This window comes from Notolepis coatsorum (assembly GCF_963971535.1).
Source record: "Notolepis coatsorum genome assembly, chromosome: 5".
NCBI classification, from domain to species: domain Eukaryota; kingdom Metazoa; phylum Chordata; class Actinopteri; order Aulopiformes; family Paralepididae; genus Notolepis; species Notolepis coatsorum.
Window position 1 is genome coordinate 16,176,451 of NC_140169.1, and position 144,179 is coordinate 16,320,629.

Genomic DNA, 144,179 nt, shown 5'->3' on the forward strand with positions numbered 1-144,179 from the left:
ATTCTGGGGTTATGGCCATACATTTAAGGGGGGGGGGTGTTATGTGTGTCATGTGCCCTGATCAGGCGTTCCTAGTGTGATGTGTCATGTCTAGATGTAGTCCTCTGTCCTAGTGTGTAGTCCCCATTGTTTTTCCCCAGGTGTATCCAATTACCATTAACGTTAGGTTATGACTATAACCAAGTTCTGTTAGTTAGGGGCGATGCTTGGCTTCGCCTTCTGCACTATCTCGCGTACGTGCACGCGTACTGAATAAACCACAAATGTACCTCTAATACCAGTATTAGTCTGACCACACCCCTCATCAGCTTACCTTCATAAGCAGGTGTGTGGTCACCTGCTCTCCTCCTTCCCAAGCTTTCACCACAAGGTGAGGTCAAGGGCTGCAGCGGCCGTCCGAAGCCAAGCATCGCCCCTAACTAACAGAACTTGGTTATAGTCATAACCTAACGTTCTGTATCGTTAGTGGCTTAGCTTGGCTTCGCCTTCTGCACAAGGGAGGCCAAGCGGAGCCACTTGGCTGACAAATACACCCCGCTGACAGCCCCCCAAAACCATCAGAACAGGGAGGGCCGAGCCCCCCCGACCCCCCCTAATGGAGGGTAGCCCCCCTATTAGGGACGTCACGGGAGGGCGACGGACCCGACCGTGCGAAGAGGCACTCAAGCAACTCAACGCACAGGGTGAGCAGACCGTGGCTTGACCCACGACTACACACACGCACAACCCGCATGCCACCCGGGAACGAACGGAGGAACAACCTCGTTACTGCCCCCAGAATCACGGGGTCAAGGGCAAACCCAACCCCGTGGCAAGGCCGTAGCAGCGGAGCACGAAGGAAGACCCAGACCCACCAAAAGGACTGGACTCCCTGGAATGGGGGCCCGGAGAAGTCCATGATGCCAGCATCAAGACCCCACCAGGTGGGCACGTAGTGCCCCGCCCCCCACATCGCCAGCGTATTCGGACAAAGGCCCCTCAGTTACTGCACCTGGTATTCCCAGGCGGAACCAACCAGGCCAGTAAGCCGAGCGGGCCCCGTCCCCCCAATAGTACACCGCCTGGCACACTGACCCTGCAGAATAGGCAGTCAGCATGGCCGTAAGCACACAAAAAAGGTTAACCAACGGAAGCAGGCAGCGCACCGGGGAAAAACCAGGCAACAGGCTGTTAACCCTAGCCTGGAGACTGCGGACGAGACAGGCGCCAGAGGGGACAGCTGAACACAGCCGCCCCGGCGGAAGGAGCGTAAGCTGGCGGTGTTGCATGACCAAGCCTCCATTTAACAACCCCCACCCAGAGGGGTCGAGGCAGAGAAGGCTGACACGATTGGCAGACGTCATGAACGTGCAGGGGCACCCTCAACCGGTGAACCCGGGAGTTGACACTGCTCCAACACACCAGGGAACCAACCACCTCGGTGTTACCCAATGCGGTGGTCGTTCCTATAACCCCTCAAGAAAAAACTCCAAAACACACCTGCGGGTATACACCGGCTATACCGCAGTACAAGTGTTTCAGTTTCCAAAAAGGGTTAACCCAGGCCTACGGGTCGCAAACATCACTTCGGACCGGGCCTGGCGGTACGGGAAGCACAGGGTCACCAGAGGAGGTCAAAAAACCACCCCCACAGGCCCCTCTTCGCCATGCGTGAGAGAGGAGCGAAAAACAATGGAGAACCAGCCCCTAAGCACACCGTACCTGGTATTCCCCGGCGGTCTCCCAACCAAGTACTAACCAGGACCAACCTGTGTAGCGGCCGAGATCCGACGAGATCGAGCGCGTACAGAATGGCATGGCTGTAAGCCATGACGACAGTGCTGAGTAAAAACATACCCAACCAGGGTCTCCATAGCGCTTAACCCTGTGACACCCAGACCGACCTGGCATTTTTCCCCCTGAAAAAAGCCCAAGTCCCTCAGGGTACCAGAACAGCAGATCTGCATCCCCGGCGGACAACGGGTTCAACTGATCTGGACCAGCGTGACCAGAACCAGTCCCGTGCCCTAACCACGCCGACATGCCCCAGGAAAAGGGCAGATATGCGTGTTGATCTTAACATGAAAAGAAGGCGCCACCCAGACGTCGGGACGAACCGCGCCTGGTGGCCCACCCCAAGGGCGTGAGACCCCACTACATATGTTCAGATCCATCCCGTCATCATCCCCTAGACATGAACGAGGATCCGTCGACAACCCACCCAGGTCATGGGATGTGGTCGCCGGAAGAGGAAAAACCCCCATCTCAGTTGCTTTATAAAAACGCTGTTTCAACCACAAGCAACTAAGGCGTGCCAGTCAATCGCCTGTTTACAGCGAGCTAGCACTATACGTGCGTCGGGACACACCCCCATCAATGAACAGGCTATTTAGACCTGCCATTGAATCCCCAAGGCGCCCAGGGGAACGACAAGAGGGGTGTGACACTCCCTAACTCCAACACTTCTGGAATAGAAAGAAGGAAGCATCAACAGTATGTATCCCAGTCTACACAGCCGGGGTAAAAAATGTTCACATTTTTACATCCCACCACCCTCCCATAGGAAAGAGACGGGGATCCCCAGAGAGACTTCCCACGCGAGCTGTACAGATTGAAAAGAATATATTGCACCTTGAGCCATGTAAAAAACTGGTTTTAGGGCCTCCGGGGAAGAGGCACCGAACCCAACATACACACTCAATAAACGAATTGAATCGAATATACATACAATAGAAAAGGACCCTTCTAGAGGGTCCACTCACTTTGACAATCTGAGGAGGAAGGCTCTGTACTCTGATGGAGGCTTCCTCACATGGATCACATGGAAGAAGGAGTCCGAACTCACAGAAGGCCTGAGTAGGCGCTTGGTGAGGAGGAGCCCTGACCACCCCCCCTGAAAACAGATCCATCACATGGACCTGAACAGCACACGGAAGTCCTACCAACAGAGACGCGCACGGTGACGTACTCTATGGCGGGGGAATTCCTGCGGTGCACACGCCCAATATACCAGGCCGTGGGACCAGGAACTCCCTCCCCCCCCCCCCCCCCCCCCCCCCGTAACGTGCCGAACCGCCACGTGACGGGAACCTTGAAGGACAGGGGGTGTACCCCTGACCGACAGAACAATGGGGAGAGGAAAGGTTACCAGTTCACCCCTTTACGACCCCACACCCATGATACGACGTAACGACAAAAAGAGAATATGACACAGTCATAGTCAGCTCTATGAAGCGTTTCACAGCTCCACACAGCGCACGAGCTAACCTGCTATCTGATTTTTACTAAGGAAAAACACAGAATAGAGAGGGCTCTAAGAACCCCGGTCCAACATACACATGTGCTTCTGTGGCCAGTACAACCCAGTTGTAGGTCACATGACACACACAACCCATCATCATCACAATGAGAGAATACATCATTCTTGATTAGTATCGACCACAGGCCTTGCTAAGCACACGACAGCAACCAAACCAATTTCCCTTTAGGAAATAAGTTTCTCCAGCAGATTTAGCACAACCTCAGCAATCAAGCTGAGAGTTACATCGTATCCCTACCACACAAAAGACACAATTAATGCACAACATGTCTGATAGGAGGTGATAAAGTCCCCAGGGAACCGGGGGGGGAAAAACACAATCCTCCTATTTTACCCTCAACACGGCCAGTTAAAACAGGAAAACCTGTTAATGTGTGAACTCACTGTCCATTGTCATTACAGTCTGAGAAAGAACATTCTTTTACTCACTCGTCACCAAGCATAGCTTCATAGGTTAGTTGCCTTAGTAGTGAGTACACGGTACACATAAACACCATGATGTTTCTCACACAACAACCAGATCAATACATCACGACCTGCACGGAGAAGCTACTGCCAGTGACAAAAACAGCTCACACACAACCCGCAACGTATCTCAAATGCATTGCAACAACACACGTTTTGGGAAAAAACACCGTCATTCACAATACATTTAGCAAGGTAAAACCAGAAGACGTGTTATGAGGGTCTGGCCAACCCCGTACCTGCCCGGAACGCAGATCAGCGAAGTGCAGTCATAAGCCACCGTAGAACACAGCCCTCTTTGTTGACGCAATCCCCGTCTAGGCTCAGGCAGGGTTGACAAACATCCCCTGTCAAAGATGACGTCGTGGTCAAGAGTGTAAAACATGTTAAAAATCAAAGCACGTTCAACAGAATAGCATCAAGCTAACGGCTGCTCCAACCGTTCTGGTGCTATCGCTTCCGCTCGCGAGACGCCGATCTACGACGCACGCGATCAGGAGCGAGCTCCCGGCGGCGCGCGAGAAGCCTAAGCTACCCCGCGCCAGGCCACCGACCGGCTAACCGTAAGCTATGAACATGTAAACAATGACATAACACTCACCCAGACAGGCCGCCGTTCTGAACCCTCCTCACTTTTTAAGAGAAAAGAGAAAAAACAAGACGTCAACACCGCTTCACAACGGTGACATTAACACGTCCGGCGGAATCAGCACAGTACCAACTGGCCTGTATAGCTGACTTTGAACATGAATCTGCCGCTATCGCACATTACATGCACATATCCCCTCGTGAAGGAATACTCTCATTTGGATATGAAAGATGGGGTCTTAACACGGTGACAGAGAGAATCCACTCGTCCAGAACACACAGGGATCACCAGTGTCAATGGTCGCGGCCCACTAGTTAAAACTATAATGGTCGCCAGACCAAGGCCTTCTGTCGCCTAGACGGCTAAACAAAGGACCCTAGCCTGGGGCCGGTTTCCATAAACTTTGTCTAGTAGCCCCCATAGCACTAACAGACAAGTGGAGCCCGCCAGCAAACACTACTCACCCAACCTGGAACGCACCGCTCCTCACAACAGCGGCATGTCCGACAGTTCAGCTGTGGCCTGACAGGTTTCACCCCAACAAACACAGCAAGGAACTGCAGTTGAGAAGCATGCAGCGGCGTGCTCCCAATACGAAAACCGGTGGAGGGTTTGTAGAATGATCATCATCTTCTAGACACTCCAGTACGAAGACAATATCGCCGTATTTTCTCGAAAATAGTGAGAGAGAAAATAAAGATATGATGTCAACGTATCCTTGTTTCCCAAGCTGTTCCTAATCCAATTTCTTCCATCATGGTGTCAAGTGTGGGGATCTACCGAGGCACCTCTTCCTTGTGGTGAAAGCGAGAAGGAGGAGAGCAGGTGACCACACACCTGCTTATGAAGGTAAGCTGATGAGGGGTGTGGTCAGACTAATACTGGTATTAGAGGTACATTTGTGGTTTATTCAGTACGCGTGCACGTACGCGAGATAGTGCAGAAGGCGAAGCCAAGCTAAGCCACTAACGATACAGAACCCAGGTGTGTGTCGTCTCGTCATCCCCTTGTGTATAAGTAGTCTGTCATCCCTTCCGTCTGGTGCTGATCCTGTCTGTATAGTCCTGTGTTTGTCTGTCTATTATTTGATGTTCATTTCAGTTACGAAAAACCATGGTAACTATTAATTAAAATATTCTTTATTTAGATACTTTGGCTGCCGTCTCCTTATTGTGTAACATTGACAAGTTAACGAGCCTTCCTGTAGTCAATGGTTACGTAATACAGGCGCTCAGGGCGGAGCTCAGGCCTAGCTCGATCAGCTTGTCCACCAGTCTGGTGGGGACTATGGTGTTGAACGCTGAGCTGTAGTCAATGAACAACAGTCTCACATAGCCCCCCTTCTGACGGTCAAGGTGAGAGAGGGTGCTGTGCAGTACCTGGGAGACCGCGTCGTCAGTGGACCTGTTTGTCCTGTATGCAAATTGCATAGGGTCCATATCACTGGGGAGGGAGGCACAAATGTGGTCCTTGACCAGCCTCTCGAAACATTTCATGACCACAGAGGTGAGTGCCACCGGTCTGTAGTCATTTGGACATGTTGGGGAGGGTTTCTTCGGTACAGGGATGATGGTAGACATCTTGAAGCAGGCAGGTACCACTGACTCCGCCAGGGATTGATTAAATATGGCGGTGAACACCGGGGCCAGCTGGTTGGCACAGGACTTAAGTATGCGTCCTGTTATACCCTCTGGGCCAGCAGCCTTCCTGGTGTTCACCTGCATAAATGCTCTTCTCACACTGTGTTCCGACAACGAGAGAGCGTCCCCGCCCCCCCGCGGTTGCCCCCCCCCCCTCCACAACAGCCGGCGTGCCAGTGACGTCACTAGCCGGAGAGCCAGCAGCGCCACTGTCTACACCAAACCGAGCGTAGAAGGTGTTGAGCTTGTCCGCGAGGGAGGCGTCGTCGCTCCCAATTGAGGGGGCGCTGACTTTATAGTCAGTTATTGTCTTCAGTCCCTGCCATAATCCTCTTGTGTCGTTTTGTGCCATTTGTGTCTCCAGTTTGTCAGCATATGTCCTCTTAGCAAGTTTAACAGCCTTGCGTAGAGTAGAGACTGAAACCTTATACTCCTCCATGTTTCCTGACTCTCTACCCAGGTTGTAGGCGGTGGTGCGAGAGTTCAGAGCTGCTCTAATAGTACTGTCCACCCACGGTTTCTGGTTTGGGAAAACCTGCACCTTTTTTGTGAGGACGATACTATCAGCTATTGTTGTTATGTAGCTCACCACTGTGTCTGCGAGCTCGCTGACGTCACTGGCGCTGCCTTGGAACATATCCCAATCCGTGTCTGCTAACACGTCCTGGAGCGTGGCCTCTGATTCGTCGGTCCACTTCTTTGTCTCACGTGACACGACGGCGTCACGTGATCTTTGTTGGTATGCGGGGAATAACAAGATGGAGTCGTGGTCACTCAAGCTTGAGGACCCCGTTAATGGCGGAGCGGCTACTGCCTTGTAGCCGGCTCTGAACGGGGAATAACAGTGGTCGAGTGTGTTCCTCCCTCTGGTGGAGCAGGCGATGTGCTGAAAAAAGGACGGCATCACTTTCTTCAGGTTCGCCTAGTTGAAGTCGCCAGCCACTATCATCGCTGCGTCCGGATGTTTTACCTGGTGTCTGTTGAGGTGATCATGTAGTTCTCCCAGCGCTTTGCCAGTATTCGCCTGTGGGGGAATATATATGGCGGTCATGATGACCGCGGTGAACTCCCGGGGGAGGTGGAACGGACGGCACAGGATAGAAAGGTGTTCCATGTCCGGGGAACACGAGCTCGAGAGAACATGCACCCCTTCGGGATTAACCCAGGAATTGTTCGTGAGGATGCAGACCCCGCCGCCGATGCTCTTTCCTGAGGCAGCCGTTCGATCTGCACGTAATACGGTGAAGGCGTCCGAGGGAAAGCCGATTTTGTCCGGAGTCGCCGATGTGAGCCATGTTTCCGTGAGACACATGGATGTTGATGTCTCTCATCTCCCGTTGGAACCGGACCCTCGCCCTTAGGTCATCCATCCTACCCTCCAACGAACGGGCATTCGCCAGAAAGATGGATGGAATTGCTGGGCGGTAAGCAGCTCTTTTTAGTCTCAGCCTAATACCTCCACGTCTCCCTCTGTGTCTCTTCCTGCCGTACCCTTTGTTATTTTCCTTGCCGCCGTTCTCCCGTCTGATTTCTGCTGGCCATTCTAGGCCTAAAGTGTCTCCAAACTCCTCTTTGAGCCTGGGGTTTAGGTCCATAAGTGTCTGGCGGTCGTATGACGTACCCGCCAGTGTTGCTTTAAATAAAAAAGTAGAAAAAACAAACATAATAGCTAAAAGTGTGTACATCGTTGCGGAGCTAAACCAGAGGCGTCTGACCGGGGTCGCGTCCTCATAGTGTGAGTTTTGTCCCAACACTTGAAACCATTTCAAGCCGATGGTCAAGCAACGTTATACATTAACAGTAAGTTAAGGGGGGATGCTTGGACTCCCTGGCTCGATACACAGCTAACGGTACATGTCATGTCATTCCAACCGATAGAGGTTTAATGCAAGCTAACGTTAAAGCGTTGGCATGCCGACAGATGTCCCGACACCTTACGAGCCAGTCGGCAAACCGGTCCCTTTGCACACCTGGCAGGATACTGCTGCTGTTGTTGTTGTTGTGGTGGTGGTGTTGGTTGTGGTTATAGTAGGGGGCTCTGGCTCTGTACACCTCATCATAGTTATACCAGTTACCCTTGTACTGTAAACAGAGTAGGGCATATCGGTATATGTACATAAGTTATTTACAGAGCATGGTAGGACATGCTAGGTCCTGTGGTAGTGCAATACACTGTTAGCTACGGATGAGGCACTGGGTCTTTCTGTACATGCTATTTTATACAATCTCAGGTTATACTATACTATTCTTAAAGTGACCTTTCCTTAGTGGCCATAAGTGTGGGCGTGTGTAGCATGAGTGTGTGCTTGCTCATGTTAACACATTGGCGACCACGGTTTGCAGTGTAATATGGTTCTGGACGACCAGGGTTTGTCAACAATCCGATGTACTTTCTAACAGCTATATATATACTTTATAGTATTGCTATCTGTCCATTCTCATTGTCACTTGAGTGCATAAACCGTGCCTTCATAATGGCTTAAAGAAAATAAAAATCCATCGGTTGGTTGTCATTTTATAGCGTTGTGAATATAAGCTTTATCGCAGTTTTCGTCTCGTCTTTTTTCTGGGAAGCTAGATATGAGGCTAAAGGCTAGTCACGTTATATCAAACGCCATTTCTGTTGTATATATACGAATGAAATAAAACAAACTGCTTAGCATCCGGACTATTACAGAGCATCTATGGATGAAATGGGGGCGGCGGGGGACGCCGATTAATATTATTGATTAGCAATACAGTGTGCGTTCAAGTAGCCACATTCAACTGATCGATCGCTTGCGTGTTACAACAATGTCCAATCCGGCTGTAATTTGGGTGAATAGTATCCTACTGTCAGCCCATGTGATCGCCGGCAGCATTTCGTCATGATTCATCGGAATCTGGTAGATCGATATGTCCATTGGCTGATCATAAATCCCATTATTCCAGGCTGAAATCTGCGTTTGGTAACGTGATCAAAGATGGAGGATGTTCGGCTGGGATCCTGGCTCATATGAAACGCCCCTAGACAATAAAAAAAAAAATCCCATTCGGCCTCAATGATACTGCAGTGAAGCGATGGCGCCCCTAAGAGGATCTGGCCGGTATTGCATGTTTCGGAAATCAAATATGCGGGTAGATTCTGCAAGTCGATCGGGGACGTTAATACCGTTATTAATATGGAATAAAACAAAAACAACTTGGTCCTCAACGGGTGGAATCGAAACACGAGTTAACTCGTGGTTGGGCGGCAAAGTGTTAAAGTGGCTGCTAGTGTGTGAGCGTGTACAGTGTGTGTGCTCATGTGTGCTTGTGTGTGGAGAGTTCAGTGTTCAAGGCTCTGATGGCCTGGGGGAAGAAGCTGAGCCGAAGTCTCTCTGTCCTAGTAGCTGGTGTTCGCAGGCGTCTGCCTGACCTCAGCAGCATGAACAGGCTGTTGTTGGGGTGGTGAGGGTCTTTCATTATTCTGCAGGCTCTGGATTTGCACCTCTTGTTGTATAGAACCTGCAGGGGTGGTAGTGCAATACCCGAGGGCTGATGATATATTCCTTTACTGCATAGTGAATTCGGCGACGCAAACGGTATTCCAAGCTACAGGCTACACATATAGGATCCAGCTAACTGGAAACTCAATTGAAAGTAAAAAAAAATAAAAAATAGTGCACCGTTCTGCCACAGGGCACACTGCATTATCGAGACAGCGCCCCTAAGAGGATCTGGCCGGTAATGCACTTTTCAGAATTCAAAGAGTAGGGTACTTCTGCAGTACCGCTCGGTGACCTTGAGTAGGTTATTAACACAATGGTGGCCAAGCACGGAGATTTCCGTGTTTCGATTCCACCCGTTGTGGACAGAGGGACTGATATATCCGTGGCAAGTTGTTTTTGCTTTTATTCCATTTTAATTAATAACCTATTCAAGGTCGCCGAGCGGCACTGCAGATTTACCCTACTCTTTGAATTTGCCAACGTGCAATACCGGCCAGATCCTCTTAGGGGCGCTGTCGCGATAATGCAGTGTGCACTGTGGCTGAATGGAGCATTATTTTTTTTTATTTTTTTTTTTACTTTCCAGTAGCTGGATTCTGGATGTGCAGCCAGTACCTTGGATTACGTTTTAGATCGCAGATTTCACCATGCAATAAGGGGATTTATCATCAGCCAATGGACATATCGATCTACCAGATGGCGATCGATAACGGGGAAATGCTTTGGGGGATCCCACCGGACCACGGTAAGATCTTTTTCACGTAAAGTACAGCCCAATCGGGAATTGTTATGATACTCAACCAGGCGTTCGGCCTATGTGGCTACTTAGACGAACACGGTTATTGGTAATCAATAATAAGAAACGACGTCCCTCGCCCCCCCCCCCCCCTTTTCATGCATACATGCATGAGGATCGTGCCGATCATATGCAGTTTGAGTTTTAACTGTAGTGTATCTATAACCGAAATGCCATTGGATATAGCGTTAGTAGCTATTAGCCCTTTATCTCGGCTTCCAGGAAATATACTAGACCAAATTCCGTATAACGCTTATATTCACGGCGCTATAAAATGAGAACGTATTGATGATTTTTTTTTCTTTAAGCCATTTTGAAGGGACGGTTTATGGTCTCAATTGACAATGAGACAGATAGCAATACTATAAAGTATAGATTTAGCTCTACAAACAGCCCCACGTCTGTTTACATTTCCTGGTCCTCTTGAGATTAATTAGACTCATCCCAGTGGCCGCGATTGTGTTAAAATGGAATAAAAGCCAAAACAACCTTGTTGGCCCTTTAACACTTTCAGTGCCACCAGGGGGCGCACGATTTAGTGCTTGAATGCCACCATCGGCGCCAATGTTAACGTTAATATCGCCTAATCTATGTTTTAAATTATGGCTATGTGTCTAATCTGCCCGTCGCTTATCAAAGAATCATTTTCCAGTCAGTGCTGGCAGATTGGTTTTTTATCGCTTCATTTCCGTTTGAGAGCATTTTGAAAAGCATCCGTTTTGAGGTAAAAAACAGCCCATTCTGTGATAATCGCCTTTTACTGGAATATTCCAGAACGTTGATATTTGTCGGCCTATTTATGAATCGTTTTCAAATAAACGCTAGATGATCAATAGTATACGTGCGCGCACGCACATTCGAGGCGCGCGCTGATAATAGCCGTTTTCATTTCCTCATGGATTTTACAGTGAAACCGCTGGAGCACATATCAGAAAAAAGCGTATATCTTCATCAAAACGAGTCTGATTATCCTAACACTGATAACATAGATTCCTTACCTGACATCAGATGGTATCCAACTGGGATATTCCAATTCCTGATCACCATTCGAAAAAATCGATAAGTGTATAGATCTAACGTGTATACAGTAGAACTCATGCTTGCCGCGGCTCAGAGTCTCCAGAATGAACTCTGGTAACCCCGGCTGCATCAGTGGACTGGAAAATGTGGACTGGAATATATTTTTTCCCCATCCATTTTCATTGAGTCCATTCCAAAATCCCTGATTATCCTAACACTGATAACATAGATTCCTTACCTGACATCAGATGGTATCCAACTGGGATATTCCAATTCCTGATCACCATTCGAAAAAATCGATAAGTGTATAGATCTAATGTGTATACAGTAGAACTCATGCTTGCCGCGGCTCAGAGTCTCCAGAATGAACTCTGGTAACCCCGGCTGCATCAGTGGACTGGAAAATGTGGACTGGAATATATTTTTTTCCCCATCCATTTTCATTGAGTCCATTCCAAAATCCCTGATGTCATCTGGGAGACGATAGGGGGCGCTTTTTTCACATCTGATCGCCGGCGGCCCTTGGGTAGGCTAGGGTAGGCTCGCGTGATGCAATATGATTTCAGATTGCTAAAAAAAGAAGAAGAAAAAAAGATTCAGAGAAATCTCGTCAGTGGCTTTCAACGTAACTATCGTAAACACGAGAGTAGCCGTGAGTGGCACTCAAAGTGTTAAGCATGGCGCGTGGTCGGGCGGGAATGTGTTAATACTTTGACAAATGTATCCTATATTTCTCAGTCAGTTCGGTCTTTGTGTGTGATAAGGCATATTCTTTTATTGACCTTGAAAGATGAGGAGAGGGTGTTAGCAATCAAATATTTATTACAGAGTGAATATTCAATATTACAGAGTATTTACACAAACAGCTGAGAGTGGAGAGTTCCAACTTAGCTTTGGTGAAGGCCGAGCAGAAGTCTCCCGATCCGAATCACATTGTCATTTTTATAGTCAGCTGGTTGGTGTTCTGAGCGAATGAGGTGGCTTTCTTCCAAATTAGCATGAAGAAAGGTTCTGGACTTTAAACAATGTCTATATAAGGTAAACAGTTGAAATGACAAGGGTCTAGAATTACATCTGTCTCCTGGTAGTTTCAGACAGCTGGGGTCATGGTGACACATAGGCCTGTTTTAATACCATATCATAATAACACATTTTAATGGTACACACATTTGTAGATATCTTATGGTTCTTACAATAGATAAATGGATTGATTCATAGGTATTATACATTATTCTAGATCCTGACAATGCTCCCTGTCAGTGGTCAGCCAAAACCGTCACCTCATCAGTTCTTGGGGCTGTGTGGCTTTTTACCAACAGCTGCACTGACCCTTCCGGTAACAAATAGATTGTGACACCTCAGTTTGGCCACAGAATAGGAAGACATAAAATACATGTATCTAGGGACATAAATAAATTGATTTTATCCCACAATCCCCCCTTTCACATCATTAATGATGTGAACAACCTAAAGATATAAAACAAAATGACCAAAACTCTCAGAACACCAACCATAATGATATGGAAAAAACCTCCAACCCTTTGTATGAGCGCGAAAACCCCTGCGACCAGTCGTTACTTTTGCAGGGGAAACTCTTACTCACCATCCCACTGGCCTTAGCGATCGTATTCCTCAGAATACACAAAGGGTGAGACTGCATAAGCAGTAGAACATAAGGCATAAAACTGAACAATAAGAGCATCAATAGTACACAATAAGAGCATCAATAGTACAGTTGTATAACACATCCATAATACAAGGAAATAAACACTGGCTCTATAAATCATCAAGGAAAAGGGAATGGAAAAAGGGGACCCTCATAGTTATGTATTGAAATAAAATACCACCCCCCTTTTGCGTGGTGAATCAAAATATAGCAATGACAATCAATATGAGGAGAACTTTCATTCACTCAAAAATTCCTTTCATTTTACCAGTAGGGCAAGCCTGGGGTGGAAAAATGTTCCGGAGTCTTTATTGACTTCCCATCTGGTTCACTTTCATACTTTTCATACTCACTTTCAATCGATGTAAACCTTTGTATGCAACAGTGATATCTGTTTCCAAATTTAAATGAAAAGGCATAAATAGACTACATCTGCTTACCTATGTACTGATAATATAACGTATATAACTCATATCATAACTGGTTGCGTCAGTTTAATTCATATAACATATCAAACCTTATATCGGATTCCAGGGGCAGAGACATTTTTATAAATGAAATAAATCCTATGATCTCCTTGTTATAGTATAGTCTTCTGCTGTTGATAACATATATACTGTATGTAACTCCTGCAATGTAGTTGAGGGTCCAAGGGTTACTGGTGATGAAGGGTCCAAGGGTCACTGGTGATGAATTGTCTATATCAAAAAGTGGTCAACATTGTTCTTTTCACAGTCTAGCATGTGTTGTGGCCGCTCTTACTCACACCATACTCCTTTCCCAAGTCTGCAATCTGCGGGAGACAACATATTTTCCCCCTTCATGTATTCTCCGCTGCTTCATGCTGAATGTATAGCAAGGAGGTCGCTCCATGTGACACCGGGCTGTGTCCAGGCTGGAGACGTCCACGAGTGAAGAGTAGTCCGCGGTTTGTGTGATCCACGGTGGTGAAGCCTCCCTCGGATGGGGAGTGGCAGGGGCACAGGCCTCATATCCAGCCTCGGTGATGATCTGATGAGCCTCAGGTGTGTAGGTTGACCAGGTAGATGGCGTGGAGAAGGAGGGACAGGAAGCTGCCCATATAAGGGCGTGGAGACTGCTGCCAGACAGGGGAGAGAGAGAGGGAGAGAGCCTGGCTGTGGCTGTAACATGTATCGGATTATTCTCCCTCCGGTGAGCCAAATGTTCTAGATGTGTGATGACACTAGCAATGGAGCAACCAAACGTTTCTTGGTCCTTTTCCTCTGGGCAGGTAGTGGCTCCTCAGCTAATTTGATTATATTCTAGAACCATTCAGGATTGACCTCTGAACTTGTTCATTATTTTGTTGAGTACTAAACCAACCTATAAGTCTAGTAAATATAGTGAAGTATAGCCACCATTAATTAGGAACTATTTCCCATAAAGTCTCCTATTGTGGCATTCTCTGTCTATATATTCTTAATTTTCTAAATTAATCTAATTTAGTATCTGTCCCTGGAATCCCCCAAGTGAACCAGATGGGAAGTCAATAAAGACTCCGGAACATTTTTCCACCCCAGGCTTGCCCTACTGGTAAAATGAAAGGAATTTTTGAGTGAATGAAAGTTCTCCTCATATTGATTGTCATTGCTATATTTTGATTCACCACGCAAAAGGGGGGTGGTATTTTATTTCAATACATAACTATGAGGGTCCCCTTTTTCCATTCCCTTTTCCTTGATGATTTATAGAGCCAGTGTTTATTTCCTTGTATTATGGATGTGTTATACAACTGTACTATTGATGCTCTTATTGTGTACTATTGATGCTCTTATTGTTCAGTTTTATGCCTTATGTTCTACTGCTTATGCAGTCTCACCCTTTGTGTATTCTGAGGAATACGATCGCTAAGGCCAGTGGGATGGTGAGTAAGAGTTTCCCCTGTAAAAGTAACGACTGGTCGCAGGGGTTTTCGCGCTCATACAAAGGGTTGGAGGTTTTTTCCATATCATTATGGATGGTGTTCTGAGCGAATGAGGTGGCTTTCTTCCAAATTAGCATGAAGAAAGGTTCTGGACTTTAAACAATGTCTATATAAGGTAAACAGTTGAAATGACAAGGGTCTAGAATTACATCTGTCTCCTGGTAGTTTCAGACAGCTGGGGTCATGGTGACACATAGGCCTGTTTTAATACCATATCATAATAACACATTTTAATGGTACACACATTTGTAGATATCTTATGGTTCTTACAATAGATAAATGGATTGATTCATAGGTATTATACATTATTCTAGATCCTGACAATGCTCCCTGTCAGTGGTCAGCCAAAACCGTCACCTCATCAGTTCTTGGGGCTGTGTGGCTTTTTACCAACAGCTGCACTGACCCTTCCGGTAACAAATAGATTGTGACACCTCAGTTTGGCCACAGAATAGGAAGACATAAAATACATGTATCTAGGGACATAAATAAATTGATTTTATCCCACATGTGCCAAACATTATTTAAGGCAAGCCGCTTTTTTTTCTTTTTTTTTTAATAAATTAGAAGTATGTTTACAGTTTTGGAGTGTTCAATTTTTTTTATATATAAAAAATTACGTATATCGAACCGAACCGAAAACCGTGACCCCAAAACCGTGATACGAACCGAACCGTAGATTTTGTGAACCGTTCCACCCCTAGTAACTTATGGACAATTTAAGAACACAATTACACACCTCCCTGCATCAGTATGCAACTGTTTGAACTGATCTGTGTTGTCCTATTTATTCAATGTGGAAGGATGTTTTCCTTGTATTTATGTATTGTGTTTCAACTATTTATTTGAACTTGATTCTAATCTCGACATCATTGTAAATGAGGATAATCCTCAATGATCTTTGAGTTTAAATATAGGTTGAATGAATGAATGAAAATCTGATTAAATCCTAAAATGACAGATACAGTACATAGTAAATATGGTTTGCAAACTAATCACACTGTGCATCGGAAATATGAAAAAATCAACCCCTGAGACAAAAGAACCATGTCCATTTAGAACTTTCTTTGGACAGCCCATGTATTTGCACTTGTAAAGTAAATTCAAATGACTTGGAGTACAAATGTGATGTATCACCTTTACTCAACCTCTACTGCCTTTAACATGTTGACCGCCAGCACCAGGGGGCGCTGATACCCCATTCATCGCCAGGTCTTTATTCAATGGATATAGTTTTAGACTGTGACATTTGCGAGTGCTTAAAATATATCTTATATTATATCTATTGGTCTAATAACGCTGTCGGGTCTCAGTGAGTTGCTTCTAGTCAACATGCCTGAGACAGATTGTTTTTTCATCGCACATTTACGTTTTATACTGTTTTGAATAGAGTATGGTTTGGGTGTTTTTCAGTAATTCCAGGGAAAAGGTGAGAAAAAGGCATTTTACTGTAATCCAGTCATCACGTTGTAATTTTTCGGCTGATTATCTAATCATCCTGAAATCAACGCTAGATTATCATTAGTATGTCTCCTCATCCATACATGAAATGACCGTCATGACCCCCCCCCCCCCCCCCCCACTGCAGCCAATGGTAAACAGCCATACACGGTCCACACATATAGCTGTGATCGCGGTAGAAATAAATGTCAGATCAACGATAAAATGTATATATAATCTTCTTACCTTGTATCTGATGTAATGCAAAAGAGATAATCCAAATATCTGATCGCAATTCCAAATAATGCTCGTGGAGGTCCGCACCACACTACCGACCGGTTCACAATGACGGGCGGGTGGAGTTACTGCTCGATGCCACCGTTGTATAGAACTGGTTCGCCCGAGTATTTAAACCCCGCCCGCCCGGCTCAGATCGCCTCCTAAAACACACCAACCCATTTTCAGTGAGATGCAATAGCTCCGCCTGGCAGTAGAGGGCGGTGTTGACCGTCTGCCAGCTCAGACAGGCTCTGAAGAGGATACCAGAGGCTGCAGCTATGAATTATGAATATATATAGCGAATAAATGAAATAACGATCCCAAAAAAGTGTTAACTCGTTTCTGGTGCTCAACGCATGGCGGCCAATAACGAGTTAACTCGTTTATGGCTCAGAATGTGTTAATGTGGCTATATTGTATGTATGACAGGAAAGTAGCCCAGTCTCACATTCCAATAATCCATGTTTGTAAAAAAAAATCACTATTAACACAATGGGCGCCAATAACGTTGTATGACGTGTTTCAAGGTCATGCGAATTCTGCCAATCCACGGTGTACGGCGTTATTGAGATCATATTTAATTTTTTCGCCAGGGTATTCATAATTCCCTCACGGAGCCTGGTCTGATACAGTGGGAGCCTGCACAACAGTGCAACGCTTCAATACCGCCGCCTGGTGGATGATCAGGCGAGTTACCAAACCGGAAATGGATCCCAGAAGATCTCTGTGATCTGGGAAATCCGTCCGGCAGTCACATATTGTCGCGGGACTCTAGACACACATCCGTGTATATGGATCGCTGCCATAACTCAATAATCTATATGATTTGGGCGTTTATTCCGCCATACAAACCGGAAATGGATCGAGTAGATCGCCGTCAAATAAGTGGGATCTTTTTCCTCCAGTCTCATCGGTGAACGGTAAGAGGACGCTGACGTCATTTTCAAAGTGATTATACATTTCTTTGTTTACAAACCAACTGATCAATAAATCAACCCATACTACATAAAGCATTTACTGACGATCATGGAATTATAAATGACCCCCCCCCCCCCCCACCCCGTTCAGCCACGCATGATCAGTCATAACGTTTAGGATCGTATACAGTTGGATTTTTTAATATAGCGTGTCTAGGGAATAGACTGCAATCGATCATCTATATTATGCATTTAGGCCTATAACTAGCGTTCTAGGAATTACTGCAGAAAACGATAAAAACATATTTTGTATTTAGCAATACAATTAAAAAAGTTATAGCCCTGCAAAGAAGGTGAACATCTCCATAGGCTTAGAGTGGTGGCAGAGATCATACATTGATGGATATAAGCGTGGCAGTTAATGTGTTAACTCATTCAGCGCCAGTCACGATGATAGTCGGGTTAACTCGCCATCGCTTAAGCCTTAAGGCGAGACACTACAGGTGAATAGGGTAAAAAATTTAACTAATAGATATCACAATGAAACTTCCCCAGTTGATTACTTATATTAAGACAAGACTTTTTTGTATTACAAGTTTTCTGAAATTGTATGTTTAAATATGCAAATGAGGCATGATCTACTTAAATATGCACTAATTTGCATATAATTCCAGGACAGAAATCTGAACATTGGATAAAGCTATTTTCTAAATTATAGTTTCATTTTGTTGACATATTAGAGCCAAAGGTTATTACAGAGGGGATTTTGGATATCTCTTTTTATCACTCCATAAATCAGAAAATACTCTTTTATGGTAAAATTCCATATTTCGCCATGTTTTTAAGAATAAAATGTGATATAAATCAGGGTATGAATGCGATATCAACAAACCCTTCTTTAAATACCTTCAGAACATAGATATGAATAGAAGTGGAAGGTTTGGTGTATGTGAGTGCTACTGAAGTGGAGATTTCTGGCTCAGAGTATGATTAAATTAAAACGAATTTTTGGGAAAACGCCTTCAAAGGTCTGTATTGTTTTTTTTTATATTTAGAGTTTTTATTTTTCACAAACAAGACAATACATACATGACAAGACAAGACAAGAAATTATAATAATAATAATAATAATAATAATAATAATAATAACAAGGGGCGAGGGGGGGGGGGTTGCAGAGCGTTACAAAGGTTCAGTACACAGTGATCTAATAAAGTTCAGGGGACCTTGAAGGCCATCGGGCCTATCACTCTCTTGAAGAGACAGAGCAGCCTGTTCCATCGATAGCAAGTCCATGAAGTCCTTGCGCCAGTTCTCCAAACTGAAGCAGTTCGGTTTGCGTTCTTTCCAGTTCATTAAAATAATCCGTTTGCATGCTAGAAAAGCCAGTGCTACAATATTATTTACAATCCTTGCTTGAGCAGTGTCCATTTTTACACCCAATATACACATTATAGGGCAAGGATTAATGTCAATTTGGAGAGTAACTGACAGGTCCTCAGCAATGTCCAACCAAAATGTCCTAACAAGCGGGCAGTGCCACAGCAAGTGCATGAGCGTACCCTCTACTCCACACCCATGCCAGCACAATTTGGGTAGGGTGTGATTCATTTTATTCAATGTACAGGGTGTTATATAGGCCCTGTGTAGTATCTTTAATTGTATAATTTTATATCTAACACATTTTGATATTTTAGTACTATTCCTAAGTGCTGCTTCCCATTGTGTTTCAGATATGGGTATACCCATGTCTCGCTCCCATTGGACTTTAGTTTGGGTATTGGTATCAGGGGTGGTTGAACATGATAGTTTATACATTGCAGAAACAATGCCTTTCCTGCCTGTAATTCCCCTTAATGTCTCTTCCAAGACTCTGTTTGTTCCTATAGCTATGCCTTTAGACAACAATGATTTAATAACTGATTGTATTTGTAAATAAGATAAAAATTCTGTGTCTTTCAGCCCAAACTGTGTTTTAAGTTCATTAAAAGGTATCATATTTCCCCTTTCGATCACTTGGCCCACCTGTGTTATATTATGTTGTTGCCATACATTATTTTTAAGGATTTTACCTCCTGCAGAGAGCAACAGGTTTTTCCATAATGGACATGATGGTAAGGAATATCCACTAAAGGTCAGGCGTTTATGTAAGATTTTCACTATTTCACATGAAAATTCTAAAAGCGGATTGTCCAGTCTGGGAGTGATTTTTGGGTTATACCACAACATTGAAAGAGATAGATCTTTGTTATGTTCTTCTATAATTTGTTCTTCAAGCCATTCCCAGCTGCCAATCTGTCTCACACTATTGTAAGCCCACTGCAAGGGGTATCTTGAGTTATATGCTATGTAATACTGGTGGATATCTGGTAGTCCTATTCCTCCTCTACTTCTTGGTTTTATAAGTTTTTTATGGCTGATTCTAGTTGTTGTTCCATAGGAAGCCAGAAAATAATTTGTTACCCACAGTTTATCTATACATTTTCACTTCAGTCAAACAAAAAAAACATCTCAAGACCTTTTCCACCATATCTCTTCTGGGATATCTTTTACACAATTAGCGGGCTGTTCGAAGTCCATACCTATAAAATGGTTTGACCTGCCTGGTCTTTCTATTGTGGTCTGGAGCGATGATCAAATCCTCCACTTCTGTATTTTAAACATAGATTGTAGTGACTACAGTATTGGTTTGTGTTCTCCTCTGACTATGTTGTGTAGTGGGAGGGAACTAATGATCTGGCACCGCGGCCAGAGGGGACATCTATTGCGGTTGCACTCGCTGTTATTCATTCATCTGTGCTGGCGATTCATGTGCTCTTGTGTTCTTGTTTACTGATGTGGTTTTGTGCATTAAACGAACATTACGTTACCTCTGTTTATTCCTCTTTCCTCCGGGCACTACACTGGTGACCCCGACGTGGATTTTTGTTACGGCGAATTGTGTACAATAATCAGCGAACGAACATTCTTTCAAAATGTCCGGATGAGGAAGACGTTCTGGCCATCGGCAGCCATCACCATCCCCCGTCAGGGAAGCGCGTGGTGTGCGCACGCCCACGCTCAAACTACCTGAGTTCTGGGAGGCGACTCCGGCTGCATGGTTTGCTATTGTGGAGGCAAATTTCAACAAGAGCAACGTGGATGACGACGACGACCGGTACAACCACACGGTGGCAGTGTTGGGCAGCTCCACCGCAGCTCGAGTGGTAGGTTTTTTGTCTGATCCCCCGGCGACGAACAAATATGAGCGCCTCAAGACCCTACTGCTAGATACATTTGAACTGTCCGCTGCAGAGAGGGTGCGCCGCCTATTTGCTATGTCGGAATTGGGAGACGAGAGACCTTCTGCCCGCATGGAGAGGATGCTGAATCTGCTGAGGACAGAAGACCCCATGATCCTCTCTACGGAGCTGTTCATGCGCACGCTGCCGGCACAAGTGAGGATGGCACTGGCCAACACCGACATCGTGGGCCCCCGCGCCCTGGCCAGGGAGGTGGACCGTTTCGTTTTGGCCATGCCTCAGCGGTCCACCGACCTGCTCGCTCCCGCGACCGCCCGCCACCGGACCGTCGCAGGAGAGCGAGGGATGACGCCAGGCCTTCTGGTCAGCACGGTAACGCAGCGGGCCATTGCTTCTTCCATGCCACGTTTGGCGCCAAGGCCAGACGGTGCCGCTCACCCTGCACCTTCGGACCTACGGGAAACGGCGGGGCCGGCGTTCAGTAGTGGCCCTGAGTGCTGGCGTAACCAACAGGCTGCTCTTCATCCGAGACACCGCCTCTGGTCGCAGTTTCCTTTGCGACACGGGTGCCCAGTGGAGCATCATTCCGGCAGAGAGGTCGGATGTGGCAAAAGAAGAGCGCGGTCCGCAGTTGGCGGGTGCGGACGGCACGCCCATCCGCTCTTACGGCACAAGGGCGGTGGACGTATGCTTTTTCGTGGGATTTTGTCGTTGCGGCTGTCACATTCCCCCTCCTTGGCGCGGATTTTCTGTGCGCTTACAACCTGCTAGTGGACGTGGGGAACAAGCGCCTGGTCAACTCGCAGACTTTCGCTTCCTTTGCATGTACGCAGGGGGAGGCCGTCTACGGCGGGTGGTCCAATACACTCGCCGAAAGTGACCAGTACCTTCGGCTGCTCGCTGAGTTCCCCGACCTGGGCAAGCCCACTTTTTCCGCGCCCACGGTGAAACACGGGGTGGAGCACCACATTGAGACCAGTGGGCCTCCCCTCTACGCCAGGGCCAGACGCCTCAACCCGGAGAAGCTGGCCGTCACCAGGGGGCGGAGTTTGCGCACATGGAGCAGGTGGCCATCGTTCGGCGCTAGAACAGCCCCTGGGCGTCTCCCCTGCACATCGTCCCTAAGTCAGACGGTGGGTGGCGCCCATGTGGGGACTACCGCCGCCTCAACGACATGTCCAAGCCTGACCGCTACCCGATCCCGCATGTCCAGGACTTTGCGGCGAACCTGGCAGGCAATCGCTTTTTCTCAAAAGTGGACCTGATACGGGGGTACCATCAAGTGCCGGTGCACCCAGAGGACGTCCCCAAGACGCCCGTCATCACGCCCTTTGGGCTTTTCGAGTTCCTGCGAATGCCGTTCGGCCTGAAGAACGCGGCGCAGACCTTCCAATGCCTCATGCACTCGGTGCTCCGGGACCTGCCATTCCTCTTCGTCTACTTGGACGACATCCTCGTAGCGAGCGCCACTGAGGAGGAGCACCTGTCCCACCTCCGGACCCTGTTCTCACGGCTCAGCCAACATGGGCTGATCGTCAACCCGGCGAAGTGTGAGTTCGGGCGGGGCGCCATCGATTTCCTCGGGCACCGGGTCTCCGCAGAGGGGGTGACGCCCCTCCGCTCGAAGGTGGAAGCTGTCGCCGCATTTCCGCGCCCCCGCACAGTCAGCGAGCTCAAGGGGTTCATCGGGATGGTGACCTTTTATTATCGTTTCCTCCGCCACATCACTCACATCCTGCGGCCTCTGTACGACGCCCAGAAGGGCAAGACGATGAAGCAGCTGGTGGACTGGACGGCGGAGCGGGTCAAGGCTTTTCAAGACACCAAGGAGGCCCTGGCCCGCGCGGCCATGTTGGCCCACCCCTCGCCCTCGGCGCCCACCGCTCTCACCACGGACGCCTCTGATTTTGCTGTGGGAGCGGTGTACGAGCAGTGGGTTGGGGACGCGTGGCAGCCACTTGCCTTCTTCAGCCGCCAGCTGTCGCCCAGGGAACAGAGGTACAGCACGTTCGACAGGGAGCTCCTCGGGCTGTGGCTTGCTGTCAGGCACTTCCGTTTCTTGCTGGAGGGACGCGAGTTTACGGCCTACGTGGACCATAAGCCGCTCACGCACGCCATGTCCAAGGCGGTGGAGCCGTGGTCCGACCGCCAGCAGCGCCAGCTCGCCTACGTGTCCGAGTTCACCACGGACATCCAACACGTTGCTGGGAAGTCCAACCAGGTGGCGGATTGTCTCTCCAGGGCGGTGGTCGGTGCGGTGCAGCTGGGTTTGGACTACGTCAGCATGGCTGCGGACCAGGCCGCCGATCCTGCCGTCCAAGCTCTCAAGTCGTCGGACACTGGACTGCGCCTGGAGGAGGTAGTGTTCGGTGACGCGGGGGCTACGCTCTTCTGCAACGTCTCCATGGGTCAGCCACGGCCGGTGGTCCCCGCCAACTGGAGGCGCCCTGCCTTCGAGGCCATACACGGTTTGTCTCACCCTGGCAGGAAGCTGTCCTCGCGACTGGTGTCAGAGAAATTTGTGTGGCAGGGGCTCAAGAGGGATGTGAGAGCCTGGGTCGACACGTGCACCGCCTGCCAGCGCGCCAAGGTGCATCGGCACATCAAGGCCCTCCTGGAACAGTTCTCCGTGCCCGAGCGGAGGTTCGACCATGTCAACGTGGACCTGGTAGGACCGCTGCCCCCCTCGCACGGGTACAACTACCTTTTCACCATGGTGGACAGGACGACTCTCTGGCCGGAGGCGGTCCCGCTCTCCTCAACGACGGCCCCCGACCTGGCCCGGGCGTTCATCGCGGTGTGGGTCTCCCGCTACGGCACCCCGGCTGATCTCTCCTCTGACCGTGGCTCACAGTTCACTTCGGAACTGTGGGCGGCGGTGGCGGGGAGTCTGGGGGTCAAGCTCCACCGTACGACCGCCTACCATCCGCAGGCAAATGGGCTCTGCAAGCGTTTTCATCGCTCCATGAAGGCCGCCCTTCGAGCCAGCCTCACGGACAGCGACTGGCTGGACAAGCTCCCGTGGGTCATGCTGGGGCTCAGGACGGCGCCAAAGGAGGACCTCCAGTCGTCGTCGGCCGAGCTGGTTTTTGGACAGCCGCTACGGGTCCCCGGTGACTTTATTCCCAGGTCGACAGAGCCCTGGTCTGCCGCTGCTCAGCGCGCCTCGCTGCTGGACAGCGCCAGGACTTTCGTCCCGGTCCCAACTACGCAGCATGGGGTCCCAACGTCGAGGATTCCCCAGGAGCTGCACTCGGCGAGGTTCGTGTTCATCCGTCACGATGGCCACAGGACTCCGCTACGCCCTCCTTACGACGGACCCTTCCGCGTCATCGAGGCCAGGGCCAAGAACTTTGTGGTCGATGTGGGGGGTAGGCCTGAGTGTGTGTCCGTGGATCGCCTCAAGCTGGCACACTTGGACCTTGAGCTGCCCCTGGACTTGGCCCTGCCGCCGCACAGGGGCCGGCCCCCGGTCCTACCTCCCCTGCCACGCCGGGGCCATTTCCCCCTGCGACCCCTCAGACGCCCCGCCGCTCGTGAGCGTCTGGTCACTGACCCCCATCCTGCTCGGCAGGAGGATGTGACGGACGCTGTCACACCCCCTCCCGCACCTCCTGACTTTACCTACAGTCGTAGGGGCCGGGCCATACGCCCTCCTCACCATGAGGATTTCGTATATTGAGGTGAACACTGGGGGGGGGCTGGTGTAGTGACTACAGTATTAGTTCGTGTTCTCCTCTGACTATGTTGTGTAGTGGGAGGGAACTAATGATCTGGCACCGCGGCCAGAGGGGACATCTATTGCGGTTGCACTCGCTGTTATTCATTCATCTGTGCTGGCGATTCATGTGCTCTTGTGTTCTTGTTTACTGACGTGGTTTTGTGCATTAAACAAACATTACGTTACCTCCGTTTATTCCTCTTTCCTCCGGGCACTACAAGATCCTCTTTTGTATTTAAACATTGAATCACCTCTGTATTTAAACATTGGAACCAAACATAGGACTCATTTCAGTATTCAAACATGGTCTCTAGTCAGACATTCAAACCTGGGTTCTACTCCTCCTGTATTTAAGCAATTTGTCTATGAACCATACTTATTTACCATGGTTTTCAATACCTTCCTGGGTTGAGTACATGTATTTACCGTGGTCTTCAATACCTTCCTGGGTTGAATACATCCATTTTTCCCTCCCACTGTATGTATGCCCTCTACCTCACAGGTTGCCTTTGTGGCAAACTTGACTAGCATGTGTTTCTGCACTGTTCATTTACCGGGATGATAAACTAGGAGAGCAGGGCTTCCTCTGTTCTACTGTAACTCTCTGGATAGTTACTCAACCTTGGACTTGGGTTTTTCCCTGTCCTGCAGGCACACATAACACTTCCCCTGTCCTGCAGGCAGACCAGGCTGCAGAAACAAATTAGTGGGGGGGCATAAAATGTTCTCGGGGGGGCACAATGGTTTTTCAACATAGGTTCCCTTTTATACGTTTCAGCTGGGACAACGGCACTGTGGCTTGCTTGGCGCTGCCCACGGTGCTGAACTAAACAGCAGAGAGGCAATTGAAAAATCTAATTTCTCTCTATCTTAAGAACATTCACTTATACAAAAACAGACTGAACGGATATATATAACAGACCTGCTGGGGCAGCGGACTGAGAGCAGGGGACACAAACAGGCTGGATAAGATGGTCAGGAAGGCCAGTAGCATGGTTGGGGTGGAGCTGGACTCTAGCGAGGGTGGTGGAGAGGAGGAGCCTTGCTAAGCTCCAGGCCATCAGGGAAAACCCCTCCCACCCACTATACACAGACTTGGCTGACAGGAGGAGCATGTTATAGGCTCACACTACCTAAATGCAGCACTGAACGGCACAGGAAGTCCTTCATTCAGACAGCCATCAGACTATACAATGCATCACTATGCCTCACTGCATCACTGAGCACAGAGTGACAGTTACCATCTTCCTGGACTCTTACTTTTTAAACAGCACTGTGCAATATTACACCTACTGTAGACTTCAGTATATTTTTACTGTATTTATTTACTGTATCTTTTATTCTATTTTTATTATATTTAATTTTATTCTATTCTTAGGCCATTTGTTTTGTTATTCTTATTCGTGACTTGTTCTGTCTAAATGTTTAATGTTGAGTGATTTGCAGTAAAATTTCCCTCAGGATAATACATTTCTATTCTATTCTATTCTATATCTTTGAAAAGTCTCCATTTATTCAACACTCAAACTGACAAACTGAACAGAACTGACAAAAATAAGGTGCATAAAAAAGCAAACAAAATTCCTCCACAGGCTACTCACCATCATTAGTAGAGCGGCAAGCGGCGTTTGGGGACAGAGTGAAATCTTCTTAAAACACTGCCCCTCTCCACTCATTCCTGAACTTTTTTGTTAAGTCCTTCTCAAATGCCAATTAAATTGGCCTTGCGTCGATGAAGCATACTAAGGCGTTCTGTAAAGACGTTCTTGAGGGTAGAAAACGAATTCTCACAGAGTGCCGTGCTAGCTTCAGTAGTGTTGTTGTTGACATCAGTGCCCACTAGGGCTGTCCCGGACCCGACTAAGGATTTGGATAGTTGACTTTGATAAAAAAAATAAAATAAATAAATTTCTTTTTTTTTACCGGGGTGGGCACTGCTGACTCAGTGGGCGGGCCCGACCACCTAATGCCCGCCCATGGCGCCGGGTCTGCCTGCAGGTACACATTGTTACAGGCTCTTAGGTAGGTTACTATCTGCTAGCTTACACCTAGCCATTTCGAAAAGGGTGTGCCATTCCCTCTCTGTCGCCCCGCTCTGGTGTGGGGGACATGGACGTGACGTCTCGTATTTTATCTTATACCTTCACAATAGTGATTGGAACTTTCTATTTGCAAACTCAGTTTCGTGGTCGGATCTCAAACATCTTACTATACCATTAGGAGCTACGTCTGCCACGAATTTTCCGTGGCCTGGAGTATGTCACTCTTTTCTTTGATAAAGTAAACAAACGTTGCCCCTGTACACACATCTGTAAAAGACTGTACATATCCAAAACCTCCTATGGACTCGTTGCTTACTGGGCCGACTAGGTCCATGTCAACTGGTACAAGTGATACCCCTACTCTGTCTGTGGGATTTCTGTATCTTTGTTGGGTAAACTTTCCCGTTTTGCACATTGCACAATATTTGTTAGGTAAACTTCCCCTCAATGTGCATACCCTCTGACACTACTTGCAGTTTCAGTAAATCCTCGTAATTACAATGACCCATAATCTCGTGCCATGTCTGAATATCGTGACTGGCCGTCCCGTTATACGTATCATCATTATCGTTACACTGGTCATAGTCATTACACTCCGTTTTCAGATAAAATACTTTCTGGTACATCTTTATGTCAAACCGGGTACCGTCAGGTTCTACAAGAACATTTTTACCTTTATTGAAGAATACCTTGGCGCCGCTTGCAGTAGCAGCTATTACAGAGAATAGTCCTTGTGGGAACGATGGTACGTATAGAGCGTTCTTTAGCGTCACCGTACGCCGGCGCCCCCTGCTATCCGTGAGGCATACCTGTGCGTCTCCTCTCTCCTGCGCCAGTCCATAGTCAAGTCAAGTCAAGTCAAGTCAAGAGTTTTAATTGTCACGGCATACAGGTATACAATGAAATGCGGCTGGTCTTGCCCGCGACGATGTGCAATACAGTGATACAACATATAATAGAATCCAATAAAAAATACAGTGGTACAACATATTAATAGAATCCAATAAAAACAACAGTGCAATAAACAGGTACATGGTGTGCCATCTCGGTATCTGTACATAGTATTTACAGAGCATATAGGACATGCTAGGTAGCTTTAGTAGTGCAATACACTGTTCCTGATGTTATACTAATTTAAAGTGGCCTTTCCTCTGGCCATAAGTGTGCGTGTGTGCGGCATAGATGCGTCTCCCGCCCACTAGCTCCTTGCAGTGCCTCTCCGGGTGGAAGGGGTCATCAAAGTTCTTGACCCGACTCCTGTCGTTGGTGACATGCGACGACGCATCTGTGTCCAGTCCACGATCAGTCCCCCTCTCTGGGCCCGCTGTGGCTGGGCCGGTCCGGCGATGCACGCCGTCCGCGCTCCAAAAGCGCAGTCTCCTTGCCCCGCCATCCTCCGGGCGCCGGCTCGACCCGCCTCACGTCGACCGTCGCCGCCATCGATTCTCCGGGCGTCATGTCGATTCATCTCACGTCGATAGTCGCCGTCGTCGTGTCCGCTGTCGTCATCCTGTCCACAGCCATTATCTTGTCCGTAGTCGCCATTCCATTCGTGGCTTTCGACTCGTCTGCAACCGCCATTTTGTTCGTGGCTTTCGTCTCGCTGGTGACCGTCATCTTGTCCATGCGCGTATCGTGCGTTCTGGTTGTGTTTCTTCATGCACGCTCTGTCTGTGTGCCCCGCGGATTTGCAGGAGCTACACCAGACAGCCTTTGTGCATTCGCTTCTCCGATGGCCTTTATCTCCGCATCGCCAACACGCCAGGTCCGCCGGGGTCCTGGTTCTCTTTCTTGGCATTGCTCGGGCCCTCAGCACACACTCCCCCTCCTGCGTGGCGGCTGTGTGGGTGTCTTCTGAGGCTTCGAAGTCCCTTAGCTTAGCCTTGAACTGTCCCAGCGTAATGTCAGTTGAATCGTGTGTTATCAGGAGTGTGAACGGTTTGTACGGCTCCGGTAGTCCCCTCATCATCATCGCCATCATTAGCCCATCGCTCGGTGTTTCTCCGTTGAATATCGGCCACCCATTTACATTTTACATTTACATTTAGTCATTTAGCTGACGCTTTTATCCAAAGCGACTTACAAGTTCTGTGCGACAAGACAGCAAGAAGGGTATAACTCTATCAGCTGAGTAACAATGTTCATCAAAGTGTTGCGTGTTACAGTGTAGGTTAGTTTATTAGGACAAGTGCATGACATTAAGGTTAGTCGGGGTTAGATTTTTTATTTTTTTTTTTCTTCATTTCAGATAATGGTTGAAGAAGTGAGTCTTTAGTCGACGGCGAAAGATTGGACGGGATTCGGCTGTCCTAACTGGGATGGGTAGTTCATTCCACCATTGTGGGGCAAGGACTGAGAATAGGCGGCTTCTCTTTGATGACCCTCCGGGAGCTTGGATAGGAGTAGATCTGAGGCGGCCAGAAGACGCAGAGCGTAGGGGTCTTGAGGGTGTGTAGTTAGAGACCATTGACCGGAGGTAGGCGGGAGCGGTTCCCTTTGCCGCACGGTATGCTAGGTCGAGGGCCTTGAAGCGGATACGTGCAGCAATGGGGAGCCAGTGCAGGTCCCTAAGAAGTGGGGTGACATGGGCTGACTTCGGTAGGTTTGAGATCAGGCGGGCCGCTGCATTTTGAATGAGTTGAAGAGGCTTGGTGGCAGTGGCCGGGAGGCCAGCTAGCAGTGCGTTGCAGTAGTCGAGGCGGGAGATGACTGTTGATTGGACGAGGAGTTGGGTGGCTTCTTTTGTCAGGAAGGGGCGTATCCTTCTGACGTTGCTCAGGAGGAATCTGCAGGTTCTGGTTGTCGCTGCGATGTGAGCAGAGAAGTTCAACTGGTCGTCGAGGACAACACCAAGGTTCTTGGCGGTCGGCGACGCGGTCACAGCTGCATTCTCGACTGTGATGGAGAGGTCGGTCAGGGGGGAGGATTTGGCCGGCAGGTGGAGCAATTCTGTTTTGCTTAGGTTCAGTTTGAGGTGGTTGGTCGTCATCCAGGCGGAGATGTCGGACAGACAGGCCGAGATCCGCTCAGAGACGTGGATATCTGAGGGAGGGAAGGAGAGGAAGAGTTGAGTATCATCGGCATAACAATGATATGAGAAGCCATGAGATGTGATAATGTTACCCAGTGATTTAGTGTAGAGGGAGAAAAGAAGGGGTCCTAGGACCGAGCCCTGGGGGACACCCGTCCGGAGGGGGCGGGTGGCCGACAGAGTCCCTCTCCATGACACTTGGTAGGAGCGGTCATTGAGGTATGATGTCAGCCATGTCAGCGCAGATCCAGCCACTCCCATTCCTGCGAGGGCCGCGAGGAGGATCTGATGGTTGACTGTGTCGAAGGCTGCAGATAGATCTAGGAGAATCAGGACAGAGGAGAGGCCTTTCGCTTTTGCTAAGTGAAGTGCCTCTGTGACCGCAATGAGGGCCGTTTCTGTGGAGTGGCCAGTCCGGAAGCCAGACTGATTGGGGTCTAGGAGGTCATTCTGTAAGAGATAAGCAGTAAGTTGGTTGGATACAGCACGTTCAAGTGTTTTAGAAAGGAAGGAGAGAAGAGAGACAGGGCGATAGTTGGCTATGACGGTGGGGTTCAGGGTTGGTTTTTTTATGAGGGGCGTGACTCTGGCTTGTTTTAGGGAGGTGGGGACCACCCCCGAGTTGAGTGAGGAGTTGATGGTTGCAGTTAGGAATGGGAGGATGTCCGGTGCTATGGTCTGGAGGAGTGGGGAGGGTAGCTGGTCCAGCTGGCATGTAGTCGGACGGTTCGACGTTACCAGTGTCAGGGTCTCGGCTTCTGTAATGGGAGAGAAAGATGACAGAGTGAAGGATGAGGTTCTCGATTCAGCGTTTGGAATGGGTGGGGGTTGGGAGAAGGAGCTGTGGATGTTCTCCACTTTTTCCTCAAAGAAGATCGCAAAGTCTTCGGCAGAAAAAGATGAGGGAGGAGGAGGTGGGGGGGGAGTGAGGAGGGAGGACATGGTAGCATGCAGTTTGCGAAGATTCTTGGCAGAGGCCTCGATCCTATGGTGAAAGAAAGAAGCTTTGGCATTAGTAATGGTTTTGGAGAATGTTAACAAGAGGTTGTGATATGTGTCGATGTCAGCAGTGAGGCGTGACTTTCTATACTTCCTCTCAGCCGCTCTCAGGACCTGTCTTTGTTCTCTCACTGCATCCGTCAGCCATGGACTGGGTGGGGAACGGCGGGCAGGTTTCTCAACGAGGGGACAGAGCTTGTCGAAGGAGGTTGCAAGGGCTGAGAGGAGGGTGGAGGTTGCCATCTCTGTGGGGAGAGCAGAGAAGGTGTCACTCAAAGGTAGAGCGGATATTATGTCAGAGGAGAGGGTGGAGGGGGATAGGGAGGGCAGGTTGCGTCTGAGTGAGACGGTTTGAGTTGGGGTGAAGACTTTTCGGTTAAGCATGAGAGTTAGTGAGAAGGATATGAAGGAATGGTCAGATACATGTAGGGGAGTTACCGTGGTGTTAATGATGCCACCCGTCTTCTCTTTTGCCTTCCATCCTCTTCGTTAATGATATGCTTAGCTTTTTACTCTGGTCGGCCTAGCGACTAGCCACACGGTGCTCCCGGTGCTATCCTAGCCTTTAACTTTCAGCTAAGCTTACTACAGTACCTCCACTATTTTGCCCCGGCGTTATCTGGGCCCATAACCTGTTAACAGAACTCGCTTTAGGGCGTCAATAATGTGGTCAAGAGGCATGGATTCTCTATTGTGCCTGAACTGACTTGGCTTCTTTTATTCACATATGAGCAGTAGTTATACAACACTCTACTCTCTTTGAGAGCTGTTGGGGGAGAGAAAGAAAGGCGTGGGGACCTTCCCTTTTATAGTCGCCCCTAAGGTAGAATACCTTGGTAGCTACGCCCAGAGCGCCCTCCAGTGGAGACAGATATATATACACCAATGGCAATCTCTGGTGGAGACAATGATCTACACAGGTAAACAGCTACAAGTGTAAACAGTCATATGTACAGTTGGACAGTCACTAACAGCCCCATACAGTCTCTTATCTCAACAGGCTGCCTGGTGCGCCATCACAGCACATGCGCATCATGCACCCAACGCCGGAAATATAGCCGTTTTGAGCAGTGTTGACCAGTTTATAAAAGAAATTTAAAATGTGTATTAGCAACACAGAGCTTTCAAACCCCGCCGCGTGTGTGTGTGAAACCCTAATGGAATGCTGGATACCTGTGAAATTTATATCTGATATATTTTGGACCCACCGCTAGCTTTTAAGCAGTGCTTGGTGGTGCAAATTAACCTGGCTACTACGCAGTGGCGTCGCGTGGGTAAAATAACAGGGGAAGCCAAAAAGAATTATTAAAAAAGAATTATTAAATATTTTTATAAATTTTTTTTTTTTTTTTAAAGTCAAGCAGTCACCATGTACACTACAGTATGGCTCGGCGGCCAGTCAAACTTTCTTAACAGATTGCAGAATGGGTACAATACAGTACGGCTCAATACACACAATTGTATAAGGGGATGCAGACCAGAGAAAGACGTTTGTCTTGTTTACATCAGGGTCCCCCATTTTCAATTCATAGTGACATTTATGACATACAAGACATCATGACATCAAATATACAGTACTGTTACCCATAGATCCTGACAGAGTATATACATATGATGGGGAGGGGACTGTACATTAGGAGGGGGTGGGTGGGTGGGAGAGAAATATACATATGGCCGGGAGAGAATATGACTGTCTATTAGACAAACGTGACAAGACAAACGTATTTCTCTGGTCTGCATCCCCTTAACAATTGTGTGTATTGAGCCGTACTGTATTGTACCCATTCTGCAATCTGTTAAATAAAGTTTTCATTCATTCATTCATTCATTCATTCACGTGTCTGTTGCGCGGCGCGCCCAGCCATCAGAGCGCTCCTACTGTAAAATGCGGAAGCAGCCATTTCAGCCTCGGTTTTACTCGTTTATAAAAATGATTTAAAATGTTTATTAGCAACGCCGAGCTTTCAAACCCCGCCGCATCTGTGTGTGAAACCCTAATGGAACGCTGGGTACCTTTGACATTTATATCCGATATATTTTGGACCCACCGCTAGCTTTTAAGCAGTGCTTGATGGTGCACATTAACCTGGCTACTACGGAGGAATAAGTGACTGCGTATCCCAGCCCCTGGCTTGCATTGCAGTCATGAAAGGGTATACAAGCTTGCCTGATAACGTTAGTTAGTCAGTCAGGCTGCTCAGTGCTTACCTGGTCAATAATGTGGTCCTCCTCTTGCCAGATAGATTTGTTAAATCATAATACCCACAGTGGTGTGCTCTGCTGGTCCTCAGTAAATGTCCCGCCGGCGAAAATAAGTTGCTATTAAAGTGCTAAATGTTAGATACACTAATAGAGGATTCGAACGTGCCCGCTCTGTTAATAACATTTTCAATCAATTCCGCGAGGGGATGATGTTCAGACATGTTTGTAGTAGACTACTAGACTGAGTGACGCCAGACAGTTTTATACTACTAATGGGATGTCACGTTAGGTAGTCAGGTGGAAACGTGAACTTCTGAGTGCCCCGCCTCCAGGGGGGAAAATATGCTGAGTGTTTTCCTCCCAGCTCCGTTTTAAACTTTTAGGGTGTGGCAGTCAGCTCGAATCTGATTGGCTAGGATCGGATTTGGAATCTATAATGCTGGAAGCCTGGAGAAAGAGACCTACCCACTGCCTCTCTCCTATACTAGCTGCAGTGAGCACAGTCTGACAGTGTGTTAGAGGGAGTGAGAAGGAGAAGAGGGAGACATTTAAAAAAAAATATATATATATATAACACAGATGCACAGATGAAAAAGAATGTAAACTATAATAAATAAAAAAATTATATATATATATATATTTTTTTTTTATATTTCATATTTCATATTTGATATGAATTTATAGGGAGGCATGGCTTCCGTTGGCTTCCATAAGGATTCGCCACTGCTACTACGGAGGAATAAGTGACCGCGTATTCGAGCCCCTGGCTTGCATCGCAGTCACGAAAGGGGCTAACCTTGACAGTGATAGGTAGCAGTCATCTCTCTATTGGTTACCAGGAGAATGAAAGCGAGAATAATTGTGGGTCGCCTTGAATGAAAAGAGTGCCCCTCGATGACATCTGGCGGAGAACTCACCGACTGCAATTCGAGCATTGATGAGATGTACTGTAGTCAAAATCACACCCACCCGATGATCTCAGTGCGATCAATTGTTAATGTGAAAATAGGTGTGTAGAGTTACGTCCTGCTTCTAATATCAACTCCTCGACAAACCAAGCTCACAACATCAGACAAGCTGGATGTAGCCAATTACTTAACTCTTTCAGTGCCACTCACGAGATTTCTCGTGTTTTTTTATAGGTGGTTGCTAGCCACTCACGAGATTTCTCGGATTTTATTTATTTATATATTTTTTTGCGATCTGAAAAATTATTGCATCACCCGAGCCTACCCGAGTATAGCCGAGGGGCGCCGACGATCACTGTGGAAAAAAGCGCCCCCTGTCGTCTCCCAGATGACATAAGTGATTTTGGAATGGACTCAATGAAAATGAATGGGGAAAAAAATCCGGTACTCCACATTTTCCAGTTCACTGATCCAGCCGGGGTTACCAGAGTTCATTCTGGAGCCTCAGATCCCTGCGGATCATAGAGATCTACTGTGTTGCGTTGGATCCATACACGTATCGATTTTTTCGAATGGTGATCAGGAATTGGAATATACCAGTTGGATACCATCTGATGTCAGGTAAGGACTCTATGTTATCAGTGGTAGGATAATCGGAGTAAGTTTGATGAAGTTATAAGCTGTTTTGTGAAATGTCTTCTTTCGGTTTCACTGTAAAACTCCGTGAGGTAATCAACGGAGCGATTATCAGTGCGCGGCCATAATGTGCTTGCGTGCACGTATAATATTGATCATCTAGCGTTTATTTGAAAACGATTCATAAAAAGGCCGACGAATATCAACGTTGTGGAATATTCCACTAAAAGACGATTTTCATAGAATGCTCCAGAATGAGCTGTTTTTTATATCAAAACGGGGGCTTTTCTAACTGCTCTGAAATGGAAACGACGCGATAAAAAAACAATCTGTCTTCACAGCACTGACTGGAAAATAGTCTTTGATAATGCGATGGGCAGATTAGACACATAGCCATAATTTAAAACATAGATTAGGCGATATTAACGTTAACATTGGCGCCGATGGTGGCATTCAAGCGGTAAAACGGAAAACCAGGCGTGGCACTGAAAGAGTTAAACACTTTCTTCACAAACATAGCCACAACACTGGTAAACAAACTACCCTCCCACTCAGGGCATTATGGGGTAGAACACATAGTAGCATACTACAAGAACCTAGGCGTCCACAAAGACAACTTCAAACTGGAAATGGCAACTACAGATGAGGTACTCAAAAAACTGAGCGCCCTCCAACCGAACAAGGCCACTGGCCATGACAACCGCCTAGAGTATAAATATGTCGTTTTCTGCAATATTTACTAGAACGTGAGATATAGACATAAATGCATATATTAGATTATCAAATGCCGTTTGATACCGATCAACGTTATATTAAAAATTTCAACTGTACTTGGTCCTAAACGTTATGACTGATCATCCGTGGGTGAACGGAGGGGGGGGGGGGTTCTTTATAATTCCGTGACCGACGTTAAATGATTTATGTAGTATGGGTGATAGATCAGAGCAGTTTGTATCGAAAATGATAAAGAAAAACGCTGAAACTTACGTCAGCTTCCTCGTAGCGTTGGGCGATGAGAGTGGATCAAACAGATCCCAGTTATGTGATGTGGATCGATGCGATCCAGTTCCGGTTTGTATAATACTAATATACGCCCAAATCATGTGGATTATTGAGTTATGGCAAATAATATCCATATCCACGGTGTGTGTCTTGAGTCCAGGGACGATAAACGAGTGGCCGGACGGAATAGGGAGACGCACCGGTATCACAAGAGATCCACTTCCGGTTGTAACTCGCCGATCAGCCACCAGGTGGCGGTATTGAAGCGTTGCAGAGTTGTGATGGCTCCCGCAGCATATGACAAGGCTCCGTGGGTGAAATATGAATTCCATGACGAAAATATGAAATATGAACTTGAAACACGCTGTACAGCGATATTGGCAGACAACGCATGGCGGGCAATAACGCTGAACAGCGATTTTGGCGGGTAATGGGTTAATAAACTTTGCAATCAATCAATCAGTATAGACGGTTCCATTGGAATTCTGTTCCAAGGGAATAGTTGGACCCAAATGTATTTCTAACTATTGCATTCGCAAATAATAATAATAAATGTCCAAACCCCCCCACCCCCTCCTAATAGACAGTCTCCTCCCCAACGCATGTATATATTCTCTCCCCGCCGTATGTATATTTCTCTCCCACCCACCCCCTCCAAATGTACAGTCTCCTCCCCACCGTATGTATATATTCTCTCCCACCCACCCACCCCCTCCTAATGTAGTCTCCTGCCCACCGTATGTATATATTCTCTCCCCACCGTATGTATATTTCTCTCCCACCCACCCCCTCCTAATGTACAGTCCCCTCCCCATCATATGTATATACTCTGTCAGGATCTATGGGTAACAGTACTGTATATTTGAATATCGTATATGTCACAAATGTAACAGTACTAAATACCTGTATGTCATATATGTCCCTATGCCATAAATGTCATGTATGTTGTGTATGTCATAAATGTCACTATGAATTGAAAATGGGGAACCCTGATGTAAACAAGACAAACGTCTTTCTCTGGTCTGCATCCCCTTAACAATTGTGTATTGAGCCGTACTGTATTGTACCCATTCTGCAATCTGTTAAATAAAGTTTTCATTCATTCAAACTTGGGAATGTTATTGTTGTAATTTTTTAAACAGTTTATAGATTTATGAGAGGGCATATTCCACAGCACATCATGTCCACATCCACAATCAACAACTGTGCACACACCCAATAAAGTCACCTGACCCTTCTCATAAATAATAAGTAAAAATCTGAATTACTTAGACTTGAATATGAATTAATGGAGCAGTCCATACACTTTTGGGGGCCCTAGGAAAACAATAATTTGGGGGCCCTTCCGTTTTAACCTAAAGGGGCCTTTCACAAATGTTTTACCTGATTGTTCTGTCATAATGTGCATGCATGTGCACCAACAATTTATCTGTGGATTAGCAATCAACTGCTTAAAATATCAGGAATGTCCATTTCAATATTTTAAATAAAATGTTTTCTAATTTTGATGTCAAAACTAGCCAAATCACTAGCCTAGCACACCCTTGTCTGTACGTCAATATGCACCAAGAATATAACAAAAAAACTTTTTTTAAATGTGCTGAATGAAAATCAGAGTTTAAAATGCCAATATGTTTCAAAGACCTTAAACATGGCAAAGTTGCTCCTCAATCAAATATGTCACCTCTACTTTTACTGGAAAGGAAATGCTGCCTTGCTTCCTTGGTCAAAGTTCAGTTCAACTTTGACCTGTGGAATGGTCCATGCATGTCGTCCCTATGCCCGCCCAACCTGCGAGCAGAATACTTGGCCTGATGAGCAGTGACTGACGAACACAAAGCAGCATATCCAGTAGAGCCCACTTTTCACATTCCTATACAGAGCTGCCTCTTGTTTGAACGTCATCCAACTCTCTTCATAGGAGAGTGCCCACTTTTGCCCCAGCATGCAAATAAACTCAGTATGGCCCAACAAAGAAAAATAAGTCTGACGGCAGGAGTCGTTAGCACCCTTTGACTGTTTTATTCCCTTGAGCAAAGGTAGTAGGCTAAATGACCATGCCTGTCAGTTACAAGAGGTCAAGTGTCAACTTGCCGGTTTCATCCATGCCCCAAAATTTTACTTTATTAATCATCCTGTAAATCATACTAGCACAGATTACTAACCTAAAAAGGCAAAAGGTACATGTGTAACGGTTGTGACGACATCACCTCAAACTTCGATGGCCCGAGGGAGTTTCGAAGCCGGGTCTCCCACGCCGCGGACAACAACACAGACTGCTAACCAAGAGGTGAATTCACTTCTTTGTACCGTGTATGCGTCTTTTGAGGATGTGAGAGTGAGTTTAACCCATAGCACCGCTATTCACCCCAGCCCTTCGTGACTGTGCTTCATGATACCATCCTGGCACCGCTATTCACCCCAGCCCTTCGTGACTGTGCTTCATGATACCATCCTGGCACCGCTACTCACCCCAGCCCTTCGTGACTGTGCTTCATGATACCATCCTGGCACCGCTACTCACCCCAGCCCTTCTTGACTGTGCTTCACGATACCATCCGTTACACATGTGTGTGTGTGTGTGTGTGTGTGTATATATAATAAATAAACGGACAACAACTTTGTTACAAGAAATCTGGCTTTATATTAGTATTACAGGAGTTCTGAGACTGTACAACTAATTGAAAAAGAAAAACAGCTTAGACACAAGGTTGTTTGCTGGTGGAGGACGGGTTCCATCTATCATCTAAAATATCTGCAGAAATGTTGGTGCCGTGGTCCACTAGGCATTCGTGTGAAATGGCGCAGTAGTAGCAAAGGACGCACTTCTTGGGTTTAAGGCATTTTACAGGCAAAGTGAGGGCTGGTGGTGGGCACAGCTGGCCTTTCTAAACAGGTTGTGGCGTTTCTCAACAGATAGCAGTCAAGCCCAGGCAGTTCATTAGTCAACATTAGATTCCATACTTCTGTTTCAGTTCCTCCACCAACTGAATGTACTCGTTCATGGCGTCATCGTTGCTCTTTCCTGGAAAACAAAGAATTGAAACCGGTTTTGTTAAAAGATGTAAAAAATACCCCCTCCCTAAGCCCTAGAGGTAATAACAACATGGAAGACTGAACAGTGGAGCAGAGTGGGAAAAACACCTGCCATTTGCCAAATACTGGTAAATGTCGTCTGTGGCTGGTTAAGTCTGTATACTCTACACTTTGGCAGGTAAACAACCAACCAGACTTGGTTATATTCTATGGGGTGGGGGGTGTTTTACGTCATGTTTTCATCATGAGCATGCAAAGGCAAATTCCTAACAACCAAGTTGGTATGGTAATAAGGTATTGAATCTTTAAATCTTCTACAATTCCATGAATTTATTAATCCACCAGCCACTGTGGCTGAAAAAATTACCTGCTGCAGAGAATGAAAGGGTTAACGGATATTCACAATGCTGATTATAAACAACAACAGTGGCTAGTCTCACAACGCTGATTATAAACAACAGTGGCTAGTCTCACAACGCTGATTATAAACAACAACAGTGGCTAGTTGAATACCTTTCTCCTTCTCCCAGGCGTCCCACTTGGCTTTCCCAGCGAAATCGAGCATCCCAGGACGAGCTTCAGACACAGAGAGAGAGAGAGAGATACACAGAACAAATTCAAGTTAATGAAATCATAAATGTAATCAAACAGAAACAGAGTCTATTTGGCTCAGAACATCACTTGGATACATCTCAAGTATATCAAATGTAAAGAAGATGACTTGTGTGTGGGAGCAGGGGCCTTGAGGATGTCAATTCTTCCATTTCCCAGATGATTCAGAGAAAAATAGCAAATGCCTGCCATGAGCTCCTGCACCACATGTATATTCCTCTTTACTTACTTTTTTTTAGGGCTGACCTTTGAATTTTTTTTTGGCAATCGAAGCTTCGGGGCCGAGCTTCGATTTTAATTTGAAGCTTCGAATTAAAAAAAATAATTAATAATTTTTTTATATATATATATATATTTTTTTTTTATCTTATGTTGTGGGACTTGTACAGCACTTTGGTAAACTTTGTTGTTTTTAAATGTGCTCTATAAATAAAGTGGATTGGATTAATGAATTAAGTAGCCCCTTTCGTGACTGTGACGCAGCCAACACGGCTGTGTGATTTAATTCAAGGTGGATCGCTGTTGTCGTTTGAACAACTTCAGATTTCATGGGAACTACCAATCCCCCAAATCAAGAATGTTTAAGATGAATGAAGTAAGATTTTGATTATTTGAAATATGGCCTGTGTAGACTAAACTATGCACAGAATTATGTCAGTCTACAAGGTCTGGCAATGTAGACCTTGTAGACTCCACTACAGACAATTATCAGTGAATGTTCATGCATTTTTAAGAAGGGCTACTTCCACAAAAAAACAAAGAACTCACCAAAACATCTCAGTAGCACCTTATCTAAATGTTCTATTTCATATATGGAGATTCATATTTATTTCTACATTTTATTTCTTATTTTGTTTATTCATCCCAGTATCTTTCTTTCTTATGTGTGGAATTCTACAAGGCATTTACATTCACATTTACATTTAGTCATTTAGCTGACGCTTTTATCCAAAGCGACTTACAAGTTCTGTACGACAGGTCATCAGGAAGGATACAACTCTATCAGCTGAGTAACAATATTCATCAAAGTGTTGCGTGTTACAGTGTAGGTTAGTTTATTAGGACAAGTGCATGACAGTAAGGTTAGTTAGGGTTAGATTTTTTTTATTTTATTTCAGATAATGGTTGAAGAAGTCGACGGCGAAAGATTGGACGGGATTCGGCTGTCCTAACTGGGGTGGGTAGTTCATTCCACCATTGTGGGGCAAGGACTGAGAATAGGCATGTAGGTGGTGTATATGTGTTTGAGGATGATATCCTTCAAACAGGCAATAGTGATGATATAATTTGGGCAGTGCTGAGCTGCGTTACTTTCCTCCAGTGTATTTGTCCCCCGGCCCCACCCAATGGCCCCATGCACACACACCGAAGTAAAAAAATGTTGTTTTCCCTCCAGCTTTCATAACTTAACCTAGCCATTTTATTTGGATCATCCATTCCAATATATTCAGGTATTAAATTTCATTTTCAAAATGGCTAGGTTAAGTTATGAAAGCTGGAGGGAAAACAACATTGTATTTGAAGTTACTGCACTTTGCCTGTACATTACCTGTATAATTATTTAAGGAAATCGTGCAGCAGAGTGCAGTATCTGCTTTTTTGGGGTTAATTAAAATAATTATGTCATATTTTTGTATGCCTAAAGATTACTTCATTAATACATGTTAAATCTGGGTACTATCATCTATCTACCTATAACACATTTTGGATGGCAAGTCAAAACACTTTAAAGCCATTTTTCACTGTTTGGAAGTTACTGCGGTCTGCCTGGGTTTTGAGTGTGATTTTGTAGTTACTGCAGTTTTTAAAACCCCATATCTCCAAAACTGAGCGACATTAACATCTGAAACTTGGTCACAAGATAAAACATTTATTGACAAGGTCAATTTCACTCATAACAAAATTTTTACTTTTTTCAAGTTACTGCGGTTAGCCTTGACAGGGCAGTATACTGCTGGACCCCTGTGGGGGGAGCCAACAGGCTCCACTGTGCTGGCAAGCCGTCTGATGATGAGGGAAGTTATCGCGAGTTGGAAAGCAGCATGGAATATATATTTACAGCAGCCAATAATCAATCAATAAACGCGATCGATATTTGGAATGGCGATCAGGAATTGGAATAATCTTTTTGGAGAACATCTGATCTAAGGTAAGGAGTCTATGTTACCAGTTTTAGGATAATCAGAGCTGTATTCACTGAGATATCAGCATGTGCCGTGTGTGTGTCTGTGTGTGTGTGATGTTGAGGAAATGAGAGAATAGATTTTTCAGCCCACCTCTATAGCGTGCATAAGTACACATATACTATCGATAATCTAGCGTTTATTTAAAAACGATTCATAAATAGGCCGACAAATGACAACGTGTCTAGTGTATTCGAGAATATTCCAATAAATGCCGTTTATGGGGGAATCTTTAAATTTTCCGGAAATCTTCGAGAGAACGATAGCTTTTCGAAATGCTATAAAAAGGATATGAACCGATTAAAAAACAATCCGTTTCGACAATGTTGACTGCAAACAAGTCATTGATAAGCGATGGGCAGATTAGACACATAGCCACAATTTAAAACATAGATTATGCATTTTTAACGCCAACATTGAAGTGGATGATGGCATTCAAGGGGGTAAAAAGGTAAACACGGCCGGCACTGATAGTGTTAATAAATAGCCTCTATAATTAGAGCAACGTTATGCACCTGCTGAGACACATTTTCCTACCTGAGCAACGAAGTCACGGAGTTGTGGAGCCACGGAGCAATAGAGAGAAAATGTTCCGTTCTCAAATCATAATTTTCTTTTGGACAATAAACCCTGCAAACTGCCGCCTGGACATTCAAACTCTGTCAACATCCACAACTTTTGTTACCCGTAGGGCTGACCTTCGAAGCTTTTTTTGGCAATCGAAGCTTCGGGGCCGAGCTTCGATTTTAATTCGAAGCTTCGAAAAAAAAAAAAAAAAATAAAAAAAAAAATTGTTTTATTTATTTATTTTAATATTTTTTTTTTTTTTTTTTAATCTTATGTTGTGGGACTTGTACAGCACTTTCGTAAACGTTGTTGTTTTTAAATGTGCTCTATAAATAAAGTGGGTTGGATTAATTAATTAAGTAGCCCCTTTCGTGACTGACGCATCCAACAAGGTTTCACTCGGCTGTGTGATTTAATTCAAGGTGGATCGCTGTTGTCGTTTGAACAACTTCAGATTTCATGGGAACTACCAATCCCCCAAATCAAGAATGTTTAAGATGAATGAAGTAAGATTTTGATTATTTGAAATATGGCCTGTGTAGACTAAACTATGCACAGAATTATGTCAGTCTACAAGGTCCGGATTCTACATGGTCCGGCAATGTAGACCTTGTAGACTCCACTACAGACCAATTATCAGTGAATGTTCATGCATTTTTAAGAAGGGCAACTTCCACAAAAAAACAAAGAACTCACCAAAACATCTCAGTAGCACCTTATCTAAATGTTATATTTCATATATGGAGATTCATATTTATTTATGTATTGCATGCATTTCTACATTTTATTTCCCATTTTGTTTATTCATCCCAGTATCTTTCTTTCTTATGTGTGGAATTCTACAAGGTGCGCGCACACACACACACACACACCTACACACACACACACACTTACATTTAGTCATTTAGCTGACGCTTTTATCCAAAGCGACTTACAAGTTCTGTACGACAAGACAGCAAGAAGGGTACAACTCTATCAGCTGAGTAACAATGTTTATCAAAGTGTTGCGTGTTCCAGTGTAGGTTAGTTTATTAGGACAAGTGCATGACAGTAAGGTTAGTCGGGGTTAGATTTTTTTTTTTTTTTTTTTTTTATCATTTCAGATAATGGTTGAAGAAGTGAGTCTTTAGTCGACGGCGAAAGATTGGACGGGATTCGGCTGTCCTAACTGGGATGGGTAGTACACACACACACACACACACACACACCCAAATCGAAGTAAAAAAAAAAAAAAAAAAATTGAAATTTTTTTTTTGAAAAAAAAATAATATTTTTTATTTTTTTTTAAACTTCGATTTTTTTTAATGCTCGAAGTTTGTGCCATCGAATCGAACGTTCGAAGCTTCGAAGCATTTAAGACAGCCCTAGTTACCCGAGTAGAAAACATCTTAAGTAGGTGCATCGTGGCGCATTGTCAAAATATTTAGGGAATGACAAGCGGCCACTACAAGTGTACTTAGCTGTAGGGTGTTCCACAATTCAGCACAGAAGCCAAATGCAGATCTAGTTCAGTGCAAACTCTAGCCATTTTAAGTGTGAGCCAGTCATTTGTTTGTGTACTATAAGGTCCAGAGGTCCATTGTAACAATGAGATAATGTAGTTTGGACAACATCCGATACCAGTATCAGTGCATCATTATGGGATGGTGTGTGATGCACTGCAGTGGCGCAGCGAAGCAGCTGCAGTCAGCATCAAGCTGCTGCCTCACTCACCAGTGTTGATGTCGCCTACGTTGGCCTGCTTGAACAGGCCGTAGACCTTCAGCATCTCCGCGTCCACCGGCTTCGCCTTCAGATTCTTGACCGAGTCAGCGGCCGCATCAAACTTAGCCTAAAAGGGGAGAAGGAAATGTTCCATTTACAATATTCTGTGAACACTTATAGAATGTTGTGAATTGTGACATTTCACAAGGGAGCGTGAACGTTTTATAAAAGTACTGTAAACAAATCATAAGCCAAATTACTTTCAAAACCATTCCAGAGAGGTTTGTGAAAAAGTTGACCGGTTGTTAACCTAGTTGAACTGTTTTCCCAGCTGTGAGAAGTGAAATGGCCATGACATCCACTCCAAGTGCCAACAGTGACTGTTCTTCCTCAGGAAGATGAGGAAGCTTCAGGTGCAACCATCAATCCTGCAGGCTTTCTACAACTCCTTTGTGGAATCAATAATGTCCTTTAACATCACATCATGGTTTGGAGTGATGCGTGCCATCAACCGGAAACCTCTCGACAGGGTCGTTAAGATCAGCGGCAAGATAATTGGGAAGGACCAGGAGCCACTCAGCAGCATCCACAAGAAACGGACAGTTAAAAAGGCCTCCCAAATAGTTGTAGATAACACACACACCCTTCGCACCCATTACAAACTAATGCCCTCAGGCCGTCGATACAGAGCTTCATCACTGAACAAAAGGGGCTTACAGTAGGTAGCTTCGTGCCAACCTCCATCAGACTGCTGAACACCTAGGTCTGGTGGAGGCCGGACTTGCTTGCAGGTCTGCAGCCATTATTGCTGGATTATGAATAGCCCCAACTCTAGCCAAGGTAACGTTAAAGCTAAAACTCGCTTTTTCGGTTAGCTCTACAGCTAATGCTAATAACACAATATCAATCAATCAAACACCAGCAAGCGAACCCATCAGAGCTCCCCGTCAACACCCCTCTCTCGGGACGATGGCATTTAAAAAAGCTGTTAAAATGACAAACAGCATTGACACTTTAATTCACGGTTGATTAAAAACACGTTTGTTTTATAATGCTCACTCAGCAGACCGCAGTGTTGTTGATAAATTACATCATATGGTATCGGAGCGCAGAATTAGAGGGTAATCCTGTCTCTCGAGTCGCTGAGTGACAATGACTTCTTGGCGCGGCGATAGAAAATAAATGCCCTTTTCATGATATTTGGCGCCTCTGATTGGCTAAATTTTGTTTCAATCTGTATGCATCTACAAATCATATTATACCAGGTAGCCAATTCCGTCAGACTGCGAATCAAATTGACGGATCTCCCCAATCAAATTTAGAGATGTTCCGATACCATTTGTTCCTTCCAGATCAGATTCCTAATATATAAATAAATTCAACTTCTTTTTTCAGATACTGTTTTATATATACTGTTTTTTAGTAATAACTAGAAAGTAATGGTATTTATTCAACAACAGGTGATTGATTAATATTAGTGTCATTAATCAATGAGTATGGGGCTGCGACACTGCAGATATACCCTACTGCAATGATCCGCACGGACATTAGACGGTGTTGCACTCGCTACCCAGTCTGTTAGCTAGTACTACCGTTTATGTTGTGATTTTCGATGCAAAATAAATAATCAACATTCTCTTTTGAGACTCCGCCTCAGACTCTTATCCTTTGGCACTTGCTGTACTTTGCTTGCAGGTCTGCAGCCATTATTGCTGGATTATGAATAGCACCAACTTTAGCCACGGTAACGTTATCAAGCTAAGCTAGCTGACCTAGCTCGTCTTCCCCGCATTGACATTTGATAACGTTAGTCAGCTAACGCTAGTCAGTAGCTACTTGACTTAAATACGATTCACCGTGGGTGCATTATTGTTGATAGACGGACAGTGTCAGGTCCTGGAGAAAGGACAGGCGATCATCTGATTTGATGTAACGTTAAAGTGGATGTTGTTCCAACTAGCTAGCTTTTCAGGTAATGCTATAACACCAGCAAGCAAAACACATCCTGTCCGAGCTCCCCGTCACACCGCTCTGTCGGGACAATGGAATTTAAGAAAGTGTATCTGCTGTTAAAATGACAAACAGCATCACACTTTAAAACACGTTCATTTTATAATCCTCACTCTCGGCAGGAGATAAATGACGTCATGGGATCGGAGGCTAGAATTTACGTGTACTCGCCGATACCGATACCAGCATTTTAGGCAGTATAGGCGGCATTTCCGATACTGGTATCGGATTCGGAACAACTCTACTTGCAAGCATTAGATAGAACAGCCAATACTGGCTTTGTGCAACTAGGCCCATCATCTGGACATGGTGCAGAAGAAAGGAGGAGGCGGCTTTGCGTACCATAGGACTTGCATTGATGTAAAACCATAACCAATGAGGCTATTTGAATAATGGAGCCGATTCAAAGACAACAGGAAACCGTCTTTATGACGTCCTTGTCTAGAGAGGAACCGATTTCTCTTTTTTTATTCATGTTGGATTATTATTTCTATAAGCCATTTCCTATGCTGATGTAGTACATCAGATGTACTGTAGGTAGCCTAAATGTTTGGACTGGTCAGAAAACTAAAAAACGTAAGCATTCAAATAGTGATTTTGACATTAGTTACCATGGCAGCAATTGAAGATTAGAAGCATTTGGGAATTACATACTAAAACAAACAAGTAATAGAGAATGTGTTCTGATGATGTGTAATCAGATTTTCTTTGAAAAAAAATCCCAGAGCCAGAGGAATTTGTCAAGAATGTTGCAATGCGTGTTAAGAAACTGCAACAATTTCAAAGCGTTGCCTCAGAAGTCTAATCTGTTGAGGTCCATGACCAGGGGCGTAGTAAAGTCATTCTGGGCATAAAGTCCCCCCCCCCCCCCCTCTTCATCCACACCTACAGACAATCTCACGAATTAATATATATTATAATAGACACATTCATAGTGGAAATAAGGGCGGCACGAATTGTCTGTTATTACCACACCTTTGAAAAAAAACATTAGTGCAAATGTGACCACGGCCGGCATCAAGAGGGCAGGGTTGGACTACTAAACCATTTAGGAGGAAGGGCCTTTCTTTTTCTTCTTCAAATAATATACAATTTAAGGCCCTCTGAGTGTCCCCCGTCCCCAGCTTGGGGCCCTGGGTAGTCAGTTTCACTATTCCCCACACTTGCTACACCTCTGTATCATAATTGTATTATATGAATGGCTCCAACAGCACACAGCTGTGTTTCTGCCGTGTGACAGGAAATGATGCGTTCAAGTCAAGCGCACACGCTCTGCGGAGACCAACTACCTTTTTCTTTTAATAATAGTAATAGAACTTATTACATTTTATAGTTTAAATATAATGTTAAATATGGATCATTGTGGCTTGTGAACCTGCATCACTTCTATCATTCGATCTGGAATGCACCTGAACAACATATTGTAGCTGGTGCCTGGAGGATGGTAGCCTTTAACCCATATTGTCAGTGTCTGCAACTTGATCTCTGCTCCTTTTTTATCTGTAGCCAGCATTGATTAGAGATGATACAGAGGTGTAGCAAGTGTGGGGAATAGTGAAACTGACTACCCAGGGCCCCAGCTGAGTGTCCCCCGTCTCTAATCAATGCTGGCTACAGATAAAAAAGGAGCAGAGATCAAGTTGCAGACACTGACAATATGGGTTAAAGGCTACCATCCTCCAGGCACCAGCTACAATATGTTGTTCAGGTGCATTCCAGATCGAATGATAGAAGTGATGCAGGTTCACAAGCCACAATGATCCATATTTAACATTATATTTAAACTATAAAATGTAATAAGTTCTATTACTATTATTAAAAGAAAAAAGTAGTTGGTCTCCGCAGAGCGCACTTGACTTGAACGCATCATTTCCTGTCACACGGCAGAAACACAGCTGTGTGCTGTTGGAGCCATTCATATAATACAATTATAATATTTTGGCAGTAAGTGCACACATCGCTTCGAGGTGAAAGCCATCTTCACACAAGACGCAGCACCACACCCCAAGCTATACCAACGATTGGCCTCAGAGAAAATACCGTTAGAGGCTATTGATAGATCATGTTCACTGGATGTTCACATCCAAATGGAGCTGCACGACGCCACTGCCCACTGTCGCTGTTTGGCAACTAACGGCTAGAACAGAAGACAAACCACGGTTTGTTCATCTGCATTTATTGTGTGTGAATGAACAAGACAACTAGCGTGCAGCATAATATGGTTGAGGGTGCGATCACCGTGCATACATTTGAAACGCAATTACAATACTTGCTATACATATTTGAAACGTGCAGCCGAGGTCAGCAAATTGATGTTAAAATATTATAAAATTCGATACAAACCTTAAGATCAGCCATGATTACGATTCCTTTTCACAAGAGGCCCACTCGCTGTTGAAAAGAGAGACCACGGGAGAGACTCACAGCGTCCTGACCTGCAGCAGAGAACCTCCACGCCTCCTGGATTCTATTGGCAGATTTCTTGACTGACGTCATATCCAACATATCTATTGGTTGGGGTGATCACCGGCAACAGATTGACAGGCAGAGGAACGAATCAACGGCAGGTCGTCACAGCTGAAATTAGGGCAAGGGTGACAGCCAAGACGCCACCCGGCCTGGAATAATGTTGCTCTCTATGTATTCAATGATACTACTACTACTACTACTACTACTACTACTACTACTACTACTACTACAGTACTAATCATTATGATAATAAACTGTATTTGTATAGCACCTTTCATACAATAATTGCAGCCCAGAAGGGATTCACAGCAGTACATGACTCCAATGTACAGTCATTTACCTAGTATGGTTTTGTCAATAGTTCAATGTACAATTGTGTTTGTTTGTACAGTGTCTCCTCCCCCCCCCCCCCTCAATGTACAGTGTTACTTGTTTATACAGTGTGCCCCCCGGCCCCCCCCCCCAACCACCTCCAATGTAAATTACCCAGTATGGTTGTCAATATCCCAATGTACCCAACCCCCCCCACCCAACCTCCTCCAATGTACAGTTTCTACGTCAAATGTATATACTCCCCTTTCTTGACTCCTTCTGTATCACAAACAGTACTGTATTTGCAAATCTGGTATGTCATAAATGTATAGATGTAGCAGTACTGACTATCTGTATGTCATGTATGTCATATATGTCTATATGAATTGAAAATGGGGGACCCTGATGGAAACAAGACAAACGTCTTTCTCAGGTCTGCATCCCCTTAACAATTGTATGTATTGAGCCGTACTGTATTGTACCCATTCTGCAATCTGTTAAATAAAGTTTTCATTCATTCATTCATACAATAGACAGGCATAAAATACATAAATATAAAAAAAACATAGCATGAAATTCGCAGAATGAAAGCAATGCATAAAGATAGGCATACAATTATCATATCATTTACATAAAGCGAACATTAAACAGACAGACGAGCGATCGTAAATACAGCATAGAAATCACAGCATGTATTCAAGGAAACTATTAAATAATAGTTATAGTTAGATTGATTGATTGATTGAAAACTTTATTAACAGATTGCAGAATGGGTACAATACAGTACAGCTCAATACACACAATTGTTAAGGGGATGCAGACCAGAGAAAGACTTTCGTCTTGTTTACATCAGCGTCCCCCATTTTCAATTCATCAGGACATATATGACATACATGACATACAGATAGTCAGTACTGCTACATCTATACATTTATGACATACCAGATTTGCAAATACAGTACTGTTTGTGATACAAAAGGAGTCAAGAAAAGGGAGTATATACATTTGACGTAGAAACTGTACACTGGAGGAGGTTGGGTGGGGTTGTGTGGGGGGGGGGGGGGGGGGGGGTTGGGTACATTGGGATATTGACAACCATACTGGGTAATTTACATTGGAGGTGGTTGGGGGGGGGGGGGGACACACACTGTATAAACAAGCAAAACTGTACATTGGGGGGGGGGGGTAGTGATCCACATTCCTTTACATCTTTGGGTAGGGCGTTCCACATTGATGTGGCATAATTGCTAAACGTGTTTAGTCCCTTATTTGAGCCGAATCTGGGTTTAACATGATTTGTGGAGCTCCCTCTGGTGTTGTGATCGTGGTATTCACTGACCTTTGGGAAGTATTTTGACATGTACATGGGTACCTTGGTCGTGTAGTGTATCTTGTAGACCAGGCCCATTGCAAGTTGCTGTACTCTGTCGTCTACTCTAAGCCATCCTAGGTTGTCAAAGTGGGCAGGGGTGAGGTGGGTTCTAGGAGTAAGGTCAAGCAGTAGTCTGACCAGTTTGTTTTGAGATGTTTGTAATTTTGTTTTTAGCGCCTTTGAGGTGCTTTGGTACCATGAGGTGCAAGCATAGTCATAGTACCCTTGAATGAGTGCTCCTGCCAGAGTCTTCAGGGTATTCCTGTTTACCAGAGAGGAGATCCGGTACAAGAATCGAGTTCTTTGGTTGACTTTTTTTATTACATTGGATGCCATTTTGTCACAGGAGAGATTAGCCTCTAGGATGGAACCCAGGTAGGTAATTTCATCTTTCCTTGTGACAATATTGTCACCCACTGTAACTGAGAAGCCGTCGGTCTTGCTGAGTTTGTTATTTGAACCGAAGAGAATGGACTCCGTTTTGCCCATGTGTAATGATAGTTTGTTATCAGCGAGCCATATGCAGATTCTGCCTAGTTCCGAGCTGAGGGTTTTTTCAACCTGTAACTTGTTCTTGTCAGGAGACCAGTGACCAGTGGCCTTGTTAGGTTGGAGGGCACTCAGTTTTTTGAGTACCTCATCTGTTGTTACCATTTCCAGCTTGAAGTCGTCCTTGCGGACCCCTAGGTTTTTGTAGTAAGCTACTATGTGTTCTACCCCATAAAGCCCTGAGTGGGAGGGTAGTTTGTTTACCAGTGTTGTGGCTATGTTTGTGAAGAAAATGTTTAAGTACTTGGCTACATCCAGCTTGTCTGTGATGAGCGTGTTGTCCGTTTTTATGTTCATGTTTGAGAATCTGGTTTTAAGTTTTTTACTGCATCCTAGTTGATTATTGAGTAATTTCCAAAGTTCACGTGGTTTGTTTTTGTTTTCCTCAGTTTTGTCATTGATGAAATTCTTTTTTGCAGTTTTGATCATGGAGTTTACGTCGTTTCTTATGGTTTATAGTTTCCTTAGTTATGTATGTATTCAGAAAGTAAATTGTCTTTCACATTTCAAATGAAAATCTTCTGACATGAACATTTTGTAAACCTGTCCAGCTAGCCACGATTTGTCTATCATCATGACGTATGGTCATTTCTGTTAACTTTTTTAATTATTTTAATCTGAATCCATTTCGAAGTCTTTCGTCGGAGTCAGATGGTGAGAGTATGGAGGGGGGTGAGAGCGGGGGAGAAGGGTGGAGTAAGGTGGAGAAGAGGAGCAGGGACAGTGAGAAGGGGATAAAGAGGAAGAAGGGTAGGGGAGATAGCTCGAGTGGGTCAGAAGGCGAGGGTGGAGGAAATGTTGTTGCAGAAGTGATTCATATAGTGGTTAGGTTTGAGGGGGAGGGGGGAGTGCGGAAATTAGGGTTTTTCGAGTTGCCCAAACTCATAGGTAAGCAATTAGGGGAGGTAAAGTATGCAAGAGTTTTGGAGGATGGGAATCTGGCCGTAGGGTGTGTTAGTGTGGATCAGGTGGAGAGGGCTAGGAAGATGAGGAGCATTGGAGGGGTGGGTATAAGTAAGGTGGTGAGAGTAGGGGAGAAGAGGGAGGGGGGATGTAAGGGGGTGATAGCTGGGGTTTCGGTGGAGGTTAGCGTAGAGCAGCTGGTGGAAGAGTTAGGGAGAGATGTGCATAATGGGAAAGTTAATGGGGCAGAAAGGATGAAGAGGGGGGCAGATAGGGTAGTGACGGAGACGGTTGTGATTAAGTTTGAAGGTGAGGTTGTTCCAAGTAAGGTGTATGTAGGGAGTGGGGTGTATAGGGTTAGGGAATTTGTTCAGAGTCCTCTGAGATGTTACAGGTGCCAGGAGTTTGGTCATATAGCAGTTTCATGTAGGAAGCAGTGGTGCAGTCGTGGTCACACGCGGTTACACGCAGTGTTACCAGATCACATGTGCGTGCATGTGTGTGTGTGTATAAATCAGTTCTGTGCGCATGCACGTGGCGTGGCGTGTTACCAGTTCCCATATTACGACTGCACCACTGGTAGGAAGGGACAGAGGTAGGAGGGTAGGACAAGGAAGTCAAGTTAGGGTACGTGCAGGGGTTTGTAGAAGGGCAGTTGGCAGAAAGGGTAGGGCAGGAGGATAGAGAGAGGGTGTGGGAGGAGAAATTGAGTATTGTGGGCTTCGTGGCAGGGGTAGTTAATACTGCGGCAAAGATTGAGGGTAGAACAGATAGAACAAAAATGATTGTTAGGATAGCGGTTCAACATTTGGGTATGGAAGGTCTGACATTGGAGGAGGTGGTTAGGGAATTGAATAAGGGGGCAGCGGGTGACCAAGGAGTACAGAGTCAGGCAGCAGGGGGCAAGGAGTGTCTCGCAGAGGGGGGCTCAATTGGGAAGTAGCAGCATTAGTTGCACTCCATGAAGGTGAGGGGAATTGGATTTTGTAGGAGGTAAAGGATACCAGTAGATGGCGGCACATACCCTAACAAGTGGTCGGCAGCCGTTAAACCTCAAGAAGAAGAAGAAGAAGAAGAAGAAGAAGAAGAAGAAGAAGAAGAAGAAGAAGAAGAAGAAGAAGAAGAAGAAGAAGAAGAAGAAGAATCTTCGAGCTGCAGCCTCGGAGCCTCGGTCCAGATTGGAACTTCCGCCCTGCCACAGGATTATTACTCCTGTGACAGGGCAATGCGCTGATTGGCGGAAAGTACGGAAGTATCTCGAAGTACGTCTGACGTATCTCGAATTACGTCTCACGTTTCTCTACGTTAGCGAACGTTAAACGTTGTATTCATAAAATAATATAAATTCAGCAGCATGGGGAGGGCCGGGGGGAGGGGGTTGGGTTACAACACAGGAGCAGAGTATAAACAACAGTATGTTACGTCTGGTACTCTAGCGAGTGCCAGCACTTTAACTAGTGTTCTAACTATTGCGACAGTGTCGTGTTATTCTGTTGAGTTTCACGTTACGGCATATGGCCGAACGTGACGTTGACGTTGATGTTCTGGTGTACGTTACATGGCATGTGTCTTGAGTTCAGTAAACACCGACATGCTGAAACTACGTGTTGTCTGATTCTTCCAACATAACATTGGCGACGAGAGATGGCTGAATTTTCTATCCCACCCCCTCCACCCTTCCTACCGCTGCCCGGTGAGCCGCCCGTCCCGTGGGCGCGTTGGATTTCCTCGTTCGAGACGTATATCCTGGCTACCGGTTTGGACTTGTCCGCGGTGAGAAAACGTGCATTACTACAGCACTGTTTAGGCGTGGAGGGACAGCGTGTGTGTGAAACGCTCGGCACATTAGACAGTGACACATATACGTCGGTGGTGGCGCTCCTAAAGGGACATTTCGCCACTCCACAGACTGCACTCCTCCGTCGGGTTGTGTTCCGACGGAGACATCAACGTACTGGCGAGTCAATAACGCAGTACGTCGCGGACCTACGGGGCTTGGCTAGCTCATGCAAATTCGGGGCATTACAGGATGAAATGGTGAGAGACCAACTCATATTGAACACTGACAGTGATAAAATCAGGGAAAGACTACTGTTGGAAAATGACGAGCTGACATTAGCAGTAGCTATTAGACTAGCAGTGCAGGTGGAATCTGCTATGAACTGTGCAGCTAGTTTGTCTACCTCCCCCCGCCCCAACACACACATGCCAGTAGAGGGTGCAAGCACGCTCAGCTCAAGGGTGTCCCTCCTCAATGTGAGTGCAGACGACGGCGGGGACAATATACTGCTAGCCTCCCAGTCACGTGACCGCTCACGCCAGCCGTGCGGGAATTGTGGCTCCCTTTCACACAACTCCAGAGCCCAGACCTGCCCTGCCCGTGGCAAAGCCTGCTCCAACTGCGGGAGGCTAAACCACTTCCAAAAGGTCTGCAGGTCAGCCCCAGCTAGCGCTTCCAAGCCACCGACCACTATCATCCATAATGTCAGCTCAGGACGAGTGCCATTCAAAACATGCTCATTGGTCATTGGTGACATCACACTGCCCCTCCTCCTCGACACTGGAGCCACAGTGTCTCTATTGAATTGGGCGACATACTCTCAATTCTTCTCCCACAAACCACTGGGCCCGCCCACCACCACCCTGCGAGGCTACGCCGACTCCAAGATTGACATCGTTGGCTCCCTCCAGCTGCCGGTGAGGTACGGAGAAAGGACACTGCCTGCTTTCAATTTCAACATCGCACGCCGAGGGACCAACCTCCTCGGCCTCGACCTCTTCAGTGGCCTCGGTTTCTCTCTGCTGGACACCACAGGCTCAGAGATCCACACCGTCACCGCTGTCTCCTGGCAGCAACAGTGGCCGGCACTGTTCAACGGCGTGGGCTGCCTCCAGGGTTTCGCTCACCAGCCCCTGCTAGACCAAAAAGTGACTCCGGTCATCCAGCCCCTTCGCCGTTCCCCCCTGGCTCTCCGTGAGGGCATCGCCACCGAGTTACAGAAGATGCTGGACGACGACATCATCGAACAGGTGAACGCGTCACCCTGGATCTCCAACTTGGTGGTAGCAAAGAAGAAGACAGGGGACCTGCGACTCTGCGTGGACATGAGAGCGGTAAACAAGGCCATCGTCCCTGATAAATACCCCCTGCCAACCACAGAGGAGCTCACCGCCCAGTTCCACGGGTCCAAGGTGTTCTCTAAGCTGGACCTTCGTCAGGGGTACCTCCAGGTGCCACTACACCCAGAGAGCCGCAACCTCACCGCGTTCATCACCCACAGGGGGGTCTTCCGTTACAAACGCATGGCTTTTGGCTTAAGCTCCGCCCCCAGCTGCTTTCAAAAGATCATGGCCTCCGTCTTCGCCGGGATCCCCGGGGTGGCCATCTACCTCGATGACATCGTGGTGCATGGGGCCAACGCCGAGAGTCACGACGCGAGCCTCCACAGTGTCTTAAGTGCGATGGCGAAGCACCACCTCACACTCAACGGCGGGAAGTGTGTCTTTGCCACCACGACCATTGACTTTGTTGGGTTCCGCCTCTCGGCTGACGGCATGTACCCGCTCCAGTCAAACACAGAGGCCATACACAGTGTCCCAGAGCCCACCTCAGCGGCCCAGGTGGCCTCTTTCCTGGGCATGACGGCGTACTACCTCCGCTTCCTGCCACACTACTCCGACACAACTGCACCGCTGCGGAAGCTGCTGAAGCAGGACGAGCCCTGGCTCTGGACGCCTGCCTGCTCGAAGGCTGTGCGCCTCCTCAAGTCCCAGCTCACCTCATCACCAGTCCTGGCGTTTTTCGACCTAGACAGCACCACCCTCGTCACGTGTGACGCCTCCGCCGCAGCCGTGGGCGCGGTACTGTCACAGCTGCACGGGGGTGTGGAGAGGCCGGTCGCTTTCGCTTCACGGGCCCTTAGCCCCACAGAACAGAGGTACTCAGTGGGGGAGCGAGAGGCCCTGGCCTGCATCTGGGCATGTGAGCGCTGGCATATGTACCTCTACGGCCGCTCATTCACGCTTAGGACGGACCACCAGGCTCTCACTACCCTCCTCGCCACGTCAGGCACTGGCCACAAACCGCTCCGCCTCCACCGCTGGGCTGACCGCCTGCAGCAGTACAACTTCGGTTTGCAATTCACGCCGGGCCGGGACAACGTAGTAGCTGACCTACTGTCACGCGCCATCCCCAGTTCCCCCACGGCCCCGCCCTCGACTCCCGATCGGGATCAGGCTGAGCATGACCTGGTCCAGCTCCTCCACACTCCCCTCCAAGAGACAGTGTCGCTGCAGGAGCTCCAGGACGCCTCGTCTGCTGACCCTGTCCTCTCTGCGCTCTCAACCTACATCAGGCAGGGTTGGCCGGCGAGGACACCTGACGAGCTGCTTCCCTATAGCAGACTCCGGGACGAGTTGTCATGCTGGAACGACTCCTGCGTCGCTCGTGGGCTCTGTACTGTGGTCCCGAGTGTCCTTCGGGCGCGTGTCCTTGCTATGGCGCACGAGGGACACTTGGGCATAGTCAGGCTCAAACAGCGGTGTCGTGACTTGGTGTGGTGGCCAGGCATCGACAGGGAAATCGAGACCCTGGTCAAGGACTGTACTGCCTGTCTTCTGAGCGGGAAGACCAGGGCCCCAGCCCCGCCCCCACCCATGCAGCCATTGGACTGGCCGTCCCAACCCTGGGAGCACCTGCAGCTCGACGTCTGTGGTGAACTGCACGGGGTACCGCATCACCAGCGTTTCCTCGTTGTGATCTACGACCTCCACTCCAAGTGGCCTGAGGTGGCGCCTGTGGGCTCGGTCACAGCCGGGGTGCTGATTGAGATTCTCGAGTCCCTGTTCACACGCTGGGGCCTGCCCAAGAGGATCACGACAGACAATGGGCCCCAAATGATCTCCCACGAACTGGCCTCCTACCTGGGGGGTAAGGGGATACGTCATATCCGCACGTCGTTCTACAACCCGGCTGCGAACGGGGGGGTGGAACGGCTGAACCAATCCCTGAAGAATGGCATCAGGGCCCACCTGGCACAAGGGTGCACATTCATCAACGGTCTCCAACAGACGCTCCTGCACTACAGGGCCACTCAACATGCCACCACAGGCGTCTCCCCAGCCTCCCTCATGCTAGGGCGCGAGTTTCAGCTGCCCCTGGACAGGCTGCGCCCTACTCCGGCTCAGGCTCCAGCCCACCCGCTTCAAGCCACAGTCAACGCACGCCAGCGCCGGATGAAGGACCGTTTCGACAGGACCCGACATGCGAGACCACCTACCATCGCCGTCTCAGACTGGGTCAGGATTCGGCGACCCCACCGGGACAACAAGCTCCGGTCATTCTGGTCTGACCCGGTCCAGGTCAGACAGCAGCTTGGCCCGGCCTCATTCAGGCTGGCTGATGGGACGCGTTGGCATGCTGGCCGACTGCGCAGGGTGCAGGCTCCCGCTGCCCCGGGACAGGGTGTGCCCGCGGCTGTAGCTCTGCAGGACAGACGATTCAATGACGTTGCAGCCCCAGCACCCGCGGCTATAGCTCTGCAGGACAGACAATTTGATGATGTTGCAGCCCCAGCACCCGCGGCTCAGCCTGAGGCTGCGGGACCTCCGCCGTTGGCTGTTGCAGTGCCCGGGCCCCGCCCACTCCGAGCGCGCAACAGGCCTGCACACCTGAATGACTTTGAGACTGAGTATCACTCCTAGGTTGAGTGAAGGGGGGGGAAATGTTACGTCTGGTACTCTAGCGAGTGCCAGCACTTTAACTAGTGTTCTAACTATTGCGACAGTGTCGTGTTATTCTGTTGAGTTTCACGTTACGGCATATGGCCGAACGTGACGTTGACGTTGATGTTCTGGTGTACGTTACATGGCATGTGTCTTGAGTTCAGTAAACACCGACATGCTGAAACTACGTGTTGTCTGATTCTTCCAACATAACACAGTACAGTACTGTTTCTCATTCCTGTACTGTTGTTTATACTCTGCTCCTGTGTTGTAACCCAACCCCCTCCAATGTACAGTAAATGACCAAGTATGGTTTTGTCAATATTCCAATGTACAGTTTTGCTTGTACAGTTGTACAGTGTCCCCCCCCACCCACCCCTCCTACCCGACCCCCCCCCCCCCCCCCCCCCCCCAAGGCGAAAGTCTTTCTCTGGTCTGCATCCCCTTAACAATTGTGTGTATTGAGCTGTACTGTACTGTACCCATTCTGCAATCTGTTAATAAAATGTTCAATCAAGAATGGAGTGATTGACAGTGTCAAAGGCCTTTTGTAGGTCCAGCATGATCTGTTAATACAATTTTCAATCAATCAATCAATCAATCAATCAATCAATCAATCAATCAAGACCCTCGTCGCGGGCACTGCATTCCGTTCTCAGAATGGATTTGACTCGAGAGAGATCATCAGCAGGCTATATATGATATTCAGACTCTAGATCTATTTGCAGAGCCAGATGAGATGAGGCAACCTGTGCGATTGGCTCTTGACAACTAATTTTGCACGTACTGTATAGGCTACAGACAGTATGTGTGTATGCGCGCACTGCGGGAGGTGGCCAGAAGCGCGCAACTAGCCAACTACTATTATTACTACTATATTAACACTTTGGTTGCCTAAGGTTAAATTCATGATATACCATAGATTGCCAGCGCTATTTGTCTATGGAGAAAGTCCCCTTCTTTGCAGGGCTATAACTTTTTAAATTCTATTGCTACATTGCCATTATTAGGGCCCATTCAAAGTCCTATATGTATTGTTCATTGTGTAGCAACGTTAAACTTTTTCATTCACATATTCATAGTAAAGTATGGTCTAATGTATAAGTATGTTTTCATCTCTTTCTGCAGCTTTCTCCAGAACGTGATCTATAGCCCCAAATACATTATATTGATGATGCAATACAGTTTTATGGCAATCAGCGCGATATAAAAAATTACAACTAGACGTACTTCTAGAAGTTACTACACGTCATCTGATGTTGACCGGATGGGCTAGGGGCCGTTTATAATTCCGTGGGCAGCGTTATACCAATCATCTAATGTGGGTCAAATGTTGATAATAGCAGTTAGTATCGAAGACGGTAACGTTACACGCTGAAACTCACCCCAGTCTCCGCGCGCCGTTGGGCGATCATCGTAGAGTTGAAATCTTATCATTATGGGATGTAAATTTACCCGGTCCATCTCCAGCTTGTATAATGGTATATACGTCCAAATCATGTTGTTTATCGAGTTATTGGCAATCGATCACTGTGTAGCGTGACGAGCCAGAGTCGCGGGACCTATAGCGAGCGCCCGGAAGTACTACGGACGTAGCACAACCTCTATGCCACTTCCTGTTAAAGCGATTGCGCCGATCGGCCACCAGATGGCGCTCCTGAACCGCCAGAGAGCTCAGTGGGTCCTGCTGGTGGATCTCAGGCGGTTCAGGAGGGGACATATGAATCCGATCGCAGATTTTTGAAATATTGATATAAGGACGCTGTACAGCGTCCCCCGGCAACTTGAGCATGGCCAGCAATGACGTCAAAACACGTTTCATGGCAGTCAAAGTGTTAATACAGTTTGATCCATCGCAAAGCGCTCCAGCACTTGAATACGGCCGGGGGATCCGCTCTATACAATGCAGACCCACGGCTCTCGTATTATAATGATAATGACTCTGAGCCCGCGAGGCTGTTATTATTAGAGTTAATAATATTGTATATTGTTTACACTGCCTTTTTATTCTATTTTTACTTCTCCACTGTACTATAATTATGTGACCTGTACCTCTATGTCTTCTACTACCTGTACCTCCCCTCCCCCCGGCCCTCCCCATGCTGCTGAATTTATATTATTTTATGAATACAACGTTTAACGTTCGCTAACGTAGAGTAACGTCAGACGTAATTCGAGATACGTCAGACGTACTTCGAGATACTTCCGTACTTTCCGCCAATCAGCGCATTGCCCTGTCACAGGAGTAATAATCCTGTGGCAGGGCGGAAGTTCCAATCTGGACCGTCGCCTGATCACGGTGCTCGACAGTCGACACGTTGAGTCTGAAATATTGAACAGTGCGATTGGTCTGGCCTGATTGATTAGACACCGGACATGTTTCAAAACAGCCTCACTCATTTACAAATGTTCCTTATTTCTGTTCTATTGGATGTTCTGTCAGTAATCTTCTAGTGAGTGCTTTAAATATCTAGGGATTTGGTTTGACAAAAGGCTTACGTGGGCAACCCATATAGGAAAAGTTGTTGCTAAGTGTAAGAAAGTATTAAATATTGTAAGGTGCCTGAGGGGTAGGGAGTGGGGAGCAGGTAGGGGTTCTTTGAAAGCTGTGTATATAGGGTTAGTAAGGTCTGCTTTAGATTATGGCTGCATCGTGTATCAGTCTGCATCGAAAACGTTATTAAAGAAGTTAGATATAATACAGTATCAGGCGTTAAGGCTGTGCTGTGGTGCGATCAGAACAACCCCAGTATCTGCATTGCAAGTGGAAATGAATGAAGCTCCTTTGGAGTTCAGACGGAAGCAGATAGCGTTAACGTATTGGGCAAATTTAAAGGGCCATAAGGAGAGTCACCCCACTCAAAAGGTATTATTAGAGTGTCAGGAAAAAGAAAAGAAAGAGTTTAAGAGTTTTGGGTGGACAATAGGGAATGACAGTAGGGAGATAGGGATAGGGGAGATGGAGATAAGCCCGACGGTACCATTGTCTGATGTTCCACCATGGCTGTTTGAGGAGGTGCAGGTAGATTTTCATTTATTGGAAAGAAGGAGGGAAAGAGGTGAGGAAGTGTTGGATAGGTATGAAGTTAGTAGGTATATAGAAAGTAAGTATGGAGAGCAGATTAAAGTATACACGGATGCATCAAAAACAATCAGTGGCAAGGTGGGGGTTGCATTTATAAGCACAGAAGTAGATATCATGGAAAAGGAGAGGGTGAGTGATAAATTGTCGGTATACACGGGTGAGTTAATGGCTATTTTGTTAGCTATTAATTGGGTGGAAACAATTAAACCAAGCAAGGTATTAATAGCGTCAGATTCAAGTAGCGCATTAGTAAGTATAAAGAACATAGAGTCAGAATCAAGGCAGGACATTATTTTAGAAATAGCGCAGGCGATGTTTAGGGTAAGGAGGGTAGGCGCAGATGTGTGTTTCATATGGGTGCCAGTGTGACGGATCATACTGGTCTGCGTTGTGTTTGATGTTAAATGAGAATGTCCCGAGGGGGAGTCGAACAGGGGGCTCCCGCGTCCGCGGGCGACGACACAGGCCGCTGCACTAAGAGGTGAATTCACTCCTAACTACCGTACCTATGCATCTGTTAACCCTGTTATGGGGAAGTGAGTTTAATTTACCAGCCCGCACTGCCACAGTCACTCGTCAACACACCTGTTTCCGTGACTGTGGACATAGCCACGGGCTTCCCCGTTACACCAGCACATATAGGGGTGGAGGGGAATGAACTGGCGGATACATTTGCTAAGGAAGCAGCTAGTAGAGTAGAAGTAAGTAGGGAAGTGAGGTACAGCAAGGCAGAAGTTAAGAGTGTAGTTAAGTATGAAATGAAAAAGAAGTGGCAGGAGGAGTGGGATAGAGGAAGTAAAGGTAGGCCGTTTTATAATATCCAGAGGGCAGTAGGGAAGATGAGAAGTGGGGGTAGGAGTACAAGGGAAGAAGTGATTGTATCAAGAATGAGATTAGGGCACACAGGGCTAAATAGTACACTTAGGTTAATGGGCAAGCATGAGATGGGTAGGTGTGAGTATTGCGGTAGGCAGGAAACAGTGGAGCATGTGTTAGTGGAGTGTAGTAAGTATAGGGAAGAGAGACAGATCCTAAAAGAAAGGTTAGAGAGAGACCACATCAAGCTGGAGGTAAGAGAAGTGTTGCGACTGAGTTCAGGGAATGTGGGGTATAGGGCAATTTTTAATTTTCTAAATAGTACAGGTTTGAGTGGTAGGATATAGAGTAGTGTAGAATAGGGATTGGCATGTGCATAATCCATCTAGCTCTAAAATCAATTTCAGTAGGTGGCGGTAATGCACCAACACGTTAGTGCCAACCGCCAATAAACATTAGAAGAAGAAGAAGAAGAAGAATCTTCTAGTGTATGATTGTTGATTAGGCATAGCCTACCGTTTGAACGAGATTACACCAGTGGCTAAGTTTGTGTTTTAAAACATTTGTTACCGAGTCTGCGTCACAACAACAACACAGCGTTATGGATCATAGTGAAGTTGTAGTTACTGTGCGCCTGGTGAGGTCTTTTGAGCACAGAAACTTCAAACCAGTTGTATTTCGTGGCGTGAATCTAGATCAGACGGCACATGAATTCATTCAACATGTGAAAGACGGTGAGTGCAATGCAATTGAATGCGCTGTTGTGATACTCATACAGTAACTGCAAATCTTAATCCTTGGCAAAAAAAATTACATTGCTATGCTAACACAGTAAATAATATTATATTGTGTTCTCCAGATGTTGCAACAAGGGCAGGTCTTCCACCTCCTTTCAGGAAGTTTGGTTACGGTAAGTTTATGTCTGAAATCTAAACCCAGTTAGTGGTCCAGATAGCCCCAGGCTTGCAAACCGCAGTCACAGGGCTATGGTCCAGACAACCCCAGCTTTCATTAATCGGTCGGTTTGGTCTTATTCATCTAAGACTTTGCTAGTTGATTTTTTTTTTTTTTTTTTTTATGTTTGCTTTTCTAAACCGAATTACTGAATGACTGATCATCTCTGGTAAACACTACATTTAAAGAGGTCATTCATTCTCCAACACAAATGTACAGATTGTCGATTAAAGGTGCTATAGGTGCTAAAGGTGCCCTGCTGGTCTCTGACAGGGACAAGTTGCAGGTTGAAAAAGCCCTCAGCTCTCAACTCGGCAGAATCTGCACCTGGCTCGCTGATAACAGACTATCATTACATTACACCTGGGTAAAACTGAGTCCATTCTCTTTATGATCAAATAGCAAACTCAGCAAGGCCAACGGCTTCTCAGTTACAGTGGGTGACAATATTGTGACACGGAAAGATTAAATTACCTACCTGGGTTCCATCCTAGAGGCAAATCTTTCCTGTGACAAAATGGCAACCAATGTAATAAAAAAAAGTCAACCAACGAACAAAATTCTTGTACAGGATCTCCTCTCTGGTAAACAAGAATACCTTGAAGACTAACGGGAGCACTCATTCAACGGTTCTACGACTATGCTTGCACCTCATGGTACCAAAGCACCTCAAAGGCCCTAAAAACAAGGCTACAAACATCACAAAACAAACTGGTCAGACTACTGTTTGGCCTCTACTCCCTTATGGACTCCCTAGAGTAGACGACAGAGTACAGCAGCTTGCAATGGGCCTGGTCTACAAGATACAGTACTACACCACTTAGAATAGATACCCATGTACATGTCGAAATACTTCCCAAAGGTCAGTGAATTCCACGACCACAACACCAGAGGGAGTTCCACAAATCATGTTCAACCCAGATTTGGCTCAAACAAGGGACTAAACACGTTTTGCAATTATGCCACAATAATGTGGAACGCCCTACCCACAGCCTTAAAGGAATGTGAATCCCTACCCTCCTTCAAAACCGCTCTCAAAGAGCACCTACGGGTGGCTGCAATTAGAAACTGGCCCCCACCCAACCCTCTCCAATTTACAGTGTCTTCCCCTCCGGATGTATATTTTTTTATGATCTTTTTTTCTTAAACAGTACTGTATATTTGTATGTCATAAATGTCTTTATTAATTGGAAATGGAGGGCCCTTATGTAAACAAGACGAAAGTCTTTTTCTGGTCTGCATCCTCTTAGCAGTTGTTTGTATTGAGCTGTACTGTATTGTACCCATTCTGCAATCTGTTAATAAAGTTTTCAATCAATCAATCAATCAATAGATTAGAACATTCAGCCACTAGATGTCACTAGAGTCACTTATCCAACCAGGTGCAGGGGGGGGGGGGGGGGATAGGAAGTAGGGAGGGGATTCATGCATGCAACATGTAAACAACTTTTTTTTGTATTATTATAAATTAATCTATATTCTTTTGGGGGGGGGGGAAGCTATATTTTTTATTCTGCACCTTTCTAAAAGCTCTGTGGATTGTGTTACTCTACATAAAACAGTATGTATAGTATGACAGCCCTATATTAGGCTTATTTTTGGGGAATTTGCCACTGTCCATTTTACCAGCAGAAGTGGGCATACAACTTCCCCTGCCTGCATGTGATCTTGATTACACCGCTGGTTGAAATAAATGTAATTTGTTTCACATTGTGTTTTCAGACACTATGAAGATCATCCACCAAGCACATGGAGCCAAGGTAGCATTCTAAATGTGTTTTCATTTGAAAAGTATTATAATTTACATATTAACATATCTATTTAAAATGTTTAACTGCAGTGTATATGATCATAGTTACCTCTTGTTTTTTTATCAGGGGAAAACAATCTCAAATGTATCATGAAGTAGTTTCAGCCATTGTCATAGTAAACCAGTTATGTGTATATAGCTTAGAAAAACCATCCAAATAAGAGTATGCCTAGTTATACAGTCTGACGCTGAGATGAAACTTCCATTGCTTGTATGTTTATGGAGTCCAAGGCTGGCACAAAACCAAACTCTACTGTTGCCATACAAGTGGAGCTATATAATGCACTCTTCATGTTGCAGACTAATGAGTTGGTGATGAGTTTAGAGGATGATGAGAAGCTCATTCTGCCAGACGGACTGACCCTGAAGGCTGCTGGCGTTGGTAAGAGGTTGCCTTTTCATCTCTGTTGAGAAATTATATTTATATCTACAAAAGATCACTTACTGTAACAATTTAAAGGGGTGGTTCGGATTTAGTTTTACATGAAGTGGTATGAAATGCTTGCAAGTAAACGACGCATAGCCATTAGCTGACTTACTGAGTCTCGTGGTCAGAGTTCTGGCTGTATTTTGAGCTAGCCGGGTAGCTTTAGACAGGCAGTTCACAGGGACTGATAACAGAAATATTTTAAGCCACACCACAATGATTGATTGATTGATTTTATTTGACATAATAAAATACAATACACGGGTGCATACAGTATAAAAATACATCAGGATAGCGCAAGAAAGTCCTTAGACTTATTTCCATTGCGGTCCCAAGATGAGGCAGGCAGAGCAAAAGAGGGACATGCACAGTATGCTACTCCTCCTACTTGACAACAAAAAACAACAATGTACAAACAAAGTTTTAACCATCCACAACAGAATTACAACAGTCATTTTGTATTTCCCATGCTTGATTCTTCTCTCAGACCGATGTAATATCTTGTAACTACTTTGTTACTTGAAGAACACCAGTGTATTAGTACATACTCTGGCTACGAGGATCTCGTTGGCTAGTTCCAAGATATTGTGACCAAACATCAGAAATACATGACTATTCTGTTATGGATGGTTGAAACTTTAATTTGTATGTTGTGGTGTATCTTGAAGTATTTCTGTGACTGGTGTGCTGTGTGTCTGAAGCCTCAGGCATTAAAGCGTTCCGTCTTGGGACGGATATCCGTCCATTTGATTTGGAGATTCCGTCATTTGATTTGGAGTCGTGACGGATTTTAACCTGAGCCAATCAGAGGCGTCAAATATCCTTTTTTCCCCTACCGCGGCCGCACCAAACAGTCATTTGCGAGCAATCGGCAAATTCTCAGGCAAATGCAACCAACCAGAAGGCGAGATTGTTCTGAGTTTACAGCCCTTTCACCCGCCTCCGCTGTGCTCAGCACCAATGGGAAGCGCCCATTTTGAGACTCTCTAGCGTCTAGCTCTACTCGCGAGTAAACTTGACTCATCAACACCATGCGGCAACTTTTTACGAGACCGTAAGTTCATTTGACTTATTCTAGTCTAAAGAAACATATATATTACTATTGCTATTGATAAATCTAGGTAACGTGAATGCCACAAAACGAATGCCTTTTGTTAATCAGAACGTTATTTACGCGACAAGCAGTGTGTTGTTGTTGTTGTTGTTGTTGGTGGTGTTTCGTGTGTGTGCTTGCGCCGCTCGCTTTCTGATAAATGTATGAATGTTGATAAATCTAGATAACGTTAATGCCACAAAACGAATGACTTTGTTAATCAGAACGTTATTTGCGGTATCAATTGTTTTTAAGCTCAATAAACGTCTTTCTCCCATTTGTCCGGGAGATCTCTGGGTAACAGTACTGTATATTTGCATATCATATATGTCACAAATGTAACATTACTATATACCTGTATGTCACTATGAATTGAAAACGGGGGACCCTGATGTAAACAAGACGAACGTCTTTCTCTGGTCTGCATCCCCTTAACAATTGTGTGTATTGAGCTGTACTGTATTGTACCCATTCTGCAATCTGTTAAATATTGATTGATTGTTATTAACAGATTGCAGAATGGGTACAGTACAGCTCAATACACACAATTGTTAAGGGGATGCAGACCAGAGAAAGACTTTCGTCTTGTTTACATCAGGGTCCCCCATTTTCAGTTCATCATAACATATATGACACACATGACATACAGATAGACAATACTGCTACATCTATACATTTATGACATACCAGATTTACAAATACAGTAGCCTATTGTTTGTTTGTGATACAAAAATAGTCTAAAAAGAGTATATACATTTGACGAAGAAACTGTACATTGGAGGTGGTTGGGTGGGATGGGGGGGGGGTTGTAACTATACATTGGATTATCGACAAAACCTTACTTGGTCCCAAGAAGAGGGTCTCGTGTATTAAATAAAGTTTTCATTCATTCATTCACTCTGGATCTTGTAAATCCAGTAGCAATACACACAATTGTTAAGGGGATGTAGACCAGAGAAAGGCGTTTGTCTTGTTTACATCATCAGGGTCCCCCATTTTCAATTCATAGTGACATTTATGACATACACAACATACACATGACATCATGACATTTATGACATAGGGACATACATGCCTTACAGGTATATAGTAATAGTACTGTTACATTTGTCACATATACGATATGCAAATATACAGTACTGTTACCCAGAGATCCTAACAGTAAATATATACATATGATGAGGAGGAGACTGTACATTAGGAGGGGGTGAGTGAGTGGGTGGTAAATAAATATATACAAACGGTGGGGAGGAGACTGTCCATTGTTGTTGTGGCATAATTGCTAAACGTGTTTAGTCCCTTGTTTGTATGATAACAAGCCATTTAGTTCATGGTTCAAAGTGGGGAGGGGTGCTAGCTCGCCATCAATCAGAAGCTAGCCACAAGACTTGCATTCACGCTCTCCAGCACACAACAGTAGGGTCTCTATAGTCACAGTCAGGACAGTAGGCTCGCTCTACAAGTAGGCTCCCTTAAAACGCTAACGCTATTAAAAAAAAAATACAGTAGAGGTTAAAATAAGAATATGACTTGGCCAGAAAAAAAGTTCAGTCAGGAGATTTTTTTTTGCTTTAATCCCTGGTCTGAAGCTCTCCGGCTCCCTCGCAGTGCGGCCAGAACATCAACCTCAGGACGTGGTCAGTCAGCTGATGGTGATGTGTCCATTACGCTACTGGACAGTGTTTCATACCACTTTGTACATTTTTTTATTTAATTATAAAAAAGATATAAAAAAAACTTTAATTACCGGTAGCTAAATGTTGGATTGGTTGGAGCTCTAACTGTGAATGAATTCTAATTTTGACCACAATGTCTTTGTGTTTGTTTTTCTTACAGCTAATGAGACCGAATTGGCCTTCTTCAGGAAAGAAGATTATGGTCTGTTTAAAGCCAAACCCCAAACTCTTTGGTGACCACAGGATATTTAACCATAGGAGAGGTTCTCAAAACCACACAGGTCAAACATGCCAGAAGTGCTGGAAATGGAAAAATAAGTGCCCTCATATTGAAAAGTATGGTATGGGTGGGGTAGGCAACACTTATTTTCAACCATTTTGGTGATATTTGGTGAAATTCTCGTTACAGTCGGCCTACATCCCAACAACTACAAAATAAATATTTATGCTCCGAGAAACAAATCCAATCTCTGTGACTGTCCCGGCTCCTGTAATCAAACATTCCAAATTTGCAGGGTGCCATGAATCTTTAACAACCAATCCGATGTTTATGGCCTGCCAAGTGTCCTTCCCGGGGTTGTATCTGAAAACTACCATCCCTGTTCATTGTCGAAAAGTACATAGCGCATTCCAAACTGCCTGCTGATCAGAGGCTGGGAAATATGTTATTGTTATTATAATATATATATTTTTAAATCCATCTTGAAGCTGCCTCAGCGAGTCTGGAAAACTTTTTTGCACATGGTGGCAGGCTTGAAAAGTGATTCAGAGCATGCTCTATTTCTGCTTGACACGTAAGCTAATTTCTTGCAAATTTCTCAGAAATTGCCTACCCCACCTTTCATTTGTGTACTTGTTTTTAAAAAGAATCCACTGGTATACCCTTTTCTTTTTTTTATGGTGAAAGGGATTATGGCTGTTGATTTTCATTATGTTAAATAAAGTTTAATGTAAGATTCATATTTTATGTAAGGTATATTTTCTAGAACCACAAAGTCTTAAACAGAATCATCTTTATTGCACAAATGCAGCAGGTCACATCATTTTCTCACCAACGTGCATAGATTTAATTTTAGATAGCTGTTTTGAGTTACTTTTACCATTGACTGCAGTACAGTTAAATAGGTCTCAAAGAAAGAAAAAAACACACAATCATTTTGGGGGAATTTGTGATTTGACTTGATCGATGCATTTCATACAACCTTTATTAAATCTTGAGACATTATTGAGGGTGTCCCTCATTTACAATGATGCCAAGCTTAGAAAAACATTAAAACATGTTTTTAAAACATCACAGAAATATGAATATGAAAACTGAATCACTTAAATGTAATCAATTAAAACAGTTGATTAAAAAAGAATCGGCTAAAAGCAGGATAAATCGAATAAACTAAGAATCTGCTAAAAGTTAAAGTGATACACAGTGGTTAGTGATCATGGTTTTGAACCATAGGTTGGAAGATTCTTCCAAGCTCAGAACAAGTTCCAGGAACCTTGAGCACAAGCCAGTTATTGTCCCGCACAACCCTATTAAACACTGAGCTTCTGGTGTGGTACAATACAGAGGGATGGTAAAATACATTGCAGATGAGTTTACATTCTTGTTGTAAACACTACATAAAGATATGTAGAACTGTTATATGATTGTATGAAATAGAAAAAATAAGGCACATAGCTTTTTAGCACCAACAGTGCCTTTGTTTTGGAGTCCAGTGCAGCTGCTCAGCAGTAGAATAACAAAAGGCCCTTCACACTGTCTGTCTGGTGGTTTAAAACAGGGGTTCCCAAACTTTTCAAGCCGCGACCCAAAAAAAACTCACAGACCCCCACTATTATAGGAGGTTACATTTTTTTTTATTTATTATTATTATTTTTTAAATAAATGGAAATGTATGGTTGAAACATGCAAACGTTCAAACGCACACACACTAATAAGCATTGGAGGCTTTTAACCAGGGCCGGACTGGGGAAATCATTCAGGCCAGGAAATATAGTGCGAAATATAGCCCCAGTCAGGCCACTTTTTAAGCAGGGGGTCTGGGGGTCCCCCACCAGGAATTTCTTTGTTACAAAGACTTCATTTCCTGCATTCTGGTGCAGGAGTATGTGTACCCTTTAAATGCCAGTGTTTGTGATGGCATCACAAATTATTGTTAAAAAACAGGCTAGCATATGTATGATTAGCAACAACACAGATCTTTATGGGTTTTCAGTTTTTTTGTAATTGATAAATACAATATTTTATTCAACTTCAGCCCTGATCATAACGCCACATATTCATTTTATAATTCTAACCCTTTAACACTTTGAGCGCCACGCCTGGTTTTCCTTTTTACCGGCTGAATGCCACCATCGGCGCCAATGTTAACGTTAATATCGCCTAATCTATGTTTTAAATTATGGCTATGTGTCTAATCTGCCCATCGCATTATCAAAGACTATTTTCCAGTCAGTGCTGTCAAGGCAGATTGTTTTTTTATCGCGTCGTTTCTGTTTCAGAGCATTTAGAAAAGCCCCCGTTTTGATATAAAAAACAGCTCATTCTGGAGCATTCTATGAAAATCGTCTTTTAGTGGAATATTCCACAACGTTGATATTCGTCTGCCTTTTTATGAATCGTTTTCAAATAAACGCTAGATGATCAATATTATACGTGCATGCAAGCACATTACGGCCGCGCACGGATAATCGCCTCGTTGATTTCCTCTCGGACTTTTACAGTGAAACCGAAAGAAGACATTTCACAAAACAGCCTATATCTTCATCAAACTTACTCTGATTATCCTAACACTGATAACATGGAGTCCTTACCTGACATCAGATGGTATCCAACTGGTATATTCCAATTCCTGATCACCATTCGAAAAAATCGATACGTGTATGGATCCAATGCGATACTGTAGAACTCCATGATCAGCGGGGATCTGAGGTTCCAGAATGAACTGTGGTAACCCCGGCTGGATCAGTGGACTGGAAAATGTGGAGTACCGGATTTTTTTCCCCCACATTTTCATTGAGTCCATTCCAAAATCACTTATGTCATCTGGGAGACGACAGGGGGCGCTTTTTTCAACAGTGATCGCCGGCGCCGCTCGGCTATACTCGGGTAGGCTCGGGTGATGCAATAATTTTTCAGATCGCTAAAATAAAAAAAATCAGAGAAATCTCGTGAGTGGCATTCAACGTCACTATTAAAAACCCGAGATATCTCGTGAGTGGCACTCAAAGTGTTAAATGCCAGTGTGTGTGATGGCATATATTTGCAATATATCAAATGCAAAGTAGATTTTTCTGGGGGGGATTATTACAGGCTAGCATGTGTCAATGATTAGCAGTTTTTTGTAAGGGTCCCGCCTCCACCAATCACATTGTGTTTGTGTGAGAGCAAGAGAGAGAGAGAGAGATAGTTCTCCAACTTGTGTGAGTTGCAGTGATCTCCTGGTTGTTCCCCACCTAGGTTATCTAACTATTGCGCTGGTGCAAATAGAAACACTGGCCTGGCCTGCTTCTAAGTTCAGTGGCCTGACTGCATAAAAAAATAATAATAATAATAAAAAAAAAAAAAAAAAAATTGGGGGCATTTCTTTTTAATCATCTGGCGACCCAGACTTTGGGAACCCCTGGTTTAAAACAACCACCATGTATTTCCCTCTAATGCTGGTAAGAATACTTGTTGTGAGAAACACAACACTGCAACGTCTGCGTAGCACCGGATAAGACGAGTAGCTCGTGATAAGAGCTTTTGCTAAATGCCTAAAAAGTAAACGTAAAGGAATAGGAGCTACATGTCTATTCTTTTCACGGCAGGAGGGTGTTGGATAGTGATCCTGGTCTATGAGGTAAAGACATGTTCTTCAAACAATCCCTTTGTCTTGCATTAATTTAACTTTAATCTAGATAAAGTACAACTTAAAGTGCTATACGTGTTCTTCATTATGTACACAAACATTGATAATTTAACTGGATTGATTTGGTTTTACCCTCATCACTGGCTTGTCGTCATACATCGCTATGGTTCTCAGGTAGACCCCTGACGCTTATCGTCACCTCAGGGGATTGGGGGTCTTGGTGGCGTGGGCTCTCCCAGCCCCTGCGTATGATTGCCAGTCTGAACGCCGGGCAGGGCAATGCCAGTAAGACCCGAACCACCAGCACTATACACGGCAGGATCAGTGCCAGCAGAAATGTTGGTGGTAGATAATAAGCGTACTCCCATGCTTGGAAGGCATAGTCCCAGCCGTAGAAGAGCGTGTGCATGACGGAGAGGGTTAAGGCAGTGTAGCCCAGGCCGGACTTGGAGAGAGAGAGAGAAACGGCTTGTTAGGTACCTCAGACAAAGAACAATATAACAACGTTTTTCAAGTTTTCAGAGGAACCATGTTTTCAAACTATTATCTAAAGATGATACGTTAGTGTGTTGTGTTCATTCAGTCAGTCATAGTTAAAAGACAGTAGAGGTTGATTACGTTCTTGTATCACATTCACACACCCAAGTGATTTTGGATTGACTTTACAACTGCAAATACACAGGCTGTCCAAATCTTTTTTTAATGGTTCTTCAGTGCGAGGGTTCAATTGTGTATGCTGGTGTATGGAATAGCAGGATGATTTAGCAATATGATACAGATACCAATGTTGAATAAAACCATAAAAACTAACATAATACATTATGCTGACACCTAAACATAACTAACTAGGAAGGACTTTGACTGTGATATTATATGATTGATATCACATGTATCGTGTTCTTTTTTTGTGATTGATGCGATTCAGCAGAACTAACATACATTTACCCGGTACTTCAACATGGCTTGTAGACGATGGCTTTCTTTCTACTGAACACAGAGGAAACTGGTGTTGTCTGACTCTGGAGAGGGCTGTAAGCATTTCCCATAACGTTGGCGTGTTCCTAAAGTTTAAGGGATTTACGTAACTAACGAGTCATTCTTAACACTTTGCCGCCCGACCACGTATAAATACGGGTTTCGAATCCATGCGTTGTGGACAGAATCACGTATAAAGCCGTGGCAAGTTGTTATTGCTTTTATTCCATTTTAATAACCGGGTCAAGGTCGCGGATCGGCACTGCATATATTCCCTAGTCTGTGAAATCGAGAACGTGCAATACCGGCCAGATCCTCTTAGGGGCACCATCGCTCCACTGCAGTATGCCCTGTGGGCGAATGGAACATTTTTGTTTTCCTTTCAATGGAGTATTTTAGTACCCGGATCCTGGATCTGCAGCATGTACCGTGGATTACGTTTCGAATCGCAGATTTCACCATGGAATAAGTAAGGGGTAATGTATAGCTACGAGGTCATTGTCGCAAAATAATTGACCGACACAGAGTTTAAAATACCGAGCCGCCTCGGCGAGGTGTTTTAAACATCAGTGAAGGTCAATTATTTTGCGACAATGATCGAGTATAGCTATACATTATCCCGCTTATTACATGGCTAACTTACTAACAATATACCTAATTCATTTTACATCGACTCGCAACAGTAACACTGGTTCTGGCTCCGCTGAGTGCTCGTCGCTCCGCCCCCCAGCAGCTTCCCCGGCAGCCGGCAGTTTGCACTGATGTCAGTGGGCTTGATTGCGAACAGCTGCGCACAGCGGTCATTATTGTGGGCTTGATTGCGAACAGCTGCGCACAGCGGTCATTATTGTCCCACAGCGGTCATTATTGTCTGATAACTGACCTCTGACGCGCGCTATTGACCAATCACAAGCAAGCATTTCGGCGAATGTGAAAACGCCATGTAATAAGGGGATTTATAATCAGCCAATGGACATATCGATCTACCAGATGTTGATCGATAACGGGGAAATGCTCGGGGGTATCCCACCGGCTTATGGTAAGATCTTTTTCACATAAATTACAGCCGGTTCAGAGCTTGCTATGATACGCAACCAGCCGATCGGCGTATGTGGCTAGTTACACGGACACTGTTATTGGTAATCAATAATACTAAACGACGTCCCCCGCCCCCCCCTTTGATGCATACATGCTTTGGGACAGTACCGATGATATGCAGTTTGAGTTATTTCTTTAGCATATGTAAAACGGAAATGCCGTTGAATATAACGTTAGCAGCCATTAGCCCTATAACTAGCCTTCCAGAAAATATACGAGACAAAACCCGCTATAATGCTCATATTCACGGCGCTATAAAATGACAACCCATTGATGCATTTTCTTTTCTTTAAGCCATTTTGAAGGGACGGTTTATGAACTCAATTGAGAATGGACAGATAGCAATACTATAAAGTATAGATTTAGATGTACAAAAAGACACCGGTCTGTTGACAAAAGCTGGTCCTCACCCACTATATTAGACGCATCCCAGCGGTCGCCAATGTGTTAATCATGCTCATTGGGCTAACTGCTAGTGAATCAAATATTAGTGAAATTAAACTATTCCCCACTTTGCTGGGAACCCCCCCAAGGACCCCTGGGCATCCCCAGACCCCACTTTGAGAACCTCTGGTTTATAATACTGCATGCTCCTCGTTACAGTTTCTCACTTGATGGTAGAGACTGAATGAATATGTAACACAGCTGACCTGCACGAAGGTGAATTCTCTCCAGTTGAGGGCATTTCCCACAGAGGGTAGAGAGGTGATGGCCACCAGAGTGAGAACTCCAAGTGCCAGAATGCCACAGGACAGGTAGAGGTCTGACCGCAACACCTTCTGCTCCACCCAGGAGTTCTCAACATCTGCTTTCACCTGAGGATGGAGGGTAGTGGTTGAAACGACATCCTGGGCATAATCAAGGCGGTTGCACAGAGGAGAGGACACAGGCGTTATATCCTGTGAGTAATCGGGGTTTAATAACACATCCACTGATGATGTGTCCCAAGTATGTGCATCAGAAGATGTATGGAAGAACTCAAGTGTTCTGGTACCACCAGTAGGGCTGCAACTAACGATTATTTTGGTAATCGACTAATCTGTCGATTATTTTTTCGATTAGTCGACTAATCTAACGATTATTTTTGTCATTCGATTAGTCGACTAATCTAACGATTATTTTTGTCACACCCTCAATCTCTGCTTCCTGTGGGCATGGCTCCTTCTCCAATGCATGTTTTACCTCACATGCTCAAGTCTGCACACCTGTGAATGTCACCCTGTTGTCCAGTCCCTCTGCCTTAACAGTTAACTTAACATAACATGATGATCCCATAGCAAATTAAAATAATGACTCATGAAACATTTGAATTTGGACTTTCAATCAAAATGTATTTGAACAATACAACAATCACTCATAACAAGATAAATAAATTAAATAATGCAAATGAAAGTGGAAGTGTTTAAATAACTAAAAAAAAATATATAGCAGACTTCTTAGCTTAACATCCCAGGGAACTAATGGGATAACTGGAGATGTTGTTTGCTCCTGACAAGAGTCTCAAAGTCTGGGGTGATGGTAGACAAAGCAACTCTGAGGTCATGCTCAAAATCTGTTCCTCTGCTTTGTCTTCAGCTGGACCAGAGCTGAGAAGCCACTTTCACAAAGATAGGTAGTGCAAAAAAAAACGTTATTTATAAAAAAAAAAAAAAAAGTGTATGACTAATCGACGCAAACATTCTGCGTCGACGAGTTTTTATGATCGACGTCGTCGTGTCGACTAATCGTTGCAGCCCTAACCACCAGTGATAACCAGGAACAGACTGGATGACGACAGCAAATAGAGCGGAGACAGAGGACCGCAGGGAGAGACGGAAACCTGGCAGGGAGGGTTGGCAGCCCAGACCACATCTTCTGGAAGGAAGAACCCAAGGAAGCTACAGAACCCACAGGAGGATACAGTGCATCTGCGGCAAAGGCCTCTGAGAACAGCAGGAGCTTGAGGATCCACCAGGCCAGGATGAGATGCTTGACACAACGCACAGAAGCAACTTCTGGTAAGATGCAAGAGGAGACCCAGGGGCAACCCACAGTGCCCAGAGCCTCCTTGTGTCGCCCACTCCCACTGGCCCGCCGTAATAGTAGTAACGTCAGTAGTAGTAGTAAGTAGTACTAGTAATAGTAGTAGTACTAGTAATAGTAGTAATAATAGTCAGTGTTTCCCACAGGATTTTCAGAGACTATGGGGGGTGAACCTCGGGCCCTCTAGGGGGGTCCGGGAGCATGCCCCCCCGGAACTTGTTTTTTGTGTACATTTTAAAGTTAAATGCATCAATCTGGTGCACTTTGAGAGCAAAATAAAGAGGCCAGATCTATGATGAACTTTGTGCTCAAACCACAAAATCGACTAGACTAGAGCTTCCCAATCCTCTCCTCGAAGCACCCCAGCCGTTCAATGTATTTGTTAAATTCCACCACCAGCACACCTGATTCAACTTAACAAGCCCTTTATTAGTTGAATCAGGTGTGCTGGTGGTGGAATTTAACAAATACATGAAACGGCTGGGGTGCCTCGAGGAGAGGTTTGGGAACCACGGGACTAGAGCATACATTTGAGCCATCAAAGAAATGAAGCAAAAGCGGTTACCTGTGTTGAACTGGTTTATTTTTTAGAAAATAAAAAATATATAGTGTGTTTACAAAGGGTCAGATTAAACCGAATATATATATTTATTGCTTGAGATCCCTTGTATAATATTTGTATATCGTTTGATATCCCTTGTATATTATTTGTATATATACACGGAATATCCCTTTACCTGGGTACAAACCAGAGTAATATTCGCTCTCCTATTGGACAGCGACCCCTAGGCGCCAACGACCAAGCCCCCAACGGCAAGTTCAAAGGCAACTCCAGGCATGTCTCAACATGTCCAGAGTCTGCGCAGTAATACGAGACAGAACTGAGGTTGGCACTAGATAATTCACCTTACGTATAAATACGGCGCAGGTGTAAACGGCAGCAATTCGTTCATTACTAGTAAAGCCTTCACCACGAGACAACGTGCAGTGAAGTGAGCAACTTTGCCTCTAAATAGAGCCTTGAGAACCGCGTGCGAATAGATTGCTAAAGTGTCAGAGTTTAACGCAGTAACGTTGAGTTCGACTTATTATAATGTGAAGTAATAGTCTATCATTTATAGTGTATCGTGCGGCTACAGTTCTTCAGTGACCAGCATTACCACCGGTTCGTCGTGTATATGGCTAGTGCACTTATCCAGGCTGGGCGGCCTAAACTCGTGCCCCCACCCGAGGAGTCCTAGACGGGAACCGTTGGATATGTACACCGGAGAACCTACACCGGCGACTGCAGAACCATTTCTGGTTGGATTATATTGCTTTGGGACCGTGACTGCTGGAGCAGAGAACCGTCGACCCCACTGTCGTTTGGGATCTACCCCCCGTGAGGATCATCACTCGAGCCCGCCTCTAGGAAGAAGCTGGCTAGCTGTCTTCCATGCTGTCGAGCATACTGGATTATAGCTGTTGCTTTGTCTACTGATCAAGGGAGTACATGCACTGGCTCCTGTATCTGGAACCTCGTTATTCCTCGTTGACCCAGACTTTGTACCCGAACATTCCTCTACCCCTGCCGGCCTTACACCCGGAGGGAACCCCCCAGTGTCTCCAGCTGGTACTAGTGTGCCCTATGTAATTGCTATACCACAGGTGGCGTCTGTTTAGACCCATCCTAGTATTCATACTATTCTCATTGACTTACGCTCTTGACTGACTTTACGTGTGTTCTTCGCCATATAAGCGCGAGCCTAATTCTCAATCTGTAACCTAACGTTGCTTAATAATAATAAATAACCCTCCAATAGTACTTTATGTGTCAATGCCGTATTCTTGTGTGGGTGTTCACCATATATATTCATGTACTGTATGGCCAGTAATTAAAGTACATAACTAGTAGTGGTTTAATATATCATACTCTTTAATACAGTCAGGGAATTGTACCCCTCAGTTACATAGTGGATTACTATTACGACTACTACCACTACTACTACTACTACAAATCCAGTTTGGGGGTGGGGTTAGCTGGTTTCCTCGTGGTGGCGAGTTCGCCGGGACCGGGGGAGATGGAGCAGCCCGCAGGGGGTGGCATTCCCGTCGCCGTGCATGGCGGTGTGAGTGGCACGTGGGCTGTTTGTGTTTTCCTTCGATCATGACATGCTTTATCGGGGGGGGGGGGGGGGGGGTCTTGGATGGGGATATGGTGGGGATTGATGTGGGGTGTGGGGTGTTTTGATTGATTGATTGATTGAAAACTTTATTAACAGATTGCAGAATGGGTACAATACAGTACAGCTCAATACACACAATTGTTAAGGGGATGCAGACCAGAGAAAGACTTTTGTCTTGTTTACATCAGGGTCCCCCATTTTCAATTCATCAGGACATATATGACATACATGACATACAGATATACAGTACTGCTACATCTATACAGTTATTACATACCAGATTTGCAAATACAGTACTGTTTGTGATACAAAAAGAGTCCAGAAAAGAGTATATACATTTGACGTAAAAACTGTACATTGGGGGAGGTTGGGTAGGTGGGGTGGGCGGGGGCTGTACATTGGAGGTGGTTCGGTGGGTGGGGGGGGTTGGGCAGGAGGGGTGGGGGGGGAACACTGTACAACTGTACAAGCAAAACTGTACATTGGAATATTGACAACCATACTTGGTCATTTACTGTACATTGGAGGGGGTTGGGTTAGGACATTTACATGGGCCAGTTTCGAATTGCAGTCTCCCGTAGGTGTTCTTTGAAAGTGGGTAGTGATTCACATTCCTTTACAGCTTTGGGTAGGGCGTTCCACATTGATGTGGCATAATTGCGAAACGTGTTTAGTCCCTTGTTTGAGCCGAATCTGGGTTTAACATGATTTGTGGAGCTCCCTCTGGTGTTGTGATCGTGGTATTCACTGACCTTTGGGAAGTATTTTGACATGTACATGGGTACTTTGGTCGTGTAGTGTATCTTGCAGACCAGGCCCATTGCAAGTTGCTGTACTCTGTCGTCTACTCTAAGCCATCCTAGGTTGTCAAAGTGGGCAGGGGTGAGGTGGGTTCTAGGAGTAAGGTCAAGCAGTAGTCTGACCAGTTTGTTTTGAGATGTTTGTAATTTTGTTTGTAGCGCCTTTGAGGTGCTTTGGTACCATGAGGTACAAGCATAGTCGTAGTACCCTTGTATGAGTGCTCCTGCCAGAGTCTTCAGGGTGTTCTTGTTTACCAGTGAGGAGATCCGGTACAAGAATCTAGTTTGTTAGTTGACTTTTTTTTATTACATTGGATGCCATTTTGTCACAGGAAAGATTAGCCTCTAGGATGGAGCCCAGGTAGGTAATTTCATCTTTCCTTGTGACAATATTATTTGTCACCCACTGTAACTGAGAAGCCATCGGTCTTGCTGAGTTTGTTATTCGAACCGAAGAGAATGGACTCTGTTTTACCCATGTGTAATGATAGTTTGTTATCAGCTAGCCATATGCAGATTTTGCCTAGTTCCGAGCTGAGGTTTTTTTCAACCTGTAACTTATTCTTGTCAGAGACCAGCAGGGCTGAGTCGTCTGCGAACAAGAACAAGTTGCAGTCACAAGCTGACAACATGTCATTTGCATAAATTAGGAACAGTAGCGGTCCTAGTATGCTTCCTTGTGGAACACCACAGCTCACTGTGAGGGGGGGGGGGGATAGGGTACCGTTTACCTCCACCATCTGTTCTCTCCCCTCTAGGTAGGATTGCATCCATCTCACTGATAGACTATCAAAACCCATTGCTTTTAGCTTGTCAATCAGAATGGAGTGATTGACAGTGTCGAAGGCTTTTTGTAGGTCCAGCATGACCATGCCGCAGTATTTGCCCGCGTCCACCTCTTGTTTGATGTGGTCGTTCAAATAGAGAAGGCATGTGTCAGTGGAGTGGGATGTTCTGAAGCCAGATTGGAATTCGTAGATTAGATTTTTTTCCGCTAGGTACTTTTCAATCTGTTCGTAGACTATTTTTTCCATGACTTTCGAGATGGAGGTAAGAATAGAAACAGGGCGGTAGTTGCCTGGGTCTAATTTACTGCCCTTTTTGTGCAGAGGGGTCACTCTCGCAATTTTGAAGTCCTTGGGGACGTGTCCCTGTTTTATGGAGAGGTTTATTATGTGTGTGATGACTGGGGTGATGGCGGCTGCTGAGTCTCTGAGGAATTTGGAGGGGGTGTGGTCATGGCCAGTGGCCTTGTGTTGTTAGGTTGGAGGGTGCTCAGTTTTTTGAGTACCTCATCTGTTGTTACCATTTCCAGTTTGAAGTCGTCTTTGTGGACCCCTAGGCTTTTGTAGTAAGCTGTGTTCTACCCCATAATGCCCTGAGTGGGAGGGTAGTTTGTTTACCAGTGTTGTGGCTATGTTTGTGAATAAAATGTTTAAGTAATTGGCTACATCTAGCTTATCTGTGATGAGTGTGTTGTCCGTCTTTATGTTTATGTTTGAGAATCTGGTTTTAAGTTTTTTACTGCAGCCTAGTTGATTGTTGAGTAATTTCCAAAGTTCACATGGTTTGTTTTTGTTTTCCTCAGTGTGGTCATTGATGAAGTTCTTTTTTGCCGTTTTGATCATGGAGTTTACGTCGTTTCTTAGTCTGTTTCTTTCTAGTTTGAGTTCAGTCACGTGGGCTTGGAGTTCACTGCTCGTGCTTTTTGTAAGCTTTGACTGACTTTTACGAAACTCTGAGCATTTTTTGTCTCTGGTTTTCATAGAGGCCAATATTTCGGAGTGCATCCACGGCTCAGCGCGATTTTTTACCCTGGTGGTTCTTAGGGGGGCCATGTCGTTTAGTGTTGTTGAAAATTTGGTTTTGAAACCAAGCCATGATTCTTCTACCAGTGTACCATTGAGCTCATCTCTGACCAGTCCAGACTCTCCAGTTCAAGGTTAAAGGCCTCGCTAGAGTAGGTTTTTAGGTCTCTAGATGTGACAGCCGGCCTTATGTTTTAGCTTTTTGCGGGTACAGAATATCATATAATGATCACTTAACCCGCATGCTATAACCCCTTTATTGGAGATCTTGGACTTGTCGGAGGTCAGGATGAGGTCAATGGTAGTCTGAGTTGATTCACATATACGTGTGGGTTGGGTGATTAGCTGGCTGAGGCCGTGCAGATCACAAAACCTATTGAAGGATTTGAAGACGGGTGCATCTTTTTGTTGCATATCCGTGTTCCAATCCCCAATAAGAATCTTTTCAGCATCCTCAGCTCCAGCTAAGCACCCATCCAGAGTATCATAAAAGCCAGTTTGGGGTGTGTTTGGGGGACTGGCTGTTCCGGGGGGGTTCACATGCCTTCAAGCAACACTGTACTTATTGTACTTATTTTATGCCTATTCTTATGTCTGCACGTTCTACGTTGCACTACTTTTATACCTATTCTTATGTCTGCACTTTATGCATTGTTTTTATTCTGTCAACCGTATACTAATTCTATGCCGATGTTCATTTTATGCTATTTGCTGTGGGGCAATTTGGGCTGTGGTCCATGTGTGAAAGTCTCGATGACATTGAAAATGAGGGTGACCTCTATTGTCCTTTTCGAGAATAAATAAAGGTTTGATTCTAGATGTGACAAAACAAGTGACTGTACTACCTGGTTAAGAATGGAAGGATATATAATATATTAGTTGCAGTTTTTGTATTGGTGAATTCTGGGGGGGCCTGTGTGGTGACCTATATTAAGAGACATTCACCAAGGTGGGTTTGTGCCTTTAAGAGCGGGGGTTTTACTGTTTAGGGTAAAGGTTAAATACCACTTCCGGTTCCGGGTTAAGTTTGTTGTTATTGTAAATGCTATATAATATAATAATAATAATTGTTAGACTAGAAGTCTTTATTTGTCATGCAGTTTAACACACACACGCGAGATGGGCGACCCACAGGAACACACACACACATGCACTGAGTCGCCGATGAAATGTCTCTCTGCACTTTTCCCATCCCGTTGTCCTTCCCCCCATGGGCAGCCGGGAGCAGATAGGGCGTCAACGTGAGCCGCGCCCCGGGGACCAATCCAAGTGCTCCTGTCCGTCTTCGTCAAGGACGCCACAGCGTTAGCGATCTGTTGTGCATGTTTTTCCATTGGGTTTATCTTATCGGGGGGGAAACCCTTGCGAGCACGGGGAGAACATGCAAACTCCACAGAAAGGCCTGGGAGATACCCCACCTGAGTACCTGGCATCATGGAAACCTGGTCCCCAAGTGGGAATCGAACCCTGGACCTTCTTGCTGTGAGGCGACAGTGTTAACCACTACACCACTGTGCCGCTTCCTGCTATGTGCAGTGAGAAGTAAAGTACCTCAACTCGAACCACGTCTCTGGCTCGCTACTTTCTTATCGCCACAATATATATGTAACACATTTACGGTGTCTGTTGAGAGACCTGAAACTTCAAATTACTCCAGGATACAACACTGATGATGTGTCCATGTATGGGCATCAGAAGGTGTATGAACAACTGCACACTCGGCACAGTTAAAGTCTGCACAATCCATTAAATATGGCACCACGACACTCAAGCAAAGCGGTTACCGTTTCGTTTCATGTGCTGAACACCGATATGCCATTAGGCAACTTAGATGCCAATGGATTTTGCCTTGGCAGTACCAAAGGTCAGTACAAGATATCTGATCATGTGGTGGCAGTAAATATGGTCAACTTCCGTATGGGTCAAATTACACAACCTTTACACATAATAATAGACAATCTTATATCTAATCTAATTCCAATGATGGATACCCTTATGCACCCACGTAAACAAATTCTGAATATACTATATACTTTTTATATATTCAGAAAATATACTAAAGTTGTGTTAAATTGAAACCACTTAAGTTGTACTTTGCGTGTTAAAAGATTAAGATGTGCTTGAATATATTGATGTATGTTTGGTTACTTTTGCTTACCAAAATATTACACTTTTAATACGTTTTCTTTTCTTTGTAACCGTCGGTAGTGTGATAGTAAAGGGTTAACCTTCTGTAGTGTGGCAGTGAAAGGGTTAACCTGCTGGCATGCGGCAGTGAAAGGGTTAACCTTCCGTGTATTGTCGCAGTGAAAGGGTTAACCGTCCGGTAGTGCAGCAGTGAAAGGGTTAAGTAGTACAAAATACTACTAGTAGCGTAGTTCCATGGGAGGAGTTCTGGCCGGGGTTCTGAGAAAACCAGGAAGCTTCAGAAACGGTGTCTCAAGACAGAAAAGTGTTAACCCACACCACAACATGTAGACAAACATTTTAATGCAGTCCTCCTGCATTTCCTATGCTTGATTCTTATCTCAGACTGAGGTGATGAAGCCCCAGGCGGTGTGTAGTAACTGCATCTCACTGGGGCTTGTTCCAAGACGCTGGTCTGAAAGAAGAATCAACATAGGAAATGTGGAAGGGACGCTGTTTTCCATATGTTGTTTATTGGGATCCCCTTTATCTGTCACCTAGGCAACAGCTATTCTTCCTGGGGTCCACATAGAACAAAACAAAAACATACATACATACATACATACATACATACATACATACATATACCTAGATTTCCAAAGATTTAACAAAAGAGAAAATTAAGTAAACACTTTACAAATCCAAAATGAAAAGAGTAACACAAAGATAGAGAATAATGGACACTTTAAAATAAAATATGGTGTTAAAAGATATACACACACACACACACACAAATAGTAGACAGACACATTGAAATAATGTGAAACTCTCCCAAATAAAAAAAACGAAGAGTGATAAAACTCACGTGTGATATCATCAAGTATAAAGTCTGAAGCTGCTTCATAGACAATGAATTGAGGACGATTTTATAGGTGACACTGAGCAGCCAGGAGAATGTTCTGAGTTCATAGGTACATGTTGTGTTTCAGAACTGAGAACACTACTAGAGAATAAAGATCATTAGGATCTAAAAAATAAAACAAACGTTCTGTGGCTCCACAACATCAGTCTCCCATTTATTGTTAATGGAGCAGCTCCAGACTTTATACTTGATGATAGTGGTGGCTCACAGGCACGACCTTTGCGCGAGAGGAGTTCAAGCTTCTCGTCTGTGACACTTTGTGTCCTTGTTCATAAAGGATAACAGTGTGAGAACATGAGTGAGGAGAGTTCCCAGGAGCTGAGATCAACAACACACAATATTGGTGCAGATGAGAGTGTGGGTGGAACTAATACACTCATTAATTAAAAGCGCTAATGAGCAGAGAGGCACCCCCCCCTTCAGCAACCTTGCCCCTGGGGGGGGGGGGGGAGGGCCATCACATCCTTCCCCTCAGTGGCTCTAAGACAGACCTGGGCATTGTACGGCCCGCGGGCCGGATCCGGCCCGCGGGATGATTCTGACCGGCCCGCGAAAGATGACATGATAATAAAAAAAAATAAAAAAAAAATAAATTTTTTTTTTTTTTTTTTTTTTTTTTCTTTACTTTTTTTTTTTCATGTCAACGTTCACACGCACAGTATACGCTTAGGAGACATGCTCAGAAGATGTTGGTTCTCTTTGGATCCACCTACATACAGTATGTGAACAGACATTCTCAGTCATGACGTTTACCAAGTCCAGGTACAGATCCTCTCTCACTGATGAACATCTGGCAGCTGTGCTTCGCATCTCCACCTCAGACATGCAACCTGACTTTGATGGACTTGTTAAAGCTCAACAGAGACTGGATTTCTCACACTGAATGAAAAAAAAGAACTGAAGAACACTAAAATGTGGAAATATAACAAGTGAAATGGGACACTTGATATTTTTTTTTCTTTTTTTTGCACAGTTCTGAAAACATTAAATGTTTAATATAGGCATGTAAAGTAAAAAAGGCTACAAAACTGGGACACTTTTCTTTACACAGTTCAGTGACATGTCTTGTTTATTTTTGCTATAAGATGATGTGATGTCTTTAGAAAGCTAAGAAAATCCTTGTTTCAATAGTATATGAAACTCAAAATGCCCTTTGTTATTAATGTTTCACATTTTGTTTATCATTTTGGAAATAAATTCTATTTGAATAAATGATATTTTTGAAAGCTAACCTCACCTTTTAATTGCCAAATAATAACATACACTCTTACCAGGGGTCAAAACAATGCCATTTACTGCTTTTTATATAGAAATAAAATGTATATTATGCATAATTGAGTTTGGAATTTTGGCCCGGCCCCCCAACATATTTTCAGTTGCTCATTCGGCCCCCCGGGAAAAATAATTGCCCACCCCTGCTCTAAGAAGAAGAATTAAATCAAGCTCCAACACTTAACCCTTTCACTGCCACACTACAAAGGGTTACACCTTTCACTACCACACTACAAAGGGTTAACCCTTTCACTACCACACTACAGAAGGTTAACCTTTAGGGCGGCTGGGTGGCGCAGCGGACATTGCACTCGTCACCAACGCAAGAGACACTGGGTTCGAATCCGGCTGTCGGCGTTGCCTCCGGCTTGGGCTGGCCGTCATACTAACTCAATTGGCAGAGTTAGCGGGTGGAAGTCGATGGGTGGTAATCTGGACGTTGTGGACAGCGACTCCTACAGGTCGGTTGGGGGACGCCTGCACAGCAGAGACAGGAAAATGGCGGGGGTAGTGTGAGCCTCCCACACGTTACACCTCGCCAATGAGAGTCCGCGCTGGCAGGTGAAAAGATGTGACAGGCTGCCTCCTCGTGTATCGGAGGGGACATGTGATGCAAGGCTTCTATCCTCCCTACAACCGGCCAGTGTGCATATGCGAGCAACGTTCAAGACAGGGGAGGGGAGAATTGGCACAGTGGAATTGGGATGGGAGAAAAATAGAAAAAGAAGAGAAAAAGTGGATAAAAAAAAGAAAAAGTTAACCTTTCACTACCACACTACAGAAGGTTAACCTTTCACTACCACACTACAAAGGGTTAATCCTTTCACTACCACACTACAAAGGGTTAACCTAGGGCTGGGCGATATGGCCAACATTTTTATCACGATAAACATTTTCATATCGTTCGATATAGATAATTATCAATATTTGTATTAGTATTAAAAATAAATAAATTTTTTTATTATTTAAACAACAAATGTATGTTTATTTTGCAGCAATTCAATCTTTGTTGTTGCCGCCATATTTTGTGTTACAGCCCCTCACACTCCAGTTCTCAGGCTGCAGCTGGTTTGAAAGTGAAAGTACCAAAAAAAGTTGCTGTGGCTCTTTACGCAGACGATGTACTAATCTTCATATCCAAACCCGACTTTTCTATTCCCTGTCTTAGGGCTGGGCGATATGGAAAAAAATCATATGGCGATAACGATATGATAATGTTATCATACTTCTCGATATCGATAATTATCGAAATTGCTATAAGTATAAAAAAATAATAAATTTATTATTTAATTTTTTTTAAACAAATGTATGTTTATTTTGCAGCAATTCTTTGTCATTGCCACCATCTTTAGTGTTACATCCCCTCACACTCCAGTTCTCAGGCTGCAGCTGGTTTAAAAGCGAAAGTAAACCGGCTTCTCTGCTGGCTGTGGCTCCAGGGGAGTTGAACAGTTCTGGCTCTGCTAGTTTCTTTTCTATCTTTTGGCGCTTTTTTGGTGGACAAACCACCGCACATGTGCACCGTGACTCGCGACTGGAGACTAGCTCTGCTAGCACACATAGCCTACTGTGTACAGACGGTTTCAAACAGTATTTTAAATTAGAAAGCAAACAAAATAAATGGACGAGAAAAAGAAATCTTAATTTGGTCAGTATTGTCATTTGGACAAGCAAAGCCATTACTTTAAGTTGCAAGAAAGACAAGTCCGTCCACTGTCTCTGGTTTTAAAGCTGCCCTGTTGCAGGTCACAATACAAAATAAAAAATTATCGATATTTTTATTATCGATTATTAAAATATATCCCAGATAATCATCGTTATCGTTTTATCGCCCAGCCCTAGGTTAACCATTTCACTACCACACTGCAGAAGGTTGACCTTTCACTACCACACTACAGAAGGTTAACCTTTCACTAAAGACGGTTAACCTTTCACTACCACACTACAAAGGGTTAATAACTCAGCGCTGACAACCTAAGGCCATGTCCCCATGTATCTGGATCTTTTGCCAAACGGATATTTTCAGGCTCTGTTTAAAAAAAAATCCTCGTCCACACGACAGTGTTAAAAGAAAACTTGATCCAGACACAAACACATAAACGCATATAAATTGCTCCAACAAGCATGCCGGGCCAGTAGGTGGCGATAAGCGATATCTCAAATACCATAGCGGTGCCGAGCAGACAGGACGATTGACAGATACAATGTCAATGTTGAGATCAGAATCTCCCGATTCTGAAACAAAATATTGCGAGTCCTTAAACAAACTGTTCCAAAGATATTTAATGTTTTGCTAAACATGTCTAGTGTTGCGCCGGGCTTTAGACCAAATAGCAAATTCTAAATTGTGTTAATAGACGCCAGACAGAAGAGCGTCTGCACCTGATGTTGTGGATAGTTATGAGGATGTTGGCATTACGCGTGATGTGAGTGGTCCCAGGATGACCTAATAACATTATTAGTTGAATGGTTACTGTACAGGAATTACAGGAATCATTTGAATATATGCGAGTTACGTGAATATGTGAATATAGCTTGCCCGTGGACACAAACCTGCATATGCATTAACAGCTCCGTCTTTTAATACACACTTATATATCATACAGTAACGTCAAATAAGATTAGGGCTGACCTTCGAAACTTTTTTTGGCAATCGAAGCTTCGGGGCCGAGCTTTTTTTTTTATTATAATATATATATTTGTATCTTATGCTGTGGGACTTGTACAGCACTTTGGTAAACTTTGTTGTTTTTAAATGTGCTCTATAAATAAAGTGGATTGGATTAATTAATTAAGTAGCCCCTTTCGTGACTGCCAACAAGGTTTCACTCGGCTGCGCTACCTGGGTGCAGTGGGGCTGCTCTCACAGCCAACGACATGACATTACATAATTATGTTGCAACCTTCGTCTATCAAGCAAACAATTATATTATATTTAATTTATAATTATATCAGACAATGCACCTACAAAAGCAGATGATTACAATTAAATTAGCCAACTTGGTAACACATTAGTCATAGCAGCATAGGCATAGCCTTATTAATGTTTTGTGTGGCGTCGCCGTCGTGTACAACTCCAAGGAATATTCCCTTGGAGATGCATTTTGGAGGCAAAAAAATTAAAAATAAATGTTACATTTTGTTTTTTTTTGTTCAAAGCTCATGCCATCGAACGAAGCTTCGAAGTATTTAAGACAGCCCTAAATATGATATTGAAAGATAAAGGATGAAGTTACAAAGGGAAAAGGGCAAACGCAATTACTCTTTGACAATGCTACAGTGCACAATAAAAAGAAAAGATCCAGGCGGAATTAAATATGCCTAGGAGTATAAAGGGTTAAACTGACATCAAATCGGAGCAAAACAAGCTGAATCCGCTTCAAGAAGACGCATGACATTGGGTATATACTAATTACAACAAGACATTCATTAATTGCATTGTCACTGTTTACATGTGTGGTGTCGTCTTCGCCCGTCACAGTCATAAGAGGATAGTTTGAATGATATTTCAGCACCAAGGCGCTGTCCACTGAAGTTACTTCAAAGCGCTACTGAGTGCCTAAACATGGATAAAACAAGGTATAATAAGGATTTTTTTAGGGGGTGGTAGTTTCTCTGTTAGGACATTATAGCTGAAATATATATCATAGCTAGCCTATAGTCGGTCTGATATATATTAGAGAAATAGTAAAGTAATATTCTCCAAACAATCTGCATCAGGTGCAGACCTCTTCTGTCTGGCGTCTATTAACAAAATGTATAATGCAATTTGGCTTTTAACTGACTTCGGGCGCAACACGAGACATGTTTAGCAAAACATTAAATATCTTTGGGACAGTTTGTGATAAGGACTCGCCTTATTTTGTTTCGGAATCGGGATATTGTGATCAACATCGTATCTCTGGCGAGAAATAAGCGGACAACGAAAAAGACGTCACTCGCCATTAATCAAAAGCGTGTATTTAACAACCTCAAAAACGTTCGAAACATGCTTTATATTAACTTAATAAATAAACAAAAACTAAAAATCTACTTATGTCAACGAAAATGTCCAGTAGGCCTAACTAAATAACCGATACATCCCTATTACACGCAAGCAGTGTCTGAGTAGATACAGTACTGTTACATCCAGACATTTATGATATACAAGATATACAAATATACAGTACTGCTTAACAGTTTGAGTGCCAGCCATTAACATTGGAAACATGGTTAAATGCTACCACCCACTTCAATGATAGCGTTGTGAACGCATAATCTCTGTCTTACATTATGGCTATGTGTCTAATCTGCCCGTCGCTTATCAATGACTTGTTTGCAGTCAACATTGTCTAAACGGATTGTCTTTTAATCAGTTCATTTTCATTTTATAGCATTTTGAAAAGCCCTCGTTTTCAAGGAAAATATAAAGATTCCGTGATAAAAGGCATTTACTGCATATTCGAGCATACACAAAAACGTTGTCATTTTTCGGCCTATTTATGAATAGTTTTCAAATAAACGCTAGATTATCGATAGTATATGTGTACTTATGGACGCTATAGAGGCGGGCTGAAAAATCGATTCTCTCATTTCCTCATCAGCGATCACCGTGCATACACACACACACGCATAGGGCAAAAGCTTATATCGCTGTGAAAACAGCTCTGATTATCCTAAGACTGGTAAAATAAATTCCTTACCTGAGATCAGATGTTATCCAAAAAGATTATTCCAATTCCTGATCGCCATTCCAAACATCGATCACGCTTATTGATTATTGTTGAGTCCTGTAAATACATAATCCACACGTTTTCCAGGCAGGCGAGCACAATCGATCCTTCAGTTGGCTTGACGGAAAAGTAAAATGAGTAAACTGACCACTCCCCCTGCATCAGTGTAAAGTAATGGGGTGCAGTTACACAGGGAGAGACGATAGGGGGCGGTGGAAGAAATGTGCGTTTAGCAAAAGATCCAGATACGTGGGGACATGGCCTAAAGTGAACCGATTTGAATGAACAATCGGTTTAATTGACGAGCGGAAAAATACCTGCACCTGGCTCGCTGATAACAAACTATCATTACACCTGGGTAAAACAGAATCCATTCTCTTTGGATCAAATAGCAAACTCAGCAAGGCCAACGGCTTCTCTGTTACAGTGGGTGACATTGTCACAAGGAAAGATGAAATTGCCTACCTGGGTTCCATCCTAGAGGCAAATCTTTCCTGTGACAAATTGGCAACCAATGTAATCAAAAAAGTCAACCAACGAACAAGATTCTTGTACTGGATCTCCTCTCTGGTAAACAAGAATACCTTAAAGGAGCACTCATTCAAGGGTACTACGACTATGCTTGCACCTCATGGTACCAAAGCACCTCAAAGGCCCTAATGACAAGGCTACAAACATCACAAAACAAACTGGTCAGACTACTGCTTGACCTTACTCATAAAACCCACCTCACCCCTGCACATTTTGACAACCTAGGATGGCTTAGAGTAGACGACAGAGTACAGCAACTTGCAATGGGCCTGGTCTACAAGATACACTACACCACTGGGATGCCCATGTACAGTACATGTCGAAATACTTCCCAAAGGTCAGTGAAAATTCCACGACCACAACACCAGAGGGAGTTCCACAAATCATGTTCAACCCAGATTCGGCTCAAGCAAGGGACTAAACACGTTTTGCAATTATGCCACAATAATGTGGAACGCCCTACCCACAACCATGAAGGAATGTGAATCCCTACCCTCCTTCAAAACCGCTCTCAAATAGCACCTACGGGTGACTGCAATTAGAAACTGGCCGCTGTAAATGTCCCCCCCCCCCCACACACACTTTGTACAGTTTCTTCCCCTTCGGATGTACATTTTTTTTATGATCTCTTTTTACTACACAGTTCTGTATATCTGTGTCTTGTATGTCATAAATGTCCTGATGAATTGAAAATGGGGGACCCAGATGTAAATAAGACGAAAGTCTTTTTCTGGTCTGCATCCTCTTAGCAGTTGTTTTGTATTGAGCCGTACTGTATTGTACCCATTCTGCAATCTGTTAATAAAGTTTTCAATTAATCAACCGAGAAACTATAAGAGGTAAATCTGACGTCGTGTGGCAGCCGGCTGCCGCTGAAGATTCATTCTGCATCGTCATTAAAGTATAGAGACTAATGATGGGTGATAATGAGTATATTATGCGCAAATTAACAACAATGTTTGTACTCTTCACCCTGTTGCATCTAAAAGTCACACAACACACCTGACAACATGACACAAACCAAACCTATACACCTGCCACGTGTACCACCCGTTGGACCTACAGGTAATATTGTAATTGAAAAGTTTGTCCTGAGGGAAGCGACAAGAAAAGAGGGCGGGGTCTGAGATAGGTGTGCGTGTGTGACCTCACCTGGTGATAGGCCGCATTAAGCTGCTTGTATCCTGCAGCTTTCCGTAGCGCCAAGCACATGCTATAGACAGCATGGAGTCCGGCGCAGAGGAAGCTCAGCAGTCCCAGCTGTTTCCGCCGGCACATCCAGCGGTCCAGCCACCCGGGGAACCTCTCGTACTTGGTCCCCCTGTGCAGCTGGAGGACGGCAGCCCACAGGCCTGGAGAAAAGGGGTGTTTTTACTGCACATTTCATTTTTACGCAATTTTTCATTGCATTGAAATCTATTGGAATAAATATCTACATGTTTGTCTGAGCCTGCAGTGGCTTTACATACATCTTTCAACCAGTGTTGAAAATCAATCAATCATTATTTCCACATATAATAATTAGGGGTGGGACGATACATCGATCCAGATCGATATATCGATCTATTATCAATAATCAAATAGGATCGATGCAACGTAAAAAGATCGATTCATATTGCGATACTCTTATTTTGAAAATCCCGCGAGTCATATCCGCCGGCGCCCAGTATTGTGAAACTCCGTGTAGACATTACAGCAGAACAGCGCTACAGAGCGTCTATTTTGCGACCCGATATAAGTCTGTGCAGTTTTTTCCCCACAACGGGTCAAATGCATCTAACATGCTTTGCATCGTCGCCATTCCTTTATGCCCACGTCGCGTTAAATATATAAATGAATGTCACGTTGGCTGCTTAAGCTAACTAAGCTAAGCAGCTAACCGTGAGAGAACAGGAGAGAGGAGAGGGGAAGGAGGAGGGGCGGGGGCATTCTACATTTCTGTGGGGGACTGGGGGAGGGGCATTCTGTGTGTGTGTGTGTTACTGAAGATGGACAGATAATGTTGATATTTAAACATGAATACATAATAAATATATTCATGATCATCATGCAACATAAAACAATTGTAGGAAGTTTGGGAGAGGAAGGGGTTTTAGCTTGCATGTGGTGAGTTCCAAAACATTTTACTTAAAGTTTAAAGCTCAATATATAAAAAGTTAACAGGAGGTCTATTTGTATTAAAAACAATAGATTGTTTTTCATTTAAATGTCTGGAAGAGCTAAAAAATAAAAACGTCAATTGATATTTCCGTAGCCTTTTTTTTGTTGATCTAAATGTGACTGATTGTGTTAAATGGGCACATAATATCGCCTCATATCGATCGCAGGCACCTGAATCGAATCTTATCGTATCGTGGCAGACTTTGTGATATCTGCAAATATCGTATCGCTGTCCAAAGAATCGATATCGTATCGTGATGAAACTGGTGATTCCCACCCCTAATAATAATAATAATAAACTTTATTTGTATAGCACCTTTCATACAAGAATTGCAGCTCAAAGTGCTTCACAGCAGTAAAGAAGACATAAAATGAGCACAAAATTGGCGGATCAAGAGCAATGCATAAAGTGTAGACATAGAATAAGCATACAATTATCATACAATAAGACAGCAGCAAAATAGGCAAAGTCAAAATAAGGCATAGAACATTAAATCACATAGTTTTTCATATTGGGATCTAACATCTTAATATGCCTCTTTGTTTACTGTTTGATTGTCACTGATACACAAAATAGACATAAAATCATGAAATTGGCAGATAGATAAAATAGTGCTGTCAGGCGATTACATTTAAAAAAAGATTATTACCGGATTTGTAATTCATCTAATTAATCACATTTTAATCGCATAACCATTTTAGGCCTGATATTTTATATTCTATAATCATATTTCAAATTGCATGTGTCCGGATGGCAGAATTCAGTACTGTATCTACAAAACCTTCTGTTTAATCATCTTCCATTTATTCATTTTCTTACAGGTCTGGTCAATTTTAGCATGGTGTTATTCACAGTCAAAGATTAAAAAAAATGTAATTGATATTCTCATTTGGTTCATTACAATTTACTCAAGCCTAGTAACAGACACGGTATTTCTGACACTGGGAATACATTCCCTGGGATCCATAGATGTCCCTAGAATCAGATACCAAGAACATGCAAATGGACCATTTAAAAAAGAAAATGTCTGTAAATGTTTATTCTACGTTCTTATGGAATGAATGAGATAAAAAAATATATATCTTTTTTTATAAATGTTGAGTTAATTTTCATAACGCGATAATTTGCTGTGTAATTAATTAATCTAATTAACACAATAAACTGACAGCCCTAAGATAAAAAAAAAACAAAGTGCTTCAGCACAGCAGTATTTTAGATGTTTAGTTCTGTCAGAGCTCCGCCCTTTTCCCCCATTCTAAGGTGCATTATAGAACAATTTCAGTTCTGAATTACTTTAGAGAACAGTTCTGAATTACTGAACTACAGAACAACAGCAATAAGTACTACTAGTCTACTTAAGGTTTTATACATTTTTAGGCATAAATAATAAGAAAGCCAAGAGCTCTTCATAATAGTTTCATTACAACGTTTTTAAAAAGACCGTAATAAAAGAGTGGCATTTCCAGATTTTTTCCACTATTTTAAGGCGTACACATTAAGACCATTGACAACATGGTTTGATCCCCAAGCATTAGTATCCTGGAGACAATTAGAAGAAAACATAGTAGCCCCACATAGACTGAAGCACATAGCATACACTAAACTATCAATTAAGCATTGCGAACGGAAATTTGGCCCCATAATTACTCATGCGATCCGGATATGGCGTGAAACACAAAAAAAATATCCTAACCCACATAAATGGCACAATCATACTCCCTTATTCAATAACAATGCACTCTTGATTGGAAAACGACCTATAAGATTCCCTATATGGGAAAAGCAAGGCATACACTCATTAGGGGATGTTTTTAACAAACAGGGTTTTTGTAGTTATGAAGAAATACGGAAACAAATTTATCTCACCAAGTCCACACATCTTTTTTACATACAGTTATTGTTATGTTTGAAGACTCAAGGTGTTCCATTAAAGAAACCAATTGAACACCACAGATACCACAAATTCTTCTATGAAAGAGAGACATCAAGAGGTTTTGTTTCAGATTTTTATCATCAATTACTAACGTCCTCATATGAAACCCTCCACCTAGACTCCGTCTGGAGGAGGGATATACCAGACCTGGAAAGTGATTTTGATTGGCAAGAAGCCTGGGCAAATGTTCGACTCACATCAAGGAACCCGGACCATCAACAAATCAATCTTAACTATATTCACAGGACATACTTGACTCCTATAAGACTGAAAAAAATGGGTCTTATACAAGACTCCAAATGCTCCTTATGTACAAATGGGGACGAGGGGACATTTATGCACATGTACTGGGACTGCCCACCAGTTAAGATATTCTGGAAAGAGGTGACCCAGCAATTATCAAATCTCTTAACTTGGAATATACCTGTACACCCCTCTGTATTACTGCTGAATGATGAGTGTGCAGTACATCCACAGCTAAAGAGATTGGTTTTATCGGGTATCACAGTGGCTAAAAAGCTGATAGCATCACGATGGTTCCAACCGGAAATAATGTGCCGAAAGGTCTGGATTATTACATATCTCGATGTGATCTATCAAGAAATATCTACAGCAAGAATTTTGGGTCTCAATGAATCCAAAATGACATTGTGGTTAGAAGTGGTGGAGAAAATAAAAGCTAGCATATAATGGTAATGTCTGGTTAGGAGCGAGGGAAAATGGATGGATTATCCAATGGGGGGTCCGGGAGGGGGGGGTACGAGCTGGAGCAGTGATTCCCAATCTGTGGTCTGGCGGACCCCCTGGGGGTCCGCCAGGGGGCGCAGGGGGTCCGCCAGACCACAGATGATTTGAGGTCTTTAAAAAAAAAAATTGATTTTTTTTTTTGATTTTTTTTTTATCATCAGAAGCATGAATAGTCTCTCCACTACAATAAAAAATAAAGATAAATAAATAAACATCTAGACATGATTTTTGAACGTTAACAGTAGGCTACCGGGTAGCCGCTAAAACGCGAATCAGTTGACTGTATCACTTTCTGTAGCTAGCCTAGCACGCTAGTTAACTTTCTCGGCTCGTCTGCAGTCAGCCGCCAGAGGCGAAAATGTGTGACAAACGAAAAGGAGATGACGGCAGCTCATCTGCAAAAAAAGTTAGGACCTACAGCAATCGCGAAAATTACATCACCATGGGCTTCACTGAGGGACCAGACAAACGACCTGAGTGTGTGATTTGTGGAGAAAAGTTGGCAAACTCGAGCCTGAAGCCCAGCAAGCTGAAGAGACATCAGGCGTCTAAGCACCCAGAAACCGTTGGGAAGGATCCAGACTTTTTTCGGAGGAAAGAACAGTCTCTCAAGGCGAACAAGCCTGTTGATGTTAGAGTAGCGTGGAGCAGGGGTGGCAGTGATTTACAGAAGGCTACCGAAGCCTCCTTTGAGTGTTCGCTTTTAATTGCAAAAGCAAAGAAACCGCACAATATTGGCGAGCAGCTCATCAAACCAGCCTGCATCAAAATGGTTTAGAAACTGTGCGGCCCACAGGTGGCGGATAAACTAAAATCAGTACCACTCTCGAACAATGTAGTGAAAGACCGAATTGATAAGATGTCAAGTGATTGCGAGCAGCAGCTGTCAGAAAAGCTTAGAAAGGGTCCATTTGCCATACAACTTGATGAAACTACAACTGTCGCAGACGAGGCTGTGCTCATCGTTTATGTGCAATATATTGAAAATGAGGATCTGAAGCAGGACATTCTCATGTCAGTCAACCTTACTACCACCACTCGAGGTGAGGATATTTTTACTGCAGTGGATTCTTACTTCATTCAACATAAATGCAAACCGTTCACCATTAGGGCCTGATTTGAGAGGATGAATACAGGATTTGAATATTGGCCAACATTTTGAAATACATATGGTGCAAGATTAGATTTGTTGATTGAAGGCACAAGTCAAAGAAGCATAGTGGGTCTAATTATGATGCATATGCCTGTGTATAAGCAGTTTGTTATTAAAATGACAAAAAAAAGGTATTAAACCCAGCTAGGACAGATTCTCTCTGCTACTGATTGGAATTTCCTGTCTCATATTTAGTTTAATTTGTTGCATTGATTTGTTCCATAAATGCAAACCGTTCACCATTAGGGCCTGATTTGAGAGGATGAATACAGCATTTGAATATTGGCCAAACATTTTGAAATGCATATGGTGCAAGATGAGATTTGTTGATTGAAGGCACAAGTCAAAGAAGCATAGTGGGTCTAATTGTGATGCATATGCCTGTGTATAAGCAGTTTGTTATTAAAATGAAAAAAAAAAAAGTATTTTATGGTATCTTATTAGGAGGGGGTCCGCGAATTTCATCAGAGATGTTTGGGGGTCCCTGGGGGGAAAAAGGTTGGGAACCACTGAGCTGGAGCATATGTGTGTAGGTTTTTAGATAACAGGTATTAAGGGTATATCCTATATAAGACAATTAACTAAAATGTGATTTCATTGGATGTGCACTGTCAACTAATGCTTGTATATCTTATTGTGTGTTGTCATGTTTGTTTATGTGTTTGTTTAAAAAAATAATAAAAAAATAAAATACAAAAAAATAAAAGAGTGAAATCCAGACCTGGGTGCGACGGGTCTTTTGGAATGCCCCCTCTGGAATACCCTCCCCAGCCACACCCAGACTGTCAACACCCTACTGTCCTTACCCATCTCCCGCCAATGACTGATTACCACGTCATTCTCCGCCATGCGTTGTCTGCCAATGACTGATTACGACGTCATTGAGATCAATATTTCAAATTTTCGTCATGGTATTCACATTTCACCCACGGAGTCTTGACTGGTGCTGTAGATCTCCGCTCAACTCTCCAACGCTTCAATACCGCCACCTGGTGGCCGATCGGCGAGTTGCCAAAACCGGAAGTGGCCGGAAGTGCTTGGTGTCGTCCCCCCAATCCGGCCGGCCACTCGCTATCGCTCGCGGGACTCCATCTTGACACACTGGATATCGATCCGTTGCCATAACTCAATAAACAACATTATTTGGACGTATATAGTATTATACAACCTGGAAATGGATCACATAGATCAACATCCCATAATAGCGATCTTTTTGCTCCACGCTCATCACCCAACGGTAAGAGGAGACTGGGGTGAGTTTCAGCGTTTTTGATTATTATTAACCATACAAACTGCTCTGATCTATATATCACCCATACTACATGAATCATTTAACGTCGGTCATTACATTATAAACGACCCCCCCCCCCCCCCTCCGGTCACCAGCAGATGACCAGTCATGACGTTTAGGATCATGTACATGTGACATTTTTTATATAACGTTGATCGGTATCAAACTGCATTTGATCATCTAATATATGCATTTATGGCTATAACTTACAGCAGAAAACGATAAAAACATTTTAGTATGAATGAAAAAGTTAAACGTTCCTACATCCTGAACGATAGATAATTGATGTTGTATGGGCCATAGTAATGTCAATTTAGCAATACAATTTAAAAAGTTATAGCCCTGCAAAGAAGGTGAACATCTCCATAGACAAATAGAGCTGGCAGAGGACGGTTTAGGATTAATCAAAGTGGTGGCGGAGAATGGGTTAAAACAGCCCTCAAAACCCACCTTTTCACTCTTGCTTTCGACCATCAACAGTTTTTTGTTTAGTTTAGTTTAGTTCTGTTCCTTTGCTGCTTCCATTGTAAAGCATCTCTGAGCACTGATACAGTGCTATATACATTTAATGTATTATTATTATTATTATTATTATTATTATTATTATTATTATTATTATTATTATTATTATTATTATTATTATTATTATTATTATTATTATTAATATGGATTGCAGCTCAAAGTGTTTCACAGCAAAAGTGTTTCACCGACACCCCACCACAACCCCCACAGCACCCCAAAGCGTCCCAAAGGTCCCAGTGCCATCCCAGATCACCCACAACACCACACGAACCCCCATCCAACCACCACCATGTCCATCCGTCCGAACATCCAGAATCGTAATTAATAAGTGAATTTGCAATGTAGCTAGGTCATGTTCCATTTAGTGCTTTGTATACAAGGAGGAGCACCTTAAAATCTATTCTAAAAGATATCGGTAGCCAGTGTAGAGTATATAACACTGGAGTAATGTGCTTTCTCCTCTTGGTTCTGGTTAGTAGTCTAGCTGCAGAGTTTTGGATGAGCTGAAGTCTCCCTATGGTTTTTTTCCGAGCCAAACATTTAGTCTGTGTTGTTTATTTAGGCTCCACACACAAGTTATTGTAACTTTCTTTAATTATTCCTGTATAACAAATCGCTTGTCATCTTTTTTTGTTTTCATTAATAAATGTAACCACAATAAATGGTTTTGTATGAACGTGTCACAGTTACGAGCCTACTTAGCCTCTCAGCGGCATTTTTCATTGATAGTAGTCGCTACACACACACACGCGCACACGCACACACACCATAAACATTCTAACACAATCAAGGGATTGTGGTCCATTATTTTCGGCCTTCCACCCATCCAGGGCCTACCTGGAAGAGGTAGAGAACCTGTCACAGTGGTGTCAGGAGAACTGCCTCTCCCTGAACGTCAGCAAAACAAAAGAGATGATTGTGGACTTCAGGAGGTCGGGGGTCAAGGACTACAGCCCCCTCAGCATCGACGGGGCACCGGTTGAGAGAGTGAACAGTTTCAAGTACCTCGGAGCCCACATATCCGAGGACTTGACATGGACCACACACATTGACAGTGTTGTGAAGAAGGCACGACAACGCCTCTACTTCCTCAGGCGCCTAAGGAAGTTCCAAGTCAGTCAGAAGATCCTTAGGAACTTCTACTCATGTACAATAGAGAGCATCCTGACCGGCAACATCACCTCCTGGTTTGGGAATAGCACTGCACAAGACCGTAGCAGACTACGAAGAGTGACACGTTCAGCCGAACGCACAATTGGAGGGGGGCTTCCCACCCTCCAGAACATTTACAACAAGCGGTGCAAGGGGAAGGCTAAGAGAATTATTAAGGACTCGAGCCACCCGAACAACTGCCTCTTTGAACTGCTGCGGTCAGGCAAGCGATACCGGAGTCTTAAGGTGAGCACAGAAAGACTCAGAAGAAGCTTCTATCCCCAGGCCATCAGGCTGCTAAACGAACAATAAACACTATGCAACAACCATCAAATGCACACAGCACACACACCCACACGCACACACTCACTCAAACAAACATCACACTGCAGCACCCACTCTCCACACTTTAGATCACACAAACACACTTTACACTTTATATTTATTGATAAAGGATTTGCTCTACAACTCGTACACCTACTGTGAATTGTACCTAAATTGCACCTCGTCCCATTTCTGCCTTGCACTATATAGTATTGTATATTAGTACACTGCACAGTATTGTATATTGTATGGTAACTACGTCTATTCTGCATCGAACATTGTACATTATGTCTAAACTGAACACTGTGACCTCATTTTTTTACTTCTAATTTTACTATGTTATTTTATTTCATACTTATCTTGTCTTGCACAGTCTCTGGAGCGTAACAGTAAGAAGCATTTTGTATAAAAGTATTCTGTACTTCTGTATGACAAATATTAAAGAAACTTGAACTTGAACTTGAGCTAGGAACTCAGAGAAGTGGACTTGCCCTTCTGTTCGATAGTCTAAACCAGGTCTATTAATTTGGCTGCCCAGAAGCAACCTCCGAGTGGCCCAGCAAGCTTGAATTAAATAGGCTATTTTAATAGCGATTCTTATATTTTAATTGTAATAGTATTTTATAAAAAATATTTGTTAACCACATAAGGATTGGACGGCCCGTATTCAGGCCCTCACACACTCATGCGCACGTCGCAGCACTTTGCGCTTATCTGTGGGCTCCGGGCTACATTGTTTGAAAGTTGAATTTGCCGCCTTTCGATCATCACCACACTCAACCTATTGCGTGATTCCATTCTTGAGTTGCAAGATGAAACATCCGGTGAGTGTCATTTGACAAGCCGTGACCACAAATCACTGATGTGATGACACATTTCATTGCAAGGTTGAAAGAGAACTTTACTGGTCGATTGGATGGACTTACTCTGCCCACAGAGGTGATGGGCTTTGCCAGAACAATTCACTGTTGCAACAGAAGGGGACTTTTCCTCCAAAGCAAAGGAAGTGGTCCCTTCCATCGATGTGGGGAAATTCATAGCGATCGTTATGCTCAGTATGTTTGGATCAACATACTGTACATATGTGAATCAGGCTTTTAGCACATGAACTCAATAAAAAGCAACTCTTGCCTTCGGATTGTGTTGACATCTTACGATCCAAAAGTCACTGCTCTCGTTCAGAACAAAATATGTCACTTCTCCCACTAAGAAAGTCATGTCAGCAGGTAGGCTACCCTTTGTTGTAGTTTTATTTTATTATTTTAGAAATGCACCTGACATTTTTCTTTTTTTAAACCTGCAGTTAACATTTTGATCGCCATGGTTAAATTCATAATTTACCATCCCTCGCCATCTCTATTTGTCTATGGAGAAGTTCCCCTTCTTTGCAGGGCTATAACTTTTTTAATTGTATTGCTAAATTGACATTATTATGGCCCATTCAATGTCCTATATCTATTGTTCAGGGTGTAGCAACGTTATACTTTTTCATTCACATATTCATACTAAAATATGGTCTAAAGTATAAGTATGTTTTTATCGTTTTCTGCAGCTTTCTTCAGAACTTGATTTATAGCCCCAAATGCATTATATTGATGATCAAATACAGTTTGGTAGCGATCGGTGCCAGATAAAAAATTTCAACTGGAGGTACTTCTAGAAGTTACTACGTATCATCTGATTGACCGGATGGGCGGGGGCCGGGGGGTCGTTTATAATTCCGTGGGCAACGTTATATCATTCACCTAGTGTGGGTCATATGATCATCAGAGCAGTTTATATGGAACACGTTAGAAAATAACGCTGAAACTCACCGTGGCTTCCTCGCGCCGTTGGGGGATGAGCGTGGAACAGATTTTTTTTCTATTATGGGATGGAGAAATACCGGATCCATTTCCAGGTTGTATAATAGTATATACGTCCAAATCATGTTGTTTATTGAGTTAGGGTGAGCGATCGATTATCCAGTGTGTCAAGATGGAGTCCCAGGAGCTATAGCGAGTGGTCGGACCGAATTTGGATGAGCACCAGTTTCCGGTTTGCTGTTTGGGCGATCTGCCGATCGGCCACCAGATGGCGCTCTTGAACCTTTAGAGCAGTGGTTCCCAAACTGTGGTGCGCGCACCAGCGCCCTCTAGGTGGTGCGTGACATGAAAAGGCTAATGGTGGTAAATTTTTTTTTTTTTTTTTACAATAAAATGTCATACAAATCTTAGTCAAACCTTTAGTATTATGGATATTAAACATGCTGGCAGAGTATTGTCGTGAACATTTTAATTAAATAAAGAAATTCCCTATCCATAGTCGCCGTGGGAAAAGATAAAATAAAAAATTAAATCTGTGCACGGAGACCAGCAACAATTTTTTCGAACAGAAACCCATTGGGGGGTGCGCGAGCTAGGTCGGGAGGTGACAGGGGGTGCACGGCCAAAAAAGTTTGGGAACCGCTGCGTTAGAGAGTTGAGAGGAGATCAGCAGTATATCTCAGGCCCACGGAGGAGAAATATGATTTCGATCACAGATTTTTGAAATATTGATATCAAAGACGAGTTACGGCGTCTTCGGCAGAATGAGCATGGCGGGGAAAGACGAGTTCCAGCGCTTTCGGCGATTAAAGTGTGTACATATCAACATAATATGGGATGTGTAAACAAGGGTATGCCTAATCACACATGTCCTGGTGATTTAAACAAATGCATTAAGTTATGTTCCTTCAGTGTGCAGTAGGAGGCGTTGTGTTATGCCTATGTGTGTGTGTTATTGTTTACTGTTGCCACTTGTTATGGTTCTGTGCATTGATAGCTATTTCTTATTCTGTTTCTGCACTTTGATGTGCCTGGGTCAGATATGTGACCAAAAATATTGTTTTATTTCAAAAGTGAAACAACAACAACAAACTACATTAATTTGTGTTTGTTTAAAATGTGTGTCATTACCAAAAGCTAAAAAAGGTTTTAAATAGGCTGCTGAAAATGTCTGGCCCATCTACATTTCCTGGTTTTAAAATCTGGCCCAATTAAATTTGTAATTGAATAGCCCTGGTCTAAACATATTGTGTCCATGATATCAAAAGCGCTGTTATGCATTTCTCTTCAGTACCTGGTAGATAAACCAGAGCCAGGGTCACCAAGGCCACCGCAGGCAGCGTCTGGTTCACCATCTCCAGCGGAAGCTTGTAAAAGTGGTTCTGCCCGTGCTGCAAGTATGGCAGCAACGCGCCCTTCAGAAAGTTGTAGAAATAAAAGAAGAGGAAGAGGAGGGAGGTGGCCAGGACAGCGCCTCCCCAGGAGGGGAAGAGGTGCAGCGGGGCTCCCTCGATGTCTCTGGAGGAGGCCAGACCACCCAGGTCCACGGGGTGGTAACCCATACCGCGGGCCAGCTGGATCACAGAGGCCTTGGAGTCCGAGCAGTCGCCGCAAATTAGGACCTTGGGGCGGGACAGAAGGAGGTGGGTCCAGGTGGTTTGTTATTGTTTGAGTAAGAAGAACAAACTAAATGCAGACATTGCATAGAGTAAATCACAGCCTTTAGACTTGGATATAGTAACAACCATTGTTTAACGAGAGTGAGTCCAATTAGGAGCCGCCATGATAGACTGCATTTAAATGGACTGTATTTATATATCAGCTTTTATTCAAAGAGCTTCACAACTTATGCCTCACATTCACCCATTCACTCACACATTCACACACCGACAGCAGAGGCGACCATGCAAGGTGCCAACCTGCTCATCGGGAGCCGTTAGGGGTTAGGTGTCTTGCTCAAGGACACTTTGACGCTGCCAGGAGGAATGGGAATCTAACCGGGAACCTTGCGATTACCATATGACCGCTCTACCTCCTGAGCTACTGTCGCCCCACTGATGCAATGTATCCACAACATTGTGGGTTAAAGATCAGGCTTATGAACTTTTCAAGATGTCATCAGACCTTATCCGTAGATCGACTCAAGAATACATTTCTTATTACATGAGAGACCTCCCTTCTTGCACACACACCATGCATCTGCAGCGATGATTATCCTTGTGTATGAAACGGCCTAGTGAGTACAGTATCTACCTACTACATGTACTCTACTACATGCAGCATTGTAAACGCCTGGCGGTTCCCCCTCACCTGCCTACTGCCGTCGTGAGCTCCAGACTGCAGGGCCCAGGCAGAGATGACATTGAACCCCTTCACCACTCTGCTTTGCGGGAACAGCTCCGCCAGTCTCTGGGCGTTCGACGGCTCCCCGCTGTTCAGTGCGGTGGCGTTGCTAATGTCCACCAGCACTTTCCCAGCTAGCGCATCCCTCAGCCCCGCCATGGTGTGGTAGTGCTCCGGGTAGAGGGCGACGAAGATCACCCTCTCCGCGAACACCGCCACGTCTCTCTGCGATCGTACCTCTACCCCGTCGGGGAACAGCCCCCTGACGATCCTCTTCGGGTTCCTGCTGCCCACCATCACCCCAAACCCAGAGGCCACCAGCCGGATAGCCAGGGAGCGAGAGTAGTCTCCGGAGCCCATGATACCAACCACAGGGTTTCCCGAGCTACAGGGCAGGGGCTGTTCAGGCAGGAACTCTTCAGGCAGGGGCTCTGAGACATCAGAGTCCGAGTCTGTAACCAGGTGAATCTTATCGCCCCGAAACATGCTGGTCATGCAGGGCTGCAAGTTAAGAGAGAGGGACATTATAGGTTAATCATAAATTCATAATCATAATCAACTTTATTTATATAGCACATTTACAACAGTTGTGACTGTACCAAAGTGCTTCACAGATAAAAGCATAGAGCAAAGAAAAAATACATATACAATACATATACTAAATATAAAAGTGCAAAAAGTGCAAATACAAAATAAGTGCAGGGGTTCAGATAGAAATAAAAAATGTAAATAACAATAAAAGAAAAAAGTGCAGTAGAATACAAAAATAAGGCATAAAGCGAGTCAAGGACTAAAAGTATCGACCTAGGAGGCAGGCTCAGCTCTGGTCAAAGGCCAGGGAGAATAGATTAGTCTTAAACTGGGACTTAAAGACCTCAAGGGTCTGGGCTGACCTGATGTGGAAGGGGAGGCTATTCCACAGTTTAGGGGTGGGTATGGAAAAGGCTCTGTCCCCTCTGGTTTTGAGCCTAGACCTGGGCACATGTAGCAACAATTGGTCGGCTGACCTTAGGGTTCTGGATGGGGTTTGGAGATGCATGAGCTCGGTCAGGTACTGTGGGGCCAGGCCATTTAGGGATTTAAAAACAGTTAAAAGTCATTTAAAATCAATGCGGTGACGGGCGGGGAGCCGGTGGAGTGAGGCCAGGACTGGGATGATGTGCTCACATTTTTTAGTGCTGGTGAGGAGTCGGGCAGCCGCATATGTAGGTGGCGGAGTGATGCCTGATCAATGTCAGTATAAAGAGCATGCATTGCAGTAATCCAGCCAAATTGTAATGAAGGCGTGGATCACTCTCTCCAGGTCGCTCTGGGAGAGATAGGCCTTGGTCTTTGCTAGGGTTCTGAGGTGGAAAAAGCTGTTCCTAACCACTGAGCTGACCTGTTTAGTGAATTTAAAGGCACTATCAAAGATCACTCAGAGGTTTCTAACGGAGGACCGGATGTTAGAGCCCAGAGGACCTAAAGCATTGGAAAACGGTATCACCAAAAATGTGGATCTCGGTCTTGCTTTCATTTAGGTTGAGGAAATTCACACTCATACTCATCCATGCTTTGATGTCAGTTAGACAGTCAAGCAGTGGCTGAAGTGCGACCTGTCCTGTGGCCCTAAGAGGTAGGTAGATCTGTACATCATCAGCAAAACAGTGGAAGGATATATTGTGCTTGGCCAGGATTTCACCTAAAGGTAACATGTACAGTAGGAAGAGGGTGGGGCCTAAGATTGACCCTTGAGGAACCCCACAGGGGGGCCACATAAGAGAGGAAGTCTCCTAGCTGCACAGAGGAACTCTGGTCGGTTAGGCCACACCTGAGATGCCCACATACTGGTACTGCTCTAGCCATGACAGTAGGATCCAGTGATCCACCATATCGAAGGCGGCTGTGAGGTCTAGGAGCACCAGGATCACAGGACTACCTGAGTCAACGGCCAGGAGCAAATTATTTTGGACTCTCATGAGTTATTTTTCAGTGCTGTGAGATGTTTTAAAACTAAAATTAAGACTGGAATTTCTCATGGATGGTATTTATGGCAAGGAAAGTTAGTTTGATGGTCAAACATGTGTCTCACAGACCAGGGGCGTATCTAGACCCAGCACTCTACTGGGGCACCGGGGGGCACAGAAGTATATGAAGCAGGCGCATGCAGCGCGTCCGCAAATTTATTTCTTGCCGGTTTTGGGCGGTTTTTTTGGCGAAAATGGGTGGATTTTGTAACTATTTTTTTTTTTTTACTTTATTTCGGTTTTAGGAACCTAACCCTAAAACCGAAATAAAGTAAAAAAAAATTGTTATTTAATTATTTTGGGGAGCCAGCCCCCCAAACTCCTGAAATGCATAGAAATCTATGAAATAAATAAAACAATCTGACATTTATATTAAAAAGAGCTAGCCCCCCAAACCCCTAAAATACATAGAAATCTATGCATTTTGGAACAGTTACTGTAACTGAGGGGTACAATTCCCTGACTGTATTAATAAGTATGGTATCATTAAACCACTACTGTCTTATGTACATTACTACTGGCCATACAGTACACAGGTATCTTATGATGAACACTTCCCACAATGACTCGGTTCCACACAAAACTGGGTTTAAGAATATTTATTAGCAGCAATGATAGTACATAATATACTTTACTTAGGTTGCGCTTATAAGGCAAAGGAATGTGCGTAAGCAAATCAATAACGTATGTCCATTCTCATATTACGCAGGAGATAATGAATACCACCTGTATCAATAGGAATTATATCTATGGTACACTAGTGGGCAGCGGGAGATACTGGTAGGGTCCCTCCGGTTGTAGGCCAGCAGGGGGAGGAAATGTTCGAATGCAAACTCTGGATCAACAGGGAATCAATAAGCTCCAGCTACGGGAGTCGGTACACTACTCCCTTGATCGGCAGACGAAAGCAGCAGCTGTAATCCAAGTATGCGTGCAGCATAGGTGAAAGCCGGCCAGCCTCTCCGAGAGACGGGCTCGAATGATGTTCCTCACGGGTAAATCCCACACAGTAGTGGGGTGTAGACGATTCTCCTCCGCTCCAACATCCACAGGACCAAAGCAATAATCCAGCTGGGAAGGGGTCTGCATTCACCGGTGTAGATCCTCCAGTGCGCAGTACTTCACATTAACTATGTCGAACTTGACGTTATTCTACTAAGCTCTGACACCTTTACTGTCCTATTCGCACGCGGTTATAAGTGCTCTATTTAGACGCACGGTTGCTCACTTCACTTGGTCGTTGACTCGTGATGAAGGCTTTACGTTTGAGGGTAACACGTTTCTAGGTTAACTAACTTTTGGTAACTAACTGCTGTATTCACCTGCGCCGTATTTATACGTTGGGTGAACAATCTAGTACCAGCCTTATTCCTGTCTCGTATTCTTGCGCAGAACTGGGCATGTTGAGACAAGTCCTTGTCGGTGACTTTGAACCAGACCCTGGGGGTATGGCAGTGGCGCCCAGTGGATCGCTATCCAATAAGAGAACGAAATATTATGGTCTGTACTAGGTTAAAGGGATATTCCGTGTATATGTACAAAGAATACACAAGGGATATCAGACGATATACAAATATTATGCAATATATATCAATCAATAAATATATATATTCGGTTTAATCTGATCCTTCGTAACAGCCGCCTCCTAATTAGTCCCACCTAATTAGATAAGCAGAGACAGATTAACCGCACTGTCCACTACTCAATGTCCGTTGTGAGGGTAGGGCAGTTCACAAAGTCGGGGGGTCATGGTCGTCATCGAGAGAGTCGGGGAGCCTTGGCGACTCTATCAGCCTCGCCACGGGTCGGGTGTATGTCCGCCCCTGGACGAGCACTTCTGCCGCTCTGACCTTTCCGTCGGCACCAGTGATCACTTTGCTTACGCGGCCGGCCGGCCACGCAGCTCGGGGTAGTGACTGGTCTATGATCATGACGACTGGACGGGATGAAGGGGGGCTTAGGAGGAAGCGGGCCTGAGACTGCTTTGATCTGTGCTTGGCTGTGCCTCCTCCTCCTCCGTCTGTTTCTCTTGTTTGCTCTGTACCCCGTGTTGTAGCCAATTTAATGATTTTCTGTTTTTATGTTACTGTATGAAGGCACTAGGGGTGGGACGATACATTGATCCAGATCGATACATCGATGTAATTATCAACAATCGAATCGGATCGATGCGATGTAATAAGATCGATTCATATCGATACTCTTATTTTGAAAATCCTGTGGCGAGTCTCATATCCGCCCAAGAACAACAGCAGTAGCTCCGTGTGTGTAGATGTTACAGCATAGCATTCTCCCTTTCTGTGTGTGTGTGTGCGCGCGTCTTTGGAAAGACCAGATGAGGTCAGAGGAGTTTGATGTTTAAATGTTATTTAAACATAAACAATATAATACATAATAAATGTAGGCCTATACATGATCATGCAACATCAACAAATTGTTGTAGGAACAGTTTGGGAGAGGGAGGTTGTGAGTTTTGAGTTCCAAAAAATGTAGCTTAAAGTTTAAAGCTCAATATATAAAAACGTGGCACTTTACAGTGAACAGGAGGTCTATTTGTATTAAAAACAATAGATTGATTTTCCTTTAAATGTCTGGAAGAGCTCAAAAATACAAATGTCAAATGATATTTATTACCTTTTTTTTGTTGATCTAAATGTTACTGATTGTGTTAAATGGGCATATGATATCATCTCATATCAATTGCAGGCACCTGAATCTAATCGTATCGTATTGTATCGTGAGAGACTTTGTGATATCGGCAAATATCGTATCGTTGTCCAAAGAATCGATATCGTATCGTATCATGATGAAACTGGTGATTCCCACCCCTACACAGTAGTGGGGTGTAGACGATTCTCCTCCGCTCCAACATCCACAGGACCAAAGCAATAATCCAGCTGGGAAGGGGTCTGCATTCACCGGTGTAGATCCTCCGGTGCGCGGTACTTCACATTAACTATGTCGAACTTGACGTTATTCTACTAAGCTCTGACACCTTTACTGTCCTATTCGCACACGGTTATAAGTGCTCTATTTAGACGCACGGTTGCTCACTTCACTTGGTCGTTGACTCGTGATGAAGGCTTTACGTTTGAGGGTAACACGTTTCTAGGTTAACTAACTTTTGGTAACTAACTGCTGTATTCACCTGCGCCGTATTTATACGTTGGGTGAACAATCTAGTACCAGCCTTATTCCTGTCTCGTATTCTTGCGCAGAACCGGGCATGTTGAGACAAGTCCTTGTCGGTGACTTTGAACCAGACCCTGGGGGTATGGCAGTGGCGCCCAGTGGATCGCTATCCAATAAGAGAACGAAATATTATGGTCTGTACTAGGTTAAAGGGATATTCCGTGTATATGTACAAAGAATACACAAGGGATATCAGACGATATACAAATATTATGCAATATATATCAATCAATAAATATATATATTCGGTTTAATCTGATCCTTCGTAACAGTTACTATATATATAGTCAAGAAAGCATTTAGTCATACTTAAAGTTTAAAGTGCTTTACTTGCATTGAACATTTACATTGAACATTGAACATTGAGGAGACATCATTAGAAAGCACAATGTATGTTTCCATAGTTACGCAGATGACACACAATTGTACATCTCCGCTGAACCAAATGATCACACAGCTATAAACTCCATTTCCGCCTGTCTCTTAGCAATAAACAAATGGATGACGAACAACTTCCTAAAATAAATGAGGGCAAAACTGAAATCCTATAGTCGGTCCTATAACAAAAAGAGAAATGTTACAGAGCAATATGGGGCAACTTACTCCTTGGATCAAACCGGAAGTTACAAGTAAGTAACCTACACTGGCTTCCGGTAACATTTAGAATTGATTTCCTCCTCCTTATATACAAAGTATAAACATTCCGATCATCTACTACTGGTCTATTGAAGGTTCCAAGCCACAGTCTAAAGAAAATCGGGGATGCAGCCTTTGCTAACTATGCACCAAAGTTATGGAACACACTACCTATGGACATTAGGGAAGCTAGATCTCTTAATATTTTCAGAAATAAGCTAAAAACGTACCTCTTCACCATAGCCGTCTAATACACCCCGCTGTTGATTGTACTGTAGCACTATTTTACTCTGGCCATTCTATTGCATAATTTTATTATCTATTCTACTATTCTATTATTGCACTGTATTATTGGTGTGCAAACCAGTCAACTTACAAAAAAGAGCCTGTTGGAGGATTTCAATAAGATAAATGCGACAACAGTGCAAAATATTTCACTATAATATTTCAAAGCGAAGTAAAAAATATTATAATAATTATTTGATCATGTTAAAAGGGAAAATAAAAAACATTTGTTAAATTTTTTTATTTTTATTTTTTTTATTTATTAATTTTATCAGTGGGGCACAGATAGTTATCAGTAGGGCACGTGCCCTACTGATAGTGGTCTAAATACGCCGATGTCACAGACTCATACCCCCCCCGACACTCAACTAACCGCCTCTGCCAGTCCTTCATACCAGCGGCCATCAGACTCCACAACAGTGGGCAGGCACTGCTGCCAGACATCCAACTACAACTACTAGGAACCTAAAAAGGACAATAATACTACCTTATACATACTGCACCTTATGTGAATACTGTATATTTCAGTTAGTTAGTTATATTGATTTGTTATATTGTTTACACTGCTTGTTTGTACTACCTGTACCTCCCCTCCCCCATGCTGCTATGATGCCTGAATTTCCCCAAGGGGATCAATAAAGGAATATCTTATCTTATATCTTATCTTATCAAGTGTAATAGATGAGTACTTGTCACTATTACTTATGTCATGTGAGGTACTCAGTTTGTCTGAAGAAGTGTCACCAACATTATGTTTTTGTTTTGTTGCTTGTTATATGAAGTGGTATGACTGATTGTTTGTTTTGGTACCGCACTTTGTTTACTTGTTTTGTGTTGGAGAATTCAGTGGGTATAGCCAGGGGTGAAAGTGGGTATACTTTTGGAAACATCGGGATCATGTTTATTATGGCCGTGTGACATTTCAAGCCATACTGTATTGTACCCATTCTGCAATCTGTTAATACAGTTTTCAAATCAATCAATCAATCAAAACTGTTAAATCACATATCGATTTATGATCATGTTATAGCCAACTGCTCGGATAAACGTTCAAAGTACAATCCATGCAGAGCACATGAAGTTACATTATGGTAAATGCAAATACGCGTTCTAAATAATAATAAAATAGAATACTCACATTTAGCTGTTATTGAATAATGGTATATCCCCTGTGCGTCTGTCTCGGGAACCGATCGGTAAATGAGGTCGGTGTCTTGTTGTGTAAAACTATGTTTTAACAAGACCCCGCCCCCTAGTTCCATCTGTGTACGGAAGATAAACACTGCCGCACAGAAAGCACCACTGCTGATTATACAGAGGGAATTTAATTATGTAACACACATGAAACAGAAAGGGCATTTAATCATTCAAATTACAATATGACACCACACCGGACTGAGGAAAATAAGATAGAGTGTACCCATCTATGATACATTTAAAATGGGGGACCCTGATGTAAACAAGACGAAAGCCTTTCTCTGGTGGTCTGCATCATATATCTCTGGTCTGCATCCCCTTAACAATTGTGTGTATTGAGCTGTACTGTACTGTACCCATTCTGCAATCTGTTAATAAAGTTTTCAATCAATCAATCAGTGATATTATGAATAGAGTAAGCAGAGACCTAACACTCCTTCCCCAGCAGGCGTCGCTGTTTCACTTTGTCAGAAAATTACTCTGTAAACGGTATACATTTTCTGTTTCAGAACTGAGAGCAAACAAACATTATGTGGGTCCACAAAATACGTCTCATATTCATTTGAGAAGCTCCAGACTTTACAGTGTATACCTGATGACAAGAGTTTGAGTCTTCTCTGGTTTCGGGCTTTGGGAGAGAGTAGCTCATGTTCACAAATATTGATTGAACTTTCCTAGGCCATGGGACGCCTTGCAATATTGGAATTCATGGTTTGGGTGGTGTTCCCCTTTAATGTATAGATGGTAGCACTAGCCTATGACATTTTGGACTAGGTAGTAGTCAGAGTCAGGTTAATTGATTGATTGATTGAAAACTTTATTAACAGATTGCAGAATGGGTACAGTACAGTACAGCTCAATACATACAATTGTTAAGGGGATGCAGAGAAAGACTTTCGTCTTGTTTACATCAGGGTCCCCCATTTTCAATTCATCATAACATATATGACACACGTTAAACGTCCTCAGTCGTGCACTAGCCTGCACATTGTCTGTCACAATGTGTTACATTAACACACCCATCCTGGACTATTATATTTGCACATATACTGTACTCAAAACTGTGAGCATCTGAACATGTCACTGTTAATATTGTATACTGTATTTTTATTCTAATTTAGTGTATATATTCTACAACAATCCTGCACATTTGTACAGCCATGTCCTATATTCTATTCTATTGTATTTTCATTTGTTTATACGTTTATATTCCATTTTATTTTATTCTACTTTAATTAAAAAATATTTGTATTCCTACTTGCTTTGTAAGTGTTGATATTGTCTATTACTGTAATGTTAAATCACCAAATGACCAAGACAAATCCCTTGTATGTGCAAGCTTACTTGCAATAAAGACTTTTCTGATTCTGATTTAGATTCTGTTGAAGTTGTATTGTTTGATTGATTGATTGAAAACTTTATTAACAGATTGCAGAATGGGTACAATACAGTACAGCTCAATACACACAATTGTTAAGGGGATGCAGACCAGAGAAAGACTTTCATCTTGTTTACATCAGGGTCCCCCATTTTCAATTCATCAGGACATGACATACATGACATACAGATAGACAGTACTGCTACATCTATACATTTATGACATAGCAGATTTGCAAATACAGTACTGTTTGTGATACAAAAAGAGTCCAGAAAAGAGAGTATATACATTTGACGTAAAAACTGTACATTATGCATTGTGCTTTGAGTGTGTCTAAAAAAAGCGCTATATAAAGGCAATGACCATTCATTCATATTGCATCGTTCATATGATGATTCGGGACAGAGCTTCATGACAGAAGCTAGTGGTAGGATAATCATTTATGTGTTGCATGACCTACCTAATTTAAAATGAAATTATCTAATTTTGATATATGATAATCATCATACATTGAGATAAGCTGTGTGAAAACCTGCCAATAAAACATTTCATAATTTAGTTTACATTTAGTTTACATGATAACATAAAACAATTTAAAACGAATTAATATATTAATTCATTCATTCAATCTTTCCTTGAAGGATCATTGAGAGTAAGCTCCAATTAACAATGATCTTGAGAAATACAAAACATAATAAATACAGCACAAAAATAAAACAATATAGAAACAGAAAGACAATCAATTAAACATTTAAAATAATCAAAAACAATTAATGATGTAAACTGACCAATATACTCTGGGGCACAGAAGCTAAACGCAGATTTTCCTAATTCAGTGCAAACTCTAGGATATAAACCAATCACCAGAGTGAATATGATAAGGTCCAGAGCTCCAATCCAGCAATTACATGTATACAGAAACAGATGCCAATAAATCACTTCTCTCTGCCAGAAAGGACCACCCAATATTCTAGGATGATTTGATAGGATACTATGATGGGAACCATAACTGTCACCAGTGATAAATCTAAGGACATAATGATATCCTTAATGATATAATGAGTCCAGAGGCTTTAGAGTGGAAGCAGCAGCATATCTATAAACTACGTCTCCATAATCCAAAACAGACAGAAAAACAGCTTCAACAACCCTCCTTCTGCTAAACATAAACTGGTTTTGTTTCTGACGCAGTTTACTTGCAAGATTATCTACATGGCATTTAAATGTAAATTGCTCATCAAGCCAGATGCCAAGATATTTATATTCTTAAACTCCATTCAGAGTGGATATATGCAAATCATCACAAATAGTAGGCCTACCTTTGGCTCTATAGAACATGTCATGTTGAATTAAATGTTTATGACTGTCCCATTATAACTCCATTACACCTATAACTGTAACCTAAACAAGCAGTATAACACGTTACATAACTGGTGTCAGCCTTGTTACTTGTATACTATTGTAAATTAAAAGACAAATGTAATATCAACTCATTTTATGAGTTACAACATGTTAAGTAAAAGAAACTAGCAATCCACTCAAATAAATTAGGGTATTATTATTTTGTTTACATAACTTTTTCTTAAAACAGAAGATGGTGTGAAAGTGTCAACTGTATATTAATATATTCATCCATGGGAACTCCTCAACATTCTCACTTTACAAACACACTTTAGTGTAACAATGAAGATTTAATATTTCATAGTATATCAAATGCATTAGAGGTTAAGACACACTGCCAGGAGGAGGTTAAGACACTCTGCCAGGTGGAGCAGTTAGAGGATAAGACACTCTGCCAGGAGGAGGTTAAAGGAAAACTCCAACATTTTGGGAAATTAGCTTATTTGCCATCTACCCTGGAGTTAGACAAGAAGATGCATACCTTTTTTCTTCTCTGTGCATGCAGTAGGAGTAGGAAGACGTGCACTGTTAGCCTAGCTTAGCGTCAGTCACTGGAAGTAGGTTCCTCCATTAGCCTAGTTCCCAACGTCTTCCTACTCCTACTGCATGCACAGAGAAGAAAAAGGTATGTATCCATAGGCGGCGCGTGAACCGGACATTAGGGTAGGCTATATCGCAAAATGTTTCCTTTTTTGTCAATACACACACCCACTAGGCTATGCGAGGCGAGCCCCACTCATTTAATATATAGTGCAAATTAAGTGTTCAAATGAAGGCATCCAATAATAGATTAACCATTGTCTTACCTTAATGCAGCAAAATGCGACGTTTCGTCTTGGCATCAATGATATTTTCTGCTTTAACTTTGTCTGTCTCTCCTGGCGCATTGTTGTTCTTAGTCAGTTTTGGATGTGATGTGCCTCATTGCTGAGAAAGACCGTTCACAACTTGAACGTGATTGGTTACTGCCTGTATACTTGGAATGTTAAACGCTGCCACCTAGCCGATTGACACGTTCGTCGTTGACACCTCGGCCAGCGGGCTGCAGCACAAGACACACACAATAGCCAGCAGCCTGCGCACATAATTATATATACATTAAAAAATTCCCAGCATAATATTCTGGGTAGGCATAACCTAGCCTGGCCTTATATACCCGCCGGGCGCCGCCTATGTATGTATCTTCTTGTCTAACTCCAGGGTAGATGGCAAATAAGCTAATTTCCCTTAAGTTCCTTTAAGACACTCTGCCAGGAGGAGCAGTTAGAGGTTAAGACACTCTGCCAGGAGGAGCAGTTAGAGGTTAAGACACTCTGCCAGGAGGAGCAGTTAGAGGTTAAGACACTCTGCCAGGAGGAGCAGTTAGAGGTTAAGACACTCTGCCAGGAGGAGCAGTTGGAGGTTAAGACACTCTGCCAGGAGGAGCAGTTAGAGGTTAAGACACTCTGCCAGGAGGAGGTTAAGACACTCTGCCAGGAGGAGCAGTTAGAGGTTAAGACACTCTGCCAGGAGGAGCAGTTAGAGTTTAAGACACTCTGCCAGGAGGAGGTTAAGACACTCTGCCAGGAGGAGCAGTTAGAGGTTAAGACACTCTGCCAGGAGGAGGTTAAGACACTCTGCCAGGAGGAGTAGTTGGAGGTTAAGACACTCTGCCAGGAGGAGCAGTTGGAGGTTAAGACACTCTGCCAGGAGGAGCAGTTAGAGGTTAAGACACTCTGCCAGGAGGAGTAGTTGGAGGTTAAGACACTCTGCCAGGAGGAGCAGTTGGAGGTTAAGACACTCTGCCAGCCAGGAGGAGCAGTTAGAGGTTAAGACACTCTGCCAGGAGGAGTAGTTGGAGGTTAAGACACTCTGCCAGGAGGAGCAGTTAGAGGTTAAGACACTCTGCCAGGAGGAGCAGTTAGAGGTTAAGACACTCTGCCAGGAGGAGCAGTTGGATGTTAAGACACTCTGCCAGGAGGAGCAGTTAGATGTTAAGACACTCTGCCAGGAGGAGTAGTTGGAGGTTAAGACACTCTGCCAGGAGGAGCAGTTGGAGGTTAAGACACTCTGCCAGGAGGAGCAGTTAGAGGTTACAGTAAGACACTCTGCCAGGAGGAGCAGTTAGAGGTTAAGACACTCTGCCAGGAGGAGCAGTTAGAGATTAAGACACTCTGCCAGGAGGAGTAGTTAGAGGTTAAGATACTCTGCCATGAGGAGCAGTTAGAGGTTAAGACACTCTGCCAGGAGGAGCAGTTGGAGGTTAAGACACTCTGCCAGGAGGAGCAGTTAGAGGTTAAGACACTCTGCCAGGAGGAGTAGTTGGAGGTTAAGACACTCTGCCAGGAGGAGCAGTTGGAGGTTAAGACACTCTGCCAGGAGGAGCAGTTAGAGGTTAAGACACTCTGCCAGGAGGAGTAGTTGGAGGTTAAGACACTCTGCCAGGAGGAGCAGTTGGAGGTTAAGACACTCTGCCAGCCAGGAGGAGCAGTTAGAGGTTAAGACACTCTGCCAGGAGGAGTAGTTGGAGGTTAAGACACTCTGCCAGGAGGAGCAGTTAGAGGTTAAGACACTCTGCGAGGAGGAGCAGTTGGAGGTTAAGATACTCTGCCATGAGGAGCAGTTAGAGGTTAAGACACTCTGCCAGGAGGAGCAGTTGGAGGTTAAGACACTCTGCCAGGAGGAGCAGTTAGAGGTTAAGACACTCTGCCAGGAGGAGTAGTTGGAGGTTAAGACACTCTGCCAGGAGGAGCAGTTGGAGGTTAAGACACTCTGCCAGGAGGAGCAGTTAGAGGTTAAGACACTCTGCCAGGAGGAGTAGTTGGAGGTTAAGACACTCTGCCAGGAGGAGCAGTTGGAGGTTAAGACACTCTGCCAGCCAGGAGGAGCAGTTAGAGGTTAAGACACTCTGCCAGGAGGAGCAGTTGGAGGTTAAGACCCTCTGCCAGGAGGAGCAGTTAGAGGTTAAGACACTCTGCCAGGAGGAGTAGTTGGAGGTTAAGACACTCTGCCAGGAGGAGCAGTTAGAGGTTAAGACACTCTGCCAGGAGGAGTAGTTGGAGGTTAAGACACTCTGCCAGGAGGAGCAGTTAGAGGTTAAGACACTCTGCCAGGAGGAGCAGTTGGAGGTTAAGACACTCTGCCAGGAGGAGCAGTTAGAGGTTAAGACACTCTGCCAGGAGGAGGTTAAGACACTCTGCCAGGAGGAGCAGTTAGAGGTTAAGACACTCTGCCAGGAGGAGGTTAAGACACTCTGCCAGGAGGAGCAGTTAGAGGCTAAGACACTCTGCCAGGAGGAGCAGTTAGAGGTTAAGACACTCTGCCAGGAGGAGTAGTTAGAGGCTAAGACACTCTGCCAGGAGGAGCAGTTAGAGGTTAAGACACTCTGTCAGGAGGAGCAGTTAGAGGTTAAGACACTCTGCCAGGAGGAGCAATTGGAGGTTAAGACACTCTGCCAGGAGGAGTAGTTAGAGGTTAAGACACTCTGCCAGGAGGAGCAGTTAGAGGTTAAGACACTCTGCCAGGAGGAGCAGTTGGAGGTTAAGACACTCTGCCAGGAGGAGCAGTTGGAGGTTAAGACACTCTGCCAGGAGGAGCAGTTGGAGGTTAAGACACTCTGCCAGGAGGAGCAGTTAGAGGTTAAGACAATCTGCCAGGAGGAGCAGTTGGAGGTTAAGACACTCTGCCAGGAGGAGCAGTTGGAGGTTAAGACACTCGGCCAGGAGGAGCAGTTGGAGGTTAAGACACTCGGCCAGGAGGAGCAGTTAGAGGTTAAGACACTCTGCCAGGAGGAGCAGTTAGAGGTTAAGACACTCTGCCAGGAGGAGTAGTTAGAGGTTAAGACACTCTGCCAGGAGGAGCAGTTGGAGGTTAAGACACTCTGCCAGGAGGAGCAGTTAGAGGTTAAGACACTCTGCCAGGAGGAGCAGTTAGAGGTTAAGACACTCTGCCAGGAGGAGCAGTTAGAGGTTAAGACACTCTGCCAGGAGGAGCAGTTGGAGGTTAAGACACTCTGCCAGGAGGAGCAGTTGGAGGTTAAGACACTCTGCCAGGAGGAGCAGTTGGAGGTTAAGACACTCTGCCAGGAGGAGCAGTTAGAGGTTAAGACAATCTGCCAGGAGGAGCAGTTGGAGGTTAAGACACTCTGTCAGGAGGAGCAGTTAGAGGTTAAGACACTCTGCCAGGAGGAGCAATTGGAGGTTAAGACACTCTGCCAGGAGGAGTAGTTAGAGGTTAAGACACTCTGCCAGGAGGAGCAGTTAGAGGTTAAGACACTCTGCCAGGAGGAGCAGTTGGAGGTTAAGACACTCTGCCAGGAGGAGCAGTTGGAGGTTAAGACACTCTGCCAGGAGGAGCAGTTGGAGGTTAAGACACTCTGCCAGGAGGAGCAGTTAGAGGTTAAGACAATCTGCCAGGAGGAGCAGTTGGAGGTTAAGACACTCTGCCAGGAGGAGCAGTTGGAGGTTAAGACACTCGGCCAGGAGGAGCAGTTGGAGGTTAAGACACTCGGCCAGGAGGAGCAGTTAGAGGTTAAGACACTCTGCCAGGAGGAGCAGTTAGAGGTTAAGACACTCTGCCAGGAGGAGCAGTTAGAGGTTAAGACACTCTGCCAGGAGGAGCAGTTGGAGGTTAAGACACTCTGCCAGGAGGAGCAGTTGGAGGTTAAGACACTCTGCCAGGAGGAGCAGTTGGAGGTTAAGACACTCTGCCAGGAGGAGCAGTTAGAGGTTAAGACAATCTGCCAGGAGGAGCAGTTGGAGGTTAAGACACTCTGCCAGGAGGAGCAGTTGGAGGTTAAGACACTCGGCCAGGAGGAGCAGTTGGAGGTTAAGACACTCGGCCAGGAGGAGCAGTTAGAGGTTAAGACACTCTGCCAGGAGGAGCAGTTAGAGGATAAGACACTCTGCCAGGAGGAGCAGTTGGAGGTTAAGACACTCTGCCAGGAGGAGCAGTTAGAGGTTAAGACACTCTGCCAGGAGGAGCAGTTAGAGGTTAAGACACTCTGCCAGGAGGAGCAGTTAGAGGTTAAGACACTCTGCCAGGAGGAGCAGTTGGAGGTTAAGACACTCTGCCAGGAGGAGCAGTTAGAGGTTAAGACACTCTGCCAGGGGGAGCAGTTAGAGGTTAAGACACTTTGCCAGGAGGAGCAGTTGGAGGTTAAGACACTCTGCCAGGAGGAGGTTAAGACACTCTGCCAGGAGGAGCAGTTGGAGGTTAAGCCACTCTGCCAGGAGGAGCAGTTAGAGGTTAAGACACTCTGCCAGGAGGAGCCGTTAGAGGTTAAGACACTCTGCCAGGAGGAGCAGTTGGAGGTTAAGACACTCTGCCAGGAGGAGCAGTTAGAGGTTAAGACACTCTGCCAGGAGGAGCAGTTAGAGGTTAAGACACTCTGCCAGGAGGAGCAGTTAGAGGTTAAGACACTCTGCCAGGAGGATCAGTTGGAGGTTAAGACACTCTGCCAGGAGGAGCAGTTGGAGGTTAAGACACTCTGCCAGGAGGAGCAGTTGGAGGTTAAGACACTCTGCCAGGAGGAGCAGTTAGAGGTTAAGACAATCTGCCAGGAGGAGCAGTTGGAGGTTAAGACACTCTGCCAGGAGGAGCAGTTGGAGGTTAAGACACTCTGCCAGGAGGAGCAGTTGGAGGTTAAGACACTCGGCCAGGAGGAGCAGTTGGAGGTTAAGACTCTGCCAGGAGGAGCAGTTGGAGGTTAAGACACTCTGCCAGGAGGAGCAGTTAGAGGTTAAGACAATCTGCCAGGAGGAGCAGTTGGAGGTTAAGACACTCTGCCAGGAGGAGCAGTTGGAGGTTAAGACACTCGGCCAGGAGGAGCAGTTGGAGGTTAAGACACTCGGCCAGGAGGAGCAGTTAGAGGTTAAGACACTCTGCCAGGAGGAGCAGTTAGAGGATAAGACACTCTGCCAGGAGGAGCAGTTGGAGGTTAAGACACTCTGCCAGGAGGAGCAGTTAGAGGTTAAGACACTCTGCCAGGAGGAGCAGTTAGAGGTTAAGACACTCTGCCAGGAGGAGCAGTTAGAGGTTAAGACACTCTGCCAGGAGGAGCAGTTGGAGGTTAAGACACTCTGCCAGGAGGAGCAGTTAGAGGTTAAGACACTCTGCCAGGGGGAGCAGTTAGAGGTTAAGACACTTTGCCAGGAGGAGCAGTTGGAGGTTAAGACACTCTGCCAGGAGGAGGTTAAGACACTCTGCCAGGAGGAGCAGTTGGAGGTTAAGCCACTCTGCCAGGAGGAGCAGTTAGAGGTTAAGACACTCTGCCAGGAGGAGCCGTTAGAGGTTAAGACACTCTGCCAGGAGGAGCAGTTAGAGGTTAAGACACTCTGCCAGGAGGAGCAGTTGGAGGTTAAGACACTCTGCCAGGAGGAGCAGTTAGAGGTTAAGACACTCTGCCAGGAGGAGCAGTTAGAGGTTAAGACACTCTGCCAGGAGGAGGTTAAGACACTCTGCCAGGAGGAGCAGTTAGAGGTTAAGACACTCTGCCAGGAGGAGCAGTTAGAGGTTAAGACACTCTGCCAGGAGGAGTAGTTAGAGGTTAAGACACTCTGCCAGGAGGAACTGTTGGAGGTTAAGACACTCTGCCAGGAGGAGCAGTTAGAGGTTAAGACACTCTGCCAGGAGGAGCAGTTAGAGGTTAAGACACTCTGCCAGGAGGAGCCGTTAGAGGTTAAGACACTCTGCCAGGAGGAGCAGTTAGAGGTTAAGACACTCTGCCAGGAGGAGCAGTTGGAGGTTAAGACACTCTGCCAGGAGGAGCAGTTAGAGGTTAAGACACTCTGCCAGGAGGAGCAGTTAGAGGTTAAGACACTCTGCCAGGAGGAACAGGTGGAGGTTAAGACACTCTGCCAGGAGGAGCAGTTAGAGGTTAAGACACTCTGCCAGGAGGAGTAGTTAGAGGTTAAGACACTCTGCCAGGAGGAGCAGTTAGAGGTTATGACACTCTGCCAGGAGGAGCAGTTGGAGGTTAATACACTCTGCCAGGAGGAGCAGTTAGAGGTTAAGACACTCTGCCAGGAGGAGTAGTTGGAGGTTAAGACACTCTGCCAGGAGGAGCAGTTGGAGGTTAAGACACTCTGCCAGGAGGAGCAGTTAGAGGTTAAGACACTCTGCCAGGAGGAGTAGTTGGAGGTTAAGACACTCTGCCAGGAGGAGCAGTTAGAGGTTAAGACACTCTGCCAGGAGGAGCAGTTGGAGGTTAAGACACTCTGCCAGGAGGAGCAGTTAGAGGTTAAGACACTCTGCCAGGAGGAGGTTAAGACACTCTGCCAGGAGGAGCAGTTAGAGGTTAAGACACTCTGCCAGGAGGAGGTTAAGACACTCTGCCAGGAGGAGCAGTTAGAGGCTAAGACACTCTGCCAGGAGGAGCAGTTAGAGGTTAAGACACTCTGCCAGGAGGAGTAGTTAGAGGCTAAGACACTCTGCCAGGAGGAGCAGTTGGAGGTTAAGACACTCTGCCAGGAGGAGCAGTTAGAGGTTAAGACAATCTGCCAGGAGGAGCAGTTGGAGGTTAAGACACTCTGCCAGGAGGAGCAGTTGGAGGTTAAGACACTCGGCCAGGAGGAGCAGTTGGAGGTTAAGACACTCGGCCAGGAGGAGCAGTTAGAGGTTAAGACACTCTGCCAGGAGGAGCAGTTAGAGGTTAAGACACTCTGCCAGGAGGAATAGTTGGAGGTTAAGACACTCTGCCAGGAGGAGCAGTTAGAGGTTAAGACACTCTGCCAGGAGGAGCAGTTAGAGGTTAAGACACTCTGCCAGGAGGAGCAGTTAGAGGCTAAGACACTCTGCCAGGAGGAGGTTAAGACACTCTGCCAGGAGGAGCAGTTAGAGGCTAAGACACTCTGCCAGGAGGAGCAGTTAGAGGTTAAGACACTCTGCCAGGAGGAGCAGTTGGAGGTTAAGACACTCTGCCAGGAGGAGCAGTTGGAGGTTAAGACACTCTGCCAGGAGGAGCAGTTGGAGGTTAAGACACTCTGCCAGGAGGAGCAGTTAGAGGTTAAGACAATCTGCCAGGAGGAGCAGTTGGAGGTTAAGACACTCTGCCAGGAGGAGCAGTTGGAGGTTAAGACACTCGGCCAGGAGGAGCAGTTGGAGGTTAAGACACTCGGCCAGGAGGAGCAGTTAGAGGTTAAGACACTCTGCCAGGAGGAGCAGTTAGAGGATAAGACACTCTGCCAGGAGGAGCAGTTGGAGGTTAAGACACTCTGCCAGGAGGAGCAGTTAGAGGTTAAGACACTCTGCCAGGAGGAGCAGTTAGAGGTTAAGACACTCTGCCAGGAGGAGCAGTTGGAGGTTAAGACACTCTGCCAGGAGGAGCAGTTAGAGGTTAAGACACTCTGCCAGGGGGAGCAGTTAGAGGTTAAGACACTTTGCCAGGAGGAGCAGTTGGAGGTTAAGACACTCTGCCAGGAGGAGGTTAAGACACTCTGCCAGGAGGAGCAGTTGGAGGTTAAGCCACTCTGCCAGGAGGAGCAGTTAGAGGTTAAGACACTCTGCCAGGAGGAGCCGTTAGAGGTTAAGACACTCTGCCAGGAGGAGCAGTTGGAGGTTAAGACACTCTGCCAGGAGGAGCAGTTAGAGGTTAAGACACTCTGCCAGGAGGAGCAGTTAGAGGTTAAGACACTCTGCCAGGAGGAGTAGTTGGAGGTTAAGACACTCTGCCAGGAGGAGCAGTTAGAGGTTAAGACACTCTGCCAGGAGGAGCAGTTGGAGGTTAAGACACTCTGCCAGGAGGAGCAGTTAGAGGTTAAGACACTCTGCCAGGAGGAGGTTAAGACACTCTGCCAGGAGGAGCAGTTAGAGGTTAAGACAGTCTGCCAGGAGGAGGTTAAGACACTCTGCCAGGAGGAGCAGTTAGAGGTTAAGACACTCTGCCAGGAGGAGCAGTTAGAGGTTAAGACACTCTGCCAGGAGGAATAGTTGGAGGTTAAGACACTCTGCCAGGAGGAGCAGTTAGAGGTTAAGACACTCTGCCAGGAGGAGCAGTTAGAGGTTAAGACACTCTGCCAGGAGGAGCAGTTAGAGGCTAAGACACTCTGCCAGGAGGAGGTTAAGACACTCTGCCAGGAGGAGCAGTTAGAGGCTAAGACACTCTGCCAGGAGGAGCAGTTAGAGGTTAAGACACTCTGCCAGGAGGAGCAGTTGGAGGTTAAGACACTCTGCCAGGAGGAGCAGTTGGAGGTTAAGACACTCTGCCAGGAGGAGCAGTTAGAGGTTAAGACACTCTGCCAGGGGGAGCAGTTAGAGGTTAAGACACTTTGCCAGGAGGAGCAGTTGGAGGTTAAGACACTCTGCCAGGAGGAGGTTAAGACACTCTGCCAGGAGGAGCAGTTGGAGGTTAAGCCACTCTGCCAGGAGGAGCAGTTAGAGGTTAAGACACTCTGCCAGGAGGAGCCGTTAGAGGTTAAGACACTCTGCCAGGAGGAGCAGTTGGAGGTTAAGACACTCTGCCAGGAGGAGCAGTTAGAGGTTAAGACACTCTGCCAGGAGGAGCAGTTAGAGGTTAAGACACTCTGCCAGGAGGAGTAGTTGGAGGTTAAGACACTCTGCCAGGAGGAGCAGTTAGAGGTTAAGACACTCTGCCAGGAGGAGCAGTTGGAGGTTAAGACACTCTGCCAGGAGGAGCAGTTAGAGGTTAAGACACTCTGCCAGGAGGAGGTTAAGACACTCTGCCAGGAGGAGCAGTTAGAGGTTAAGACAGTCTGCCAGGAGGAGGTTAAGACACTCTGCCAGGAGGAGCAGTTAGAGGCTAAGACACTCTGCCAGGAGGAGCAGTTAGAGGTTAAGACACTCTGCCAGGAGGAGTAGTTAGAGGCTAAGACACTCTGCCAGGAGGAGCAGTTAGAGGTTAAGACACTCTGTCAGGAGGAGCAGTTAGAGGTTAAGACACTCTGCCAGGAGGAGCAATTGGAGGTTAAGACACTCTGCCAGGAGGAGTAGTTAGAGGTTAAGACACTCTGCCAGGAGGAGCAGTTAGAGATTAAGACACTCTGCCAGGAGGAGCAGTTGGAGGTTAAGACACTCGGCCAGGAGGAGCAGTTAGAGGTTAAGACACTCTGCCAGGAGGAGCAGTTAGAGGTTAAGACACTCTGCCAGGAGGAGTAGTTAGAGGTTAAGACACTCTGCCAGGAGGAGCAGTTGGAGGTTAAGACACTCTGCCAGGAGGAGCAGTTAGAGGTTAAGACACTCTGCCAGGAGGAGCAGTTAGAGGTTAAGACACTCTGCCAGGAGGAGCAGTTAGAGGTTAAGACACTCTGCCAGGAGGAGCAGTTAGAGGTTAAGACACTCTGCCAGGAGGAGGTTAAGACACTCTGCCAGGAGGAGCAGTTAGAGGTTAAGACACTCTGCCAGGAGGAGGTTAAGACACTCTGCCAGGAGGAGCAGTTAGAGGCTAAGACACTCTGCCAGGAGGAGCAGTTAGAGGTTAAGACACTCTGCCAGGAGGAGTAGTTAGAGGTTAAGACACTCTGCCAGGAGGAGCAGTTGGAGGTTAAGACACTCTGCCAGGAGGAGCAGTTTGAGGTTAAGACACTCTGCCAGGAGGAGTAGTTGGAGGTTAAGACACTCTGCCAGGAGGAGCAGTTGGAGGTTAAGACACTCTGCCAGGAGGAGCAGTTAGAGGTTAAGACACTCTGCCAGGAGGAGTAGTTGGAGGTTAAGACACTCTGCCAGGAGGAGCAGTTGGAGGTTAAGACACTCTGCCAGCCAGGAGGAGCAGTTAGAGGTTAAGACACTCTGCCAGGAGGAGTAGTTGGAGGTTAAGACACTCTGCCAGGAGGAGCAGTTAGAGGTTAAGACACTCTGCCAGGAGGAGCAGTTAGAGGTTAAGACACTCTGCCAGGAGGAGCAGTTGGATGTTAAGACACTCTGCCAGGAGGAGCAGTTAGAGGTTAAGACACTCTGCCAGGAGGAGTAGTTGGAGGTTAAGACACTCTGCCAGGAGGAGCAGTTGGAGGTTAAGACACTCTGCCAGGAGGAGTAGTTAGAGGTTAAGACACTCTGCCAGGAGGAGCAGTTAGAGGTTAAGACACTCTGCCAGGAGGAGCAGTTGGAGGTTAAGACACTCTGCCAGGAGGAGCAGTTGGAGGTTAAGACACTCTGCCAGGAGGAGCAGTTGGAGGTTAAGACACTCTGCCAGGAGGAGCAGTTAGAGGTTAAGACAATCTGCCAGGAGGAGCAGTTGGAGGTTAAGACACTCTGCCAGGAGGAGCAGTTGGAGGTTAAGACACTCGGCCAGGAGGAGCAGTTGGAGGTTAAGACACTCGGCCAGGAGGAGCAGTTAGAGGTTAAGACACTCTGCCAGGAGGAGCAGTTAGAGGTTAAGACACTCTGCCAGGAGGAGTAGTTAGAGGTTAAGACACTCTGCCAGGAGGAGCAGTTGGAGGTTAAGACACTCTGCCAGGAGGAGCAGTTAGAGGTTAAGACACTCTGCCAGGAGGAGCAGTTAGAGGTTAAGACACTCTGCCAGGAGGAGCAGTTAGAGTTTAAGACACTCTGCCAGGAGGAGTAGTTAGAGGTTAAGATACTCTGCCATGAGGAGCAGTTAGAGGTTACGACACTCTGCCAGGAGGAGCAGTTGGAGGTTAAGACACTCTGCCAGGAGGAGCAGTTAGAGGTTAAGACACTCTGCCAGGAGGAGTAGTTGGAGGTTAAGACACTCTGCCAGGAGGAGCAGTTGGAGGTTAAGACACTCTGCCAGGAGGAGCAGTTAGAGGTTAAGACACTCTGCCAGGAGGAGTAGTTGGAGGTTAAGACACTCTGCCAGGAGGAGCAGTTAGAGGTTAAGACACTCTGCCAGGAGGAGGTTAAGACACTCTGCCAGGAGGAGCAGTTAGAGGCTAAGACACTCTGCCAGGAGGAGCAGTTAGAGGTTAAGACACTCTGCCAGGAGGAGTAGTTAGAGGTTAAGACACTCTGCCAGGAGGAGCAGTTGGAGGTTAAGACACTCTGCCAGGAGGAGCAGTTTGAGGTTAAGACACTCTGCCAGGAGGAGTAGTTGGAGGTTAAGACACTCTGCCAGGAGGAGCAGTTGGAGGTTAAGACACTCTGCCAGGAGGAGCAGTTAGAGGTTAAGACACTCTGCCAGGAGGAGTAGTTGGAGGTTAAGACACTCTGCCAGGAGGAGCAGTTGGAGGTTAAGACACTCTGCCAGCCAGGAGGAGCAGTTAGAGGTTAAGACACTCTGCCAGGAGGAGTAGTTGGAGGTTAAGACACTCTGCCAGGAGGAGCAGTTAGAGGTTAAGACACTCTGCCAGGAGGAGCAGTTAGAGGTTAAGACACTCTGCCAGGAGGAGCAGTTGGATGTTAAGACACTCTGCCAGGAGGAGCAGTTAGAGGTTAAGACACTCTGCCAGGAGGAGTAGTTGGAGGTTAAGACACTCTGCCAGGAGGAGCAGTTGGAGGTTAAGACACTCTGCCAGGAGGAGCAGTTAGAGGTTACAGTAAGACACTCTGCCAGGAGGAGCAGTTAGAGGTTAAGACACTCTGCCAGGAGGAGCAGTTAGAGTTTAAGACACTCTGCCAGGAGGAGTAGTTAGAGGTTAAGATACTCTGCCATGAGGAGCAGTTAGAGGTTACGACACTCTGCCAGGAGGAGCAGTTGGAGGTTAAGACACTCTGCCAGGAGGAGCAGTTAGAGGTTAAGACACTCTGCCAGGAGGAGTAGTTGGAGGTTAAGACACTCTGCCAGGAGGAGCAGTTGGAGGTTAAGACACTCTGCCAGGAGGAGCAGTTAGAGGTTAAGACACTCTGCCAGGAGGAGTAGTTGGAGGTTAAGACACTCTGCCAGGAGGAGCAGTTAGAGGTTAAGACACTCTGCCAGGAGGAGCAGTTGGAGGTTAAGACACTCTGCCAGGAGGAGCAGTTAGAGGTTAAGACACTCTGCCAGGAGGAGGTTAAGACACTCTGCCAGGAGGAGCAGTTAGAGGTTAAGACACTCTGCCAGGAGGAGGTTAAGACACTCTGCCAGGAGGAGCAGTTAGAGGCTAAGACACTCTGCCAGGAGGAGCAGTTAGAGGTTAAGACACTCTGCCAGGAGGAGTAGTTAGAGGCTAAGACACTCTGCCAGGAGGAGCAGTTAGAGGTTAAGACACTCTGTCAGGAGGAGCAGTTAGAGGTTAAGACACTCTGCCAGGAGGAGCAATTGGAGGTTAAGACACTCTGCCAGGAGGAGTAGTTAGAGGTTAAGACACTCTGCCAGGAGGAGCAGTTAGAGGTTAAGACACTCTGCCAGGAGGAGCAGTTGGAGGTTAAGACACTCTGCCAGGAGGAGCAGTTGGAGGTTAAGACACTCTGCCAGGAGGAGCAGTTGGAGGTTAAGACACTCTGCCAGGAGGAGCAGTTAGAGGTTAAGACAATCTGCCAGGAGGAGCAGTTGGAGGTTAAGACACTCTGCCAGGAGGAGCAGTTGGAGGTTAAGACACTCGGCCAGGAGGAGCAGTTGGAGGTTAAGACACTCGGCCAGGAGGAGCAGTTAGAGGTTAAGACACTCTGCCAGGAGGAGCAGTTAGAGGTTAAGACACTCTGCCAGGAGGAGTAGTTAGAGGTTAAGACACTCTGCCAGGAGGAGCAGTTGGAGGTTAAGACACTCTGCCAGGAGGAGCAGTTAGAGGTTAAGACACTCTGCCAGGAGGAGCAGTTAGAGGTTAAGACACTCTGCCAGGAGGAGCAGTTAGAGGTTAAGACACTCTGCCAGGAGGAGCAGTTGGAGGTTAAGACACTCTGCCAGGAGGAGCAGTTGGAGGTTAAGACACTCTGCCAGGAGGAGCAGTTGGAGGTTAAGACACTCTGCCAGGAGGAGCAGTTAGAGGTTAAGACAATCTGCCAGGAGGAGCAGTTGGAGGTTAAGACACTCTGCCAGGAGGAGCAGTTGGAGGTTAAGACACTCGGCCAGGAGGAGCAGTTGGAGGTTAAGACACTCGGCCAGGAGGAGCAGTTAGAGGTTAAGACACTCTGCCAGGAGGAGCAGTTAGAGGATAAGACACTCTGCCAGGAGGAGCAGTTGGAGGTTAAGACACTCTGCCAGGAGGAGCAGTTAGAGGTTAAGACACTCTGCCAGGAGGAGCAGTTAGAGGTTAAGACACTCTGCCAGGAGGAGCAGTTAGAGGTTAAGACACTCTGCCAGGAGGAGCAGTTGGAGGTTAAGACACTCTGCCAGGAGGAGCAGTTAGAGGTTAAGACACTCTGCCAGGGGGAGCAGTTAGAGGTTAAGACACTTTGCCAGGAGGAGCAGTTGGAGGTTAAGACACTCTGCCAGGAGGAGCAGTTAGAGGTTAAGACAATCTGCCAGGAGGAGCAGTTGGAGGTTAAGACACTCTGCCAGGAGGAGCAGTTGGAGGTTAAGACACTCGGCCAGGAGGAGCAGTTGGAGGTTAAGACACTCGGCCAGGAGGAGCAGTTAGAGGTTAAGACACTCTGCCAGGAGGAGCAGTTAGAGGATAAGACACTCTGCCAGGAGGAGCAGTTGGAGGTTAAGACACTCTGCCAGGAGGAGCAGTTAGAGGTTAAGACACTCTGCCAGGAGGAGCAGTTAGAGGTTAAGACACTCTGCCAGGAGGAGCAGTTAGAGGTTAAGACACTCTGCCAGGAGGAGCAGTTGGAGGTTAAGACACTCTGCCAGGAGGAGCAGTTAGAGGTTAAGACACTCTGCCAGGGGGAGCAGTTAGAGGTTAAGACACTTTGCCAGGAGGAGCAGTTGGAGGTTAAGACACTCTGCCAGGAGGAGGTTAAGACACTCTGCCAGGAGGAGCAGTTGGAGGTTAAGCCACTCTGCCAGGAGGAGCAGTTAGAGGTTAAGACACTCTGCCAGGAGGAGCCGTTAGAGGTTAAGACACTCTGCCAGGAGGAGCAGTTGGAGGTTAAGACACTCTGCCAGGAGGAGCAGTTAGAGGTTAAGACACTCTGCCAGGAGGAGCAGTTAGAGGTTAAGACACTCTGCCAGGAGGAGCAGTTAGAGGTTAAGACACTCTGCCAGGAGGATCAGTTGGAGGTTAAGACACTCTGCCAGGAGGAGCAGTTGGAGGTTAAGACACTCTGCCAGGAGGAGCAGTTGGAGGTTAAGACACTCTGCCAGGAGGAGCAGTTAGAGGTTAAGACAATCTGCCAGGAGGAGCAGTTGGAGGTTAAGACACTCTGCCAGGAGGAGCAGTTGGAGGTTAAGACACTCGGCCAGGAGGAGCAGTTGGAGGTTAAGACACTCGGCCAGGAGGAGCAGTTAGAGGTTAAGACACTCTGCCAGGAGGAGCAGTTAGAGGATAAGACACTCTGCCAGGAGGAGCAGTTGGAGGTTAAGACACTCTGCCAGGAGGAGCAGTTAGAGGTTAAGACACTCTGCCAGGAGGAGCAGTTAGAGGTTAAGACACTCTGCCAGGAGGAGCAGTTAGAGGTTAAGACACTCTGCCAGGAGGAGCAGTTGGAGGTTAAGACACTCTGCCAGGAGGAGCAGTTAGAGGTTAAGACACTCTGCCAGGGGGAGCAGTTAGAGGTTAAGACACTTTGCCAGGAGGAGCAGTTGGAGGTTAAGACACTCTGCCAGGAGGAGGTTAAGACACTCTGCCAGGAGGAGCAGTTGGAGGTTAAGCCACTCTGCCAGGAGGAGCAGTTAGAGGTTAAGACACTCTGCCAGGAGGAGCCGTTAGAGGTTAAGACACTCTGCCAGGAGGAGCAGTTAGAGGTTAAGACACTCTGCCAGGAGGAGCAGTTGGAGGTTAAGACACTCTGCCAGGAGGAGCAGTTAGAGGTTAAGACACTCTGCCAGGAGGAGCAGTTAGAGGTTAAGACACTCTGCCAGGAGGAGGTTAAGACACTCTGCCAGGAGGAGCAGTTAGAGGTTAAGACACTCTGCCAGGAGGAGCAGTTAGAGGTTAAGACACTCTGCCAGGAGGAGCAGTTGGAGGTTAAGACACTCTGCCAGGAGGAGCAGTTGGAGGTTAAGACACTCTGCCAGGAGGAGCAGTTGGAGGTTAAGACACTCTGCCAGGAGGAGCAGTTAGAGGTTAAGACAATCTGCCAGGAGGAGCAGTTGGAGGTTAAGACACTCTGCCAGGAGGAGCAGTTGGAGGTTAAGACACTCGGCCAGGAGGAGCAGTTGGAGGTTAAGACACTCGGCCAGGAGGAGCAGTTAGAGGTTAAGACACTCTGCCAGGAGGAGCAGTTAGAGGTTAAGACACTCTGCCAGGAGGAGTAGTTAGAGGTTAAGACACTCTGCCAGGAGGAGCAGTTGGAGGTTAAGACACTCTGCCAGGAGGAGCAGTTAGAGGTTAAGACACTCTGCCAGGAGGAGCAGTTAGAGGTTAAGACACTCTGCCAGGAGGAGCAGTTAGAGGTTAAGACACTCTGCCAGGAGGAGCAGTTGGAGGTTAAGACACTCTGCCAGGAGGAGCAGTTGGAGGTTAAGACACTCTGCCAGGAGGAGCAGTTGGAGGTTAAGACACTCTGCCAGGAGGAGCAGTTAGAGGTTAAGACAATCTGCCAGGAGGAGCAGTTGGAGGTTAAGACACTCTGCCAGGAGGAGCAGTTGGAGGTTAAGACACTCGGCCAGGAGGAGCAGTTGGAGGTTAAGACACTCGGCCAGGAGGAGCAGTTAGAGGTTAAGACACTCTGCCAGGAGGAGCAGTTAGAGGATAAGACACTCTGCCAGGAGGAGCAGTTGGAGGTTAAGACACTCTGCCAGGAGGAGCAGTTAGAGGTTAAGACACTCTGCCAGGAGGAGCAGTTAGAGGTTAAGACACTCTGCCAGGAGGAGCAGTTAGAGGTTAAGACACTCTGCCAGGAGGAGCAGTTGGAGGTTAAGACACTCTGCCAGGAGGAGCAGTTAGAGGTTAAGACACTCTGCCAGGGGGAGCAGTTAGAGGTTAAGACACTTTGCCAGGAGGAGCAGTTGGAGGTTAAGACACTCTGCCAGGAGGAGCAGTTAGAGGTTAAGACAATCTGCCAGGAGGAGCAGTTGGAGGTTAAGACACTCTGCCAGGAGGAGCAGTTGGAGGTTAAGACACTCGGCCAGGAGGAGCAGTTGGAGGTTAAGACACTCGGCCAGGAGGAGCAGTTAGAGGTTAAGACACTCTGCCAGGAGGAGCAGTTAGAGGATAAGACACTCTGCCAGGAGGAGCAGTTGGAGGTTAAGACACTCTGCCAGGAGGAGCAGTTAGAGGTTAAGACACTCTGCCAGGAGGAGCAGTTAGAGGTTAAGACACTCTGCCAGGAGGAGCAGTTAGAGGTTAAGACACTCTGCCAGGAGGAGCAGTTGGAGGTTAAGACACTCTGCCAGGAGGAGCAGTTAGAGGTTAAGACACTCTGCCAGGGGGAGCAGTTAGAGGTTAAGACACTTTGCCAGGAGGAGCAGTTGGAGGTTAAGACACTCTGCCAGGAGGAGGTTAAGACACTCTGCCAGGAGGAGCAGTTGGAGGTTAAGCCACTCTGCCAGGAGGAGCAGTTAGAGGTTAAGACACTCTGCCAGGAGGAGCCGTTAGAGGTTAAGACACTCTGCCAGGAGGAGCAGTTGGAGGTTAAGACACTCTGCCAGGAGGAGCAGTTAGAGGTTAAGACACTCTGCCAGGAGGAGCAGTTAGAGGTTAAGACACTCTGCCAGGAGGAGCAGTTAGAGGTTAAGACACTCTGCCAGGAGGATCAGTTGGAGGTTAAGACACTCTGCCAGGAGGAGCAGTTGGAGGTTAAGACACTCTGCCAGGAGGAGCAGTTGGAGGTTAAGACACTCTGCCAGGAGGAGCAGTTAGAGGTTAAGACAATCTGCCAGGAGGAGCAGTTGGAGGTTAAGACACTCTGCCAGGAGGAGCAGTTGGAGGTTAAGACACTCGGCCAGGAGGAGCAGTTGGAGGTTAAGACACTCGGCCAGGAGGAGCAGTTAGAGGTTAAGACACTCTGCCAGGAGGAGCAGTTAGAGGATAAGACACTCTGCCAGGAGGAGCAGTTGGAGGTTAAGACACTCTGCCAGGAGGAGCAGTTAGAGGTTAAGACACTCTGCCAGGAGGAGCAGTTAGAGGTTAAGACACTCTGCCAGGAGGAGCAGTTAGAGGTTAAGACACTCTGCCAGGAGGAGCAGTTGGAGGTTAAGACACTCTGCCAGGAGGAGCAGTTAGAGGTTAAGACACTCTGCCAGGGGGAGCAGTTAGAGGTTAAGACACTTTGCCAGGAGGAGCAGTTGGAGGTTAAGACACTCTGCCAGGAGGAGGTTAAGACACTCTGCCAGGAGGAGCAGTTGGAGGTTAAGCCACTCTGCCAGGAGGAGCAGTTAGAGGTTAAGACACTCTGCCAGGAGGAGCCGTTAGAGGTTAAGACACTCTGCCAGGAGGAGCAGTTAGAGGTTAAGACACTCTGCCAGGAGGAGCAGTTGGAGGTTAAGACACTCTGCCAGGAGGAGCAGTTAGAGGTTAAGACACTCTGCCAGGAGGAGCAGTTAGAGGTTAAGACACTCTGCCAGGAGGAGGTTAAGACACTCTGCCAGGAGGAGCAGTTAGAGGTTAAGACACTCTGCCAGGAGGAGCAGTTAGAGGTTAAGACACTCTGCCAGGAGGAGTAGTTAGAGGTTAAGACACTCTGCAAGGAGGAACTGTTGGAGGTTAAGACACTCTGCCAGGAGGAGCAGTTAGAGGTTAAGACACTCTGCCAGGAGGAGCAGTTAGAGGTTAAGACACTCTGCCAGGAGGAGCCGTTAGAGGTTAAGACACTCTGCCAGGAGGAGCAGTTAGAGGTTAAGACACTCTGCCAGGAGGAGCAGTTGGAGGTTAAGACACTCTGCCAGGAGGAGCAGTTAGAGGTTAAGACACTCTGCCAGGAGGAGCAGTTAGAGGTTAAGACACTCTGCCAGGAGGAACAGGTGGAGGTTAAGACACTCTGCCAGGAGGAGCAGTTAGAGGTTAAGACACTCTGCCAGGAGGAGTAGTTAGAGGTTAAGACACTCTGCCAGGAGGAGCAGTTAGAGGTTATGACACTCTGCCAGGAGGAGCAGTTGGAGGTTAATACACTCTGCCAGGAGGAGCAGTTAGAGGTTAAGACACTCTGCCAGGAGGAGTAGTTGGAGGTTAAGACACTCTGCCAGGAGGAGCAGTTGGAGGTTAAGACACTCTGCCAGGAGGAGCAGTTAGAGGTTAAGACACTCTGCCAGGAGGAGTAGTTGGAGGTTAAGACACTCTGCCAGGAGGAGCAGTTAGAGGTTAAGACACTCTGCCAGGAGGAGCAGTTGGAGGTTAAGACACTCTGCCAGGAGGAGCAGTTAGAGGTTAAGACACTCTGCCAGGAGGAGGTTAAGACACTCTGCCAGGAGGAGCAGTTAGAGGTTAAGACACTCTGCCAGGAGGAGGTTAAGACACTCTGCCAGGAGGAGCAGTTAGAGGCTAAGACACTCTGCCAGGAGGAGCAGTTAGAGGTTAAGACACTCTGCCAGGAGGAGTAGTTAGAGGCTAAGACACTCTGCCAGGAGGAGCAGTTAGAGGTTAAGACACTCTGTCAGGAGGAGCAGTTAGAGGTTAAGACACTCTGCCAGGAGGAGCAATTGGAGGTTAAGACACTCTGCCAGGAGGAGTAGTTAGAGGTTAAGACACTCTGCCAGGAGGAGCAGTTAGAGGTTAAGACACTCTGCCAGGAGGAGCAGTTGGAGGTTAAGACACTCTGCCAGGAGGAGCAGTTGGAGGTTAAGACACTCTGCCAGGAGGAGCAGTTGGAGGTTAAGACACTCTGCCAGGAGGAGCAGTTAGAGGTTAAGACAATCTGCCAGGAGGAGCAGTTGGAGGTTAAGACACTCTGCCAGGAGGAGCAGTTGGAGGTTAAGACACTCGGCCAGGAGGAGCAGTTGGAGGTTAAGACACTCGGCCAGGAGGAGCAGTTAGAGGTTAAGACACTCTGCCAGGAGGAGCAGTTAGAGGTTAAGACACTCTGCCAGGAGGAGTAGTTGGAGGTTAAGACACTCTGCCAGGAGGAGCAGTTAGAGGTTAAGACACTCTGCCAGGAGGAGCAGTTAGAGGTTAAGACACTCTGCCAGGAGGAGCAGTTAGAGGTTAAGACACTCTGCCAGGAGGAGCAGTTGGAGGTTAAGACACTCTGCCAGGAGGAGCAGTTAGAGGTTAAGACACTCTGCCAGGAGGAGCAGTTAGAGGTTAAGACACTCTGCCAGGAGGAGCAGTTAGAGGTTAAGACACTCTGCCAGGAGGAGCAGTTGGAGGTTAAGACACTCTGCCAGGAGGAGCAGTTGGAGGTTAAGACACTCTGCCAGGAGGAGCAGTTGGAGGTTAAGACACTCTGCCAGGAGGAGCAGTTAGAGGTTAAGACAATCTGCCAGGAGGAGCAGTTGGAGGTTAAGACACTCTGCCAGGAGGAGCAGTTGGAGGTTAAGACACTCGGCCAGGAGGAGCAGTTGGAGGTTAAGACACTCGGCCAGGAGGAGCAGTTAGAGGTTAAGACACTCTGCCAGGAGGAGCAGTTAGAGGATAAGACACTCTGCCAGGAGGAGCAGTTGGATGTTAAGACACTCTGCCAGGAGGAGCAGTTAGAGGTTAAGACACTCTGCCAGGAGGAGCAGTTAGAGGTTAAGACACTCTGCCAGGAGGAGCAGTTAGAGGTTAAGACACTCTGCCAGGAGGAGCAGTTGGAGGTTAAGACACTCTGCCAGGAGGAGCAGTTAGAGGTTAAGACACTCTGCCAGGGGGAGCAGTTAGAGGTTAAGACACTTTGCCAGGAGGAGCAGTTGGAGGTTAAGACACTCTGCCAGGAGGAGGTTAAGACACTCTGCCAGGAGGAGCAGTTGGAGGTTAAGCCACTCTGCCAGGAGGAGCAGTTAGAGGTTAAGACACTCTGCCAGGAGGAGCCGTTAGAGGTTAAGACACTCTGCCAGGAGGAGCAGTTGGAGGTTAAGACACTCTGCCAGGAGGAGCAGTTAGAGGTTAAGACACTCTGCCAGGAGGAGCAGTTAGAGGTTAAGACACTCTGCCAGGAGGAGCAGTTAGAGGTTAAGACACTCTGCCAGGAGGATCAGTTGGAGGTTAAGACACTCTGCCAGGAGGAGCAGTTGGAGGTTAAGACACTCTGCCAGGAGGAGCAGTTGGAGGTTAAGACACTCTGCCAGGAGGAGCAGTTAGAGGTTAAGACAATCTGCCAGGAGGAGCAGTTGGAGGTTAAGACACTCTGCCAGGAGGAGCAGTTGGAGGTTAAGACACTCGGCCAGGAGGAGCAGTTGGAGGTTAAGACACTCGGCCAGGAGGAGCAGTTAGAGGTTAAGACACTCTGCCAGGAGGAGCAGTTAGAGGTTAAGACACTCTGCCAGGAGGAGTAGTTAGAGGTTAAGACACTCTGCCAGGAGGAGCAGTTGGAGGTTAAGACACTCTGCCAGGAGGAGCAGTTAGAGGTTAAGACACTCTGCCAGGAGGAGCAGTTAGAGGTTAAGACACTCGGCCAGGAGGAGCAGTTGGAGGTTAAGACACTCGGCCAGGAGGAGCAGTTAGAGGTTAAGACACTCTGCCAGGAGGAGCAGTTAGAGGATAAGACACTCTGCCAGGAGGAGCAGTTGGAGGTTAAGACACTCTGCCAGGAGGAGCAGTTAGAGGTTAAGACACTCTGCCAGGAGGAGCAGTTAGAGGTTAAGACACTCTGCCAGGAGGAGCAGTTAGAGGTTAAGACACTCTGCCAGGAGGAGCAGTTGGAGGTTAAGACACTCTGCCAGGAGGAGCAGTTAGAGGTTAAGACACTCTGCCAGGGGGAGCAGTTAGAGGTTAAGACACTTTGCCAGGAGGAGCAGTTGGAGGTTAAGACACTCTGCCAGGAGGAGGTTAAGACACTCTGCCAGGAGGAGCAGTTGGAGGTTAAGCCACTCTGCCAGGAGGAGCAGTTAGAGGTTAAGACACTCTGCCAGGAGGAGCCGTTAGAGGTTAAGACACTCTGCCAGGAGGAGCAGTTGGAGGTTAAGACACTCTGCCAGGAGGAGCAGTTAGAGGTTAAGACACTCTGCCAGGAGGAGCAGTTAGAGGTTAAGACACTCTGCCAGGAGGAGCAGTTAGAGGTTAAGACACTCTGCCAGGAGGATCAGTTGGAGGTTAAGACACTCTGCCAGGAGGAGCAGTTGGAGGTTAAGACACTCTGCCAGGAGGAGCAGTTGGAGGTTAAGACACTCTGCCAGGAGGAGCAGTTAGAGGTTAAGACAATCTGCCAGGAGGAGCAGTTGGAGGTTAAGACACTCTGCCAGGAGGAGCAGTTGGAGGTTAAGACACTCTGCCAGGAGGAGCAGTTGGAGGTTAAGACACTCGGCCAGGAGGAGCAGTTGGAGGTTAAGACTCTGCCAGGAGGAGCAGTTGGAGGTTAAGACACTCTGCCAGGAGGAGCAGTTAGAGGTTAAGACAATCTGCCAGGAGGAGCAGTTGGAGGTTAAGACACTCTGCCAGGAGGAGCAGTTGGAGGTTAAGACACTCGGCCAGGAGGAGCAGTTGGAGGTTAAGACACTCGGCCAGGAGGAGCAGTTAGAGGTTAAGACACTCTGCCAGGAGGAGCAGTTAGAGGATAAGACACTCTGCCAGGAGGAGCAGTTGGAGGTTAAGACACTCTGCCAGGAGGAGCAGTTAGAGGTTAAGACACTCTGCCAGGAGGAGCAGTTAGAGGTTAAGACACTCTGCCAGGAGGAGCAGTTAGAGGTTAAGACACTCTGCCAGGAGGAGCAGTTGGAGGTTAAGACACTCTGCCAGGAGGAGCAGTTGGAGGTTAAGACACTCTGCCAGGAGGAGCAGTTGGAGGTTAAGACACTCTGCCAGGAGGAGCAGTTAGAGGTTAAGACAATCTGCCAGGAGGAGCAGTTGGAGGTTAAGACACTCTGCCAGGAGGAGCAGTTGGAGGTTAAGACACTCGGCCAGGAGGAGCAGTTGGAGGTTAAGACACTCGGCCAGGAGGAGCAGTTAGAGGTTAAGACACTCTGCCAGGAGGAGCAGTTAGAGGTTAAGACACTCTGCCAGGAGGAGTAGTTGGAGGTTAAGACACTCTGCCAGGAGGAGCAGTTAGAGGTTAAGACACTCTGCCAGGAGGAGCAGTTAGAGGTTAAGACACTCTGCCAGGAGGAGCAGTTAGAGGTTAAGACACTCTGCCAGGAGGAGCAGTTGGAGGTTAAGACACTCTGCCAGGAGGAGCAGTTAGAGGTTAAGACACTCTGCCAGGAGGAGCAGTTAGAGGTTAAGACACTCTGCCAGGAGGAGCAGTTAGAGGTTAAGACACTCTGCCAGGAGGAGCAGTTGGAGGTTAAGACACTCTGCCAGGAGGAGCAGTTGGAGGTTAAGACACTCTGCCAGGAGGAGCAGTTGGAGGTTAAGACACTCTGCCAGGAGGAGCAGTTAGAGGTTAAGACAATCTGCCAGGAGGAGCAGTTGGAGGTTAAGACACTCTGCCAGGAGGAGCAGTTGGAGGTTAAGACACTCGGCCAGGAGGAGCAGTTGGAGGTTAAGACACTCGGCCAGGAGGAGCAGTTAGAGGTTAAGACACTCTGCCAGGAGGAGCAGTTAGAGGATAAGACACTCTGCCAGGAGGAGCAGTTGGATGTTAAGACACTCTGCCAGGAGGAGCAGTTAGAGGTTAAGACACTCTGCCAGGAGGAGCAGTTAGAGGTTAAGACACTCTGCCAGGAGGAGCAGTTAGAGGTTAAGACACTCTGCCAGGAGGAGCAGTTGGAGGTTAAGACACTCTGCCAGGAGGAGCAGTTAGAGGTTAAGACACTCTGCCAGGGGGAGCAGTTAGAGGTTAAGACACTTTGCCAGGAGGAGCAGTTGGAGGTTAAGACACTCTGCCAGGAGGAGGTTAAGACACTCTGCCAGGAGGAGCAGTTGGAGGTTAAGCCACTCTGCCAGGAGGAGCAGTTAGAGGTTAAGACACTCTGCCAGGAGGAGCCGTTAGAGGTTAAGACACTCTGCCAGGAGGAGCAGTTGGAGGTTAAGACACTCTGCCAGGAGGAGCAGTTAGAGGTTAAGACACTCTGCCAGGAGGAGCAGTTAGAGGTTAAGACACTCTGCCAGGAGGAGCAGTTAGAGGTTAAGACACTCTGCCAGGAGGATCAGTTGGAGGTTAAGACACTCTGCCAGGAGGAGCAGTTGGAGGTTAAGACACTCTGCCAGGAGGAGCAGTTGGAGGTTAAGACACTCTGCCAGGAGGAGCAGTTAGAGGTTAAGACAATCTGCCAGGAGGAGCAGTTGGAGGTTAAGACACTCTGCCAGGAGGAGCAGTTGGAGGTTAAGACACTCGGCCAGGAGGAGCAGTTGGAGGTTAAGACACTCGGCCAGGAGGAGCAGTTAGAGGTTAAGACACTCTGCCAGGAGGAGCAGTTAGAGGTTAAGACACTCTGCCAGGAGGAGTAGTTAGAGGTTAAGACACTCTGCCAGGAGGAGCAGTTGGAGGTTAAGACACTCTGCCAGGAGGAGCAGTTAGAGGTTAAGACACTCTGCCAGGAGGAGCAGTTAGAGGTTAAGACACTCTGCCAGGAGGAGCAGTTAGAGGTTAAGACACTCTGCCAGGAGGAGCAGTTGGAGGTTAAGACACTCTGCCAGGAGGAGCAGTTGGAGGTTAAGACACTCTGCCAGGAGGAGCAGTTGGAGGTTAAGACACTCTGCCAGGAGGAGCAGTTAGAGGTTAAGACAATCTGCCAGGAGGAGCAGTTGGAGGTTAAGACACTCTGCCAGGAGGAGCAGTTGGAGGTTAAGACACTCGGCCAGGAGGAGCAGTTGGAGGTTAAGACACTCGGCCAGGAGGAGCAGTTAGAGGTTAAGACACTCTGCCAGGAGGAGCAGTTAGAGGATAAGACACTCTGCCAGGAGGAGCAGTTGGAGGTTAAGACACTCTGCCAGGAGGAGCAGTTAGAGGTTAAGACACTCTGCCAGGAGGAGCAGTTAGAGGTTAAGACACTCTGCCAGGAGGAGCAGTTAGAGGTTAAGACACTCTGCCAGGAGGAGCAGTTGGAGGTTAAGACACTCTGCCAGGAGGAGCAGTTAGAGGTTAAGACACTCTGCCAGGGGGAGCAGTTAGAGGTTAAGACACTTTGCCAGGAGGAGCAGTTGGAGGTTAAGACACTCTGCCAGGAGGAGGTTAAGACACTCTGCCAGGAGGAGCAGTTGGAGGTTAAGCCACTCTGCCAGGAGGAGCAGTTAGAGGTTAAGACACTCTGCCAGGAGGAGCCGTTAGAGGTTAAGACACTCTGCCAGGAGGAGCAGTTGGAGGTTAAGACACTCTGCCAGGAGGAGCAGTTAGAGGTTAAGACACTCTGCCAGGAGGAGCAGTTAGAGGTTAAGACACTCTGCCAGGAGGAGCAGTTAGAGGTTAAGACACTCTGCCAGGAGGATCAGTTGGAGGTTAAGACACTCTGCCAGGAGGAGCAGTTGGAGGTTAAGACACTCTGCCAGGAGGAGCAGTTGGAGGTTAAGACACTCTGCCAGGAGGAGCAGTTAGAGGTTAAGACAATCTGCCAGGAGGAGCAGTTGGAGGTTAAGACACTCTGCCAGGAGGAGCAGTTGGAGGTTAAGACACTCTGCCAGGAGGAGCAGTTGGAGGTTAAGACACTCGGCCAGGAGGAGCAGTTGGAGGTTAAGACTCTGCCAGGAGGAGCAGTTGGAGGTTAAGACACTCTGCCAGGAGGAGCAGTTAGAGGTTAAGACAATCTGCCAGGAGGAGCAGTTGGAGGTTAAGACACTCTGCCAGGAGGAGCAGTTGGAGGTTAAGACACTCGGCCAGGAGGAGCAGTTGGAGGTTAAGACACTCGGCCAGGAGGAGCAGTTAGAGGTTAAGACACTCTGCCAGGAGGAGCAGTTAGAGGATAAGACACTCTGCCAGGAGGAGCAGTTGGAGGTTAAGACACTCTGCCAGGAGGAGCAGTTAGAGGTTAAGACACTCTGCCAGGAGGAGCAGTTAGAGGTTAAGACACTCTGCCAGGAGGAGCAGTTAGAGGTTAAGACACTCTGCCAGGAGGAGCAGTTGGAGGTTAAGACACTCTGCCAGGAGGAGCAGTTAGAGGTTAAGACACTCTGCCAGGGGGAGCAGTTAGAGGTTAAGACACTTTGCCAGGAGGAGCAGTTGGAGGTTAAGACACTCTGCCAGGAGGAGGTTAAGACACTCTGCCAGGAGGAGCAGTTGGAGGTTAAGCCACTCTGCCAGGAGGAGCAGTTAGAGGTTAAGACACTCTGCCAGGAGGAGCCGTTAGAGGTTAAGACACTCTGCCAGGAGGAGCAGTTAGAGGTTAAGACACTCTGCCAGGAGGAGCAGTTGGAGGTTAAGACACTCTGCCAGGAGGAGCAGTTAGAGGTTAAGACACTCTGCCAGGAGGAGCAGTTAGAGGTTAAGACACTCTGCCAGGAGGAGGTTAAGACACTCTGCCAGGAGGAGCAGTTAGAGGTTAAGACACTCTGCCAGGAGGAGCAGTTAGAGGTTAAGACACTCTGCCAGGAGGAGTAGTTAGAGGTTAAGACACTCTGCCAGGAGGAACTGTTGGAGGTTAAGACACTCTGCCAGGAGGAGCAGTTAGAGGTTAAGACACTCTGCCAGGAGGAGCAGTTAGAGGTTAAGACACTCTGCCAGGAGGAGCCGTTAGAGGTTAAGACACTCTGCCAGGAGGAGCAGTTAGAGGTTAAGACACTCTGCCAGGAGGAGCAGTTGGAGGTTAAGACACTCTGCCAGGAGGAGCAGTTAGAGGTTAAGACACTCTGCCAGGAGGAGCAGTTAGAGGTTAAGACACTCTGCCAGGAGGAACAGGTGGAGGTTAAGACACTCTGCCAGGAGGAGCAGTTAGAGGTTAAGACACTCTGCCAGGAGGAGTAGTTAGAGGTTAAGACACTCTGCCAGGAGGAGCAGTTAGAGGTTATGACACTCTGCCAGGAGGAGCAGTTGGAGGTTAATACACTCTGCCAGGAGGAGCAGTTAGAGGTTAAGACACTCTGCCAGGAGGAGTAGTTGGAGGTTAAGACACTCTGCCAGGAGGAGCAGTTGGAGGTTAAGACACTCTGCCAGGAGGAGCAGTTAGAGGTTAAGACACTCTGCCAGGAGGAGTAGTTGGAGGTTAAGACACTCTGCCAGGAGGAGCAGTTAGAGGTTAAGACACTCTGCCAGGAGGAGCAGTTAGAGGCTAAGACACTCTGCCAGGAGGAGCAGTTAGAGGTTAAGACACTCTGCCAGGAGGAGTAGTTAGAGGCTAAGACACTCTGCCAGGAGGAGCAGTTAGAGGTTAAGACACTCTGTCAGGAGGAGCAGTTAGAGGTTAAGACACTCTGCCAGGAGGAGCAATTGGAGGTTAAGACACTCTGCCAGGAGGAGTAGTTAGAGGTTAAGACACTCTGCCAGGAGGAGCAGTTAGAGGTTAAGACACTCTGCCAGGAGGAGCAGTTGGAGGTTAAGACACTCTGCCAGGAGGAGCAGTTGGAGGTTAAGACACTCTGCCAGGAGGAGCAGTTGGAGGTTAAGACACTCTGCCAGGAGGAGCAGTTAGAGGTTAAGACAATCTGCCAGGAGGAGCAGTTGGAGGTTAAGACACTCTGCCAGGAGGAGCAGTTGGAGGTTAAGACACTCGGCCAGGAGGAGCAGTTGGAGGTTAAGACACTCGGCCAGGAGGAGCAGTTAGAGGTTAAGACACTCTGCCAGGAGGAGCAGTTAGAGGTTAAGACACTCTGCCAGGAGGAGTAGTTGGAGGTTAAGACACTCTGCCAGGAGGAGCAGTTAGAGGTTAAGACACTCTGCCAGGAGGAGCAGTTAGAGGTTAAGACACTCTGCCAGGAGGAGCAGTTAGAGGTTAAGACACTCTGCCAGGAGGAGCAGTTGGAGGTTAAGACACTCGGCCAGGAGGAGCAGTTGGAGGTTAAGACACTCGGCCAGGAGGAGCAGTTAGAGGTTAAGACACTCTGCCAGGAGGAGCAGTTAGAGGTTAAGACACTCTGCCAGGAGGAGCAGTTGGAGGTTAAGACACTCTGCCAGGAGGAGCAGTTAGAGGTTAAGACACTCTGCCAGGAGGAGCAGTTAGAGGTTAAGACACTCTGCCAGGAGGAGCAGTTAGAGGTTAAGACACTCTGCCAGGAGGAGCAGTTGGAGGTTAAGACACTCTGCCAGGAGGAGCAGTTGGAGGTTAAGACACTCTGCCAGGAGGAGCAGTTGGAGGTTAAGACACTCTGCCAGGAGGAGCAGTTAGAGGTTAAGACAATCTGCCAGGAGGAGCAGTTGGAGGTTAAGACACTCTGCCAGGAGGAGCAGTTGGAGGTTAAGACACTCGGCCAGGAGGAGCAGTTGGAGGTTAAGACACTCGGCCAGGAGGAGCAGTTAGAGGTTAAGACACTCTGCCAGGAGGAGCAGTTAGAGGATAAGACACTCTGCCAGGAGGAGCAGTTGGAGGTTAAGACACTCTGCCAGGAGGAGCAGTTAGAGGTTAAGACACTCTGCCAGGAGGAGCAGTTAGAGGTTAAGACACTCTGCCAGGAGGAGCAGTTAGAGGTTAAGACACTCTGCCAGGAGGAGCAGTTGGAGGTTAAGACACTCTGCCAGGAGGAGCAGTTAGAGGTTAAGACACTCTGCCAGGGGGAGCAGTTAGAGGTTAAGACACTTTGCCAGGAGGAGCAGTTGGAGGTTAAGACACTCTGCCAGGAGGAGGTTAAGACACTCTGCCAGGAGGAGCAGTTGGAGGTTAAGCCACTCTGCCAGGAGGAGCAGTTAGAGGTTAAGACACTCTGCCAGGAGGAGCCGTTAGAGGTTAAGACACTCTGCCAGGAGGAGCAGTTGGAGGTTAAGACACTCTGCCAGGAGGAGCAGTTAGAGGTTAAGACACTCTGCCAGGAGGAGCAGTTAGAGGTTAAGACACTCTGCCAGGAGGAGTAGTTGGAGGTTAAGACACTCTGCCAGGAGGAGCAGTTAGAGGTTAAGACACTCTGCCAGGAGGAGCAGTTGGAGGTTAAGACACTCTGCCAGGAGGAGCAGTTAGAGGTTAAGACACTCTGCCAGGAGGAGGTTAAGACACTCTGCCAGGAGGAGCAGTTAGAGGTTAAGACACTCTGCCAGGAGGAGGTTAAGACACTCTGCCAGGAGGAGCAGTTAGAGGCTAAGACACTCTGCCAGGAGGAGCAGTTAGAGGTTAAGACACTCTGCCAGGAGGAGTAGTTAGAGGCTAAGACACTCTGCCAGGAGGAGCAGTTAGAGGTTAAGACACTCTGTCAGGAGGAGCAGTTAGAGGTTAAGACACTCTGCCAGGAGGAGCAATTGGAGGTTAAGACACTCTGCCAGGAGGAGTAGTTAGAGGTTAAGACACTCTGCCAGGAGGAGCAGTTAGAGATTAAGACACTCTGCCAGGAGGAGCAGTTGGAGGTTAAGACACTCTGCCAGGAGGAGCAGTTGGAGGTTAAGACACTCTGCCAGGAGGAGCAGTTGGAGGTTAAGACACTCTGCCAGGAGGAGCAGTTAGAGGTTAAGACAATCTGCCAGGAGGAGCAGTTGGAGGTTAAGACACTCTGCCAGGAGGAGCAGTTGGAGGTTAAGACACTCGGCCAGGAGGAGCAGTTGGAGGTTAAGACACTCGGCCAGGAGGAGCAGTTAGAGGTTAAGACACTCTGCCAGGAGGAGCAGTTAGAGGTTAAGACACTCTGCCAGGAGGAGTAGTTAGAGGTTAAGACACTCTGCCAGGAGGAGCAGTTGGAGGTTAAGACACTCTGCCAGGAGGAGCAGTTAGAGGTTAAGACACTCTGCCAGGAGGAGCAGTTAGAGGTTAAGACACTCTGCCAGGAGGAGCAGTTAGAGGTTAAGACACTCTGCCAGGAGGAGCAGTTAGAGGTTAAGACACTCTGCCAGGAGGAGGTTAAGACACTCTGCCAGGAGGAGCAGTTAGAGGTTAAGACACTCTGCCAGGAGGAGGTTAAGACACTCTGCCAGGAGGAGCAGTTAGAGGCTAAGACACTCTGCCAGGAGGAGCAGTTAGAGGTTAAGACACTCTGCCAGGAGGAGTAGTTAGAGGTTAAGACACTCTGCCAGGAGGAGCAGTTGGAGGTTAAGACACTCTGCCAGGAGGAGCAGTTTGAGGTTAAGACACTCTGCCAGGAGGAGTAGTTGGAGGTTAAGACACTCTGCCAGGAGGAGCAGTTGGAGGTTAAGACACTCTGCCAGGAGGAGCAGTTAGAGGTTAAGACACTCTGCCAGGAGGAGTAGTTGGAGGTTAAGACACTCTGCCAGGAGGAGCAGTTGGAGGTTAAGACACTCTGCCAGCCAGGAGGAGCAGTTAGAGGTTAAGACACTCTGCCAGGAGGAGTAGTTGGAGGTTAAGACACTCTGCCAGGAGGAGCAGTTAGAGGTTAAGACAATCTGCCAGGAGGAGCAGTTGGAGGTTAAGACACTCTGCCAGGAGGAGCAGTTGGAGGTTAAGACACTCGGCCAGGAGGAGCAGTTGGAGGTTAAGACACTCGGCCAGGAGGAGCAGTTAGAGGTTAAGACACTCTGCCAGGAGGAGCAGTTAGAGGTTAAGACACTCTGCCAGGAGGAGTAGTTAGAGGTTAAGACACTCTGCCAGGAGGAGCAGTTGGAGGTTAAGACACTCTGCCAGGAGGAGCAGTTAGAGGTTAAGACACTCTGCCAGGAGGAGCAGTTAGAGGTTAAGACACTCTGCCAGGAGGAGCAGTTAGAGGTTAAGACACTCTGCCAGGAGGAGCAGTTAGAGGTTAAGACACTCTGCCAGGAGGAGCAGTTGGAGGTTAAGACACTCTGCCAGGAGGAGCAGTTGGAGGTTAAGACACTCTGCCAGGAGGAGCAGTTGGAGGTTAAGACACTCTGCCAGGAGGAGCAGTTAGAGGTTAAGACAATCTGCCAGGAGGAGCAGTTGGAGGTTAAGACACTCTGCCAGGAGGAGCAGTTGGAGGTTAAGACACTCGGCCAGGAGGAGCAGTTGGAGGTTAAGACACTCGGCCAGGAGGAGCAGTTAGAGGTTAAGACACTCTGCCAGGAGGAGCAGTTAGAGGATAAGACACTCTGCCAGGAGGAGCAGTTGGAGGTTAAGACACTCTGCCAGGAGGAGCAGTTAGAGGTTAAGACACTCTGCCAGGAGGAGCAGTTAGAGGTTAAGACACTCTGCCAGGAGGAGCAGTTAGAGGTTAAGACACTTTGCCAGGAGGAGCAGTTGGAGGTTAAGACACTCTGCCAGGAGGAGGTTAAGACACTCTGCCAGGAGGAGCAGTTGGAGGTTAAGCCACTCTGCCAGGAGGAGCAGTTAGAGGTTAAGACACTCTGCCAGGAGGAGCCGTTAGAGGTTAAGACACTCTGCCAGGAGGAGCAGTTAGAGGTTAAGACACTCTGCCAGGAGGAGCAGTTGGAGGTTAAGACACTCTGCCAGGAGGAGCAGTTAGAGGTTAAGACACTCTGCCAGGAGGAGCAGTTAGAGGTTAAGACACTCTGCCAGGAGGAGGTTAAGACACTCTGCCAGGAGGAGCAGTTAGAGGTTAAGACACTCTGCCAGGAGGAGCAGTTAGAGGTTAAGACACTCTGCCAGGAGGAGCAGTTAGAGGTTAAGACACTCTGCCAGGAGGAGCAGTTGGAGGTTAAGACACTCTGCCAGGAGGAGCAGTTGGAGGTTAAGACACTCTGCCAGGAGGAGCAGTTGGAGGTTAAGACACTCTGCCAGGAGGAGCAGTTAGAGGTTAAGACAATCTGCCAGGAGGAGCAGTTGGAGGTTAAGACACTCTGCCAGGAGGAGCAGTTGGAGGTTAAGACACTCGGCCAGGAGGAGCAGTTGGAGGTTAAGACACTCGGCCAGGAGGAGCAGTTAGAGGTTAAGACACTCTGCCAGGAGGAGCAGTTAGAGGATAAGACA

The 144,179-nt window shown here is 45.9% G+C and overlaps 3 protein-coding genes across 3 annotated transcripts; 1 reads left to right on the forward strand and 2 right to left on the reverse strand.

Moving 5' to 3' along the window:
• Window positions 1-37,926: 37,926 nt before the first annotated feature.
• Window positions 37,927-47,876, reverse strand: dbi (diazepam binding inhibitor (GABA receptor modulator, acyl-CoA binding protein)). Its single transcript, XM_084315434.1, has 4 exons — window positions 47,762-47,876; window positions 43,418-43,535; window positions 38,856-38,918; window positions 37,927-38,331 (listed from the first exon to the last, which is right to left on the reverse strand). The coding sequence occupies exons 1-4, from the start codon at window positions 47,774-47,776 to the stop codon at window positions 38,258-38,260; spliced, it is 270 nt and encodes an 89-aa protein (XP_084171560.1). The 5' UTR covers window positions 47,777-47,876; the 3' UTR covers window positions 37,927-38,257.
• A 13,245-nt stretch (window positions 47,877-61,121) lies between these two features.
• Window positions 61,122-67,568, forward strand: cUnh2orf76 (chromosome Un C2orf76 homolog). Its single transcript, XM_084313758.1, has 5 exons — window positions 61,122-61,382; window positions 61,508-61,558; window positions 63,325-63,362; window positions 63,713-63,794; window positions 66,769-67,568. Exons 1-5 carry the CDS (start codon window positions 61,250-61,252, stop codon window positions 66,843-66,845), a joined length of 381 nt encoding a protein of 126 aa, XP_084169884.1. The 5' UTR covers window positions 61,122-61,249; the 3' UTR covers window positions 66,846-67,568.
• Window positions 67,569-70,607: 3,039 nt separating this feature from the next.
• On the reverse strand, window positions 70,608-102,679 carry steap3 (STEAP family member 3, metalloreductase; the record flags this gene model as incomplete). The annotated part of the gene is made up of 6 exons (XM_084314023.1): window positions 70,608-70,901; window positions 73,180-73,377; window positions 74,420-74,497; window positions 90,041-90,240; window positions 101,271-101,598; window positions 102,287-102,679. The coding sequence occupies 6 exons, from the start codon at window positions 102,677-102,679 to the stop codon at window positions 70,608-70,610; spliced, it is 1,491 nt and encodes a 496-aa protein (XP_084170149.1).
• Between the last annotated feature and the right edge of the window lie 41,500 nt (window positions 102,680-144,179).

Coding starts and splice junctions, on each gene's coding strand:
- dbi (XM_084315434.1), bottom strand. Junction 38,919..43,417: donor CGTAGGCGACATCAACACTG/GTGAGTGAGGCA, acceptor CTGTGTCTGAAG/CTCGTCCTGGGATGCTCGAT. Junction 38,332..38,855: donor CGCCTGGGAGAAGGAGAAAG/GTATTCAACTAG, acceptor TTTGTTTTCCAG/GAAAGAGCAACGATGACGCC.
- cUnh2orf76 (XM_084313758.1), top strand. CDS start 61,250: ATGGATCATAGTGAAGTTGTAGTTACTGTGCGCCTGGTGAGGTCTTTT. Junction 61,559..63,324: donor TTTCAGGAAGTTTGGTTACG/GTAAGTTTATGT, acceptor TTGTGTTTTCAG/ACACTATGAAGATCATCCAC. Junction 63,795..66,768: donor CCTGAAGGCTGCTGGCGTTG/GTAAGAGGTTGC, acceptor TTTTTCTTACAG/CTAATGAGACCGAATTGGCC.